The sequence below is a fragment of the Gopherus flavomarginatus genome, chromosome 7, assembly GCF_025201925.1.
Source record: "Gopherus flavomarginatus isolate rGopFla2 chromosome 7, rGopFla2.mat.asm, whole genome shotgun sequence".
NCBI lineage: Eukaryota > Metazoa > Chordata > Testudines > Testudinidae > Gopherus > Gopherus flavomarginatus.
The window spans coordinates 111,627,998-111,769,708 of record NC_066623.1 but is presented as its reverse complement, the minus strand read 5'-3'; the positions used below and the strand labels follow the sequence as shown (position 1 = coordinate 111,769,708).

At 47.5% G+C, this 141,711-nt stretch overlaps 5 protein-coding genes across 13 annotated transcripts; 3 read left to right on the top strand and 2 right to left on the bottom strand.

Annotated features, from left to right (window-relative positions):
• The first annotated feature begins 42,615 nt into the window (after positions 1-42,615).
• RAD54L (RAD54 like) lies at positions 42,616-65,933 on the top strand. The gene is made up of 18 exons (XM_050961834.1): positions 42,616-42,795; positions 42,884-42,970; positions 44,368-44,487; positions 45,059-45,119; positions 46,985-47,120; positions 48,069-48,138; positions 50,082-50,370; positions 52,063-52,187; positions 53,475-53,625; positions 55,525-55,651; positions 57,519-57,593; positions 58,179-58,309; positions 60,423-60,533; positions 60,952-61,075; positions 61,487-61,565; positions 61,671-61,850; positions 62,978-63,141; positions 64,832-65,933. The coding sequence occupies exons 1-18, from the start codon at positions 42,793-42,795 to the stop codon at positions 65,031-65,033; spliced, it is 2,235 nt and encodes a 744-aa protein (XP_050817791.1). The 5' UTR covers positions 42,616-42,792; the 3' UTR covers positions 65,034-65,933.
• A 206-nt stretch (positions 65,934-66,139) lies between these two features.
• On the bottom strand, positions 66,140-77,392 carry LRRC41 (leucine rich repeat containing 41). 3 transcript variants are annotated; one of them, XM_050961831.1, is made up of 10 exons: positions 77,191-77,392; positions 76,385-76,471; positions 75,353-75,423; positions 72,403-73,630; positions 70,986-71,228; positions 69,434-69,598; positions 68,851-68,949; positions 68,205-68,327; positions 67,421-67,496; positions 66,140-66,871 (listed from the first exon to the last, which is right to left on the bottom strand). In XM_050961831.1, exons 1-10 carry the CDS (start codon positions 77,300-77,302, stop codon positions 66,637-66,639), a joined length of 2,439 nt encoding a protein of 812 aa, XP_050817788.1. In that variant the 5' UTR covers positions 77,303-77,392; the 3' UTR covers positions 66,140-66,636. The 3 variants fall into 3 exon arrangements, with proteins under 3 accessions (XP_050817788.1, XP_050817790.1, XP_050817789.1); XM_050961833.1 differs by having other exon boundaries at positions 77,231-77,328; XM_050961832.1 differs by lacking the exon at positions 69,434-69,598.
• A 34-nt stretch (positions 77,393-77,426) lies between these two features.
• LOC127055169 (cytochrome b-c1 complex subunit 6, mitochondrial) lies at positions 77,427-81,386 on the top strand. Of its 4 annotated transcripts, none has more exons than XM_050961852.1 (4): positions 77,427-77,559; positions 79,262-79,300; positions 80,268-80,429; positions 81,102-81,386. In XM_050961852.1, the coding sequence occupies exons 1-4, from the start codon at positions 77,509-77,511 to the stop codon at positions 81,132-81,134; spliced, it is 285 nt and encodes a 94-aa protein (XP_050817809.1). In that variant the 5' UTR covers positions 77,427-77,508; the 3' UTR covers positions 81,135-81,386. The 4 variants fall into 4 exon arrangements, with proteins under 4 accessions (XP_050817809.1, XP_050817810.1, XP_050817811.1 ...); XM_050961853.1 differs by having other exon boundaries at positions 77,429-77,559; positions 79,268-79,300; XM_050961854.1 differs by lacking the exon at positions 77,427-77,559 and adding an exon at positions 78,046-78,187.
• A 106-nt stretch (positions 81,387-81,492) lies between these two features.
• NSUN4 (NOP2/Sun RNA methyltransferase 4) lies at positions 81,493-108,418 on the top strand. Of its 4 annotated transcripts, none has more exons than XM_050961845.1 (6): positions 81,493-81,587; positions 89,565-89,977; positions 90,823-90,977; positions 91,316-91,470; positions 91,946-92,070; positions 92,781-93,139. In XM_050961845.1, exons 2-6 carry the CDS (start codon positions 89,619-89,621, stop codon positions 93,055-93,057), a joined length of 1,071 nt encoding a protein of 356 aa, XP_050817802.1. In that variant the 5' UTR covers positions 81,493-81,587; positions 89,565-89,618; the 3' UTR covers positions 93,058-93,139. The 4 variants fall into 4 exon arrangements, with proteins under 4 accessions (XP_050817802.1, XP_050817803.1, XP_050817801.1 ...); XM_050961844.1 differs by lacking the exon at positions 81,493-81,587 and adding an exon at positions 87,074-87,179 and having other exon boundaries at positions 92,972-93,295; XM_050961843.1 differs by lacking the exon at positions 81,493-81,587 and adding an exon at positions 87,074-87,179.
• A 2,861-nt stretch (positions 108,419-111,279) lies between these two features.
• Positions 111,280-139,736, bottom strand: LOC127056031 (vitamin D3 hydroxylase-associated protein-like). Its single transcript, XM_050963671.1, is given in 17 exon segments — positions 111,280-111,689; positions 112,418-112,563; positions 114,380-114,488; positions 115,934-115,973; positions 119,140-119,195; positions 120,731-120,830; positions 129,547-129,644; positions 130,783-130,908; positions 131,208-131,332; positions 132,110-132,150; positions 132,875-133,081; positions 133,391-133,524; positions 134,848-134,991; positions 136,489-136,602; positions 138,256-138,484; positions 138,926-139,045; positions 139,660-139,736. Coding segments are annotated over 17 exon segments (2,034 nt in total). The 3' UTR covers positions 111,280-111,521.
• Positions 139,737-141,711: the final 1,975 nt, after the last annotated feature.

Sequence of the window (141,711 nt, the reverse complement as noted above, 5' to 3'; positions counted from 1 at the left end):
CCTGTCTAGTTTCATTGTCCAACCAGAGTGAAAAGGAAAACAATAATCACCCCATGAGTGATGAAAAGTAAATAGGAATTTCAATTTCAGGGCTGGTCAACACTGGGAATTTATTGGCATAGCTTCATCTCTCTGGGGGGAAATCCACATCCCTGAGAGATTTCGCTGTGCTGCCCTAACCCTGGTGCAGACAACTCTAGATCAGTGGAAGAATTTTTCCGTATATCTTGCTATTGCCTCTTGGAAAAGTGGATTACCTGTGCCGAGGGGTGAACTCCTCGCGTTGGCATAGGTAGTGTCTACACTGAACAGCTACAGCCGTGCAGCAGCAGTTATGCTGCGGTAGAAGTTTAAGTCTAGACATACCCATAGTAATCAAGGGGGATTGTCAGGGCCGGCTGTAGGCACCAGCTTTCCAAGCATGTGCTTGGGGCGGCCCTTTTCAAGGGATGGCACTCCGGCTTTTTTTGGGGGGTGGCAAAAAACCTGGAGCTGGCCCTGGGGGAGGAGGGTATTAGTAACACTGACAAAGAATCTGTTTTAAATAAGTGAGTTGCACATTAACTGTGTCTCTTTAAACGCAGCATAGCACCTGTCTGCATCAATCTTTTGAACTCAGTCACTGATTGACAGTGCAAAGCAATACGAGTCAGACACCTGGAAAGAGGAAATGAAGAACATCGGCTACATCCAACTCAAACTGCAGGGAAAAATAAGGGAGGCAGAATGTAATTGCCCAAATCAGAATCTGGCCCGGAATCTGGGCAGCGCTTAGATACCGCAGTGCTCAGCATGCTTTTCTAGCCCACGTAGGTTCCTTGGCAACAGGACTTAGAGGAGCCCACTACTCCATTTCTTGTGATCAGTCATATGGGACCTTTGATGCTCACAAGTGGTCAACGCTTTGGCTTTAAGTCTCATTGAAAACCGGTACCTCCAGTATCACATGGCATCACAATCAGTACTGATTGTGAGCAAAGAGCCTTAGCTATTGAATCACCAGCTCGGCTTCCTCTAGGCTTTCCTAGAGATTTACCATCCAAGTACTTATCAGGCCAGAACTTGCTTAGCTAGTAAGGAAATCACAACCAGAGGGTGAAGACTCCCCAAAGTCAGAAAGAGCAGCTGAGAAATTCTTTTATCATAAACAGGCTCTGCAGAGCATCATGCAAATCAGTCAATAACTTCTCTATTCCCCAAAGCTGCCTGAATCTCGGCTTTCCATGTGCTGTGACTCGCTTTGTAATTTGGAGTTTATAATATGTAGTTGCAGGACCAGGGAATACTTTCCCAGCTGGTGATGCTCCCTCAAAAGGCTCTGCTGTCCCTGAGCTGCCCTACATGCCAACAGATGCCTGTTCATTATCTGGTGTGAACAGGGCTAGCCCTAGACCAAATGGCGCCCCCAGCCCTCCATTTGTTCAACTTTTGAATACCTTGTTTTTTATTGCAATTGTAGCCCATTTAATGACTTTCATGCACAATTTGCATGTGTGATTTATCCCTGTCATATAAGACAATCAGGGGCGGCTCCAGGCCCCAGCATGCCAAGCGCGTGCTTGGGGCAGCAAGATGCAGGGGGCGCTCTGCAGGTTGCCTTCGGTGGCATGCCTGCAGGAGGTCCACTGGTCCTGCGGCTTCGGCGGACCTCTCGCAGGCACAGCTGCAGGAGGTCCACCGAAGTTGTGGGACCAGCAGACCCTCCGCAGGCAAGCCGTAGAACGCAGCCTGCCTGCCATGCTTTGGGGGGGGCGAAATCCCTAGAGCCGCCCCTGAAGACAATAAATTGGCACTCTATCATCCATAAACCTGTATTTATTCATGCCATATATCATTAAAAAATGGTTTCCTCTAAACTTACAGAAACTTTCAAATTTTAAGAATAACTGAAATGTATTAACATAAAGCAATCGAACTGCTCACCTACCGATGAATCCTGGTCACATGACACCTGAGGCACATCGCGAACACACTAAGAAGGCCAAAGGGTAGCTTTTCTCACCTTTGCCCTCGCAAACTGAAGCACAGCATCAGAGAGATCCGAAGACTGGCCCATGGCATTTTTAAGCGATAAAATAGCTAGCGATGTCAGTCTCTCATCAGCCATTGTCGATCGAAGATATGTTTTAGTGAGCCTGAGCTTTGAAAAGCTGTGGTCACCACATGCGACCGTGACCGTCCACGTGGCCAGAATCCACACATTAGGAAAAGTGTCCTTCAGCCCTGCATCGTGAATGGATTGGAGAACTTGGAGTGGAGAGTGCGAAAGGTGATGGATGTTGTCCAATTTGACACAGAGGTCTTTATCATTGACATCTGAACATTCCCCATGTGTCAGCATTTGGTGAAGGTCCATACAATTGTTCAAGGGTGTTTTCCTGTCCACCAGTAGCTTATTAAGGTCATACAGAAATCCCCAGGTCTTTTAGTGGTGCTTCATTTGTCCAAACCTTTCTTCGATGGACACTTGGGTAGTGTCAACAAGTGAGCAAAAAAAAATCCCTCTTGAATTTTTCTTCTGAGCTTCCCATCACCTCATCTCTACCCCCATAACCAAACTGTCTCTTCTTCCAATGAATATGAGTTTCCTTGAAGACAGGCTCAGCTCCTAAGTTTTCCAGCATTTCTTTGGCAGCAGTCATGGCATTTTCAAATCTGTTGTCTCTGTAGGCCACAATGAAATCAAGGCAGCTACTCATCAAAGTAGTAGTGGTGTGATGTCCATTGACTGAGTTTGTAATGCCTTGCTTGCAACGTTTGCTTGGAACAGGATATCACACCAAATCACAGCTGAGACCAGAATTTGAAGTCAGTGATCTGGTTTGCCAGGCTTTGCGCCTCGTGTTGGATTCGGGCCTCGGCTTTACTCAACTGCACCAGTTCCATCAGGGCATCATAAACCTCAGTCACTTGGTACCTCACTGGCCTTATGTTGTAAGTTTGGATCTCCCAGCAAGTGTCAGTTAGCAGCTTCACAGTCAGATCTGTAACATTGGCCGTGAGGCTCTTCCACCTGATAGCTGATGCTGAGAACAGGACATACATCCTTTGCAATACTCTGAAGAGAGATACTGAATCTAAAGAAGATGACACTGTGTGACGAACTGGGAATGTTCTTAATGTTTTCTCTGAATACTGTGTTGGTGCCTCAGTGTCCCCTAAGCAGTTCTTAAGTATCTGTCAGAGCAAAGGGCCAGTGCACCTAAATGCCTGATGCTCTGTCTCCTAGCAACTGATGGCCTGGGCCCCTCCTCTGCAAAGGTGCCAGCTGAAGGTGTTGGAGACAAAGGGATCAGGTGACCTCCTGGCCCGGGAAAGGAGCTGAGCAGAGAGGAGGGGCTGGGAGGGGTTGTTAGTCTGGAGTTGGCTGGGGACGAGGAGTGAAGTGCAGACGTGGGGGGTCTGGTTCACCGCCCCCCAGAATGGACCCGGCCGAGGGGTCCGGTTCGCTGTATCTACCAGCTCTGTTTTAGACCCTGTTCCTGTCATCGAATAAACCTCTGTTTTACTGGCTGGCTGAGAGTCACGTCTGACTGCAAAGTGGGGGGTGCAGGACCCTGTGGCTTTCCCAGGACCCCACTGAGGCGGGCTCGCCGTGGGAAGCGCACGGAGGGGCAGAGGATGCTGAATGCTCCAAGGAGAGACCCACGAGGTGAAGCCGTGTGAGCTTCTTGCCCTGAACAAGTCTGCTCCAAGGGAGAGGAGGCTCCCCAAAGTCCTGCCTGGCTTGGTGGGGAGCAGTTCCAGAGCATCGCCAGGTGACTCCATGACACACTGCATCTGACACAACCAGGTTGAGGAAATGGCAGCCACAAGGCACAAATAAATCTCTTTTATTCAGCGCAAGGATCCTTGCCTGGGTGCCACTGTTTCTTCCCTTTATGTTAGCGCCATCTTTGTAACTTTCTTTGGCCACGGCAGTCCTGAAGCTTTATTTTATTCTCATTCAAAACATTCATAAACATTTCTGTTAGGCTTTTTCCAGGAGAGTCGTCCACTGACTGGAAACAGATAAAGTGTCCCTTTATTTGGATACAGCCATCCTCGTTGTCATCAAATCTTACTGTAAATGACATCTTTTCACTGTGACTAATGTCGGGAGTGCAGTGCATTATTCTGGGCGGTACGGAGGCAGGGGCTAGAGGAGAAAGGGCAGAGCGAAGGTGGAGTCTCGGAGGAAGGGGCGGGCAGGGGCCATGGTTTGGGCAGTGGTGGGCCCCCCCACTTTTAGGCGGCTTTCGCCGCTCCTGCGCACAGCTGATTTGAATAATCTAAACTTCATTCATCCTCGTGCAGCGAAATACTGAGACAGACACTAGGGCAGGTCTACACTACCCGCTGGATTGGCGGGTAACGATCGATCTATCATGGGTCGATTTATCGCATTTAGTCTAGACACGATAAATCGATCCCCGAGCGCTCTCCCGTCAACTCCGTTATTCCACCACCATGAGAGGTGCAAGCAGAGTAGACTCAGCACCGTGAAGATGCCACGGTGAGTAGACCTGAATATGCTATTCAAGTAGCTGAAGTCGTGTATCTTAGGTCTATCCCCCTCTTTCCTCTCCCCCCGCCCCACAGTGTAGACCAGGGCTAAGCTTTCACACAGGCAGCTCCACAAGGAGCTTTTAATGGGATGGAGCTGTCAGATTCCAGGATCTAATTTTTTTTGTTAAGACTAAGGAATAGAGAAATGGCTTTTGTTGTTGCTGTTTTGCACCATCGTAAGTAAAAAGATCCCCCAAGAAACACATCTGAAAAATGAAAGAATCCAGCAGGATTCTCATCTGCTGCTGGAGCAAACGCCTTTTGCCACTGAAAAGTGGAAGACAATCTCAGCCAGGCACACCCTTGGCTAACAAGAGTGGTGTGAGCTGGTCCCATATGTTCCTGCAAAGGAGAAATCAGAGTGAGTAATCCTGAGCTGGGAAACGGTATAATTGCTATGCGTGGATCTTCACATGTGTTGAACGTTAAAGTGCTGCTTCAGTGTGAAAACCAGTTGGCGGGATTGCAGTGAAATTACAATCCAGGCCAGAGAATCGATGTAAACCAGAGCAAACAAAGAACACAGTGGTGCCTCAGAAGAAGCCTGAAATGTGGTTTTATTTCACTGCTTTTTGTCATTTCTCCTTTGCTGTGATGGTGAGATTTCTGAACTTGCAATAATTAGTATTATCCAGAGCAGATTGCTGGGTTGTTATGGATGATAACGAATAAAGAGAATGACTTACGAGTGTATTTTCACCTTTCTTTGGTGCCACAAAATGCATATGTGTGTGTATACGCATGTGCATACATACACTCAATACTGGAATCGCTTCACCCATCCCAGAAATGCAGCTCTTTCTAGGGTGCAGTGCTGTTGTTGTTGAACAGTGCACAGCAACATCCCACCGTGGTGAGGAAATTAAGAATACTGCAGGGGGCATTGAGGAAGGCAGAAAGGCATCTCCCCAGCTGTAATTGGGCCAGGACTGTTGACTTGTGAAAATCCCCAGGATTGCTAATGACCTCAGTGTAGGCTGACTTCTTATTTGAAAGAGGATGCCACTGGCAGCAGAGGGAAGAGGGCTGCCTATTGAAACATCTCCGCCACCCGAAGGCTAAGAGCAAAAAACTACCCATGGAGTTGGACACTAAGTGGTTTCTGCGATCGATCACCTGACAGAGCAGATAGGGGCTGCTCGGGAATGTAATGGATCGAGCAGGGAATGACTTGTCTCTGCCCAGTGAGTGGTTTCTGCGATCGATTGCCTGACAGAGCAGACGGGGGCTCGGGAATGTAATGGATCAAGCAGGGAATGACTTGTCTCTGCCCAGTTGGCTGCTTCCAGCTGCTTTGGGAACATTGCCATGATTAGAAGCAGCGAGGGCAAGCACTGAGAGAGCGGAGATGCCTGGGATTTACTTGGCAATGTCTGCAGTGGCCTGTCACTGCTTCCCTGCCAGGATCATGTCCCTGGGGGGCTTTGCTTTGTTCTTAGTTTTGTGGGTGATGCAGTATTCATGAAACGGAAGGACTACGAGTGTGGAACGAAGGCCAGGCAGAATATGGCCAGCTCTGCCCATGCACTTCAATCTTAATCCACAGCCTCCTGCCCTGGGGCTCCCACTGCACCAGTGGTCCCCAAACTGTGGGTAGGGTGGAAGAACATTCAGGGGGGCACAGCAGGGCCTGGGCTATCCCTGCTCTGTCCTCAGATCTGCCCCCAGCCTTGGCCCCTGGCCTTGGGTCCACTCCCAGCCCCCAGACCCGCCCCCAGCTGCAGCCCCAGCCTCAGCCTCCTTACCCCTGTCCCCGCAGAGCTGCAGCCCCATTCCCAGCCCCAGCTCCCTGGGGCAGGGGACAGACAGAGGTAAGGGGGGGTGGATGCAACATGAAAAGTTTAGGGACCACTGCATGACACACAGCTCTGCTGACATCCCTCAGTCTCAGAACAGCCTGTTGATCAATATATACTGGGGTCATCTATTTATTTATCTATTCACACCACATATATTAATAACATTATAACATTATATTGTGTGTCTGTGTGTAAATATATATAATTTCTAGAAGTAACATGGCCTGAATTGGCCTATGTCTTTCTATAACCCTGTTCACTTGTGCCAAGTAGCGCAACCAGGGCCGGATTAACCCATAGGCTAATAAGGCTATAGCCTTAGGCCCTCCTATTTTTAGGCTCCACATTCCATATTGAAGTAACCGCTGAGCGATTGTTGCGGGGCCATTGGAAATGTTTTGTCTCATTAGCTATTGCTTTGTGCAAATTAATCCATCAAGACTGTGAATTCAATTGATGATGGTTGTGATTTTGTCTTTGTGAGCTAAGTAAGTGCTTGTGGGCCCAGCAATATTGAACTTTGTACGTGGGAGGCCTACACTGGGCAGCAGAAACCATGTCAAAGAAAGGAGGATGGCAGAAACAGAAGGAGGCCAAAGAAAGATGCAGTGCTGAAAGGAACGCCTTCTCTCCTAACGTTTTTTTCTCCTTCTGAGTCGGGTGGGAGGGTTTGGGTTTGTGCAATGAGGCAGTTGGCAACCAGAGCCCTCGCCCTGGTAATTATGCATATGCAAGGAGTGTACCCAAGCAGGGTTAATGGCTTGCTAAACTGTATTATACTGTTTCGCCAATAGGAGGCAGTCTGTGTAAAAGTACCTTATTTACACCAGCCTCAGTCATCCCTGGCAGGGCATTAAAGGGTCATACTGTGAATGCATCTGGTGTGTATCTCTCTGAGGCATAAGCAGTGCAGTCAGTCTACAGCTGGTACAGAAGCCTGACCTGCGAGGAGCAGTCCTGGACAAGAAGAAGATGACAAACAGTTTCTGAGTGCACAGACGATCGAATTTGTCCGGGCAACACCCTAGCATCTTCACTCCCAGGTGGTAGGGCTCCAAAATTGCTCCTGCGTGTGATCTGCAGGGGCATAAAGAGAGGCCTGGGTTTTGAAAAGCTTAACCCCTCGGGTCTGAGAGTTGCAAAGGTATCTGACTGCAGTCCTGCTGGTGCCAAGAGAACAAGGTAAAATCCCCTCCTCCCCAGTACCCACAGGAGTACAGTAATCCCTGCAAAGCTAATGCATAGTCTGTCTTGCGGTCCATCTCCCATTGGCATTCACTCTGCACACCATCTATTACTGTGCCTCGAAATGACACTAATTTCCTATTTCAAACCCTCCCTGTAATTTGACAGCAATGTCCTGTACTTACACATTATTAGCTGTGTCTCATGTGAACCGTTGTCATCTTTCAGTGGGAAAAAATTCTGAGCTATCTTTCTTTTTAAGTGAATTTAGTGGAGTTTTCAAAACCTGGTAGGGGTGGGTGGGTTAATGCATGTTTTGAGTTTCATTCAACACATTCCCCTTTAAGCCATTCTTTGCCCGCTAGGGTCATTCAAACGCTGCATCCTCACCACAAAGGCCGGGCCAGGCTAGGGCACCAGAGATCACTCCCCTACTCATGGGCTACGCTCTGTTGGATCAATGCACCTGATTACCTTCTCCCATCTGCCCTCTTCCTTGGATTTCCCCTCCCTGATCCACTGTTCCAGGCAACTGTTTTCAAATCCTTCCGTAATCGAGGGGCTGTTGTCTGCTAGTGCCCTCTGGCAGTGGGATGGGGAGCTACACAACCTGACTCCATCCCTCTTATGCCCCCACAGTCAAATCTGTGTTTGTCAAGCCCTTGTTATGACCCAGCCCTCTGGCCAGGCTCTTCGCAGTCTGCCCCCTTCAGGGTAATGGAGAGTGGGAAGTCCTGTCATTCACCAGCGAGTGGACAGCCCGAGGTCTGCTGGGTTTAACTTTAGAGCCTTCTTCGCCAAAGTCCTTGGCTGGAGGAGGTGGGGGAACCCCGGCCTGCCCACTCCACTGGGTTCCAACTCAGGGCCCTTCTTTGGAACAGCTGGCATCAATCCCTTCCTCTTCCCTGACCAATTTCCTACCTCTCCTCCTCTGCCAGCTTCCCCAGCCTCTTGCCCTGCTTTTCCCTCTTTGGTGTGTTGGCTTCTCTGGCAGCTTTTCCCCAGTCTGCTGGAGGGATCCTCGCTCTGCAATCTCTGCCTCTCTGGCAGCTGCCTTTCTCCTCAGGAGCTCCCCGCCTCCCAACCGCCCAACTGAGCTCCTTAGCCATTTACCATGCCCAGTGCCTGCCTGCAAATTACTCTGAGTTAACTAGTCCCAGGAATCTGATCTGCCTCATCCCTCTTTGTGGAGCCTGTCAGAGATCAATGGGGCCCCTGACATCTTCAGAGGGCTGGCTACCCTCGGGCACTCTCCCAAAGGTTTGCTTCTTCCTGGCTCTGAGCTCCACTCTGGATCTATCCACTCCGTCAAGCTGTAATATTGTAGCCAATCCATAGACATCAAGCTGCACCAATCAGAACTACACAGCCCATGCTGGGGTGGAACTTCCCTTCCCCCTGCTTCACAGGCCCAGCTCAGGAGAATCATCATTAGCTGCTGGAAGTACAGGACCCATGATACACAGGTGAGTTGTTCTGATTCAGTGCAGTAAGGGGCACTGGTGCCACGAATACACCAGCCAGGTCATTGGAATGGATTAACTTTCTGTAAATAAATGTATGAATGGTGGTGGGGGGGGGACATAAGAATGGATGTACTGGGTCAGACCAAAGGTCCATCTAGCCTAGTATCCTGTCTTCCGACAGAGGCCAATTCCAGGTGCCCCAGAGGGAATGAACAGAAAAGGTAATCATCCAGCAATCCATACCCTGTTGCCCATTCCCAGCTTCTGGCAAATGGAAGCTAGGGACACTTCAAACATGGTTTTGCATCCCTGCCCTTCCTGGCTAATAGCCATTGATGGACCTATCCTCCATGAACTTATCTGGTTCCTTTTTGAACCCTGTTATAGTCTGTCAGAGGATGGAGATGGATGGCAGGAGAGAGATCATTTGATCATTATCTGTTAGGTTCACTCCCTCTGGGGCACCTGGCATTGACCACTGTCAGAAGACAAGATATTGGGCTGGATGGACCTTTGGTCTGACCCAGTATGGCCATTCTTATGTTCTTGGCCTTCACAAAATCCTCTGGTAAGGAGGACTGTGTTTTGCGAAGAGATACTTCCTTTTGTTTGTTTTAAAACCTGCTGCCTGTTAATTTAATTTGGTGACCCCTCGTTCATGTGTTCTCAGAAGGAGTAAATACCACTTCCTTATTTACTTTCTCCACACCAGTCGTGATTCGATAGACCTCTATCATATCATAACAGGAACTATCAAGCTGTGGGCATAACAAGCATATCTCATCTCTGCCTTTCCCAGTCCTTGGACTTTCTTAGCCCACTCCTGCCCTTTGTTCACCACCCTTTGCTGGGCTTTGCTATTTCCCTTGGGGCAGGGCCCTGCCACTGTATTTGTCTGTAAAGTGCCATTCAACTAAGGTCCTGATCTTCAGCTCTGTCAATATCAGTGGACCTATCATGGAGGCCAGCGGAAGATCTGGTGCTGAGTAAATAACTAAACAGAAGTCAACACAGTTACAACTGGGGTGAATTTGGACCTGTGTCTCCTGCCCTAGTGATCAGGTCTTGTATGCTCGGTGGCAATATATGAGACATCACTGTTAGTTTCGTTACTTGCCTGCACTGTTGTGCTTATCAGCACCTTGGGTTTGCCTAAGGGATTTGTGCCTCAGCACCTTGTGTTTGCCTAAGGGATTTGTGCCTCAGCAAGTAAACATATTAGAGATTTGGTCTATAGAGGAAGATTTATAAGATCATCCTCTGCTGATCCACCCTGTCTCCTTCCTGGTTCCCATCCCACCCTTGAGCACGCTCTCATGGCAGCTGCGGGGATGGAGGGAACTGGCTTTTTTCAGTTCAGTAATCACAAGAAACTAAAATTCCTGCTGGTAATTAGAGATCAGCTCCAGGGCAGTGTCCATCTCTACTGGTAACCTAGGAATCTGTCTGCAGCTGGGCAAAGGGTTTGCTAATAATAAAACAAGAAAAGCCTATGGGGCCCACTCTGTAAGAGTCAGATCTGCTCCTGTTCTCTTTTCATCTGGCTTGGATTTCATTCTGGGGGGGAAGGCACCCCAAGCAGCCCTCTTCCCCCTCCTCCGGGCCGCAGCTTGCTTCACCAGATGGCTTCAAAGGGCTCAGTGTTACTCAGAGATTTCTTTGAAATTCCTCACGTTAATTCCAACTAGCTGGAAAGTGCAAAGCTTGGCACGCCGGGGGCGATTGCTCTACAAGTGAATCGGAAGAAGGCGCTTCCCAGCAGTTCGTGGGGAATAGGGTGGCCAGAAGAGAGGGAGAAAATATCGGGATGCATGCGGGGGGGAGATCCGCCAGCAGAGCAAAAAAGAAGCCAACTGCTGCCAGCGGAGCAGAAAAAATATATATATATAAAAATAAATAAAAAGACGAGTGCTGCTGGTGGAACGAAATACCGGGACAAATTGCGTCCCGACTGATCTTTGGTCAAACACCTAAATATCAGGATGGTCCCGATTTTATTGGGACGTCTGGTCACCCTAGTGGGGAATTGGCTATATGACCCAAGATAACTTTGATGGGCGCCACCAGCCACAGTCCGGAATTGTCTCAGACATTTCTGACCTTGCAGGGACCCATCTATTTACTGCATTTGTTTTCCTTTCATGGAGAGTAGAAAAGGACGTTGAGAAGAGATGGTTACAGCAAAGCACAGAAGCAACAGAAACACATATGGACTTGTAATGTAGGGCAAAGGGCCACTAGGCAGAGACAAAGTAACACGTATTTGTGCAAGCCCAACAGTCCATTCTCCATTCCCTCCAGCAGGAGGCAGTGGTTCATATGTTTATCGAGTGTGTTACATGAGGCTCACCTTGCAATCACTAATATTATAAATGGTTACCCTTATTCCAGGTGTAAGCAGTCAGGATGAGCTCTACCCTGACATCTGCTGGTGAATTATGAGAAGTGTGGAAAGAATGTCAGGAAGTGTGGAATCTCAGGGATTTGCATGGGCACGCCCAGCATAGCCCAAGGCAGCCTGGGATGGTTATTTTGACAGCTCTGGGATCCCCAATTTCTTTGTATTGGGGCAGGATAAATAAAGTGTTGCCACCTGATTATGGGAATGAGGAACTACGAGACTGCTTTATGACAGAGATGTCTCAATATACATTAAGTGACACTTGCTAGACAAGGGACATGGGTTCCAAAACCCAGTGAACTGAAAGAGGTTGGGGGCTGGTGTGTGGTATGGGCCCTTTTGAAGGCCTGGAACACTCACTGCACACCCTCCTCTCTCCACTGTTGAAGAGTAGAGCTAATTTTGATTCTGTTAGGAGTCCATCTAGAGACTGCTGAGCTGAATTCCTGTTGGGCCAATGGTGCACCAGCACCAGGGCTCTCCTACTAAGAGCTGAAATCACTGAGTGCTGTGTTAGCTAGTGGGGGAGCCTGAAGACCTATTGTTAAGTGGCTGGCAGAGCAGAGCAGTTTGCAGCATGTTGGAGCAGCCCATGGAACAGTGAGCGGAGTGGAGCGGTTTGCAGGGATGGCTGGAGGAGCGGCACAGCTGGTGTGGTGGAGCTGGTCGTGGTGAAGGCTGCAGCAGAACTCCACGGAGAGGCGGAGCAGTTGGCCCTAGCCCACATACGGTGCCCCTTAACACCTTGTGTGGACTTCCCCCCCATTTCCACCCAGGCTAGGGGGGCGGTAAAACTCTGCAGATAAACTTTTGAATTCTGGGGTGGCACTGACCAGAGACTTTTGGGTGGTTGGACTTTGGGGTGATTGGGCTTAAGACCCTAAGGGGGAAAGGACATTGGCAAACGTACTTGGAGGTGGGTTTTTGTTTATGGTTTGTGTTATAATCCTGTTTGTGGTGTTTCTCCAATGGGATGCCGCATTGTTTCCTTCCTTTATTAAAAGGATTTTGCTACACTCACACTCAGGGGGGTGTGGTATGTAAGTGTCCCAGGTCACTGGGTGGGGGCTCGAGCCGGTTATGCATTGTGTTATTGAAACGGAACCCCTGGATACTGAACCCGGCCCTTGTTGCTGCCAACTCAGAGGGGCAGAAGGGTTACACGTATAGCGTCACACAGGGTCTGACTGTAATCAAGTCACCTCCTGATCTTTTTTGCTATGTAGGTGGTGGTGGTTCGGTCATGTGGAAATGGACCGGCAGGCAGCCAGCAGAGAGAAGGCTCATAGGTTATGAGAGACTGATCTGATTTGCGATTGTCTGCAATGCCATGGCAGTCGGTGGAGGCACAATGTGATTGCTGGTGGTCATCCCTCTCCCTGGGCCTGGGAGTAGCACCACTTTTCAGTGCCACGTCCCATCTCTACAGTTCCGACCATCCCCCTCCACCACTCACCTACACACCCTCAACATCAGTGGGTGAAGGAGCTGGGTCCTTTCCCTGGGCATGACAGCCATGACCCCTGTCTCACATCAGAGCAATTTGGTTCTAATTGCATCCTTTTTGCTGGAGATGATGGGAGCCGCTCTGAAGATGCTGCTTACCAGCGGCTGGAATCAGTTCGGGGATCCTCGAGTCATTAAACCCCTCCCTCCAGCCTGACCTGCACAGGGTGGGGGCAGCAGAAGCAATTTGCATGTTAGCAGCTTGCTGCAGTGAGGATGCAGCAAGGCCTGGATGCGTCTGTGCTGTCTCCACCCTGAGGCTTAGAGGTGGCGCTGATTTGGGAGAGGTTGTGGCATCCATTCAGCAGGACGGCATTAGCCGCCAGCTGAACTGGGCTTGTTAACCTGCATTTACCAGCCCTATGATTACAAGGCGCACTGTCCCGTGGAAAACACTCCAAAGACAGAGTGGGGGGAATCCATTTGGCCCGCCTGTGCTGCCATCTCTGTGGATTCCCCTCTCCAGAGATGTGGCTCTTCCCATCCTCACTCTCTCCGGGAGCTCTCATGGGTTGCTTCACCACCAGCCCTGCTCGAGGGAATCCTGGCCCCACAGAAATCAATGTCAAAACTCCCATTTATGGCGATGGGGCCAGGACAAGTGGGACACAGGCAGCATTTCCAACCCTCACATTTTCTCCTGAGTCGTGCCATAGTTGGTTTTCTTCTTAAAGCCCAAGCTGCTGGGGTCATGTGACAATTATGCTTGGCTTGAGGCATAAGCACTAGGCTAAGGCTCTGGTAGAGTTTGGATTCTCAGCCTGGCTCAGCCACTGGGTGATCCTGGGCAAGCCATGCCCATGCTTGGTGCCTCAATTTCCCCATCTGTGAAATGGGGATAATGATACTCCTTTATAAAGTGCTGTGAGATCTACTGATAAGAGTGAAATGAAAGGAAATGTCTAGCCTTTGTGGTTACAGAGAAGCTTGACAACATGACTCCAGACAGTCGATAAACAGAACCCCAGCTTGATTATTTTTCTAAAATCTCATGAGTTTAAGCCAGTTTCCTGAGCACTGCCTGACTCCTGCCTGCTGAACAGCTGGGACTGGTGGCACTCTGCAGTCATTAGCAGGTCGGTTCTCTCCACCCTGCAGGCGTGGTAGTTGGCAAACCAGTGAAGCATCCAAAGATGCCTTTTGGGGCTCTCTGGGTGAGGCGGATGGTTTGTTTCAGCCGCTTCTCGTAAATGTTCCACCAGCAGGAGCTGCAAAGGGTAAGTGTGAGGATGAGCATCCCATAACCAGCACCTCCAGTGATGGGACTTATTAATTATGATTATTAGCACTGAGGTAGCGATCACAGGCCTCAGATGGGTTCAATGGAGCTACACCCTTTCACCCCAGCTGAGGATCTGGCCCCTTGTGCCTGGAAAAAAGAAAATCCAAGCTTGCAAATCCCGCTGCTTCCCATTCTCCTTCTGCATCCATTCGACCCACCCCTGAATGCTGTGCAAATTCCCTGGCTGGAAAACCTTAAAGCAGTTTGCTTGCTTGCCTGCAAGCTCGGAGCCCTGATCCCATGCAGCCAAGCATGGCGCAGCCCTACAGGGACCGTGGGGTGAAAATTGAAAAGTGCCAGCACCGTCCAAAGGTGCTGCTGAGCAGGTGGGCGGGACCAGGCCTGCTTGGAATGAGCCCCATCCTGCGACCCGCCGGCCTGCTGAGAGTTCTTGCAGTACCAAGAACTGCCAGTTCCAGAGCCAGAGAAGAGTGTTAATGAAACAGCTCCACTAGGTGTGGAAAGGCAGGAGGACCCAGTAACACGGTAGCATGAGGAAGAGGAGCCTTGGGACGCAGTGCTGGCTCCCTTCACTGAAACGCCTGGGGAATCTCCACCTGTGAGATGATAGGTGCCTTCAGTTGCAGCCGGTGGGATGCAGCCCTCAGGACTGGGCTCCTACATGCTGTTTGTGCTGAGGGCAGTTGTGCCTTCATGCCCATTTCGTTTAGGAGTCGACTGCCGTCAGCATCTGCAGACGGAGCTTTTTAAACAAGGGTGGCACATTAAAGGGCAGGTGGCTCAATCTGAAACTGGTTTCATGCTCGCCCAGGACATAAAAGACATACTGAGTAATCCACCCTTTTGGAGTGTGAATGCTAAAATCAAACAGGACTTGAAGTTCCCAGCATCAAATTTCCCAAGTAGCCAAAGCAATTTAAAAAATCGCAGCGTGGTTCGTGAGATTCTCCCCAGCCCTTTCTATGTGGTGCCGGTGTTACAGAGGGAGGGTTGTATCTGCTCTGGGATGCTGTCCTAGCAGAATCAGACAACCAACAGCACAAGCACTTGAGGACAGTTCAATCAATCAGGCTATGTGAACCATGGCCCTCTGCCAGATGGACTTATTGTGTGTCATAGGCCTATACTGCTAACAGGACATGGAGATTCTCCTGTCACCCAAGTAGTGGCAGCCAGAATCTGAGTTCCAACCTTGCTGTTGCTGTGAAGTTCCAAGGGGTTACAATGGGTAGTATAGTGACAAAGGTTAAGTCTGAAGTAGCTGCGGATTTGTTACCATAGCAACGTAGACTCATTATCATATAAGATACACCAAGAGTGGAGTTCAGATGAAGCAGACTCCTTTATACACCATAAGAAAGGCTCCCTGCTTGGCTCATCTTCCTGCCTCTGGGTCTTGCAAGCGGCCTAGTCTGAGTGTCCTCAGTGCTAATATGCAGGCTGGATGGTTGTATACTCCCGCCTACACAGAGCCCGTCTGTTTTCCAGCCAGGGGCCAAGATGTCTTCAGAGGTGGGCTCCAGCCACACAGATCCTCATGGATCTGCCTTTCAAACTTCCTCAAAGCCCAGGCATGTTTGGATCTGGGGTTGAGTTTGGGACTAGCTAGCAAATCCGGGGACTCTGTTTCAGAAGAAATGGCTCCTGGGGAGGTCAGGCCAACAGCTCCAGAGAACCTCCAAGCATGGGTGGCCAGGTAGCCGAAACCCATCCAACTGGTGGGAGGATGAGGTGTGCTGCAGTGATTGGTGGGGGAGCAAGGGTGAGAGGAGGAATGTCTTATTTTTAGTTTGGGGCGGGGGAGTCAGGCGGAAGAAGGTGGAGCTGCTGCTTCAAGGGGAGGGATGCTGTGCCACAGCCTTCCTGTGTGACCTTGGATGAGTCACTTTTAGCCTCTCTGTGCCTCGGTTTCCCCTCTCTACAATGAAGACAATAACCCTGCCCTGCTGCACTAGGGCATGGTGAGGATAAATACATTAAAGACTGTGAGGCACTCACATGCTGTCTTGGAGGTCTGTATAAATAGAAGGGATAGTACAAAAAATGATTGCACTGCCTCCCCATTGTTCTAGGGATTACGGCTCTTTTCTCAGGAGCCATTAATTTTTAGCGCCAGTAATTTTCACCCAGGCCCTACCAATTGCTACAAAATGCATCCTGCTATTTACAGTAGATTCTGGCTCTCAATGGACTCCAAACCCAAGAACTTGTTCAGTTCAATTACCTCTGGGAGCTGTAAAACTTGGTGGAGTTTTGATAGTCCCACAGTTCCACACAGATCCATTTCTCCCCAGCAGCTAGCAGGTTTTTAACCAAGTAATTGAGTTGGTTTTGGCTGTACCTGAAAATCAACTAACCACACAGAGATAAGGTCACAGCAGTACAGCAGGTCCTCTGCTATTATTTCTGGCTTTGAAAGACACTAAAGCTTTGTGAATAGTTCATTGATCATTTGCTAGGACAATAGAAAAACCAGGCAATTATGTTTTCCCCCCTCTAGAAGCACTTTGGAGCTGGCAGTTGTAATGAATAGCGCCTTCCTAGGACACTAGGAGAATCAGCAAGAAAAGGATGGACCTTTATTCTTATTTTTGGTTACAGAATGTTCTTCAATAGTTACCAGGCAAAGCCCAGTGTCTATTGAGATTAGCTGCAGATTTTGATCTCCTCAAATTGCAGATGAAGCAGCGTATGTCTGGCTGTGCCCTCAAGCTCCTGGAGGAAATACAAACTGGAGGATGTACAAGGCACTGGCTTTGTTTGGTAAAGACTCTGGGAGTATGTCTACACAGCAAAGGAAAACCAGTAACTGGCCTGTGCCAACTGAGTTGGACTCACGGGGCTCAGACTTTGGGGCTGTTTCATTGCTGTGTGGACTTCTGGGCTCGAGCTGTCATCCAGTGGCTGGTCAACAGTATGGCCGACTCTCACAATCTGATCCTGAGTCACATGATAGCTGGTGGTTTTGTTAAAGCCCCAGTTCCCAGAGTCAGGAGCTTATGGGTAAGAATCTTGACTTCCATTTTGTTTTTTCTTTTAAAAATAAATTCTAGCCTTCATTGTTGTGGAGAAAAGCTTGAAAAATCAGACAAAAGAAATAAAACGAACCCCAAATGTATTATTCATTATTATTATTATTTTTAAAACCTATGATTTTTGAAACTCCTGGGTTGTGACCACCTGAGGTTGATAATGCCGGGTACACAGACAGCATAAGAGACCTGATCCTGCTCTCAGCTGAGGTCCCCTTTAACTGAGGTAGTAGAAGGCTGTGCTCTTGAATTAAAGGTGATGCATTCTAGAGCCCCTGCATGGCTTATTTTATTTTGGTGTCGTCCACAGGGCACGGAGTCCTTCCAGAGTGCAGGCAGAACGTCCCCTCTCCCTTCACACCAGACAGCACCACCTAGAAGTGAGGCCTCCAGTAGAAACATTACATATCAAGGCTTCTCTAGAGCAGATGCTTTCCATAAATAGCCACACAGCCACTTCAAACTCTCCTCTCCTGGGATGCCTCTGAAAAACTCACAGTGGTGAGGCCGCTGGTCTGCTGGGGGTTGATCCTACCCTCAGGCCACCCCCAGCTGCTCCCCTTTTCACAACCAGCATGCCAGATGTGGGACTGGTACGTACTGATGTTCTGAGTGCTGAGATGTATGTGACCCGGTCAGAGAGGGGACCTTATTGGACATGGGGTTCATTAGTCTTCCCTATACGAATGCATTGATCCTGCTCAATAGGGAGCAGTGTGGAGAATAAGCAGGAAGGTGACACAATGGTCCCAGACAAGCAAACACTGCAGGGCGGTTACAAGACAATGCCATGCCTCCGGGCTCTAGGCTGAAGGGGCCCAGCTGTTCTGCCAGGCAGGGAGGTTGGAGATCAAAAGGACACTAAAGTGTTAAAAAGCCTTCTGAGGAAAAGAAGGGGGGGTCAGCTGCCAGGGGCTGTGCCAAGTTGTCAGCGAGCTCAGAGAGGGAGACAAACTGATACTGAGGGAGGTTCTGCAGAAGAGTCCCTAGAGTCCCCACATGGAAGAAGATCAGATGCCTGGTAAGCGGGCATGGATATAGGCTGGTTTACTGTTTTTATGATAGTGTTGTATGGGGAAAATGTCCTTGAAGCTGGTGGGGGTGGGGGTGGGGATGGGACAGGTAACCATCACCTGTCATCAAAGTGAATTGAAAGAAACCATTTAGCTCCTTTGCAGAACCAGCACTCTGATTCAATAGCAGCGTCTCCCCAAACACAGTTGCCCCAAACACAGGCACATATGGGCCGAGGGGTTCAGCTGGGTATTGTTTTAGTTGTGGTGTGTGTGCGTGAGAGAGAGAGAGCAGCAGGAAAAAAGGGAGGCGCCAGACAAGACCAGGAGGGATCAGAGGCGACAGCCAAGGGTCAGAGGTGCAGGGGTGTGGCAACCAGCACTTCGCATAGCCCTTGGTAGCAGGGAGAATTGAGATGGATTCCTCTGTACCCTGCATGCTGATTAATCTTGGCTACCTTCCTCTACCTGCCTTGCTTTCCCCTGCAGAAATGAAAGTTCTCCAAGACCTAATCTGAACTGAGGTTTTACCATGATACCGAATAAGCTACAATGTCTGCTTGCAAAGCATCCCAGAAAAGTCCTTTATATTGAAGTTGCAATTGTTTTAATATCAGCTTAATCCCCAAAGAATTCCCTGAGCCTAAACAGGCTTGTTCTGTTTGTTTGTTAAAATCATTCCTTTATTAAACTCAGCTGTACAAAAAAATAATACCACCCCACAGCAATAAAGAGGGATTCGTTTGGATATCCCTGTGTGAGCCACGGGGCTTAGGGTCTTCATTTCATGATAACAAATGATTTAGTTAAAATGCTAAATATGGAAATTAGAGGTGGAAAAAGCTATAATTAGAAGTTCGTGGCTATTCTCCTATTAGGTGCTCCAGTACCAGCAGGATGGATGCTGGAGAAAAACGCCAGGAGCACAGAATTCTCCTGGCCAATGCAAGATGCATTTTGTCCAGTCTAGTTTCAAGCATGCCAAGCACTGGTGTTTCTGTTCAGAACCTAGGGAGACTTTTCTTTGCCCTACAGGATGAATTCTCCCCAGTGCAGATAGCCAGCACACAGCCTATGAATCAATGAGGCAATGTCAAGCAGAATCAGCAACTGCAAGCGTTCAAAAATCACGACTCAGACTCCTTAAAAATCATGAGATTTTAAAAAACACAACACAGTTAGGAATTTGTCTTTTTGACTTCAGGTTCCTGAACCTTAGGGTGCACTGGGGTCACCTTTTCAAGCTTTTCTCTGCAAACAATGGAGTTAGAAACATTTTTTTAATGAAAGCTGCAAATCTCACCTAATCACATGACTCCAGGAGCTAAGGTTTTCACCAGCTATCACAAGACTTGCGAGAAAATTATGAGAGCTGATGACACTGACAACCTAGATCACAGTTGAAGTGGTACATGTTTCACACCCCAAGCTGTGCCCCCAGTAAATACAGTAAAATAGAGAGCTTAGTTCTTCACTCTCCCACTTCCCTGGTCCTTCTCACATGAACAGAGAGCAACAATACCCGAAGTCCGAAGGTGCAAACAATTCAATGTTTATTGGGGTGAACTTCCAGCAAGCTTAAATCCAAGTTCCTTTTTCTTATTTTCAAATCCCAACTTACTTCCTGTTTGCCTCTAATTTATATAGTAATATTCTTAGCTATACCTTAATCAATCATTCTACTAAAATTTACCTAACCAGTGCTAACATACTGTAACATGATTAGCTAACCAATTATATCCTGCCTCTTTAATTAGTTTACGCTCAGCAAAATTAATTATACAACAGACAAAAACAATTACAGAACCAGACAGAGACTATGCAAATAAACATAGCAAAGTGGGAACTATAATGATAAAACAATACAGAAGTGAGGATTTCACAACTACATCTATAGAAACATAAGGGTTTCCAAGCTGTGTCTATTGATAAGTGAGTTCTTACCAGACAGAAAACTATCAAACTAAATTTCCTTTTACATCTTCTACCTTTCTCTGGAGGTGATAGATTGGATCACATTCCTAACAGCCCCAGATTGCCTCATTTCAATATGGCTAGATGTGACTGCACACTTCCCAGTTTATGGCTGCCTCTTAGCCAAAGGCATTGGCCTAAGAACAGGGCCTCAGACTGTCATAGACAAGGCCCTTACACAGATTCTTTCTTTTCCACTTCTGTAACTAGCTAAATGATAAACATACACCTAAATTCTTAAAGCACAGGCCTTTACAGACAGGCTTGAATATCTATAGCCTAACAACAGGGAAAAGCTTTCTATGCATTTTTAATTAAGTCTTTGATGTTGCCATTCAGGGGCTGGAAAGAGTAAGGGATTTGGCTACTGCTAATGGCTGAGATCTCCTGGGACTCTGGGTGCAAAGGACCTGTGCTGATCCTTTACATCTATACACTCCTGTCCTATAAAGTGTTTCCTCATATTCAGCCAGAATTATCTTTGCTCATTATTCCAGTTCTACCCTGGGGATAGGCTTAAACAGTTCTCCTCCCTCCTGTGTGTTTACACTCCTCAAATAGTGGTTGATCAGGGGCATGTGGAAATAGGGGTGGCATTTACTTGCCAGTAAAATGGACCTTTTTGGTCTTGACGTTGCTTGTTACCTACCAAATGTTTCAGCCAGGAAACATCTGAGGCCTTGGCTACACTGGCGCTTTACAGCGCTGCAGCTTTCTCACTCAGGGGTGTGAAAAAACACCCCCCTGAGTGCTGCAAGATACAGCGCTGTAAAGCGCCAGTGTAAACAGTGCCCCAGCGCTGGGAGCGCGGCTCCCAGCACTGGAAGCTAAACCCCATCAGGATGTGGAGTACGTGCAGCGCTGGGACCACACTCGCACTTCAAAGCACTGCCGCGGTAGCGCTTTGAAGTTTCAAGTGTAGCCGCACCCACAGTAATTGTAATAACTAACAGCCACGTGTGTAATAACAGAGCTGGGTGAAAGTTTTCTGCTGAAACTTTGTTTCAGTGAAAATTGCAAGTTTGGCAACACTGAATTCACGTCAGTTTTGTCGAACTGTTTCAGTCTAAAACACAAACCAAAAAAATCTCCCCCACAAAAATCAAACATTTAAATTTTTCATTCTGAAACAAATTTTTGTTTGGTTTCAAAATTTTGATGAATGTTACTTTAAAATAAAACAATCAAAGCCATGGCCAAAAACAACAAGAAACATCCTATTTTGTCAAAACAAACACTTGCTTTGACCCGAAACAGGGTTTGCTTTTTTTTACTTTTCCATTTGCCTACAATTTTGAAAAATGTCATTTCCCATTTGACCCAGAATGAAGGTTTTCCCCAGTTTTTCAGCATTGCCAGTGACCTGAAAAATCCATTAGTCACACGGCTCTGATGATAAGCCCCCAAGGCTCCACGAGCCCTTTATCAGATACAGCCATGGTGCGTGCAGGAAGAGCTTGTGGAGCACAAAGAGCCTTAGGAGAACATGCCAGCCCCCACTGCTCTTCTTTGGAGCTGTGTCGTTTTTGTTTCTTCCGTCCTTCCTTCAGTTCTGCAGCCTGCATTGGAGAAGAAGGAGCCATGACACTGCCCCGCCGCCTTTGAGGAGTCCAGCATGGCTGCTGCTTCTGCTGCTGTTTCCTTAGTCTGTGAGAAGAGGCTGCCAATGAAAGCTGGTTGGTCCTGTTTGGAGGGGAAAGAGGCTGCAGCCTTCCTCTGAAAACTCACTCATTCCCAGCCACAAGCTGTTACCCACTGCTTGCAAAATGGGTGCACTTTTAATAAAGTCTATGATTAAGGGAATATGTTTTTTAGAAGAGCCCTGTGTAAAAAGGAAGGGTGGTCTCATGGTTAACACTCAGGCTGAGCCACAACAGCTCTGGTTTCAATTCCCTGCCCTGCCCCAAACTTCCTGGGTGAGCTCAGGCAAGTCTCTTTGTGCCTCGGTTCCCCATCTGTAACGTTGGGATATGAATCCTTCCTTTGCCCTGACTTCAGTCTCCAGCCTCCAGCTGCTGCTGTAATACAAACTGCAATAATTCAAGATGACGATTTAGAAGGCGTTGCTCAGTCATTCGGTGGCACCCTCTACAAAGGTGTTTTATTATTAAACCATCAAGACAACAGCCCCGGGTTTAGGGCCCCGCCATCAGAATGCAAAATCTCACCGTGCTCGCAGGCATGCAAAAGGCATTTAATTAAACTCACATCAGAAACCTGTTAGCGAGACCTCTGCAATTAGGGAGAGTGTGGGCTTGGGAACTGAGGCAGACATTAAAGGAATTTGCCGCATGACCCTTCTTGAGTGTCAGAGTAATTGCTACTCTTCTTCCAATGTACAGGACAGCAGTGGGCACAGAGAGGGCTGTTTCACAGTGCGATCCGTCCCCTTTACCTCTTTCCTAGTTTCTTCTTTTTTAATGCAATATAAATTGTCTATGTGAGCAGAGTCAGGATGAGCTCTACCCTGAGATCTGGCGGTGAATTATGGGAAGTGTGGAAAGAATGTCAGGAAGTCAGATATTTGCAAGGGCACACCAGCAAGGCAGCCTGGGATGGTTATTTTGACAGCTCTGGGATCCCCAATTTCTTTGTATTGAGGCAGGATAAATAAAGTGTTGCCACCTGATTATGGGAATGAGGAACTACGAGACTGCTTTATGACAGAGATGTCTCAATATAAATTAAATGACACTTGCTAGACAAGGGACATGGGTTCCAACTCCCAGTGAATGGAGAGAGGTTGGGGGCTGGTGTGTGTACCTGATGGTATGGCCCTTTTGAAGGCCTGGAACACCAATTGCACATCCTCCTCTCTCCACTGTTAAAGAGCAGAGCTAATTTTGATTCCATTAGGAGTCCATCTAGAGACTGCTGAGCTGAATTCCTGTTGGGCCAATGGTGCACCAGCACCAGGGCTCCCCTACTAAGAGCTGAGATCACTGAGTGCTGTGCTAACTAGTGGGGGAGCCTGAAGACCTATTGTTAAGTGGCTGGCAGAGTGGAGCAGTTTGCAGCATGTTGGAGCAGCCCGCAGCATGTTGGAGCAGCCCATGGAACAGTGAGCGGAGTGGAGCGGTTTGCAGGGATGGCTGGAGGAGCGGCACACCTGGTGTGGTGGAGCTGGTTGTGGTGAAGGCTGCAGCAGAACTCCACGGAGAGACGAAGCAGTTGGCTCTGGCCCACGTAAGGTGCCCCTTAACACCTTGTGTGGACTCCCCTGCCCCATTTCCATCCAGGCTGGGGGGGTAAAACTCTGCAGATAAACTTTTGAATTCTGGGGTGGCACTGACCAGAGACTTTTGGGTTGTTGGACTTTGGGGTGATTGGGCTTAAGAACCTAAGGGGGAAAGGACATTGCCAAATGCACTTGGAGGTGGGTTTTTGCTTATGGTTTGTGTTATAATCCTGTTTGTGGTGTTTCTCCAATGGGATGCCACATTGTTTCCTTCCTTTATTAAAAGGATTTTGCTACACTCAGACTTTGTGCTTGTGAGAGGGGGAGTATTGCCTCCTAGAGGCGCCCGAGGGGTTGGGGGGTGGTATGTAAGTGTCCCAGGTCATTGGGTGGGGGCTCGAGCCGGTTATGCATTGTGTTATTGAAACAGAACCCCTGGATACTGAACCCGGCCCTTGTTGCTGCCAACTCAGAGGGGCAGAAGGGTTACATCTAAGATACCTGAACCCTGATGGGCTCTTGCCCTTTAAGATCAGCAAAACAAGAAACCTGTGACATCTTTTGAGTCTTTCCCAGCATCTTCCTCTCTCTTTGGTTTTTACAGAGCAGCAAACAATGCTGTGGCTGCAGAGTGACTTCAGCTGGAGTTGCAGCACCTTAGCTGCTTTCTGGATCAGGCTAGTTTGTGGGCCAGATCTTTGGCTGGTGTAAATCAGGGCAACACCGCTGATTTCACTGGACCTAGGGTGCTTTATAACAGCTGAAGAGCTGCCAGTCTGGCCTTTAAGGCTGTCAGATGGATCGGAAATGAGCAGATGTGTCTCTCCAGAAGCCCTGGGGATTAGAGCATGACACATACTGTGACCCAACTTATTATTATCTATGTAGTGATGGCTAAAGGTGTAGAATTGACAGCTCCAGAGACTGGAGTCTTTTATTGATCCACCAATGGGCTGCAGCAAGGAAGATGTCGTTGAGGTGTAAATTTACAATGGGGGCTTTGCAGAAGTGGGTTCAGTTACCAGTTCAACCACAGTCTCCTTGGGTAACCTTGGCCAAGCCACTAAGGACAGATACCTATAGGGCGACACTCAGGAATGTAAAGGCAAATCAGCTCCAGGGGTGAAGCTAAAATGCATAAATCCCCTGTGTGGCTGCTTAAATTCAGGAGTAAAGAAGCCTGAGTTTGGCATAAGTGTCCTGCAAAAAAAAAAAAAAATGTGTTTTAAAACTTGGTTAAAGTAGCTGTGACAACCTGGTAAATCGAGTCAGCAGCTTGAGTTTAAGCCTATAGGGGACCTGGGCTTGAATTTGTACTGCTAAGCAGGGTGGTCATGTCTTCACGGCTATTTTAATCTGAATTAAGAACACACTTTTTTTCTTAGGCCTTCCACTGCAGTAATAATAGCAATAAGTGAATAATGGACGGGAAGACGCATGGACCATTCCCAATTTGGCTTCTGCCTGCTGCCAATATCCAATGCCCACTACAGCTAATGGGAGTCTTTTCATTGATGGCAGCTGGGAGGTAGGCGGGGCCTTTTGTGGTGCTACGTTTTGGGATGGGAGCGTGGATGTATCTCAGATCGCTGGGGAGCTCCCTAACGGAAAGTTCTGTGGCTCAGTGTGATGCATGACTATGAGCTTTATGGATCATAGATCGTATCCTCAGTGGGCGCATGCTGGTGGACCATGGACCTGGCTAGCCACATGGATAGCCACACAGCACTGACAAAGGATCCGATCCTGCACTATTTAAATCAATGGGAGTTTTGACATTGACTGTGATGGGCACAGAAGCAAGCCCTAAAGTCCTATCCCAAGATACACCAGGATCAGTGTAAAATCTGGGGTGAGCACCTGTCTTCTTTCCAAATCTGTGTAGGGTGTCCTCAGGATTTGAAAGCCACTCATATTTTTAACTCCCTTTTTAACAGGAGTATATTGCTACTGGCACAGTGAATCCTTTGGGGGTGGGGCGGGGAGATAAGGATTTGTTTGTTTGGAAATTATAAGCAGGAAAGTAGAAAATAGCACCACTTATATGTAGGAGCGAGGGACGGGGACAAGCTGCTATGACAACAAGGCACGAATGAATCCCTTAGGCACACAAAGCACCTGTTCCGGTTTGTTCAAAGGAAAGTTTATTAGCACCTCTGGAAGTACGTTACAGAACAAAGCATACACCAGCCACAAGTTAATCAGAGCCCAACTGAGATGGCCTTGAATGCCTAAATCCCATCATCAGACATAGCAAAGCAGTCTGGCTTCAAAGCAAGGATGGCTCCGTGATCAAGGCACTAGGCTAGAATTCAGAAGATCTTCCATTCCTGGTTCTACCACAAACTCCCTGAGTGAATCTAGGGTGACGAGACAGCAAATGTGAAAAATCAGGACAGTGGACGGGGGAGGTAATAGGAGCCTATTTGAGAAAAAGACCCAAAAAATCAGGACTGCCCTTATAAAATTGGGACATCTGGTCACCCTAATGAATCTGGACAAGAGGGTCATAAGTGGCTAGTGATTTTTATAGCCCCTAGCTGGGAATCATGAACCCCAAGCATTAAATTTTGTCCAGCTGGCTCAGACAATGCCCAGCACCTGCCCACTGGGCTCCTCTCCAGAACAAGGCCGGCTGCTCCCCAGCCCTTACCTCACCCTTAAAGGGGCATTCCAACCTGTCACAGTCCTGCTGCAGTTCCAACTGGATACAGCATTTTCCAGTTCTAGCGGGCAATCCTGGCCATATGAAAGTCAACGGCAAAACTCTCATTGCCAGATTTAAAGGCCAGAAGGGATCACTGATCATCATCTAGGGTATGTCTACATCTACAATTTTGCAGCGCTGGTTGTTACAGCTGTATTAGTACAGCTGTATAGGGCCAGCGCTGCAGAGTGGCCACACTTACAGCAACCAGCGCTGCAAGTGGTGTTAGATGTGGCCACACTGCAGCGCTGTTGGGCGGCTTGCAGGGGGGTTCGGGGAACGCGAGAGCAAACCGCGGGGAAGGAGACCTGCTTGCGGGGGGGTTTGGGGAACGCGAGAGCACACCGCGGGGAAAGAGACTTGCTTGCAGGGGGGTTCGGGGAACGCAAGAGCACACCGCGGGGAAAGAGACCTGCTTCCCCGCGGTTTGCTCTCGCGTTCCCCGAACCCCCCTGCAAACCGCGGGGAAGGAGACCTGCTTGATTACCAGAGAGGCTTCCTCAGGTATGCTGGGATACCTGCTTATTCCACGGAGGTCAAGAAAAACGCTGGTGAGTGTCTACACCTGATGACCAGCGCTGGATCACCAGCGCTGGATCCTCTACACCCGAGGTTCGACCAGGTGTACGGCCAGCGCTGCAAACAGGGAGTTGCAGCGCTGGTAATGCCCTGCAGATGTGTACACCTCCTAAGTTGCAGCGCTGTAACCCTCTCACCAGTGCTGCAACTTTGTGGTGTAGACAAGGCCCTAGTCTGATCTGCTTAACACTGGCTGTAGAGAGAAAGCTTGACCATGTGACCCATAAAGGCTAAAGCACTCCAGTTGGTTTATTTTATATTTCATTATTTGTTTCAGCCACTCTTACATTTTTTTGAGGATGCCCAACTCATGATCTTTGAACAGCTGGGGCTGACAATTTGGGGCAGTATCTAATCCATTCTTCTTCGCTTACTAGCCAGTGGTCTCTGCGTTTTGATCCCCTGGACAACGGGATATGAAAGGCAGCCAGTCTGGCATTCCATGGTGTGCCTGTCATGAAATGCTGCTGGTTAATTAGCTCTGCTTGTGTCTAACATTGTGCAATAATCATCTACCTTTGTGGGAAACCAGAAACCCAAAGGTTGCTCCCAAGCAGCGCCACAGCAGGGTTGGCAAGATGTAAAACCCCGGATATGAAAGCACAGGATTCTTAGCAGCGATTTGCAGTCATGTTTCTTTTTATTGGGTTAAACTAACCAAGTCTCTATTTTTCAAACTTTCAATAGCCCTGGGAAATTGTATCAAAGTCTTCTCTTTGTAGACAAGTCTCCTGAATAAGCAGCTGTCAGGCCTTTGAGATGTGGCTCAGAGAATCTTTAATCTTTGCACAGAAGCATTCTCCTTCTCTTTCATGCTATTCGAATCAATCTTCAGCGACATTACCAAATAAAGGGCGATTGCTTTATATACTCCTTGCACTTCTCACCTTGCTCTTGTCAGCCCTGGCTCAAATGCATTCAGTGTGGCCTAGTTTGAAACAGCCTGAGTAATGCAATCACTTTAGGCTTAAGGAAGGACTGGCACTCACAGTGGGAAGTGGGCCAGGGCCGGCTCCAGGCACCAGCTTAGCAAGCAGGTGCTTGGGGTGGCCACTCCAGAGAGGGGCGGCACGTCGAGCTATTCGGCAGCAATTCGGCGGAGGGTCCCTCACTCCTGGTTGGAGCGAAGGACCTGCTGCTGAATTGCCACAGATCGCGATCGCGGCTTTTTTTTTTTTTTTTGGCTGCTTGGGGCGGCAAAACCCCTGGAGCCGGCCCTGAAGTGGGCCCATTTCATGCCAGCAGCCCCGTCTCTAAAGAGGCCTGTGAAACCTTTGCGAAGGTGCCCTGTGATTGCATCCCCAGGTTGATGAAGCTTTATGTCGGAGGCAGGGGGAGCGAGGAGAGGTACCAGTGACCTATATCCCCATGATAGGCATCTCTGCTCTCCCGAACTCCAGAACGGTCCAGGATCAGTGAGGTTGTACAGGGGATTGTAATGCTGGGGGATGGGGTGGGGGGGAAGATTGTGAAACACTGTCCCCTACTGGATAGAATTAGAACTGCAATTTGTGCATCAGTGGCCAAGTATTACAAACCTACCCTTAGCTTGTTACTTAAGGTGCACTAGACATGCTGGGGAGCTGCTCACCTTAGCAAGTGAATTATGGGCGAATTGATGCCCTTCATTTTAAAGCTCTGGAACTATATTGCTCTTAATTACTTCCCCCCACCCCTCCTGGAAAGCACGCGCTGCTTCGTGACTGGCTCCCTGCTGATCTCTTTGAACCCGTCTCTCTTTACTCACAGCATCACCACGCGTTTCATGAGATCAAACCAGTCGTGATTCAGGTAAAAGGCGAGCTAGATTTTCCTACGCAGTGACTGCTTTGCTAATTAGCTTGCACGGCGCACAGTCTCCACCGTTAGGGCCAATGCTCCTTGAAAACGTGATTGCCAAGACATGCAGAACAGAAGGTGCGTTTGGAGGCGGGGGGAAGTGCTTTCTTCTAATATGGTGGGCCCACCTTGCAAAGACTGGTACACGAGTTGCCCCTGTAGCATTTGCACGCTCACCCATCATGCATGCCATTAGCCGGACTGCGCGCACGAATGGAGAGTTCTGCATGCACAACGGTGTCTGTTCAACCTTTGAGATCACAGCTCAGGAGCTGGGCTTTCATTTCACACACTTTGGCCTTGATCCAACTATGGACACGTTTCCATTAACGTCAACGAGTGTTGGCTCAAGCCCTCTGGGAAGTAATGCCAATTCATGCCTCAAAATTTGTATTTTTCTTCTTAATCCTGAATCTTCAAGTGGCAGGATCCCTTCTCAGTCTGCTCGAGGCCTGACAGAGTCTTAATGGTTAGCACTGCTCAGGTCGGGCTGTGCACTACAACTGAGATGCACATGCCTGAATCTCATTCATGGATTTAAGGCTTGTGCATACAGCTCAGTTTGTGCATTTTCTCTTATGTGATGACTGGTTTACAGGCCTTGACTGTAGACAAGCAAATGCTTAACGCTCCATATAACAGCTGCCAAGTTTGGAGCTGTGGTTTAGCTGAGACAAGATGGCCGATGTTAGTATGTGGGTCCAGTGCTTTTCTTGGCAGGGGGCTAAGAAGCCACCCCTAGCCCCTGCTCTTGGCCCACCAAGATTCCCGCTAGTGGCCCGTGAAGGTGGTAGAGGAGCAGGGGAGGGGTCTGGGTTTGCTCCTCACTCTGAGTCCCAGCCCCTCTCAACCCCTGCGGGTTCTTACCCTCTTCCCCCTTGGGTGGAGAACTTTCAGTCCTTAAACGTTGGGGGAGGAAGTCAGGAGAAAATGAAGGCCCAGTGGAAATGACGCAGATTTTGGATCCAGACATCAGAGCACTTACTTGAGCGTGGGTGGGGTTTTTTTGTAGAGAAACAACAATGGTTCAAGGGAGACACTAGATTTGTTTATAGATAAACTGATGGCTCCAGGGAGGATACCACAGTTGTTTTGTTCAGGCTAGACAATAGGAACTGCTCATTCCTGGCTCTGGGCGGTGTCCTTTCCAGGGAGCTCACAATGCAATTAGGCAGCTTCAGTATTGTGGATCCCAATCAAGGATTTATTACTAGAATTGGTCTGTCAGCTGCTGAGCTGGGGGTGTGCAGGCGTGAGTTCATTAACAGCTGGAGCAGAGAATTCCCATCATGCACTGCTTCCCTGCTTTTCTGGTCCCAGAGTTCCCTGCGGTTCTTGCCTTGGAATCTCTGTTCTCCTCTGTTTGCTAATGGAGATGCCTCCCTGTCCCATCCTTGATGGGAATGAGGCCAGGGGAGTTTCCTTAATCCTGTCGCCCTTGTCTGGAGGGGTTTGTGTGTGTCTCCCACGGCCTTTTCATGGTTCTTTATAAGTCTTTCTTCTGATCGGCTTTGGTTCAAGCAGCAGCTGGGGGTGGGGGTGTCCTTCATGAGTCAGACAGGCTGGATACTGCGCCCTGGTTCCCCACGAACACAGAGCTGACCCGTAACACAATAGGGCAGGAACTGCCTTCCTGCTTTGTACAACACCAAATATGCCAGCAGGGTAAGGGACAAAGGAGCTTGCAAGTTGCCAGTGTCCTCTGTAGACCTGAAGAATCTGGGTCATTACAAATTTTCCCACCTCACTGTTTACCACTCCCCTTCCGGAGCATACAGATGTATAAAAACCGGTGCTGGCCTCCTTGGAGCATCCTGCTCTGAGCTCCCTCCAATTGACTGTTTAGTCCTACTCTTACACAAGTGGGGCATTGCTCAGTATAAGCCACAACACCCTGCCACGGCGGAGATGAAGACATGTTTTCCTGGCTGCTTCCCTAGGCTGACGGACAGAGAGACTTTAAAAAGGGAATTCCAGTGACAGCACCCGGTTTCTCTACACCAGACTTGTTTTGCTGGAACCCACTCTCGTCTCCTGCCCAGCGGTTTCATTCTTTATTGTGTTTAGAAGATGAAGGCTGAAAGCAGCCGTCCCCAAAATGTTAAGGGTCGTGCCCCTCCCTTACACTTGTCTGCGACACACACACACACACACACACACACACACACACACACCCAAGCTGGGAGTGGGGTGAGATGCAGACAGGGGTAAGGGGGCTGAGCCTGGAGCAGCAGCTGGGGTGGGTCTGGGGGCCAGGAACAGGGCCATAGCCAGGCCTGAGGCTGGGCTGGGACAGGAACCATGCTGAGACTGGGATGGGGCCAGGCGTGGGGCCAGGGACATGGCTGGGGGCAGGACCAGAGCAGACTGGGGGCAGGGAGGGGCTGAATGGCACTCCCTCCCTGCCCCTGTGGGGGCTGGCCTGGGCCTCGCTCAATCCTCTACGTCTCCCTAGGGGGTTGTGCCCCACAGTTTGGGGACCTTTGGCTTAAATGGATCACACTGACAGCACACACTGTACTGTTTGCAATGCAGGTGCTTTGAAATCTAATGGCCATGCAAATGCTTGCAGAAACTACACATGAATTCTTGACTGGCAGGGCATACAGTGGCAAATGCAATTCCGCCTTTAATTTATCTTTACAACTGCCTACAAAATCATTTCTCTGCCCCAGAAATTCAATTACTGGAGTACAGAAGAGAGACTTCTTTTGCTGCAGAAGGTGAAGTGGGGAGCATAGGGCTTCATGCAAAGTTTACTGAACTGAAGAGAAAACCTCCCGTAGACTTCAATGGCTTTTGGATCAGGCCCATATGGTACAAGCTTCCCAAACTGGCCTTAACCAATGCCTCTAAATGAAAACCAAGGCACTGACCCTGATCACGCTTGGCCAGTTTTCCTCCATAACAAGTCCCAGAGCAGCTGGAAGACTTACGATAATCTTGTAGTTAAGGCACTGGAATGAGATTCAAGAGATCTGGTTTTGATTCCTGCACGAAACAATCCTTTTTTTGTCTGGCGTGTCTATTTAGTAGAGCTGGTCATATTTTTCAAACAAAGAGAACTTTTTTTCAAAAAAAGCCTATTTTTTAAAAAAGGTTGCAAATCAGTGTTTAACTATCCCACTTTTTCTGATGTTTTTTACTGAAAGAGTAGCCAACTTTTAATATTTACCAATAACCTGATTTTCGGTAAAGAAAAAAGTCAATTTTCATAACATTTTCAATAAAAACTGCATGTAAAAAAAAAGATCACGAACATTTAAAAAACGAAAATTGATCTGTTACAAACCCTGTCAAATGAAAGCTTAGAAATTTGGGAATTCATCATGGAATTATTTGTCCATTTTTAAAACTAGTTCTGCCACTTAGATGATAAGCTATGCAAGGTAAGGGCTGTCTCTGACCACATGTTTGTACAGCATCCCAAAAAATGCTCCCTACCCCCAAGCTTGGTTGGGATCTCTAGGAACTAAGGAAATACAAATAATAATCCAAGATCAAAATGTTGCTGCGAGGATAATCATTTCTAACGCAGAATCCAAAACGACGATTTGCAGTCCAAGGAGCTACGGTTCCTCTGTTGCTTTCTGATTGTTCTGCCATGTGCTGCCTTGCTTGTTTGACTAACAATGACAAAATAAAAGGGTGGTTGCTGGGGAGATGGCACAGATTCTCTGTGCTTCATAAACTTGCAGCATCCCCAATGACCATCTCAGTGCATCAGAGACCTGTCATGTCCCTTAACCTTTACAATCCTGGCTCATTGCGATGGATGGTCATTTGCAGGCAAGTTATTTGTCCTACCTTGTAGCACTTACTGATTGTCGTAATTAATCGATTTGTCTCTCTAATAAAATCCAGAATATCTGCAGCCCACTTAATCAGGGCTACCTGAACTGGAGGTGAGGGCTTAATGAGTCTCTGCTAATGGTCCCCACAAAGTAATATTTTCCATATCTTCTGCCGTCAGCCAAAGGAGCCAGTATTTATATTTACACTCAGACTCAGGCTCTTTGAGACCAGACAAGTTAGCAATGGGTTGGGTGACCATATTTCCCAAAGGGAAAATGGGACACCACGTGGAGCTAGCCCGAGAGCCCGCCCCCCCTCTGCAGGCAGGGCTAGTCCGAGCCATTCACGCCCCCCCCCCCCCCTTGTGGGGCTAGTCCAAGCCGCTTGCCCGAGCCCTGCAGCCCCCTCCCCATGTGGGGCTGGCATCACTGCTTGCCCAAGCCCTGCCTGCCCCTCTGCATGGGGCTGGCATCACCGCTCGCCCCCCCCCCCGCCGCATTCCTCCAGACTTATTTGACAAACGTGGGCATTTGTCTTGTTTGCTCTTGGCAACTGATCAAGCTGGCAAGAGCAAATGAGACAAATGCTCACTTCTGCCAAAAAACATTGGGACGGCGGGGACAGGGCTTATAAAGGGGACTGTCCCAGCCAAAGTGGGATATATGGTCACCCTAGCAATGGGGAGAAGTGTAATGGCAATCCAGTTCATCGTGCCTTGGGCAGCTTATCTGAGGGATGGGGAGCAGGGGGCGGAGAAGCAGCCGATCAGGCATGTTGTGATTGCTCACTGTTGTCCTGGCCTTTCTAAGTACATGTGTCAGAGGTTAGTGACTGCTGACAGTAGCCCTCCAGGTGGAGAAAGCCCTGTTTGGCAGTGATTTTTATGAACACACGTCAGTTTCCGTCAGCTCAGCTTGGGTTTTATAAATCACAGACCAGCAGTGAATAAGGGATTTATTTCCTATTTCAGATTATTTATTTTTTTTTAATATTTCTCAAACTGGAGGGGAAAAAACCCCCAAAACCCAAACAACCCAGCAGCTTCTAGGGACCTTGTCAAAGCTATTGGGTCTAAATCTCTCTCTCTTGACAGCAGTCGTACCTTTCAGTCTTGCTAGGTTAGGGGCCTCTTCCTGAGAAGCTCTGATCTCCCACAACTCCCACTGAAGTCAAGGAGAGCTTGCGGTGCTCAGTACCTTCCAGGATTAGACCTTCAGAGATTTGGGAAGACTTTTTGATGGGGAAGTCAATCAGATAGGAGTGGTCACAGCAGTGCGAGGACAGCAGAGCTCTCATAGGAGAAGTTCATGGAGGGATATTTTTTCCCCATAAAGCTTTTGGAAAGTCTGCTTAGGGCTTGTGAACATGGACGGCTTGACAGTCCCAGAGACCGGAGTTTCCTCTTTATGCACAGACCAGGCAGAGGTCTGATCCATTCCAACCACTGCTGCTAAAACAATCTCCCCGGCTCGCCACTCTGACCTCTTCTCTGCGCCAATCCCCTGGGCCCCCTTCTCCACTTCAGCACACACGAGCTTCTTGTCTTTACCTTGAAGGACCTTGACGACAGACCCCTCTCCCTCATGTAGCTGGTCTATTGATTCGCTGTCCCCTTGGCACTCCTAGTGCTCCCAGCCCATCTCCTTCATCAAACAATGTTGTGCTTTCCCCCCTGCCAGCCCTTATGCATGAGAAAAACTCCCGGGAAATATCTATACAGTCACCAGCCTTCAAATCCTTTCTTAATGTCCCATGAGAACAGGTGGACCTGTGGTTAGGGTGCTAGCTCAGGGCCCAGGCAACCCAGGTTTGATTTCCTGTGCTGCTGAAGACTTCCTCTTTGGCAAGTCAGTTAGGCCCAGCAGCTATAAGTCAAGGGGAGTTAGATGTCTAAATACCTTTGATGATCTGGGCCTTAGCCTCTCTGTGTCCTAATTACATCACATGAAAGATTGAGAGGCCCTATGGTAACAGGAACCCTGCGAGCACCTAAGAACTTGACTAGCCGTGACTAGGCAGCTGGCAAGCTATGGCTGCAGAAGAGCTTTTCCACTGCACTGTTCCTTCCCTCTAACCCAACTGTTGGGTTCATCCAGCTGTTCCTTCTGGTCTCCAACTCAGGCTGCGAGCTCATCGAGGCAGAGGCTCATTTCACTTCATGCCTGCACAGCACAAGGGGGTCCTGATCACTTGACTAATGCCTCTCTACTGTAACATAAATGGTCAGTATTGTTAGGTTGTGAAGTGCTAGCGGCTACCTGCAGGGTGGGTCCTGGATTCAAAGACAATGACAGACCAGTGGGGCTGTCAACCATTCTTTTCAGGCTCAACAGAAGGAGCAATCAAGACCCTTGATGAAACAAGGACAGCGGCATACAGTGGATATGAGTGCCCAAGGACTAGAACACATGACAGGTCAGAGCTTAGCCAAGGGGACGCTGGGGTTTGCCTAATTGCAAATGTGGGGGCTAGGATATCAATTTTTAGCCTGTGTGCGCTGGAGGCAGAAAAGCCTGGAGAAAGAGCTGTGAGTGCGACCCTGAGAGGAAGCACAGAGTTTCTTGGGCACTGAGCTTGCTGGAGTGGCAGGCGTGGGGATTTCTGAGCAAGGAAACTGACGGCTGTTTGTTTCTACTCCACTCAGGACTTCGTGTGCATTTTTTATAAATAAACAAGATCACACTAAACATATCCCTGACTCAGAGCATCCATTTCGCCTTCTGATGGAAACATCCCGCAAGGCACCAAATATTAGCTGACCACTCAGATCAAAGAGGCAGTAGAGGTAATAAGAAATGAACGAACAGAAATCCTGAATTCCGATGGATCAAAAGACTCAGAAAAGGAAGCCGTGTAAGTTAATGCCACTCCAAAGCTGCTCTGCTAGCCTGCTCTAGGAAGCGCCTGCTTCTCCATCTTTGCTAGTACAAATAACTGCAATATCCATGAGAACTTGCAATACCCTGTAGCCGCTACAAAGCTGTGAAGTTTTATATTCACACACAGTGTAGTTTGAGTGGTTTGGGAATGGCAGTTGAGCCTGTGAAAATCAGTTGTTTCTTTTTTTACACTGGCTTTTTTTCAGCAGTTAATGATTTCTCTCTTCCTATAAACGGCTTCAGTGGAAGGGCATTTGAGCTCTTACTGACAGTGATGAAAGGGTATTTCAACTCTAACTGACACCAAAGCAACGGGATTGCACTTAGATTCCTCTTGTGGCTTGCCAAGGATTTAACTGGTAAGTATATGTAAGTAATTATTTTATCACCTGAATATACCCAAGCCACGCTCAGACTTGATACACTTAGGCCCCGATCCTGCAGAGATCTGGTTGAATGGATCCAATTGCAAGACTGGGGCCTTAGCAGAAGAAACATAATATCTATCTATCTATCCCTGTACACCCCCTCTATCTATCTATCTATCTGTCTATCTATCCCTGTACACCCCCTCTATCTATCTATCTATCTACAATTTTTTAATCTCTATTTTCTGTTATGGAACTGATAAAGATGTTAGACAAGGACAAAGTTTTCTCTCAGTCAGGAGATGTCTTTCTCCTAACATCTTCCCAGCGCTCTTTGTCTGTCTCACTCTCATAGTGTATCCTGTCTGACACCTAGATTGTATGTTCTCTGGGACAGGGACTGTCTTAATTATTTTTCTGTACAGCACCTAGAACAATGGGGCCCTGATCCTTGCATGTGATTCCTAGAAGCGACCATAATAGAACATAACTTTGTCATAGTATCTTTCCCCAATCTGAACCTTAGAGTCTAAAAGTTGGGGTACTAGCATGAATTCCTCTAAGCTTAATTACCTGCTTAGATCTGATAAGCTGCCACCAATCAGGAATTCCAGTGCCTGATACACTCTGGTCCCCCCAAAAACCTTCCCTGGGGACCCCAAGACCCAAATTCCTTGAATCTCACAACAAAGGGGAATAAACTATTTCCCTTCCCCTTCCTTCCTTCCTCCCAGCTCTTTCCCGCCCTGGGTACACTAGGAGATCCCCGTGATTCAAACTCCTTGAATCACCACACAGAGAGGAATGTTACCTTCCCCCTCCCTCCTCTTTTCCCTTCACCCAGAGGCAATACAGATTCAAACTCCGTGAATCTAAAACAAAGAGGAAATTCACCTTTCCCTTCTTCCCACCAATTCCCTGTTAAGTACAGACTCAGTTCCCTTGAGCCTCAACAAGGGGAAAAATCAGACAGGTCTTAAAAGCAAAACTTTTAATAAAAAGAAAGAAAAAAGGTAAAAGTTATCTCTGCAATTTAGGTGGTAAAAGTTACAGGGTCTGTCAGCTTATAGAAACTGGAGAAAAAGCCTCCTCCAGCAGAAATACAATTTAAAATACTTTCAGCCAAATACACATTAGAACTTTACCAGCCAGATACACATTTGCAATAAAGAAAAACAATCAAAAAGACTAAACCGCCTTTCTACCTTTTGTACTTACTAAATTTGAACAGAAGATTAGAGAGCCTGTAGGTACGTGTGGTTACTCTCAGAACCCAGAGAGAACAAAGCCAAACCCAAAAAAACACAAACAAAGGCTTCCCTCCACCGAGATTTGAAAGTATCTTGTCTCCTGATTGGTCCCCTGGTCAGGTGTTTGGTTCCCTGTTTGTTAACCCTTTACAGGTAAAAGAGACATTAACCCTTAACTATCTGTTTATGACAAGCTTAACAAAGGTTAAGGGGTGACTTCATTACAGTCTATAAGTATCTACATAGGGAACAAATATTTAATAGTGGCTCCTCAATCAAGCGGAGAAGATGTAACACGATCCAATGGCTGGAAGGTAAAGTTAGACAAATTCAGACTGGAAGTAAGGCATTAATTGTTAATCATGAGAGTAGTTAATCACTGGAACAATGTACCAAGGATTGTAGTAGATTTTCCATCACTGACAATTTTAAAATAAAGATTGGATGTTTTTCTAAAAGCTCTGCTCTAGGAGTTACTTTGGGGAAAGTTCTCTGGCCTGTGTTATACAGGGCGTCAGACGAGATGGGAAGTGTGTAACAATTATTATTGATTGGAGGTATGTAACAATCAAGACCCAACACAACAATTCTTAGCAGTTCTATGGCTTAATCCTGCAAAGTACAGAGTCCTCCTAAGAGATGCTGGCTACCTTCAACTCCTACTGAATTCAGTGGCAGCTGATGGAACCCGGCACCACACAAGACTGAGCACCATAGTAGCTATTACCCAACCAAATCCAAGAGCTTTATAGAAGGGAATTGATCACCTCTGCAGGACAGACTTTCTTTTCACCTTTATGTAACTCAAAAATGGGTGAATGGAGTTTGCTCACATTTCTCCCCAAACATTCACCTTCAGGTAGAGGCCGATCGTGGAAGATTTCAGCTGAAAAGAAAGTTATGGGCATGTTCAAAGTAGGGGGAAACATCAGGGTAAAGTTAACTATGAATTTCAGTGTCAGCAGAAGTTATAACTAAGCCTGACAACTCTGCTAAGTATTAGGGGCGGAATGAGTACAGATGTCTGAATCGGTGGATAGCATCGACTGCAGTAGCTTCTTCAGCTTGTCAGATTGTGATTGTGCTAGCTAGCCAGTGTTGGGTGGTTATCCAAAAGGATGGATTGGTGGTTAAAGCACTGACCTAGCACTCAGAAGATCACTGACTCTACCACTGACTTCCTGTTTGCTCCTGGACAAGCCACTTAACCCCCTTGTGGCTTAGCTTCCCATCTATAAAAGGGCAGTAGTAACCATTTCTGTCCAGTCTATTTGGCACTAAACTCCCTGGGGCATTTTGTGCATCTGCTAATGGTGTTCTGGTCTCACCAGCAACAGCCTGTGCTAATGTGTTGCCTTAAGAGTGAGCCGCGCTATCATTCCTCAGATGTTGGAAACACCCCACCACAAACCACACTCTTCTGGTTACCATGATGCCCCTTCTGAATCACCCAGAAAACTGGCATGTAATGGGAATGGGATGATTGTGGGGTGTCTGAAGGCTGAGAGCCCCTGTATTGGTGTGCCAGTAGTGGTTATACAATGAAAGGAAGCACATTTTACCTCCATGATCTTTCCCTTATGCTTGCTAGACCACAAAACTTGTAAATTTCAAGAAGAACCAAGCAGCAGAAAGCAGAATTACCCTCCACGCTGGGGAGAGGAAATTTTAGTACCAATGTTATCAAGCCAGGAAAAATGGCCAATTATCTTTACACATAACCACCTTCTGCCCACTGAGCCAGTAATCGCCATGTCTAACATTAGTCACTGAGCATGGAAAGCACTTCTAAAGTTACATACTGAAAAATGTTGCATATTAAATAAAAAGTCAAGGGGCTAGGCCCTCGGCTGGTGAGCATAGATCCATTGGATGGGATACATTTAAGAACATGGTCATATATTAATGCATATATTTAAGAAGAAACAGATGAGTGGAAGATAGAACATACAGGCAAAGTGGCCAAGTTAATTTTACGGAAGGGCCCTTCCTTTTTTGTGTTTCCTATTTACAAAATATCAACTGTGCAACCTCGGTGGGGCCTGAACTACATTTTTTTTAAACTTAATTTCATAGGTTTAAAAATACCTAAATATTCCCCTCCTTCACACCCACAGAAAGGAAGGCATCCTGCTTCTTAAAGGCAGAAATGACTTTCTTGTAAGTAAGTGCCTCATTGGAGTGTCTGTGAACATTTCATCCCTTCTGCTGCACAGCTGATGCCTGCATTCTAAGCTGCATGGCTTTACCACAAGTGTCAGTGCAGCGCTTGCAAGGACTGTAACGATGCTGCCAAATGAGCACTGTGCGGCACCAGAACATGAGAAAATGAGAAACTTAAATGTGCCACTAATGGTTAATCATCAGGGAGAAAAACACATTGTGACAGCTGTAAGGACTGGACAAGTGATGGAAGGCTTCAGCTTACAAGGAAACAACTGGACAAAAGTTGTCCAGTGCCTTGTAGAATTGTAGCTAAAAGCATCCACTTCTTGACTCATTCGTGCACAAGCCAAATTCTGCTGTTACGCTGCTAAAAAAATAAATAAAGACAATAACTCTAGTGACCTCGGTGGAGTCACTGGACAGTTACTGAGAGGAGAATTTGGCCCAACATCTCAGAAATAGAGAGATTTTGTAATTTACAGAAAGCCTGTCCTACAAATGCTCAGTGTAGCATTGAAGAGTCATAATTTATCATTTGCCACCTGTGATCCATGGAACAAGTAACACACCCTCATTCTGTTCTGAAGAGTAGCCTGGACTCCACTTACAAGTGTAATGTATTTGCTCCCAAATCATTAGTGCTGTTGGTCTGTTTTTCACCCAAGAGACCAGAAATGCCCTTAACAACGTACCTGCGGGGCTGGATTTTTGTTCTGTATTTGTACAGTGCCTAGCACAATGGGTCATTGTCCATGACTGGGGAAGGGGGAGCAGGGCTCCGAAGTGCTACCACAATACAAATAAATGACCAGTATCTCTTTGTCTTTAGTGCAGTGTTTAGTGCTCTGAAAGGGCCTCTCCTCACTCCACAGATGGCCTCCCTGTGTATTTAGAGGCAGATCTGCTTGCTTTCATGACAAAGGCCAGTATTTCAACTCCTGTTAACATTGCAGAGGCAGGACAGAGGAGGGGATCTGGATTCAGCAGGAATGTCCACTGCTCTGATTTTGAAACTATAATCCCCATCCTCATCCTGCTGTGGCATCATTCTGGGGATGCATCAGAAATCCCCCCAGAGTCCCCTACGCTCCCCACTTACCCGTTGTACATTTCTTAGTCGCTCCAAAGGGATACCAGGCTGTGGCAGATGTACCCCGCCCGAGCACCTGAGACACAGATGCAGTGAACAGGACAAGAGCCGCAGCCCCTCCAAACTAATTTAACTCGTCCCGAGTTCCAGCAGGCAGCAGTTCTGAGGAGCTAGCATTCAAGGCTGGAGCATTGGATGCATCATGTTTCTTTTCCTGCTAGCACCTGAGTCTCGGTATGGACAGAGATTCACTGGTGCTTCATTAGCTGTGTGCAATTATATACGACACAGCACTTTATGGTTGCTGTTTAGATGGAAGAGGCTCTTCGGCAGACATCTCTGCAGAGGGGTTTATTAGTGTGTGTGTTTGTGTGTGTGCAGTAAATCTGCCTGGAGCCATGGCTGAGTGAGTGTCCCTGTCAGCTGCTTGCAAACACCAGGATGAACGATGAAAATAACAGGCTAGATGGGGTGTAGCTCCTGAGGAAGGTTGAGGCAGCCGGGCAGGAATTGGTCACTGATCCAGAATCCCTGACAGTGTAAAATACCAGGCTTCACTCTACTACAGACCCCTGGCAAGACTGCTAGGCCCTGAAGTAACATAGCCAGGTAATATGGAGATAGATCAGGGAGTCTCAGACCAGGCTGCTCTGCTGTCAGTGCTACAGGAGTGCCTTTGCCGTACTGCAGCGAGTCCCTTGTTTGAACAGAGCCTTCAGAGCAACTTTAACAGCTCTGCTTCTCCGACAGGCCATGTCTCTACATTGCGGGTGACCAAGGAAATGGGCACAGCTCAGAACAGCAGGTGGCCGGGGAACGTGGGTTTGTAGACCTGCTGCTAACAGGTCCAGACTTTAGAGGACTTGGAATAACAGGCTCCATCATGCAGCCACGGACGCCAAGGGAGAGGTCTTGCCGCCGGTTTGAACTGGACACAGGGTCATTCTCTAATCTGCCCCTAGGAAGGGCTTGGGGGATGTTAGTGCCCCTTTGCTCTCCCCCTCCCGTAGTATTTGTTCTCCACCCACCCTCATTTTCCCCTCGCCCTCTAGTTTCGGTCCCTCTGCTGAGTGTTTCTCTCTGTTCCTCTCGCATTTTCCATCGCTCCAGTGGGCTCTCGCTCCCTGGGGACTTCGCTCATTTTCATCCGCCCTGTCGGTTTGCTTTGCCTGCTCTATTCCTTTAATAAATCTCCTTTTCCTCAGCGTCCCCAGGAGGGGCTCCCGTGTCACCTGTGTCCCCCCCGTCTGTCCCCCACCCCTTTGTCTGTCTCCCACCCATGTCTGTCTGTCCCTTTCCTCTCCACTTCTCCATCCCCCACCCCTCCCCTGTCTGTCTGTCCCCCACCCATGTCTGTCTGTCCCTCTCCTCTCTGTCTATCCCCCACCCATGTCTGTCTGTCCCTTTCCTCTCCACTTCTCCATCCCCCACCCCTCCCCTCTGTCTGTCCCCCACCCATGTCTGTCTGTCCCTCTCCCCTCTGTCTGTCCCCCACCCATGTCTGTCTGTCCCTCTCCCCTCTGTCTGTCCCCCACCCATGTCTGTCTGTCCCTTTCCTCTCCACTTCTCCATCCCCCACCCCTCCCCTCTGTCTGTCCCTCACCCATGTCTGTCTGTCCCTCTCCCCTCTGTCTGTCCCCCACCCATGTCTGTCTGTCCCTTTCCTCTCCACTTCTCCATCCCCCACCCCTCCCCTCTGTCTGTCCCTCACCCATGTCTGTCTGTCCCTCTCCCCTTTGTCTGTCCCCCACCCATGTCTGTCTGTCCCTTTCCTCTCCACTTCTCCATCCCCCACCCCTCCCCTTTGTCTGTCTCCCACCCATGTCTGTCTGTCCCTTTCCTCTCCACTTCTCCATCCCCCACCCCTCCCCTCTGTCTGTCTGTCCCCCACCCATGTCTGTCTGTCCCTCTCCCCTTTGTCTGTCCCCCACCCATGTCTGTCTGTCCCTTTCCTCTCCACTTCTCCATCCCCCACCCCTCCCCTCTGTCTGTCTGTCTATCCACCGCCCCCCCCGGTGCCCTGGCAGGCTGTGCAGGAGGCCGGATCGGATCGATGGGACGAAGCCGGGCAGGTATCGGCGCTCGATTGGCCGCGCCTGGCGGCGAGCGGGGCAGCTCGGGATACAGCGAGGAGCCCGGGAACCAGGGCCCCGCCCCTCCCCGTCCGCACCGCCCAGAGGAGCCGGGGAAGGGCCGGACCCAGCCCGCCAGCCCCCACCGCCCCCAGCCAGCCCCCCCGGCGCGCGAACCCCTGAACCAGGGGGTGACCCCCATACATCTTCCTGCCCCCCATACAGCCCCTCCCCCAACCCCCCGGCGTGCGAACCCCCGAACCAGGGGGTGACCCCCATACACCTGCCTGCCCCCCCATACAGCCCCTCCTCCCCACGTGAACCACGGGTGGCCCCCAGCCAGCGCCCCTCCGCCAGCCCCCTTGGCGTGCAAACCCCCGAACTAGGAGGTGACCCCCCATACACCTGCCTGCCCCCTATACAGCCCCTTCCCCCATCCCCCCCAGCGTGCGAACCCCTGAACCAGGGGGTGACCTCCCATACACCTGCCTGCCCCCATACAGCCCCCCCAGCCAGCCTTCCCAGAGCACAAACCCCTGAGCCAGGGGGTGACCCCCCCATACAGCCCCTCCCCATACAGACTCCCAGGGTGCTCCCCTCCCCCCTACAGCCCACAGCTGGCCAGCTCCCTCCCCTGGCCTGAGCACCCCCTGCCTCCGAGCTGCACCTGCGTGGGGCTGGATGGTGCTGTAGCCCCCTACGATGGTAAGAGAGGGCACCCCCCCACACACACACACTCCCATGGGGCTGCCGCACTCCTTCATTACCATCTCTCTCTCCTTCCTTCCTGCAGAGGAGAAGCCTGGCTCCCAGCCAGCTGGCTAAGAGGAAGCCAGGGGGCGATGGCTCAGAGGATGATGAGGATTGGCACCCCGAGGTGGTGAGTTCCGTACCCTGACCCTCCTTCCCCTCTGTCGTCTGGCCGGGTGGAGATCTGTTTCCAGTGCTTCTGCCTATCCTGCTCCTGGGCTGGGCAATCAGGGTAGGACCCTCCCTTGGCTGGGCTGAGAAGTGCATAGGACCAGCATATCTGCCCTCTCTCATGCACAGGCCGAGTTTTCTCAGCAGCCACCACCTCTCGGGATGCTCAGTGGTGACACTTTGGCCGACAGAGCACAGGTTCCAGTGCAGGATGGGCAGGGCAGGGCATTCCCACTCTGGAGGGCTGGGATTATGGAATTCACGTCCACTGGAAATCGGGCTGAGCCTAAGGTTCTCCACTGTTAGACCAAGCTACAAGTCCCAGTTGTTTAGGCAGGTGTTTCTCTAGACCACCAGTGAGACCCCAAACACACTGACCCTAGGAATTTAGCCATTGGCACCTGATCATCATTTTAAGAAAGCAGTTATAAACGCCCATGGAATTCAGTGGATCTCTAGGGTCCGGTCCAAAGTTTAGATCCAGACTTCACTAGAGTTTGGGAATGTTTGGAAAAGTCAAAGTATGTGTATCTCATTAGAGTTGATCTCTCTTCTTGGATAGAAAGAAACCACCACCCTCCTGGAGAAGCACTGGATGTTGGAGGGGGGGAGGCTAAATTACCAGAAATAAAGATTCATAGATTTTTAAGGCCAGAAGGGGTCATTGTGATCATCTGTATATCACAGGTCAGAGAACCTCACACCGTGATTTCTGCATCAAACCCATAACTTCTGTTTGAGCTACAGAGCATATTGTTTAGAAAGACACCCTCTCTGGAGGATGAGATGGTTTGAATGGGATCATTATAAATCATTGACGTGTGTGTGTGCGTGCATGCATGTGCGCGTCTTGTCACTTTCCTGTCTTGTCACTTTCAGCTTGAAATTTGCAGCCCTTTCGCTTCCTAATAAGAACTCTCATTAGGAGCCAATGGGATACTAAAAACACTATAATCAGTCTGCTAGCCAGCGTGGGGTGCTAACTTTTTTCATGAAGTTTGTTAACTGGAAACAAAACAAATGCGTTTTTGCCAACCCATATTTCTGCTAGGTGCACCCAAATACTGCATAGTTTAGCAATGTGACAGCATTAGTTTTGGAGGGGCTGATGGATATATTTAGAATTAGAGGAGTATTTTAAACACATTCACTTCTGGGTAGGTAACATTTTGGGCCCATAGACCTTGGCAGTGTCCTTACAATGGCAGTGAGTAATGATGTTCTGTTTTCAGACTTACTCAGCTGGCTGGCTTTATTGTCTGTGTGGTTAGATGCTTATAGAGCATGACAGGGATACATTTATCCTGTGTTGGTCTCTCCGGATCATCGGCAGCCTGTCCTGATTTTCTTTCTTAGACACCGAAGAAGCGGAAACCTGGCAGTGAGAGCCAGAGCTGGGAATGTTATGTGTCACCTTTCAGGAAACCCTTGGCCCAGTTGACCAATCGACCTCACTGCCTTGATAGCAGCAAACATGTAAGTGGATCACTCGAGGGCATATTGTCAGCACATGTCAAAGAGTATTGCGCACTGTACATCTGTGATCAGAAGGGCTCACGCACTTCTGTTAGGTTCTACATCTTGGGCATTATCTGTACACGTAGCACTTATGAAAACTCGCATTGAGTCCATGGGATTTCCACGTAATGAGGGCTTGCACCATTATTTACATTATAGTAGCACCTAGAGGCCTCACCTGAATTCAGGGTCCCACTAGGCCAGGCACTTTATTCATAATGAAGTTCACACAACTTGCCTATGGAAATATTCAGTGGTGCAGTCTAGTAATAGTAACGTATTTAAGCAAGAAGTGTATGATGCTAAGATGTTTAATCGAATGAAGTGGTATTAGTCAGTTTCATGTTTTGGAGAGTCCAAAGGGAAAACATTAAATATGACTTTAAAATATCTGGGATTGAAACATCAGTGGGAATTGGGAGCGCTCAGCACTTTGTAGGACTGAGGCCTTAGCAAATGGCTTCTTTGTTATGTAGCCATCTATGATAGCAAATAACTTGAATGTATATTTTTCTTTCTCTATTCCTAGGAGGCATTTATCCGCAGCATTTTGTCAAAACCCTTCAAAGTACCCATTCCAAATTATCAAGGTAAAATGAAGGGGGTTTAAGAGATCTATATCAAGTCTGCATCCCATGAAAAAGATGACATTTTGGTTTGTCAGACAGTGATATTTTCCTCCTTTTGTATGTGTTGTTAGTTTGAACAGAAAAATATAGACCCATTAGTGAAGCAGTCTTATTTTTTATTAGTATTTAGTTTGGATAATCCTACATTTCAGTACTGGATTCTGTATTACGATGGTTACATATTTTACAAAGTACCATAGGCTTGTATGCCATGTTACTGAACAAAACTGTGAGACAGGTTTCTGGCCCAAAGAGTTTACAGTCTAAATAATACCCTCAATGTCACTAACCGGAGGAACAATGTATGTGAAACCAATAAACTTGCACTAGTTTTCTTTATACTTGGCTTGATATTTTAAGTCTCTAGGTGATCTTTTTAATAAGCTGTGTGTGATAGCTTCAGCTGTTCTTAAATATTTGGAGCACAAACTTCTGACTGGAACAAATGGGACCGTTTCCTCCCCTTGATTCAATAACAGGTTAACCATTTTCACTCAAATGTTATTTAATGAAAAACCCACATTTGGACTGAGACCAAGAAGGGTAATTATCAACCCAAAAGGAACTTATTTGATATAATGCTTAGCAGCTGAAAAAGCAGGTTTGAAAGGAATTTGGAATTAAGCCTTATTTGTAACGGGTGTAGTCCGTGTCTTCACAGCATATATTTATGGTGGGAATCACTAGATGGCACTGTTACACGTTATCATCTTTTCTTAGCAGGCGAGCAATGTGCAGTCTTTTAAGAGAACCTGGATTGTTGTTTTGTGCTGAATGTTCTTTTGGGGGAGCTGTTGCAAGCAGCAGGAGATTATGCTTCATTGTAATGTCCCTAACTAGTGTCAATCCTTGGAGCAGAATTGCTTCCTGGGAACCAGGCATTGATGTTTGGGCAAAGATTTCTGAAGGAGGGCTTTCCCCGTGTGCCTTTTATGCCCACTTCTGTTCCATGACTGGTGTATCTGTGTAAATAAATTACACTAAGAAAATGCCCAGTTTCCAAGTCACTAATTTCCACTCTTAACAGGAAGCTCTCCTGCAAGGCCGCAACATCTTCTGCACGGCAGAGGAGGGTGACAGTACAGTCGATTATGTGATATCATTACAAGATATGGCAGTCCACTGTTAAATGTAGTGCTGTAAAGGTAGCTGCTAATGGTCACATCCTGCCCTGGGATAAATGCGTGCAACTCCCTCTGAGCTCTGAATTGGTATCTGAGAGGAGGATTTGGGCCAGTGGTTTGTGAGATGCCTAGTTGTATATTTACTGTACTCCTAGAACATACAGCCTTTGGCCCTGCTTGTCATTATACAAGGCTAAATTATGGCCTTGAAGAGCCTAGGGACATCTTCAGCACTCAAATGCTGTGGAAGTGCCTGTATTAGATGTAATGCATCTGCAGGACTGGCAGGGGAATGTAGTCAGTCCCCCCATAGCCCGCTCAGTCAGTGTTACCCAGTGTGCAGAGGGGGTTGGGTTGTGACTGTGCATCTGCCCCACCAGTGCTCCCCCACACTTTGCACACAGATTATTGCTGCCTCTGTGTGAGTGCAGTGGGTGACAGGGCTCCCTGCCCTCCCTCTCAATGCACCCATAGAGGGCTATCCATCAGCTGGCTCGTAGAGCACATCTAAGCTGCTGGTGCATGCAGCGTTGGCTTCCTCTTGAATCTGTATTCTGCTGGCATCACACTGTAAACAGCATGTTGAGCCTCCTCCTTCGGGGCAGTGGATTGTATCCGAATTCTCAGCCTTTTGCACGGCTCAGTTTTTTCTGGGAGGAAGCAACTGGCAATCCTTTGAATCCTGCCTGTGATTGTTTTCAGGGTCGCTGGGCTTGAGGGCCCTGGGCATCAAACGGACAGGGGTAAGGACTGCGCTCCATGACCCTTTTGAAGAAGGGGCTCTGGTTCTTTATGAGCCCCCGCCACTGGGCGCACATGACCAGCTGAAAATAGACAAGTGAGTTACCCACAAAGCAGGTATTGTAGCTCCAACTTCATTGACTTGTCTTCCATTCCCAAAAGGCTCTGAACCAAATTTGGATCAGAACTTTGGAGTTAAATTTGGTTCCGAGCCTTGTGGCTCTGGAATGTCTCTAGCTTGTACCGAAGGAAGGAACATATCCATGTCAGGTCATTTGTGGTGTTCCACCCACGGGGTTGACTTGTGGGTAAGCCCAAGGCCCATTGTACACTTCAGTCCATTCCTAAGAGGGCTTTATTCCCTGTCAGTTGAACATTTCAGTGCTCAGTCAGGATATGTCAGCATTAAGGTACAAGCTAACCGAAATGAGGAACTGAAAACTGGGGATTAGAATGGGAACTGTCAGGCAACCTTACCTAGAGTGGCCACTGATGCGCCCATTGCAGAGACGAGGCTATCTTTGATAACCATTACTTCACTTCCAGTAACAGTATGTCAGAGAGGTAGGATGGTCCAATGTTTAGAGAACTAGCCTAGCACTAGGGAGACCGGGATTCAGGTCCCTGGTCTGTTACAGACTGCATTTGTGACCTTGGGCAAGTCACTTATTCCCCCTTTGTACAATGGGAATAACAGCATGTGAGAATAACTACATTAAAGATTGTGAGGTGCTCAGATCCTATGGGAATAAGTACCTAGGCTAGATATGTTCTGTAACCTTCATCTAGGAGTTGCAGGATATTTCAAGTTTGTAACATAGATAATAGTGCTAAAGTATTCAAGCCACAGCATCTAGTCATAATGTGGCTGCCCTGGGACATGGTCACCAGCCATTCCTGTATTGTGGTGGGTGCGGGCAGGATTTGCTGGCAGTTGCCTTCCTTGTGTTGCTTACCAGGAGTCCTCAGAACAGCAGCAAGCAAAAAAAAGCTGGGATCAGTGCATTCATTCTGCTCTCTTTCCTTTCTTGTTTGCCTCCTGCAGGGACAAAGTGCCAGTCCATGTTGTAGTGGACCCTGTTCTCAGTCACGTTTTACGGCCTCATCAGAGAGAAGTGAGTTTTGTGGGAAACTACTTTGAACTTGTCCATCAGGAGTTCCCTAATCTCCACCTCAAGTGCTTAAACTTCAGAGAATTCTGGGCAGATGGGTGGAGGGAGGCTATACAAAACCACACTGCCACCTTCACTAGGAAGATCTGTTTCTAACTACAGTAATGGCAACTGCAGCTGAATAGATTTAAGGTCATCCTTAAATATGCCAAAGACCTATTCCCCCTAGAGATCGTTCCTCTGCTGTGGCACATTCCATTCCCCATATAAAAGGGCTGAGATATTGTGGTGTGGGGCCCTGTAAGAAACACTCAGATAGGTTCAGGGTCAGTTGGATGTTAAACTGATACGATGCTAGACCTTAGCCAAAAGTCACTATAGGAGATCAATTTATGATTGTAATTTCCAAGTAATATTAGCTGGCATTCTGGCCTGCTATACACACATCTTATGCGTATGTGTTTATAGTAGACTTACACAGTATTTAACTGTCTTTAAGTCAAGATATGTTCTTGCTCAGCCACGAGTTATGGGCTTGATGCAGGAATCACTTGATTGAATCTCTGGCCTGTTGGTCAGACTAGATGATCATACTTCTGGCCTTAAAAATCTGTGAATCTGCCTGCTTCCTGATGGTAATATTCCCCCAAATTATCTGTTACATCAGAAAAGTTACTGTCTAAAAATGACACCATCTCGCTCCACAGATCTGCTGCTGGTGTCAGATCTGCTCACTTTAGTGACTGATGTTTTCATGACTTTGGTCTAGCCCTGCAGAGCCAAATGAGGTGGATTCTGCAGTGGCTTGTGCATCATCAGTAGAACTTTAAGGAACAGATAGATCCTTCAAGGAGCTCGGCGTAGAGCACTACACGGAGCTCCTTGAGGCTTGGGGCCTAAATTCCAACCTTTGACGTATTTATACAGAGGTGTTCACCTGCAACACACCTCGGTAGGGTTTGTGTTAATACTATGGTGTGCTAGTCAGGACAAGCCCAGTTTGGCTTACAAAGCTCCCTGTGCCAGTGCAACAGTCATTGTTCAGGATAGAACCACATCTCAAGAACTTTTATCATTTCATGTTAACTTGTTTGACTCTCTAACCATAAATTATCTGAAAAGCTTTGCTCCGAAATCTCTGTTCCTAAATGTCACCTGTCAGTAATATATTTGGATCCTGGGTCAGCCAGAGTAGCTGCGCGTATGCCTTTCAGTGAAAAACATCTCTAGTCTTAGATACCAGAAACAGCAAAACCCAAGGCTAATGCGTTAAAATAAACCAAAAAACTGCCACACTCAGGCTAGGTGCCTAATAAGCTGTTGAGGATCATAATGGATACAGGACATGATCAGCGGTAGACTTATAACCAGAGGCTGTCTGGGTGCAACCTGTGAGTTCTTATGACCTTCCAAGTTAAGCAGGGTCAAGTTAGCTTTGTGCCCAGATGGGAAACCTGCAGGGTTGGTTTAGGCAGTTCAGTAGCTTGTGTTTTCCTTTCTGAGTCGATACAGGACCAGTCGGTTGTTTAAGCCAGCACGGTGCTTGTCTCAGCTGCATACCATTACCATCGTAGGTGTTCCTCAGGGACCTGTCAGTGCAGTAAGTAGGTGCTAGTCTGAGCAATCAGATTCTGCCTGCCTAATATCACTTCTGTAATTTCAGTTGGATACTTCTTCACTTCCTGTCTCAAACTGGTGTGTAGCATCGCTGTGTGTTGTTAACCAGTTATATTGGTTGTTCCGCCCCAGAGGTAGCTGCATTTCAGGGGGATTCCTCTATATAGTTAGTATAGTGCTTCGAGTCCCTTTGAGATGTGCTGTGTAAATCTGGGATACTGTGTATGACAACCTCAGGCCCACAATGCAGGGAGACTGTGTTACTGCACACGGCTTTCGTTCTGCATCCACAAGTCCATTCTAATCAACAAGCACCACTTTTCATGCAGGGTGTGAAGTTTCTTTGGGAATGTGTCACGAGCCGAAGGATCCCTGGGAGCCATGGCTGCATAATGGCTGACGAGATGGGTCTGGGCAAGACCCTCCAATGCATCACTCTGATGTGGACGCTGTTGCGTCAGAGCCCCGACGGCAAGCCTGAAATCGACAAGGCTATGGTGGTCTCTCCTTCCAGCCTGGTTAAAAACTGGTACAATGAAGTCGGCAAATGGCTCGGAGGAAGGATTCAGCCACTGGCCATTGATGGAGGCTCCAAAGACGAGATAGACCGTAAACTAGGTGTGGAGGCAACTGCGCGCAGGTGGCTTGTCTGTGTCTTGGTCTGGAGGGGTGTCTGCTAGCAGAAGGAAAAGACACTTCCACAGCTGATGTAAAGATCTAGGGCAGAGGTTTTCAAACTGGGGTTGAGACCCCTCAGGGGATCACAAGGTTATTAAATGGGGGGTCGCAAGCTGTCAACCTCCACCCCAAACCCCACTTTGCATCCAGTATTTATAATGGTGTTAAATATATAAAAAAGTGTTTTTGATGTATAAGGGGGGGTTGCACTCAGAGGCTTGCTATGTGAAAGGGGTCACCAGTACAAAAGTTTGAGAACCACTGATCTAGGGCCAGATCCAAAGCCCACTGAATTCACTGGAGGTCTTTCCATTGACTTCGGTGGTCTTTGGCTCAGGCCCCTACACCTCTGTGTTCATTCAGTGGATGATCTCCTGGTGTGAACCCCCAAAGGGTGTGTTTGGTGAGGGCGGTTTCTGAGCTTTCCTGTGCTGGAGAGCAGTCAGCGCAGGAAAGGGCAGGGGATGAGAAGCTGAGGGGAGGGACCAAAGGGCGTTGAGTGGAGGGTAGAGGGAAGGGATGGGGAGGTTAGCGGAAAAGGAGGAAGATGTGAGGGGAGGAAGCAGAAGGCCAGCAGGGAATGGAGCCAATGGAGAGATGTGTCTCAGAATGCTAAGGGGAAGTGTCTCAGATGGGTTTGTTTAGGGTAGGGGTGGGCAAGCTACAGCCAGTTTAAATTGGTCCTCGAGTTCCTGCTGGGGAGCGGGGTTTGGGGCTTGCCCTGCTCCCATGCTCCAGCCTGGCAGCAGGGTTGGAGGCCGCTCCGCGTGCGTAAGCTGAAGCTCCCAACAGCATGTCTCCCCTCCAGCTTCTACGCTTAGGGGCAGCCCTGGGACTCCGCATGCTGCCCCTGCCCCAAACGCCACCCCCGCAGCTCCCATTGGCCGGGAACTGCGGCTAATGGGAGCTGCAGGGGTGGTGCCTGTGGATGGGGCAGCGCGCAGAGCCGCCTGGCTGCACCTCCACATAGGGGAGACATGCTGCTGCTTCCAGGAGCTGCTCGAGGTTAGCGCCGCCCAGAGCCTGCACCCTGACCCCCTTCCCTGATCCCTCTCCCACACCTCTGCCCCAGCCCGAAGCCCCCTCCCACACCCTGAACTCCTCATTTCTGGCCCCACCCCAGACCCCGCATCCCCCAGCCACAGCCCTCACCCTCCCCTGTGGCCCAACCCCTTGCCCCAACCCTGATCCCCCTCCAACCCTTTGAACCCATTGGTCCCAGCCTGGAGCACCCTCCTACACCCCAAATCCCTCATCCCCAGCCTCATCCCAGAGTCTGCATCTCCAGCCAGAGCCTTTCCCCTCCCCCTCCACCAGCCTGGGGCCCCCTCCCACACCCTGAACTCCTCATTTCTGGCTCCACCCCAGAGCCTGCACCGAATCCTGCACCCCAACCCCAATTTTGTGAGCATTCATGGCCCACCATACAATTTTCATACCAAGATGTGGCCCTCAGGCCAAAAAGTTTGCCCGCCCCTGGTTTAAGGCCTGCTCAAAAGCAGTTGGAATAAATGGAAAGGCTCCCCTGGACTTCAGAGGGTGAGGAATCAGGCTCAGTTGCTATCTTCTGCCTGGCTTTCAAATATTTTTCCATTCTCTGTGCCGCTCACGTCTTTCTCTTCCTTCTCGAAGCCGGCTTTATGAACCAGCGCGGCTTGCGAGTGCCTTCCCCCATCCTGATCATCTCCTACGAGACGTTCCGCCTTCACGCCGAAGTTCTCCAGAAGGGGAGTGTCGGGCTGGTCATATGTGACGAGGTACAGAGAAGGCAGCTGGTGTTTCCCTAGACCCGTGCTGAGTTTTTTCTGCTTTCATATGGAGAAATAATCAGAAAGGCCTGGCAGCATTTGCATCTCTGTGTTGGAAGTGCTCTTGGTGGCTAGCCCACAAATGGAATGTGTGATAATATCCAGCCGCCTTCAGGCAGAGCATCCCAGGAGCTGTACGAATGGCCGTCAGTAGCACTGTCCTCACTTCACAGATGGGGAAGCTGAGTTGCAGATTGGCTAAATGACGTGCCCAGGTTCACGCTGCCCCCCGATCCTTTGCTCTGACCACGAGACCATGCTGCGTCCCATACGTTGTATACATGGCGTGTGTTGTCAGGCTGGATCTGTCTCCCCCCTCCCCCCCCCCCCCCCCCCCCCCAAACAGTAGAAGGTCAAGTGTTGGCTATGCTGAGGACAACACAGTACAGTTTAGGGTACAAAGGGCCTTCTCTTGGATCAGGACCTACAGGAGCATTGGACACTTGTGTGTGAGAAAGGATCACTTTCCTGAGTGCTGGGCTAGCAGGAGGAGCCTGACCTGTGGAGCTGTAAGTGCGAATGCTTGCCTGAAGGGGAGCCCCTGAGTGGTCTCCTGGCACTGTTGGGGGTGGGCTGGCAATACAGGGGGAGAACGTGTGAACGGCCAAGGTGAGTGATCCTTGCTTAGGCTAAGGCTCTACCATCGCTGGATTCTACTCTGCTAGGGCTGGATCTTCGGGAGCTGCCTTCGTATGAGTGAAATGTAGTTCCATTCAAAGCTTTTCCCCTTTCGTTCTCTGGTATCCAGGTTCGCATTTGTGCTAGAGCTTCGTTTCCCTAAAGGGAAAGCAAGCCAAGCAAGCCGTGCCCAGCCCCAGAGCAATGAAGAGCTGTACAGCACTCTGCCCATGCACTTAATATTTCCTCTGCCTCCCCAGAGGAGTTTCGTTGATTGCTAGTGACTCTCAGTGGCTTGATTCTGTATCTGCTATGATGCAGACTGAGATGATCCTGAATATGGAGCACATTCTTTTCTCCCTACGTACACCTCTACCTCGATATAACAAACGAAATGTTTGCTTAATTTGGGCCATATAATAATTATTATTAGGGTAGCACCTAGGAGTCGCACTAGTCATAGAGCAGGGCCTCACAGTGCCAGGGACTGTATATACCCAGAACAGAGACAATCGTGTCCTTACAGTTCAAATAAATCAGTGTTGACAGAGATCTCTTAGACCTGCTTCCTCTCATCAAGTGACACAGGATTTCCTGTTTGCTTTTTTTTCTTTTTAGGGCCATAGGCTGAAGAACTCTGAAAACCAAACGTACCAGGCTCTGGACGGCTTAAACACCCCACGGCGAGTTCTCATCTCAGGGACCCCCATTCAGAATGACCTGCTCGAATACTTCAGCTTGGTGCACTTCGTTAACTCGGGCATCCTAGGTAAGGAGCGTGAAGTTGTTAACCCCTGTGCAGCTTATAGAACCATAAAAATGTAGAGCTTGAAGGGACCTTGAGAGATCATCAAGTCCAGGCCTCTGCGCTGAGGTAGGACCAAGTAAACCTAGACCATCCCTGGCAGGTGTTTATCCAACCTGCTCTTAAAAACCTTCGAAGAGGGAGATTCCACAACTTCCCTTGGAAGCCTGTTCCAGAGCTTAATTAACCTTAGAGTTAGAACGTTTTCCCTAATATCTCACCTAAATCTCCCTTGCTGCAAATTAAGCCCATTACTTCTTGTCCTGCTGTCAATGAACATGGAGAACTAGTGATCATCGTCCTCATTATAACAGTCCTTAACATGTTTCAAGACTGTTATCAAGACCCCCCTCAGTCTTCTTTTCTCAAGATTAAACTGTGAATCAAGAGGCAGGTGGCCTAGCTGGCAGGGACCTCCCACAGCCACCAGTGCTGGAGAAGTCAGCAGCACCGGTCTTTGTGATAGGCCTGAACTGCAAAGTTCAAATGCGAATCTGAGCATTATCCTCATTTATAATATGTGTATTCCAGTAGTGTCTAGTCACCAGATTGGGTCCCAGTGTGCTAGGTGCTGTACATAATCATAGTAAGAAACATTCCTTGCCCCCAAAGAACTTACAAGCTAAATAGAGTAGGCAGACGAAGGAAGGGTTAATTATGCCCATTTCACAGATGGGCAACCGAGGCACAGAGAGAGGAAGGGACTTGCCCTGGGTCACATGGGGATTGTGTGTCAGAGCTGGGAACTAAACACTGATCTGGAGTCTCAGCCTACTGCCTTAACCACAAGACCACCCTTCCTCTTGATTTCTTTGTCCAGTAATAGTCACATCCAGGGTTTGATTTGAGACTGCTTCTGCCAAAGATGAGGAAGCTTGTGAGTCACCTCGTCACCTCATTTACAGGGGAAAGGAGAAAAGCATTTGAACAGGGGCATGGTTTGATTTGTTTCTATTTCCTCCTTGCTGGCGGGTCTAATGCTCTTATGGCTGCTTCTGCAGATTAAAATGTGCCGGCTCTGGGCTCCGTCTTGCATCCATTGCCCTTGGTAGTCCATGGTCTGGTTTATTTGAAGAGCAAAGCACATAACTAATCTGTTGGTGCTTTATGTTCTCCACTGCATCACAAGCTTCAGATTGGCTCTGATGCTGTCTGGCGGGGAGGGTGAAGGCTTGTCCCAGAAAGGCCACGTTCTGTTCAAGGGCAAGAATAAATACACCAATCCATAAATCAGTCTTTTATGTTTTGTTGCTCCTCTGAGGGCCCTGGTCTTTTTGTGGTGAACGGTAATGACGTGGCATTAAATCTATCCCTTCCTCGCCCCCACAACTCTCTCCCCAGTCCAAGAGCAATATGCGGGCTGTGTCTGATTCTGCGCCCAGAATTTCATCTGAGGGAGGATGGGATGGGGATAGAAGATGTTTTTATTTCCTCCTCTTTTTCTCCATAAGTTTTGATTTGGCCTGGGGACTTAGTACAGGGAGGCAACGTGATCGATTGTCCTGTGTCTTTGGCAACTCATGGAATCTGTTTGTGCCTCAGCACCATATTCTAGATTGGGGAGTTATAGCTTCTGGGGGTTAGGGTTAATTATACTTGAAAAGTCCTTTGGGGATGGAAATGCTGTATAAACATTAAGTGTTATTCCGTTGCTCACATTCACTTGCATTGCCTGAATTATTTCTGATGTGACAAGCAAGGGTTTAAGTGTTAAAAGCTAGAGCTTAAGTGTTTCCGTCCAGGGCCCATAACCCTGTGGCAGTGCCAGGGATGGAGGGTAAATCCACTTTTCTGTCCAAGGTTCACATGGCTGCAGGTGAGATGCTGTTGTAACATTTGTCTTTTCCCCTCTGCTGTGGACAGGGACAGCGCAGGAGTTTAAAAAGCATTTTGAAATCCCGATTCTAAAAGGCAGAGATGCAGATGCAAGTGAAGTGGAGAGGCACAAAGGGGAGGAGCGTCTCAAAGAGCTGATCAGCATTGTGAACAGGTGAGTTCGAACAGCCTCTCCTCGGAAAGCTAAGCATAAACCCTCTCCCACGTGCAGCCATTTTTGAAGATTACAGTCCGGTGTTGGAACAAGTTCTGTTGCGAGTTTTGCACATGGACTAGCTGATGAGTCAGGAGAGCCGTGGTAAAACTAAGACATAAGGAATATCCTTAATGTGCAATTACACTCTGCAAACGGACTGTCAGAATGACACTCGCGGCTCCCACTAATCCCCAGTTCATCACATGTATTCAGATTACAAGTCAAATGAAGATTTTTCTAATTGTCCCATGTTTCAAACTCCATCTGGTGTCTTAGTATCCCACTGTTTTCCTTCTGCTTCTTGCATCAAACTTTATGATAAAGATTCGACAACGAAGACAGCTGTCAACTTTCATGATGATACATAAGGCAGAACAGAACCCAGCTCACTCTCCCATAGCTGTGTTGGCTCTGTGGGGATAATAAGAATAAACCATATTTGTGCCAGTTAGGTACCTAAGAAGTTGTGGCACTACGAGCAAATCTGTTGAGTATTATTAATACTTAGCTCTTATCTAGCATGTTTCGTCAGCTGATCTCAATGCTTTTTACGAAGGAGATCAGTATCATTATCCCCATTTTACCGATGGGGAAACTGAGGTATGGAGAAGGAAAATGACTTCCCCACGTCACCCAGCAGGCCAGTAGCAAAGCTAGGAATAGAACTCAGGACTCCTAAGTCCCGGTCAGTGTTCTGTCCACTAGGTCACACTGTAAGATGGTTTCATTTTTTTACGCAGTTACTTTTCTGATTACGAATCGTAAGTAACGATGCTAACGAAATCTTTGACAGGTAACTGATTCACAGCAGAAGAGCCCTCACCGGAGTCTCCTTTGCATTCACAATGTTGCTGGAGTCTTGGTTCTATATAAGCTTTTGCAGCCATTGCAAATGCCATAGAGTGGTTTAAATTCACGGTAAATTTAATTTCACATTGTATGGCCACTCTGCAAAATTGGCCATGGCCTTGACACAGCCTGGCGGTAAAAAGGTTCAGTGAAACATGTGGCCAGGAGGGGTAGAACGTACTCCTTCTGATCCTGCTGGGCCGCTGCTTTTGTTCATGGTGAAGTGGATTTGAAGCTGCTGCTCTGGGGTCTGTTCAGTCTCTCCCGCTTAGGGCGTTCCTGACTGTCCCCCATTCAGTGTGCACGCAGGGCCGGCTTTAGACCTATTCTACCAATTCCCCTGAATTGGTCCCCGTGCCCAGTGAGAATCCCTTCCCTGGCTAGAGGCGCCTTTTTAATTTTTACTCACCTGGCGGCGCTCCGGGTCTTCGGCGGCACTTCGGCGACGGGTCCTTCGCTCGCTCCGGGTCTTCGGCGGCACTTTGGCGGCGGGTCCTTCGCTTGCTCTGGGTCTTCGGTGTCACTTTGGCAGCAGGTCCTTCAGAATTGGGCCCCGCACTTCCTAAAGCTGGCCCTGTGCGCATGGCCAGGTTTCAGTAACTCACTCATCCTGGAATCATGATACAAAAGCAAGGCACACAGAGAAGGTCAAAGATTGGTCAATTGAAATCAGTGGTGCCTATAGTCAAGGCAGCACATGAGAGAGACTGGTAGAAATACACTAAGTAGCACTTCACAGCAGAGAACCCTCAGCCTAGAAACACCTGCCCAATGCCTGCATGTAGGAACCAAGAATGCACCCATCCTGGCTGATCACACCTGCCATCATAGGGGTGAGGCATTTTCTCAGGCACTTCGGGCCTAGATTTTAAGGGACTTGTACAGTCATATTAGTCAGGGACAATATTGCAGTTCACCACTGGCTTTTTGATTTTCATGTCATCTGTGTTTCTAATCCTTGTTTCCTTCATTGCAGATGTTTGATCAGGAGAACTTCAGATATCCTGTCCAAGTACCTACCTGTGAAAATCGAGCAGGTGGTTTGCTGCAGGTACGGGACTGTCTGCCCAAGTCAAGGACAGAAAAGAGAGAACAAAAGTAAAGGCTAAACTAGGGGTTGGCAACCTTTCAGAAGTGTTGTGCCGAGTCTTCATTGATTTACTCTAAGGTTTCGTGTGCCAGTGATACATTTTAACGTTTTTAGGTCTCTTTTTATAAGTCTATAATATAGAACTAAACTATTGTTGTATGTAAAGTAAATAAGGTTTCAAAATGTTTAAGAAGCTTCATTTAAAATTAAATTAAAACGCAGAGCCCCCCGGACCGGTGCCCAGGACACAGGCATTGTAAGTGCCACTGAAAACCAGCTCGCGTGCCGCCTTCAGCACACGTGCCATAGATTGGCTACCCCTGGGCTAAATTCACAAAAAATAGTCTTGACTTTAGGTTCTTGGATTTTAGTGTTGTCTTGTGATGGAATCTGTGTAGGAGTAAGGCTCTTCCCAATTAGGGGTGTGTTTCTGTGGCCCAACAAAACTATAGCAGAGCTGGAGGAGGAGGATTGAGATCAGCTGGCAGATCTTCCCACAGCTGTATAACGTTGGTGCTCTGTGCTAAGCCCCTTGTTCTGTTGCAGGCTTACACCTCTGCAGACTGAGCTGTACAAACACTTCCTGAAGCAAGCGAAGCCAGCCGAAGAGCTGAAGGAGGGGAAGATCAGCGTGTCGTCTCTCTCCTCCATCACGTCCCTGAAGAAGCTCTGTAACCGTGAGTGAGGGGTTGGTTTAATGCTATTATTGTGTTATCTACAGAGCATTGGATGCAGAGCTTCACGAAACACTTAAGCCCAGCGCTCCGCTCCAAAGAGCGTGTAATGTAATGACTCCTTATGATACACTCCCTGTATAAATCACCCCAACATCTGGAGAGCTGGAAATAGACCCTGGAGCCTCCTGACTCTCACAGGCCGCTCTCACTTGACCCAAAGGAGATTTCCTGTGGCTAGGTGTGCTAAGGTCCAGCCACTAGAGGGCAACATCACTTCACTCAAATACAGCCAGCAGTAAGGTGGCCCGGAACTTTTAGACTAAACATTTTGTTGTTGAAAAATGCCAGTTCGTTGAAACAGAAACTGTTTGTGAAGCAGGGTCGGTTCTGATGACTCTTCTGACCCAGAATGTTTTGGGGAAAATTTTTTTGAAATTGTCTGAACCAAATATTCTGTTTTTCTGGTTCACAACGACTTTTTCTTTTGAAACTTTGATTAATGAAAAAAAGGTTACTAGAAAAGGTCAAAATCAAAAGGAAACATTTTGATGGAGTTGAACCGAAACTCTTTTTGATTCTCAAAAGAATTTTGAGATTTTGATTTTTCTTCCCCCTTTGGGTGGGAAGAATTTTTTAACTCTCCAGAATATTTGCAGGAGAGAAAAACTGTTTCCCGCCCAGCCCTACGCAGCAGGTACATCAGCCCCAGATACTCAGACACTGTCGGAGGAGATTGTGCAGAAGTAGGTGCTGAATTGGGAAGGAAGGAGAAGATTTGATGGCTAGTGAATGGGAGGTAGTTCTCAGCAGAAGGGGTGGCATACCGGAGAGGAGCAAAACTACAGGTGGGAGAAGGAAACCAGAGCCAGCTAGGTGGAGCAGAGGCGAGAAGGGGTGCTGGGCGAGACAAGGACTCAGCTGTAGGCAGGGAAGAGTTGTGATGCCACTGAAGTGAGGATGAGGAACTTGAACTTGATGCAGAGGAAGAGGGCAAGCCAACCAGGGTCATTTAGAGCCCAGTCCTGCTTCCATTGAAATCAGTGCTCAGACTCCAGCGGATGCAAGGTTAGAGCCCTGATCACCATTGCTATGCTCTTCTGTGGCGCCTTCTGGAGGCAGCTTCTTCCTTCCCTGGTGCTGCGCTTTCACACACCTGACCCTTTCCCTGGGGTGGGGAAGACCCAGGAGGTTGTCAGCTTGCTTTTATGGAGACAGCAAGCTGCTCCGAGGCGTGCAGGTGATTTTTGTTCCCATAACTGGATTGGACTTCTAGAGACAGATGTAATGCACGGGGACCAATGTACTGCTGCTCTGCAGCCTCTTGGCTAAAAACTGTTGTAGTATTCAATCACTATCTTGAATTTCCTGCATCTGGAGACTCTCCTGGCCTTCAAGGGTAATGGACTCCATATGAGGCATCTCCAAATTCTGTGACCCAAGCAATATCAGTGCTGTATAGTTATTTTACCAACCCGTTATGGTGATCAGTTAGTGTAATACAAAGGGCTGGCAAGAGACCCATGCATTACTACTGCTGTTAAGTGCAACAGAAAGTCCTTTGTAAACGGAACTACCTGCTATAGGTCTCCATGAGGCCCACCCACAGAAAATGCTTTCAACTGGTTATTTTTCCCAGCACGTGATACGTGATTCTATTAGAACTCTTGGGCTTTCCCCTGATGTCCCCCAGCTGTAACCTCCATCCTTCTGGCCAGATTGGAATGCATGTGCTCCTTACAGAGCCCATCAGTGCTGCTCCTCAGCTGACCTAAGAGGTGGTCATTTAGCAATGCCAAACTCTCCTTCCTTGTGCCTTGGGGTTGATGTCACGCCCCCATGGTTAGCATGCAACTCCCTGGCTGCTGGGGTTTGAAGGAGTGATCCTGGCAATAGGATATGAGGAAGGAGGAAGCTGCAGCAGCAGCTGATCTGGGAGCCAGACGGAAAGGCCAGGGTGGGTGTCTCTTACGCTGCATTTATATGTAATTATACAGTCAGTACAATGACGAGGATGCAGTTGTCTTGGTGCCGTCGCAGTCCTGCTTCCCTCCTCGGGGAAGCCCTGCAAACGTCACAAATCCACAGTGGTTTCCAGGTTTTGTTTGTTCTTCAGACCCTGCCCTGATCTACGAGAAGTGTGTGGAGGAGGAGGAAGGGTTTGCAGGAGCACTGGAATTGTTCCCTGCTGGCTACAGTCCCAAGTCCCTGGAGCCCCAGCTGTCAGGTAACCGCACTGTAACTCCACTGTGTGAATCGATTGCTTGAGAGAGGGTGGCTCCCTGCCACAGGAAGCATGGAATCTTATGCAGTGACCAGGGATACTTTGGGGTGACCTCTTAGGAAGAGGCTGGTCTCATGTACATCTCTGTATGTGTCGTCTCCAACCCGGTTAATACTCACTTCATCTGTAGATCTCAAAGCATTTTACAGAGGTGGGTAAATATTATCCCCATTATTCAGATAGGGAAACTGAGGCACACAGTGATTTAATAGCTTGCCCAAAGTCACACACAGGCAAAGCTAGGAATAGAGCCCAGGTCTCCTGACTCATAGTCCAATGCCCTGTCCACTGGACTGTGCTGCCTCCCTACATATTGGCAATGGGATGTTTTTAACAGCATGTTCACTTCTCTTTCTTCCAGGAAAGATGCTGGTGTTGGACTACATCCTGGCTGTGACTAGAAGCACTAGCAGTGACAAGGTAGTCCTGGTCTCCAATTACACCCAAACGCTGGACCTCTTTGAGAAGCTCTGCAGGACTAGGAGGTTTGTTGTTGGTCTTAACCAATAAGTGAGGTTTCTTACCCATGAAAGCTTATGCCCAAATAAATCTGTTAGTTTTTAAGGTGCCACCGGACTCCTTGTTGTTTATACTTGCAATATAAACCTTAGCCTGAGTTGGCTGTTCTTGAGGTGTCTCCCTGCATGACCTCGTGTTCTGAATTCTAGCCTCAGAGGGAGGCCCTGGAAATTGAACTAATGTGACTCATCTGGTCTGGCTTGCAGGGTGAGTCAGCAGAACAGCTCTGTCCATTTCTATAGGGGCCTACAGCCTGGCACTCAAACACAAGGCCATTTGCAGAACTGTTTCTGTTCATCTTGGGTTTTATCATTGTAAAACCAGGGCTATTAAAAGGCTATGATGATCCCATTAACCATTGTGTTGTCCTGTGCTAGGTATTTATATGTCCGACTGGATGGCACCATGTCCATTAAAAAGAGAGCAAAGATCGTAGAGCGGTTTAACAGCCTCTCGGTAAGTAGAGCTTCCCAGACCCACATCATTAGTCCTGCCTGTCTTAGCAGGTGTGATCATGTGACAACTGGCAGGGATTTAATCTAAGTATGTCTTGCCCCACAGAGCCCTGAGTTTGTCTTCATGTTGAGCAGCAAAGCAGGTGGCTGCGGCTTGAACCTGATTGGGGCAAACAGACTCATCATGTTTGACCCGGATTGGAATCCGGCCAATGACGAACAAGCCATGGCTCGAGTGTGGCGAGACGGCCAGAAGAAGACCTGCTACATCTACAGGTTGCTCTCAGTGAGTCCGGAGCTACCTTTTTTTAACCGTGTCGGGATGTGGGGGAAGCCCAGTCTGCAGTTGATTATACTGCAGAATAATTGACCTTGCAACTGGAACAAGATGCTGTGGCTTAGAATCCTTAAGTGTCTGTAGCCATGTGGCCTGGATTGCGCTCGATTATATCAGGCTTCAAATTGTCCGCCATTGCAGCCAAAGAGAGCATCGCCATTGATTTCAATGGGGTTGCTTTTGGGCCCTGGCTCTTTAGTGGTGGCTGGCTTATGGGGAATAGAAGTGACTGAAGCTTTATAAATAGGACATTAATCTTTTGTGGCGGGGTAGAGACATGGCTGTTGGCAGGGCACCATGTTCCCATAATTGGTGTAGAACCCTACAGCTGCTCCTGTAGATGTGCTCCCGTTGGTTGTTATGAACGAGCCCCTCTCCCTCCCATTGAAAGGGTGTTGGAATTCCTACTTGCCTGTCATCAGGGGTATCTGTGCAGCTCTGACACCGCAGCCCACGAGGCTCAGGACTGCCGTACTAACTGGGTTGATGACAGAATCTGCAAGTCCATATTCAGAGCTTTAACCGCCCCCTCTCCTCCGTCAGCTGCCCCTGTGACGCAGCGTTGCCCTCCTCAGCCACTGCGTTCCCCCAGCAGGGGCCTTGGGGCCATGCCACTGTGTGTCGGGGAAAGTTCCCTGAAGGGGAATCTCCAGCAGGAATTCCAAACACTGTTGTCATGGTGCAGCAGTTGTGTACTCTATAGTTTTCCTGCATGTTGCCTCTTCACTACAGCCTGCGGCTGCATCCGCTCATGCTGTGAGCATGTCACATGTTGCAAGATAAGTGGGAGTGGGCTGGGTCAGTGCTTGGAGCCGTGAGGGCGCTGCATGAAGTAGTGGTGATGATGTCTCTCTTGGATTCTGTACTGAACATGGGCCATCAGCAAGGTGGCTCTAGGCAGCTGGAGGAGTTACCTTCGGGAAGAAGGGGGACTTGAGGCTCTGACCAATTATGGCCAATAAAGACCCCGTGGTACTTTTTATACAGATAAAAGCTTAATCCCAGCGTCCTGGCCAGATCCCAGCTTTAGCCTTCTCCATGCTGCGCTTAATCCCATGGGCCGTTCTCTCTCGTAGACGGGGACAATTGAGGAGAAGATTTTCCAGCGTCAGACCCACAAGAAGGCACTCAGCAGCTGCGTGGTGGATGAGGAGCAGGATGTGGAGAGGCACTTCTCGCTAGGGGAGCTGAAGGAGCTGTTCATATTGAATGAGACCACAGCCAGCGATACCCATGACAAGTACGTTTAGAAACACAGTGATGGGTTAGGGTAGCCAGTGACCATGGCATAAACAGTGCCTGACTTCATGATTGACACAGGGGCTGTAGGTGGAGACACAAGCACTCTGGTTGGCTGAGAAGCACTTAGTGAACCATTCAGACTCGTGACGTTATTGATTTGTTGATTCAGAAGTTGCTGGTGCAGCAGGAAGATAATTAGTGTCTCATTAGTAGATTTCAAAGCACTTCATGGTCTTTAATGGATTTATCCTCACAACACCCCTATGAGGCAAGGCAGGGCTATTATCTTCATTGTACAGAGGGGAAACTGAGGCACAAAGAAGTGACTAAGTGAAGGTCCCATGGGAAATCTGTGTCAGAGCAGGGAATTAAACCTGGGAGAGACACCTCCTAGGCTAGTGCCCTAAGCACGTGACTATCTTCCTCTCTGTTGATGGGGAGGTAGAAGAGGTGAATGTTTAGGCTGGACTTCTATTTTCAACACTCAGTTATTCATAAGGAAACTGACACTTCCTACTCATCCTCTCATTTTATTATGAAAGTTTCTATTATCAGACAAGTACTCAAACCACCCCTGCTGATGCCTCCACCTACATCCTCGGGAGGGCGAGAGGCTGTAACGTATCACGGGGAAGAGAAAGTTATTTTTTATTTCCCAAAGCTTATCAAGCACAGAAAGTCCAGGGATGGACAATCCCTATTGGATCATCTGCTCCTTCTCCCCCCCGCCTCCCCCCAGCACTGCAAGATTGTTCTCCACTGTGCATTTAACGAATGGCTTATCTGGTTTTAAATGAACAGTGGGGCCTCCACCACTTCCCTTGAGAGGCCAGTAGATGTTCATTGCCATAGGTAGTGATGCTTTATATGCAAACTGACAATTAACTGCATGTAAATGTGTGAAAATTTAGATCCTTTCTGAGTCCTGCCAAGTCCTGAGTTCAGGATTCCTTATTTAAAACCCACTGCACCATAACCACTTAAAACAGCTGTGCTGGGCTGAGAGAGATGGTGTTGCCCTTAGGTGATGCAAGGGAATTACCAAAGTATTTAGGTCCTGGAAGGTAAAAAGATGATTTTCTAAGCAGACTTGTAATTCAAGTCTACACACATGCTCTGTTTCTGACCTAGGATTTTACGGGTGATTAGGTTTGAGGTCTTACTGGTCTCAGTAAACTAAAACAAGTATTATTCACCTTCTAAATGAAGCACCTTCTCAACTCCCTTTGGAGCCACCACTGCTGGCTCCACGTAGTTCACCTCTTTTCCCATGATTTGCCCAACTTTGAACTTGAATGGACTTTGTTATAACGCTTTCATTGTATGTATAAACGTTCACATGTGGAGCCTAGGGTGCTTTGGAAATAAAAACCCCAATTTTCTGAATTGAATCACGGTAACCAAAAATTCTAAAGAACCAGTGACGTGTCTCTGGTTATTTGCACATGCTGTTCTAGTATACGTGCACCTAGATTGGGCACTTGATTTTGCATGGGCTTTTTGTTGCATTATTAGACAAATAGGAGCAGGCTAACCCCAATGTTGATGATATGCATTCTGTTTGTTTATGCAGTCTCCATTAACTGTGCACCCTTTTGCCCAAATCTGAAACCCTAAGATTCTGTACCTAGCCCAGCAGGTGTAGAACATGCCCTGGTCCTCACCTTTAGAACATCTTTGTGTTTTAGGATTAAGTGTCGCCGCTGTGTGAATGGCCACCAGGTAAAGCCGCCTCCTGAGGGTTCTGACTGCACCTCTGACCTCTCCCAGTGGAACCACTGTGCTGACAAGCGTGGGCTCCAGGACTCTGTGCTGAAGGCCACGTGGGATGCTGCTGTCACCTTCACGTTCCATCACCATTCCCACGAGGAGCAGCGAGGGATTCCCTGACAATGCGTCTCTGAGGGTGGGGATGAGGGAAGGCTCCTGTGGAAGTCAGTCAAGCCCACTTCAATCACTTTCAAAGCAGAGGTCTGATAACAATGCAGCCTGTGCTGTATCTGGATCCAGAACAGCAGGACAACGTTGTTCTGTTTTCTTCCACCAAGAAACTGGTAGGTCTTGAAAACTGTTAAACTTGTGCTTGGGACAGCAGGAAGCACAAGGTATTATCCATGCCACTCTTGTGTATATAGTGTGTACTGGAGAAACAGCTGTTTGGCTTGTGAAGTGATGTGCTTCAGTTTAACCTAGGATCTATTGTAATAGATAGCATCAGGACATAACCAGGTCTGCATCTGTGAGAGCACATGCAAGATCCAGTTTGCAATTTGTAACATCTTTTTATTTACCTGAGTCCCATTACAAACAAACAAGCTCCATCTTCAGGTGCAGGTTAATTCCTGGCTGCAGATCTGGTTTTCCATGTGCAACTACCACCTACACAAGATTTTTTCTCAGAGCCACAGTTTACAGGCTAGATACTGAATGCATAGGCACTGATGAGATCTGGAATCGGCTGGCAGGGTTGACCTATATTATGTAGTAGACAGTTCTGGGAAATATAATTCATCTCCAGATCAATCCAACTTAAGCCATTTTTTAAAATCTTGGTCTAAATCACTTGTGCTTCTGGATGGACCAATCTGAGACATCTCCAAAGAGCCTGATTTTCAGAAAGTGCATCAGTCAGGCCCCATTAAATTAACTCTTCACTTTGAAAATCTTGGCAGAAACAACTAATTTGTGTTGGCATCATTTTTAGCAAGTTCATCTTTTGACAATGCAGTAAAAGAATAGTCCCTAATGTACCAAAACTTCTAAACTACATTTTATAAAATAAAGTTGCTGAAGGACAAAAAACCTGTTCTGTTTAAAACATTTTTATAAAATAAGTGTACGTATTAAATAAATACACGTTAAGGAAAGCAGGGCCTAAGGAGGACTTCCCTCCAAGGGTAAAATGGTTGCAAGCAAAAGCTTTTTGTTGTACTGAAGTGTCTCTTGCAATGGGGAGCTCTTTATTTGCCAAATATAAGAAGGGCCTGTGCATTGGCTTGGTTTAACTTTTTTATTTTCTAGTCACAAGTGTGAGAGGGTGAGTGGGTTCAGGGTAGTTTCGGTTCGAAACACAAAATGAAAGATTGAGCCAGAGCTGCTCCTCGAATGCTCAGTAACTGCAAGATTCCAGCAGACATTAATAACCATTCGACTGCAGCTGAAAGTCCTCAGTCTGTAAGGTGAACAAGAATGTTGTTTTAAATGTGTCCTGTTCAGTGGGCTAGAATCAGGTAAGATACTCCTCCCTCCCCCTTCTTTATCCCTTTTGTCTATAACCTCAGTGTTGCTGAGTTTGTTTCCCTAACCCAGTTGCACTATGAAAGTGGCATGATCAATTCTACCTTGCCTGGAGGCGAGGGGTGTCAGAGCCTCTACTTTGTTAGGTCTCTCCTGCACACAGTGTGAACAGCACTGCCAAAGAGTGTAAGCACCGTTCTGTACAACTTTATTTCAAGCTATCGCTATCGATTTTACAGCAGTTCCTGGGCGCTCATTACATCACACTAATGTAGTCAGCGAAGGCCTGCGAAGAGTCCCATGTGTTGCTGACCACGCTGCACACAGCTCTGAGCCGCCGAAGCGCCTCTTGAGCTGTTGCAGCATCTTGGTCCAACCAGTTCTGAAAGAGGCGGAGGTGGGTAAACTTGATCTGCCCGCCTCTCTGCAGGATGTGGCTCTCCAGCTTCTTTGCAAACTCCAGGAGCCCGTCCGGCTTGATGCAATTTGAGCTTTAAGGGGGTAAAACAAGAGGAAAATGCAGTTAAGATCATAGGTGCCTACAAGTTAACATTCATTTGAGGGGGAAGCATGTGCTTGTTCGCAAGCATCACAGTAATAGTGGTAGGCGGTAGATACGGAACAGCTGGACTGTATCAGGTGGAGACAGGTCATGCATAAGAGCTGGTTATACTCTGCCTCTATCAAGGGCTGTACTGTTCCGTCCATTCTCCCAGCAGGTGTCAAGCAACTGAACAAGCACTGGTGCTTTTGTTATTAAATGCATTCCTAGCCATTTAAAACGGGGGCTTGGATGCTCCACAATGGAAGATGTTCGTATTTCTTTTTCTTCCCTTACGGTGTATGCAAGGATACCTACCTTTGAGAATGCTCAAATCCTCAGTAGTGGCAGCAAGGTGTTCCCTAAAACAATCTTAGCTGAAGTGGTATCAGCTCAGCTACTGTCCAGAACTATGCTCAGGATTTACCCTGCTGCCTGGAGCACTGAAGTATAAGAAGGGACGTGACTGGAGAGTACTATGGTTGAGGCAGCAGCATACCTGACATCCAACTGGCAGATGGAAGAGGATGAATCTTCAGAGAAAATGTCAGCTAAGGCAACCAACCTGTGATTCCCTAATGACAGGAAAACACAAATTACATGTGAAGCTGCAACCACTGAAAGTGTCGAAGGAAGGAGGGAGGCGCAGCACCAAGGCACTCAAGCGGCTTCAGTGCTGGCCTATTACTACTAGAAATTGGGCTTCCCTCAAACACCACCAAACAGCAAAGCATGAAAGTCACTAAATGTTGGGCTCATTCAGAGTGGGGGGGCCTAGCACTGAGAGAGGTTTGATGGGTCCATTACAAGTCCCCTGAGCTATTCAGTTCCTCATCCTCACTACACCTTTAACTGTTACCTGAACATTACTAAGGCAACAAGGTTGTGTAGGAAATCATTAAAGAAACCTGTAACTTCAGAAAGATTTAAGCTGCACTGAGTAAGCCAATGCAGTGTCCGCATGTTCCCCGCAGCGAGAGCTAGTGCTATCAGCTTTATTTCTAGCTATTCTAGAATCAGGCCATTAATCTTCCACATCTGGAATCCAATCTCTAGCAGTGGCCAAAATCTAGCGCTTCAGAGAAAGGAGGGGGGAGGGAAATCCCATCATGCACCTAGATAATTGTACAGTGTGGCACATGGCTGGAATGCCCTATCTACCCCCACGAAAAAATATTCATTCCACAAATACCACTGTTAAACACAGCAAGTGTTATACTTATTGGTAGAAGTTGGTCAGCAATAGCTCTGACTACTATCCTGGTTGCATTGACAGTACATACCAAGTCTGTTTCCAGGCAATTTGAGGCTCTTCAGAGTTGAATTTCTCTTCACTATTTGGATTATGTCAGACAGAAACTCAGCGGTGCAGCTTTCAAATAGCCGACAAAAGGAAAATGTAATTTCTACCAAAAAAAACCACACACAATGATAGATGTACCTTTGGCCTCTCGCCCCCCAGTCAGTAAATAATTTAATTACATATTGCAGATCGCTTTGGGGGCCCGGTGTAAGAACTGAAACCACCATTGCTAGGTACCTAGTTACAATATGCTTAAAATGAATAGTGTAGGCAGGACCCTTAATGGTGTTCTGTTACCTGGGTAAAACCCTGATCATATCCCTCAGTTATGTGACCTGATTATAAGGTTATAGCACCATGCATGTTATGTCCAACAGCCAAGACCTTAACTCAGTTGTTTTGTATTGCAGACTGGCTTCTGAGCTTTACCGCTCCTTAGCCACAACCCAGGTGCGTTCTCATTCTCCCCCCCCCCACCCCCCCCAATTCACAGAGCTCCTTCCCACTCCTGAGAGAATGAAACTGTTGGACAAATCCGTACTCCTAGGATCACACACTGACTCCAACCTCAGCCCCACCAGCAGTCTGTGGTGCAGCCCTTGTGGGTGGGCAGATGTTCGCTGTACCTTGAAGGACAGGGTCCTGCAGCAGGAGGAGAACTTCCTTCTGGTAGTCAGCAAGGTTCACATCATGGAAACTCAGTCTCTTCAGGCCTGGATTACACTCTGCAAGATGGACAAAACCTTACTGGTCAGGTATCGTGTGCCAGTGTGTCAAAAGAGACGAGCTACCTGCTAAGGAAATCCCAACCACTCAGCTGGCTGTCCTGGATAAGTAACAGCTCACCATTCACAGTACTTAAACTTACAAATTTAGGGCCAAATTCTGCTATGCTGGTGGAGCCCCCTACTGGAGATACAACTTATACCAGCATAAGAAAATCTATAGATAAACTGCCTGCCTGAACAGTTTTGCAGGCATAGCTGTGTCTACACGGGTTTTTTGCCAGTGTTGCTATTTCAGTCAGTGGTGTGGAATTTTTCCGCACACCTGAGTGAGACAGCTATGCGCACAAAACTTTGTAGCATACACCTGTCCCCCTAGACAATACGGGTGGGAAAGGAACAGGGAGGCCCCTAGACAAGCTGCTCACAGGAGACCATGATATGTTTTGTCCAAGAAGCTCACTACGCAGTTTTATCGTGTTACCTTTGAGTGCCTGCAGAAGGAGCCCAAACTCCAGGGGACATGAAATGGCAGCACTGTCCAGGGACAACTGCTGGAGAGACCTTGAGGCTTTCAACACAGGCAAAAGGAGACTGGTCTGCAGAGGTTCTCTGGGGAATCGGATCTCTAACTGTTCCAGGCAGCTCTCTAAAGGGAGGGGGGAAAAGATGTTTGTCTGCAAACACTTTGTCTCAAAAATGTCTGATAAATGCATCTAGATCCCAGAGGAACTAAGTTATCCATCGTAATTATTTGCCATTTTAGATTTGTAGAATGTACCCATCCCCAGTGTCTGGGTGCATGGAACAATAATGAATATACAGACTTTGGGTAAAAGTTCCCTATGTGACTTAGGCACCTCAGTCTTTTTAATTTTCAGTAGGACTTATGCTCCTAACACCTAAATCACAGTTGAAAATTTTACCCCCTTATCCACAAGTAGCTGAATCAGACTTTCATTCCAGGACACAGTTCTTCACAGATCTCATTCAAAGCCAAAAGCCTGCGGCTTGGTCTACACTTAAAAGTTATACCAGCATAGCTGTGTTGATCAGGAGTGTGAAAAAACCACCCCCTGACTGACAACTACACTGACCAAACCCCCAGCATAGAGGCAGCTGTGTTGACGGAAGAGTGCTTAGCTAACATAATTCAGGGAGGTGATATTCCTATGTTGACAGAACAAGAACTTCTGTCAACAGAGGCTGTGTCTACACTAGGGGATTACACTATACAGGCTCTGCTGCCATAGTCCCCTGGTGTAGGGACAGCCTCTGCTGCCACAGATGTAACGGGCCTTTTGCCATGCCCTGAAGACCAACAAATCTGTTGAAAGAATGGAGGCAGTGGGTCCCTGCCCTGCCACTGCACTTAGACAGAAATCCCAGGCTTGGCAATTGCCTTGCACTTGATCTCAGCTATCATGATGGTGAACAGGTTTTTTTTTTTTTTCTGACTGACATCAGCCAACCTCTATAAGGCCTTATATATCACAGTCAATAGCATGAATTGCACACACAAGGGAACAGGAAGGCAGCATAGCAGATCTGGACCACACAGGTAAGCAAGCCAACAGCCACTTTTTGCACTGACTACAGGTTCTGCCTGGCCTTGTTAGGGCTGACATTGTGTTTGGTATTTGATGTGACACAATTAAAGGAGTTCTGTCCAGGAGCCCTGCAAAGTTGTGCCATGTCAGAGCATACAACAGACTGGAGGCACAATCGATCTGGAGGCGGAAAATTGTGACAAGGTCTGACTCACAAAGGAATGGTCACAATCACCTAGCTAAGTGCAAACTGGGCCGGGACTTAATCATAGAATCATAGAATATCAGGGTTGGAAGGGACCTCAGGAGGTCACCTAGTCCCACCCCCTGTTCAAAGCAGGACCAATCCCCAGACAGATTTTTGCCCCAGATCCTTAAATGCCCCCCTCAAGGACTGAACTCACAACCCTGTGTGCAAAGGAGGTTGAACTTATTGCTTTAAACAAACAGCAAGATCTCATTTACTAGTCAGCATCTATAATCTACCTGGAATTTCTGCCTCCGAGCTCGAATGCCCTTCTGGCCTGTTCCCCTCCAGTTGGTTTTTGAGATCAAAGCTGACCGAGAGAGTGTGAAGGCGGGGGAAGGCAGTCAGGATTGACCGAACAAGCTCCACTGAAGGGATGTGTGAGAACACGTCACTCACACGCACCACGCGGAGGCTGCAGTCTCTGCGGTGAGAGAGGGCCCGGAGCCCAGACAGGATGCAGAAGACATTAGCGCCCAGGCCTGAAACCAACATTTCAATAGCAAGCAAGATGGGTGTTACACACACACAGAGAGCAAATAATTCAGCAAGGCTGGAACAAAGACACAGCCTATATCATCTACACCTTTCTAATAGATCCCAGTGTTGGACTGTGGACCGGTCTCCTCAGGGAAGAGGTAGAAGCCATCACTTAAGTAATTTAAAACTGGACAATACATTAGACAATAAATTACAGGGAACAATCCTGCACGTCAGGGATGGATTAGGTGGCCTCTGATTAGTAAAATATGTGATTAACTCTAGGCAACATCTTAAGAACTCTTTTTTCATACATATTGACGTTAGCTATAAAAGATCCACTAGGTCACTTTGTCCATTTCCACTAGCCAGGGCAGAATTCTTCGCAGCAGAGCTTTATCCAGCCCAGTGCAATCTTCTGAGTGATGCGGTTCCTACAATTCCTTTCAGGAACTATTCTGTAATCTAAGGCTCTTATCCTGTAACCTGCCCCCACACGGAAGATACTCCACTGATTTCAGAAGAGCTCAGCGTGGGTTCAGGAATCTACCTGCATGCAAAAGTCTGGAGGATCATGGTCTATCCTTTTGCTCTGTCTCTCCCCCACTACTCCTAGTTAGACTCATTTGTCCCTTTAATCTGATGGGTTTACATCCCAGTTCCTTCTCCAAAGCAAAGTTACCGGAACAAAAAAATGTTACAGGATGTTTTTACTCTGCGGTAAAGAATCTCCTCTGGACCCCTTTTACTATTAATAATGGATAATATAGTGGTGCCTAAGGGCCAGGCAAGAATAGGGCCCCATTGTGCTGTACACAGTAGGTCTCTGTTCATTTCTTCCTTTCCCTTCTCTCTCAGCTTGTATCATCTTCATTATTCTCTACTTGCATCTTGCCACCTTTTCCTCTAACACAGACATACCCCTCTCATATTTTAAGCCCGGTTGCCGCTGATCAGCTTTCTCTTGCCTTTTTCTTACTTAAAGAAAGCCTGGCATGGTTTGAAGCGTCCTTGCTACCTATATTTTCAGGGTGAGTTGAAGAGTGCCCAAAAATGTCTGTTCCACCCAACCAAAATTTCAGAGCAGATCTTACCAGTTTTTAGAATTTGGCTTCAGTCAGAAACCAGAGACTGTCAAACATGCCTGAAATTAAAAGTTCTGTTATTACTACTAACCATTGTAAGACAGAACCAGCTTTTCTAAAGATACCCAAGAGCTCAGCAGGTTCCCCAACACCCGACAGGTGTCCCCAGTCAGAGGGATGGAGAACAATTCCAGCGTGGAGATACTTCGGAAGTGGCAAGCCGCTTTCAGAGGAAGGATTCCGACAGATCCTCCTTCCATGCAGCCCACATCCTCAAAGCTAGGAGTGTCTGCTGGGGAAGAGGCCCAGTCATCAATGCTTTCCCTCTCCTGGGCATTGCTTTCATAGAGCGACTCTGCCATCTCCTCCTCTTCCCTAGCAACGGCAAAGACAAAATCATAAAGATCTTCTGGGTCTGCACGAGCTCTGCGGTTTCTCCTGGGGCAGCGGCGTTTCCTCCCCACTGCAGTCTTAAACCGTCTATAGGGCTTTTGGAAAGCGGGGCCAACCGAAGACCTTTTTGGTAGAGAAGGAGAAGACTCTCCTTTAATGTAATACTCAGCTGGCACCTTGCAGCTTACATCTTGACATGCTAGGTTTTGCAAAGGGTGGCTCCTTAATCCACAGAGCACTGGAGTTTTAACAGTGCCACTACTGCTCCTGGACAGTTCTATAGATGCTTGAGAGTCTGGATCAGCTTCTTGAAGTGCTATGGCTGAAGCAGTTTGGACCTTCTTGCTTCTTGACTCACTATCACCCCACTGGCTGGTCTCTGATTGCTCAGTAGAGCCGCAGCACAGCTGATTTGACCCTAGCAGGGCACCATTCTCTTGAGTTAGCAGGCCTTGGGCATCAGACTCCTCTCTGCAAAGACTGCAAGGGCTACCCTGGTGCATAAGTGTCTTACCTGGGTGCCAAAACCCAGCACTCATACTCAGAATGAGGACTAAAAGTACTTTGTCAGGAACTGGCCAGGAACACATGGACACTTGGCTGACAGCTCCATGGTGGATCAGATGATGAAGCAGCAAACTTAGTGACTGTCTAATGGATAGATCGGAGGTCAGCAGATGACGGAACTTCAAGGTTCTCAGTGAGCCAGCCAGGTTTTCTAGCACTCTTTGGTTGCGCTCAGCAGTGAGCTCTGCTACCCCTTGCAGCATGTTACAGATGGTGAGCTGTGTAACATGCCGTGAGCTGTGGAGCAGGGGTGAAAAACGACGGTCACTCAGGCGCGGATCTGAAGAAACATCCAAAACTCCATGCAGGACATTTGAGAAGAAAGTTTCAAGGAACTTCTTCCTCCAATTTTTTATGTTCTGTAATAAAATCCCAGAATTAATGGATTTTATCCTCATTTAAACAAGGACACACTGGATGCTAAATCAGATTCTATCCAGGTCAACAGTGACCATAAGCTGTTATCATCTGACAAGTGTTTAGTGGCTTCAGTCAGTATCACAGAAACCACCACTGCCACTAGTCTCCAAGTGGTCATCAGTCTCTGTAGAGGTCAAGGATGTGCCATGGAGACTGAAATACCCTCTCATCCCAACAGGCAGTCCTTTCAGGAAAGTTTGGGGTGATATTGGTGGTAAACAAGCTTATACTGCCACAGCCTGTGCCGCATGGATTCCATGTTGCAAGGCAGCATTTGACACCAGCTAAGGTTCTGATCCTAAAAAGTACTGTAGTCTGTCAACTAGAATTGAAGGTCTTAATTAAAATCAGTGGGAGGGCTCAGGGTAGCAGAATCAGGCTTACATACATATTGTACTCCCTCATCATTCAGGCTTCTAATTCAACAGCTTATTCCCATGTGTCTTTACTCCAACATCTGCACAGCAGAAGCTTTACAACTAGGGCATCTGGGGGTAGCACTCACACAGCAATAACAGAGATAGGGGCAAGAATTTTAAGGCCAGAAGGGACCTTTATGATCTTCTAGTCTGACCACCTATATAACGTAAGACACAGAACTGCACGAAGTGGCTCCTGCATCAAAAGCCCATTATTTCTAGCTGAGCTAGAGCATCTCTTTAGTTAGACATCCAATACTGATTTACAGAGACTCCACCCTGTCCCTTAGTAAATTGGTTCCAATGGATAGTTACAATCACTGGTAAAAAAAAAAAAAATTGCACCTTATTTCTACTCTGAATTTGTTCGGCTTCAGCTTCCAGCTGTTTGATCTTGCTACGCCTTTGTCTGCTGGATTAAAGAGCACTCTACTATCAGAAATCTTCTCCCCAAGCAGGTACTTATAGACCAGGATCAAATCACCTCTTAACCTTCCCTTTGTTAAATTAAACAGATTGAGCCTCTTTATTCTCTCACTCTAAAGGAAGTTTTCCAGTCCTCAAGTCATTCTTGTAGTTCTTTTCTGATCATTTTCCAATTTGTCAATAACCTTTTTAAAGTTGTGACATCACAACTGGACACAGTAACACCATATACAGTGGGCACAACACTTCTCTATTTCTACTCTACATTCCCCTACTTATATATTGAAGGATTACAGTTGTTCCCTTAGCCACCACATTACACTGTGACCACATGTTCAGTTGGCTATCCACCATGACCCCCAACTCCTATAAGTCTGACCTACATTCTTGGTTCTGAAATGCAAGACCTTCCTCAAGCGTAATAAAATCAGAATAAAATAAATTTATTTTCATCCCAATTTCATGCACCTTCTTTGTGAGGCCCAAAATGTACAGCACACATGCATACACTCCAGTAGTGGGCTTCATCCTAACATATTAAGCCCACAAAGTGCTACAGCAGCTTTCTGGATGAAAAGCTCTATATAAGTACAAGATAAGGTGTTTTTTGGAAAGTTCTGAATACCAGGGTGACATCCTAATCCCTGATCCTGTAAATATTTACGCACGTTTAACTTTAGACACTTCAGTAGTCTCACTCAAATCAATGGAGTTAGTCACATGCTCAAAGTGAAAAATATGCATAAGTGTTTGCAAAATTGACGTGAAAACTTTGCGTCCTTTCTAAATTGGTCCATTAGCAACTTTCCAACTCACCTCTGACTTGGGTGGTCTGATTTTCATCACATCGTTCCAGAGTTTGTGCCATATGGGCTGGGTTGAGAGTCCTGAAAAACAAACAATTTTACACCAAACTCTCTATCTCAAAAGGTTTACTCAATTTTCCCTTCTCAGGTTTCACATTGACATTAATTTGAAACAAGTAAGATTAGAAACATGAGTCATCAAATACTATTTTTTGGAGAACATTCAGGGCACTAGATCGATACTGATTTAAAAGAAATGACACATTTTATGTTTGCTAAAGAGGCACTATGAGGTTAAAATAATATTTTAAAAGACATTTCATACAAAAAAATCATCTTTTCCCCTGTTACCTATTACATATCAGATTGTTATTCTTTTAGTTTTGATAATCTAATTAATTATTATAAATTAATTAAAACTTTTCTGTACTAATCCTGCCTAGGTACTTTTAGTATTCCTCATTTTGGACACTAAATAATAATTTCTCTGTTGAATACTTACACAGAAGTAAAAAGCAGCAATGTTTGTATTGCAAATATTGCAAGCAGCGTTATTATTTACAAAACTATTTCCAGTGGAATTTAAACAATCAAATATACTAAGTATTTCTTGTTTTAGGAACTGAAAATGTCATTTTTAGAAAGCCAAAGTTTGAGATTAAATTTGACTTGATGGTGTTTTTAAAAAAATATACATTGGGGATTTTCACTGAATTCTCATCTATTTAAACAGACTGGATGTATCAGATACCATCAGCTCTATTTAATATTATTATTCATCTCATTGTTATTCATGAGCCATGGTCAGCAGCCACTGAAAATCATTATCGTTAATGCTGTTCAGTGCTCTATAAGAAATGTATTTGACATTCTAAATCCAGTTCCATTTAGGGAAAGCATCCACACCAAAACACTTCTCATAGCAGATAGTAATTGTTATTCCTTGTTGACAGTTTCAGCAGAGAGACCAAGAACCAAATAGTCAATGGAGACCAAACAACCCTTCAACTTTAGAGAAGAAATTTCTATGAATAAAACTGACCTTTTTTCACAGCTGGTTCCTCAATCCTTTCCAGGTAATAGATATTAAGCAAAGGCAGGATGCCTTGGAGTATCTGTCCAGGGAGTGCTTTGGGATGGGGGAAGAGAACAGATACAGAATGATTTATAAGTCTGAGAGGTGGACAAGGTTTTGAAAGACAACAAAATAAAATGGAGATTGAAGTTCCCACTAGGGTAACACTGCAGTGCGTGGATTATCATAGAATCATGGAATATCAGGATTGGAAGGGACCTCAGGAGGTCATGTAGTCCAACCCCCTGCTCAAAGCAGGACAAATTCCCAGACAGATTTATACCCCAGATCCCTAAATGTTCCCCTCAAGGACTGAACTCGCAACCCTGGGTTTAGCAGGCCAATGCTCAAACCACTGAGCTACATGTGCATTTTGGCACTTACACTTAAAGCAGAGACAAGAACCCATCACCGATGCACAAGCTGGTCCAGTCACATTCCACAGAGATGCCTTATAGGCATCAAACCTTCCCCACAAAGACCCTGGGGATGGGGATGTTCTGGTAACTGGGGCAGCCCGCGCTCAGTGTGCTGCCATCCCAGACGTCTCAGACCTAACTCAGGTCCCACCACACATGCTGCATTGGAACAGGCCTGGGATCCGCGCCTCCCCCCAGACACTTGTGTCATCCCCTCAGCTGGGCCCCCCCAACACACACATCTAAACACTAGGCCAGGGCTAAGCCAGCCCCCTTCCCCCCACTGTGCAGGACTCAGAGGCCTGAGCGCCCCGCCCCCCGGGGACAGGCCTGGGGTCCCCGCGCCCCCCTTACCCCAAACCTCTCTCTCCAGGGTCCCCATGGCGGAGCTCACCACCGCCCCACTCAGCTCGAAGAGGCTGGGGGGGCTCCCAGCAGCGGCCTCTCGCTCCGCCCGCGGCTCCATGGCAGCCCCCGCAGCCCTCACTCAGACGAGCGCCCTAGGGGCGGGCCCGACGCACAGAGAAAAACAGCTCCGGGCGGCGCCGCCATCTTGGGAGGGTCATGAGGGCCCGGCTTCCACTTCCGGGTCAGGGGGGAGAGGCGGGATTTCCGGCGGGTGACCCTGGTGAGTCCTTCTGCGCCTGTGAGGGATCCCGCAGCAGGGCAGCGATGGGGCTGCAGGACGAGGAGATGCTGGGGAGCCGCAGCGGGGAGCCCGAGGTGAGGCACAGCCAGAGCCAGCCTGCCCCGAGCACGGCGGGCTGCAAGGCCGGGGCCGCCCCTACCCCACCGCGGCCAGTCCCTGCCGGGTCCCGCTCATCCCTTGCCGGCCTTCGGGACCTGGCCCGCGGCACAGCGTCCCCCGCGCCAGGTGTGTCCCTGCCCGGCCCCCGTACCCTGCTCATCCCTCCTCCCCTCGGGACCCTGCCCGCGGCACAGCTTCCCCCGCGCCAGGTGTGTCCCTGCCCGGCCCCCGTACCCTGCTCATCCCTCCTCCCCTCGGGACCCTGCCCGCGGCACAGCTTCCCCCGCGCCAGGTGTGTCCTTTCCCGGCCCCCGTACCCTGCTCATCCCTCCTCCCCTCGGGACCCGGCCCGCGGCACAGCTTCTGCCCCCTCCTGCCCCCCGCGCTAGGTGTGTCCCTTTCTGGCCCCCGTACCCTGCTCATCCCTCGACCCGGCCCGCGGCACAGTTCCCCCCCCCCCAAACCGGTCAGCGTGCGGGGTAGGACTCAGCAATTCAGTTTCAACGGCAAGAGTGGAAACGTTTGTGGGAAACAGAACAAAACTGCTTTCTAATGGTGCAGGGGAGACTCTTATGCTGGAGACGTAAAGGATCTAGAGCAGAGGTCGGCAGCCTTTCAGCAGTGCTGTGCCGAGTCTTCAGTTATTCACTCTGATTTCAGGTTTCACGAACCAGTCATACATTTTAACCTTTTTAGAAGCTCTCTTTCTATAAGTCTATAATATAGAACTAAACTATTGTATAAGGTTTCAAAATGTTTAAGAAGCTTCATTTAAAATTAAATTAAAATGCAGAGCCCCCCAGACTGGTGGCCAGGACCCAGGCAGCATAACTGCCACTGAAAATCAGCTCGCATTCTGCAGGTTGCCTACCCCTGATCTAGACAGACGAATTTGCACAATCTCTTCCTGAAAGAACTAGCTTTAAGATTCAGGATATGGCTACACTTGCAACTTCAAAGCGCTGCCCCGGGAGCGCTCCAGCGGCAGCGCTTTGAAGTGCGAGTGTGATCACAGGTACTCCACCTCCCCGTAGGGATTAGTTGACTCTCAGCGCTGGGGCACTGTTTACACTGGCACTTTACAGCACTGTAACTTGCTGCGCTCACAGGGGTGTTTTTTCACACCCCTGAGCGAGAAAATTGCAACGCTGTAAAGCGCCAGTGTAGCCAAGGCCTAAGCTGTTGAGGTGAAAACAGTGTATTTAAATCAGACACAAATCATTTAACCTCCCAGTCATTCAGTTTCCGGAATTAATCAAACCATATAAAATAGAGCTGAAAGAGAAATTCCTAAAACCTTGTCAAGTATCAGAGGGGTAGCCGTGTTAGTCTGGATCTGTAAAAGTAGCAAAGAATCCTGTGGCACCTTATAGACTAACAGACGTTTTGTAGCATGAGCTTTTGTGGGTGAATACCCACTTCGTCAGCTGCATGTAGTGGAAATTTCCAGTACATGCAGCTGACGAAGTGAGTATTCACCCACGAAAGCTCATGCTCCAAAACGTCTGTTAGTCTATAAGATGCCACAGGATTCTTTGCTGCTTTTACTAAAACCTTGTGTGTCAGTTGTGGAAATAGCTTTTATACTCAATAGACTCTTAAGTGTGTGTAATGACATAAAGGCTTTCTGTATGGCATAATATACCTAACTTTTATCTGGTATCCCTTTTTTCCCAGGAAGAGGAAGAGGAGGAGGAGGAGGAGGCAGAGCTAGTGGTAAGAACTACTGAAACTTAGAAACTTTTTCCACCAAGGAAAAACTGTTCAAGAAGCATAAATTTTTTATAATGGGTGTGAACTATGCTTGTTATCTTTGATTAACCAAACTTGCTCCAAACAAGAGGCTGATGAAATGAACACTTGTGGAGTCTCATTTACTGTGCTGCATACAGGGAATAGAATGAACTAATGTTTAAAGACCTGGTTTCCAGTGAACTTGTAGGTGTACACTTGAGTGTGCAATTTTTGTACTATGGTTACCATGTGCTCAGGCGTATCTGGTAATGTATTCCAGTGGTTATCAAACTTTTTTACTGGTGACACCTTTCACATAGCAAGCCTCTGAGTGTGGATTCTCCCCCCACCCCCCTTTATAAATTAAAAACACTTTTTTATATATCTAATACCATTATAAATGCTGGAGGCAAAGCAGGGTTGAGGTGGAGGTTGACAGCTCGCGACCCCTCATGTAATAACCTTGCAACCCCCTGAGGGGTCCCGACTCCCAGTTTGAGAACCCCTTGGTGTATGCCAAATAAGTGCTCGTTTGTACATATGCAAATGTGTGGGCTTTTTGTTAGTGTTTCTACGGGCTTGCTGATTATCAGGTACTAGATATGATGTGTAGTTTATATGGTGATAATGCTTTCATTTTGAGAACCATGGAGGCTTCTAGCACCACAAATGGTGGTGGGTGGTTTTTGCTCATCTCTTTTTTAAAAGAGGTACAGAGCAGGGGGAATTTACCCAGCTGAGGACATGCCCCCTAGCTTAGGGCTTGGAAGTGCATGTGTAGCATTTTATGTAAATGTTAGCTGTTAGCATACGAGGAAACTTAATTTAGAACTCTTATCTGAACTCTCAAAGCCTAATCTTTGCATATGATTTGCATCTGATCACGTAAGTAACTCTACAAACTGTGTTTAAGAACAAAAAGTGTGAGATCTTTTAACTTGACCCTCAGGATCCTTTAACCACAATCAGGGAGCAGTGTGAGCAGACTGAGAAGTGCGTGAAGGCACGGGAGAAGCTGGAGCTGTGTGATGCGCGACTGTCAGCAAGGTCCCGCACACAGGAGGAATGTACAGAAGAGCTTTTTGACTTCCTGCATGCCAGAGACCACTGTGTAAGTCCAGCGGAGGCTGATACCTAGTCATTTGTCTTGGTTTGCAATCTGTAATGGGACATGACTGAATCAATGTGTTTTAATTTTGAAGAACTCTGAACCTTGATCCTGTGAGGTGATTTTTTTTTTCTTAAATATTTATTTGTTCCTGCTTTTGAGTTGAAATTCTTATCCCATAGAGTCCAGTAAATATAATGGTTATAATGAGAGAGAACACTCGGGGAAGTGGTTTGGGTTTGGTTTTTTTTTAGCGGGCCCTGTGCTGATCAGTATGCACTGTAGTAGTACTGCTACTCAATACAGCTCATCTCTGAAGCACAGAGATTCATTTGAAATATTGACGTTTGTAAAGCAATTCAATATTGTTTTTGTCAGCCTCTAGTAACTGGTTTGAGATACGCTTCTGTAGCCTTCGTAAGTTTGTTTAGAGAAAGACAAAGGTGGGACCATATAGACAATTAGAAAATTATTGGTAGTCAACAGAGACAAACTTCTCTGTGATCAATTCTCTAATTATATTGCTGCTGTTTTAATGAATCTGAGATACAGAAGATAGGGACATAACGATAGGGAAGAGGGGAGAGAGCGAATATGATGTCTGTCCAGTTCTCAAGACCTTTGTGCTGAGAGAACATGTCAGTTACTGAAAGCTTTCTTCATCTTGCATTTTAGGTGGCTCACAAACTCTTTAAGAATCTGAAGTAAATGTTGGAGCAAGTCCCACCATCTGCCTCCATCATTCAGCTGGAACACGGTGCAGTTTCATTTTGGATTCCAAGTGCTGCTTGCTGCCCGTTATTGTGAATGTACAGTATAAGTGAGCAGCGTCTTGGCTGTGCTGCGGTGATCCAGGTGCCACCTTGTCATTGCATCTATCTTCCGTGAAAAATGTGCAGCTGTAACAAAACAGTCTTCTGTGGTTTTCCATATTAAACATATTCAAAGTTCCTGTGGAAATGGCTTCACTCTATGACTACTTAATGAAGACGGTTAATTAATATTAATAACTAGACAGTAGGGAGGGGAAGTTTCCTCCTTTTTGTAGGAATTCCCTTGTGCACAATGATTACTAGCAGCATGAGGATCAAGGATAAGCACAGATACAACTTTGTGCTTGTTGGAGCTGTGAAGAGATGATTTTGGGGCCCCTTTCTTCTGGTATGTGGAGACTAGATATGACTACTCTTAAATCTATAGTATCTTAATCAGCAGGAAGGCACAAAGATGTTTATGCCCCTTCTACAAGGGATGGATATGCTACTTCCAGACTATGCTTAAGAAAAGGAGTAGAATCATGTTTGTGCAATACGAAAGGTCCCCATTGTTTTAAACACCTCTGACTTTGACACCCTCCCTGTTGTCTCCACTGCAGCTAGTATTACAGTGTATGCAGATTTGAACTACGTTAGCAATCATGTCAGATAGGCATATCCAATACATTGATACAGCAGCTTTTTCACCAGAATCATGGCTGAAAGGGACCTCGAGAGGTCATCTAGTCCAGTCCCCTGCACTCATGGCCGGACTAAGTGTTGTCTAGATCATCCCTGCCAGGTATTTGTCTAACCTGCTCTTAAAAATCTCCAGTCATGGAGACTCCACAACCTCCCTAGGCAATTTATTCCCGTGCTTAACCACCCTGACAGGATGTTTTTCCTAATGTGTAACCTAAACCGCCCTTGCTGCAATTTAAGCCTATTGCTTCTGGTCTTATCCTCAGGAGTTAAGAAGAACAATTTTTCTCCCTCTTCCTTGTAACAACCTTTTATGTACTTGAAAACTGTTACCGTGTCCCCTGTCAGATTTCTCTTTTCCGGACTAAACAAACCCAATTTTTTCAATCTTCCTTCATAGGTCATGTTTTCTAGACCTTTAATCATTTTTGTTGCTCTTCTCTGGATTTCTCCAATTTGTCCACATCCTTCCTGAAATGTGGCGCCCAGAACTGGACACAACACTCCAGTTGAAGCCTAATCAGTGCGGAGTAGAGCAGAAGAATTACTACTTGTCTTGCTCACAACACACCTGTTAATGCATCCCAGAATAATGTTTGCTTTTTTTGCAAATGTGTTACACTGTTGACTCATATTTAGCTTGTGATCCACTATGACCCCCCACATCCCTTTCCACAGTACTCCTTCCTAGGCAGTCATTCCCCATTCTGTATGTGTGCAACTGATTGTTCCTTCCTAAGTGGAATACTTTGCATTTGTCCGTATTGAATTTTATCCTATTTACTTCAGACCAATTCTCCAGTTTGTCCAGATCATTTTGAATTTTAATCCTAGCTTCCAAAGCACTTGCAACCCCTCCTGGGTTGGTATCATCTGCAAACTTTATAAGTGTACTCTCCATGCCATTATCTAAATTGTTGATGAAGATATTGAACAGAACGGGACCCAGAACTGATCCATGCAGGACTCCACTCGTTATGCCCTTCCAGCATGACTCTGAACCACTGATAACTACCCTCTGGGAACAGTTTTCCAACCAGCTATGCACCCACCTTATAGTAGCTCCATCTAGGTTGCATTTCTCTAGTTTGTTTTATGAGAACGTCATGCAAGAGAGTATCAAAAGCTTTACTAAAGTCAAGATATACCACATCTACTGCTTCCTCCCCATCCACAAGGCTTGTTGCCCTGTCAAAGAAAGCTATCAGGTTGATTTGACATGATTTGTTCTTGACGAAAATCCATGGTGACTGTAACTTATCATCATGGCCTTATTGGCTTCTACAAAGCTGTCTTGGTGCACACCCATCAAGTGCATTGAGAAGAAAATCTTGGCATCTAGCCCTTACTGGCTCAGCTGCTAATGCCAGGGCTGTGGGTGTCTTTTATATGCTGCAATATACTTCACAATCTTGTCATACAGTGTGACCAGCAAAGTGGTATAGTCACAGATGTAGTTAGGGAAGTCCTCCCCCTCGAAGAGCCAAAATGGAGTTACAGTTCAACAATTGTGCTAGAGCCCTGCTTGGGAACAGGGTTAAAACACTATACACCCATCATGATTGAATGCTCCTAGTGACTTTGGGTGCCCCACTTCACACACCTTAATGGAGACTGAGCTTGAGGGTTGGTGCTCAGCACTCTTGGAAAATCAGGCTGCTTTAAGGTTTCAAGTGGGACACCCAAAACCACTAGTCATTTCTGCATGTGTGGGCCCATGTTTTGTGGGGTCAGCTACAGGGCTGACTGAAAATGTAGCTCTTTGTAGTACAAATGGGGCTTGGGCTCAATTAAGATTTAAGGGGCCATCTTTAGTGTCTAATAATTCTTCATACGGATGCTGTCACAAGCGCATTGTGACACTACACAAGTAACTCGATTAATATTTTTCCCTCATGCCTGGAGCTTCAAAGCACAAAATGTAAAATAACAGTTCTTGGATTTAAAAGCAGTAGTCTTTCTTACTGCTATAGTGTTCTGTAATTCTATCAGTAACAGATTAAATGGAGCATCCTCACAGCCCTGGGATGGATATGAGAGCTTCACGTTAAAGAAAATATTTTGTGGGCCCCAGAAACTGAAAATTACTCTGATATTTTAAAATACTACAAGAGAATAATTTCTAGCTCAAAAGTGCTTTGAAGTATGTGCACAAAAACTCTTTGCTGAAGGACTACTCTGATCATTGTATGCCTTAAAAATTTCTTTTGGAAAAATTGCAAGACTGGAAACTGGATGTCTGTTTTTTCACTAGAAACCTGTCACACGAGGTATTCTAAGCAGCTGTCTCTGCGCTAAGATTTGCAGGTATAGTGAATGTTATGCTTGTGAAAGGTGTGCTGGCTTTTCACCTATGGAGATCAAATTCATTGGTGAATGCAGATAGCCCTAGCAGTGAAAGTGAAATTTGGCCGTAGATGGTTCCCTATCATTCTGTCTCAGTGCTGAACTGGAAGATCCTCCTTTTGGGCTTATTATGCCTGGGGTCTGTTGGGAAGCATGCTGTAAATTTCTTTGAGATGCTGTGATATTTCTCAGGGGGCCCAAGACTGAGTATCACCTTCTTTCCATCCCCTCCAGTGAGAGGGAGGCTTGCTTGTGCTTAAGTGGCTGTCAGTCACCCAAGCATTCTCCTCAGGCCAATACTACACCTTTGCTTTGCAGATTAACAACAGGTGCGCTGTAAGCCCCTGTGCAATCTGCCTTTTGCATTCAGCCATTACCCACTGAACACTCCCAGTAACGCCAGCTGTGCTGTGCCCAAAGGAACAATGTACACACCAAGTTGAATAATTCAGCTCAGGATCAGCTCCTCTTACAATACCACAGTAGGGAGTTATGCTTATGGTGAAACCAATCATAAACTTATTAAAAATCAAGATTTTAAGAGCTAGTGAGACAGGATAATGGAAACAGAAGGGTTACGTATAAAACAAAATCGATAGGTGCTTTCTAGAGACTAAATTTGTAACAAGCCAACCCCCTATCTAAAGCAGTCTTATCTCACCCAAAGCCTTGTGAATGTAACCACACTGCCCAATTACTTCCCAAGTGCAGGATAAAGGGGTGTTCTTTGCCTCCTAGTAACCCCCTCCCCAAAATTAATGGTCTTTGCACAGGGCCAGGCTAACCCCCATGGCTCGTTTTATCTTGTGTGCTCCTTTGCTGTTGACTCTGTAGGTAAATAGGGTGTCTGTTGTGTTGGCTTAGAATGCTTAATTTACACCTGGCAGAAAATACACATCTTGCCTCCTGTCTGGAAGAAACCTCTCTTTGGTTGGTGCCAGATTTCAATACGTATTTTCCATGACTCCTTAAATATCATCTGTACATTTAGCATGAAATGGAGGATCAGTGTGACATAAGCTTGTATGGGAGATCTCATGTGACCCTCTTTGGTGAACTGGAATGAGCATGCCAGAATCAGAACATTCTTGGCACTGAGGCATTCTTGGGGGTCATAGATGTTCAGGTGGAAGGTGTGCACAGGGCTGTATAGAGCCACAAAGGCCTGGGGGAAGTAGTAGAAAGTGAATCAAACCAGTGCTCCATGTATCCCCATTTTTCAGGTGGGGAAACAGGCTCAGAGAGGCTAAGGAATGTACCCAAGGGTATATAGTGAGTGGGGGAAGAGCTAGACTAGAGGGAACGGGAGGGTCTCCTACAGAGCTGGATTCCTAAGCTGCAGAGGGCTTTGAGGAGATGGGGAGTCCCCTAGCATAGAGCCAGGGAGGAACCTTTAAACTGGGGGGCTCTGGAGGGGATGGTGGCTCCCCTAGCACAGGGCTGAGGGTGGGACCCCCAAGCTGTGGGTGATCTGGAGGAGAGAAGTATCAGAGGGTAGCCGTGTTAGTCTGGATCTGTAAAAGCAGCAAAGAATCCTGTGGCACCTTATAGACTAACAGACGTTTTGGAGCATGAGCTTTCGTGGGTGAATACCCACTTCCTCAGATGCATGTAATGGAAATATCCAGGGGCAGGTATATATATGTGTGCTAGCAAGCAAGCTAGAGATAACGAGGTCAGTTCAATCAGGGAGGATGAGGCCCTGTTCTAGCAGTTGAGGTGTGAAAACCAAGAGAGGAGAAACTGGTTCTGTAATTGGCAAGCCATTCACAGTCTTTGTTCAATCCTGAGCTGATGGTGTCAAATTTGCAGATGAACTGAAGCTCAGCAGTTTCTCTTTGAAGTCTGGTCCTGAAGTTTTTTTTGCTGCAGGATGGCCACCTTAAGGTCTGCTATAGTGTGGCCAGGGAGGTTGAAGTGCTCTCCTACAGGTTTTTGTATATTGCCATTCCTAATGTCTGATTTGTGTCCATTTATCCTTTTCCGTAGAGACTGTCCAGTTTGGCCGATGTACATAGCAGAGGGGCATTGCTGGCATATGATGGCGTATATTACATTGGTGGATGTGCAGGTGAATGAACCAGTGATGGTGTGGCTGATCTGGTTAGGTCCTGTGATGGTGTCGCTGGTGTAGATATGTGGGCAGAGTTGGCATCGAGGTTTGTTGCATGGATTGGTTCCTGAGCTAGAGTTATTATGGTGTGGTGTGCAGTTACTGGTGAGAATATGTTTCAGGTTGGCAGGTTGTCTGTGGGCAAGGACTGGCCTGCCACCCAAGACCTGTGAAAGTGTGGGATCATTGTCCAGGATGGGTTGTAGATCCTTGATGATGCGTTGGAGGGGTTTTAGCTGAGGGCTGTATGTGATGGCCAATGGAGTCCTGTTGGAGTCCTGGAGGAGAGAGGTTCCCCAGCACAGAGCCGGGGGGATCCCCACGCTGGGGGGCCCCTCTGGAGGGGTTAGAGGGCCCCTAGCACAGAGCCGGGGGGGGGTTCCCACGCTGGGGGGGGGGCTCTGGAGGGGCCCCTAGCACAGAGCCGGGGGGATCCCCACGCTGGGGGGGGGCTCTGGAGGGGCCCCTAGCACAGGGCCGGGGGGATCCCCACGCTGGGGGGGGGCTCTGGAGGGGCCCCTAGCACAGAGCCGGGGGGATCCCCACGCTGGGGGGGGGCTCTGGAGGGGCCCCTAGCACAGAGCCGGGGGGATCCCCACGCGGGGGGAGCTCTCGTGGGGGAGGGGGTATCACAGGCTGCCCCGCCCCCGGCCGGCGGGAATTGACTCCCCGGCGGGGCCAGGCCGGAACCTGCAGCGGCGGCCCCGGTTCCCGGCCGGCCCCGGCCCAGCGGCGCGCACCATGGCGGCGCTCAGGGGCCCGGCGCGGCGGCTGCTGCCGGGGGGGCTGCCGGGCCTGGGGCTGCCCCCGCGGCGGTACCGGTACAAGGAGAAATGGGTGAGGGGGAACCGGGAACCGCCCACACAGCCCCGCGCTCCCCCTGCTGCCTCCCCAGGGACTCCCCCAAATCCTCCCCGCCCCATCGAAATAACCCCCCCGCCCCGCTAATCCTCCCCCCACACCCCGCTGACCCCCCCCCAGAGCTTTCCCCCGTATCGTTCCTCCAGGGACTCCCCCAAATCCTCCCCGCCCCATCGAAATAACCCCCCGCCCCGCTAATCCTCCCCCCACACCCCGCTGACCCCCCCCAAAGCTTTCCCCCGTATCGTTCCTCCAGGGACTCCCCCAAATCCTCCCCACCCCATCGAAATAACCCCCCACCCCGCTAATCCTCCCCCCACACCCCACTGACCCCCCCCCGAGCTTTCCCCCGTATCGTTCCTCCAGGGACTCCCCCAAATCCTCCCCGCCCCATCGAAATAACCCCCCCGCCCCGCTAATCCTCCCCCACACCCCGCTGACCCCCCCCAAAGCTTTCCCCCGTGTCGTTCCTCCAGGGACTCCCCCAAATCCTCCCCGCCCCATCGAAATAACCCCCCCGCCCCGCTAATCCTCCCCCCACACCCCACTGACCCCCCCCCCGAAAGCTTTCCCCCGTATCGTTCCTCCAGGGACTCCCCCAAATCCTCCCCGCCCCATCGAAATAACCCCCCCGCCCCGCTAATCCTCCCCCCACACCCCACTGACCCCCCCCCCCGAAAGCTTTCCCCCGTATCGTTCCTCCAGGGACTCCACCAAATCCTCCCCGCCCCATCGAAATAACCCCCCTCACCCCGCTAATCCTCCCCCCACACCCCACTGACCCCCCCCAAAGCTTTCCCCCGTATCGTCCCTCCAAGGACTCCACCAGATCCTCCCCGCCCCATCGAAATAACCCCCCTCACCCCGCTAATCCTCCCCCCGAAATCCTCCCTCTACACCCCTCTGACCCCCCCCAAAGCTTTCCCCCGTATCGTTCCTCCAGGGACTCCACCAAATCCTCCCCGCCCCATCAAAATAACCCCCCCACCCCGCTAATCCTTCCCCCGAAATCCTCCCTCTACACCCCAGTGACCCCCCCAAAAAGCTGCCGTCCCACTATCCGCCCACGGAATTCTCTCCCCACACCCTGGGACTCGGCCTGCCCAGAACCAGAGCCCAGCTACTGGCCCAGCCCCACTAACTCCCCCCCCCCCAATCCACCTCCTGCATTCCCTACTAACACCCCAAAATCCTCCCCTGCCCCTGAAATGTTTCCCTTCCCCCTAACCCCCACCCATCCCCTGAAATTCTCTCTCTCACCCACACCCTACTGATACCCGAAAAGATGCTCCAGCCCCCTTGCTAATGCCTCATCGAAATTCTCCCTATCCACTCTTCAGCTCAGGCCACCCAGTACCAGAGCCCAGCTACTGACCCAGCTCCTGGCCCCCATGCCCTACTAAGTTCCCGAAATCCGTCCCCTGCACTCCCTACTAACCCTGGAAATGTTTCCCTTCCCCCCCTCCCCCTCATCCCCACTAACCCACTCTGCATCTAAAAATCATTCTACTCCCCCTCTAGCCTTCTCAGTAATCCCCCCAAAATCCTCCCCCCCCCCCAAAATCATTCCTCTACCCCTCTGCTAATTGCAGCAGCCCAAAATTCTCTTCTTTCCTCTCCCCTCTCACCCTAGGGAGGGATAGCTCAGTGGTTTGAGCATTGGTCTGCTAAACCCAGTGTTGTGAGTTCAATCCTTGAGGGGGCCATTTAGGGATCTGGGGCAAAAATCTGTCTGGGGATTGGTCCAGCTTTGAGCAGGGGGTGGGACTAGATGACCTCCTGAGGTTCCTTCCAACCCTGATATTCAGTTAATCCCCCCAAAACCTAATCCTCCTAGCTAATGGCAGATCCCCCTCATTCTCCTTCCCATCCAAAGCCCCTTGTCTAGTATCTCCTTTCTCCAGCCCCAGGCGTTCTGTCCCTTTCCTATCAGTAACACCCCACCACTATGAGTCCCAAGGCCTCCTTTTCACATGTTGCTTCTATGGCTTAATTACTGGTTCCACACGGCTTTAATGGAGCTGTAAAAACATGCTGAAGCGAGGCCTTGTTCCATTTCCACTCTGCACACCCAGTCTTGCTGTTTTCAGACTGAATGCAAATTGCCCTGCTTTTCTGTGCCTTAGTTTCCCCATCTGTGCAATGAGCAGAACAGCTGCCTCCTAGCAGGGCTGTTTTATGTCTGGATTGTTTGGGACTCAGTTAAAGTTCCTCCTGGAACAGGTGCTGGCAGAAGTGCCAAGTGTAACCGTGGTAAAGCAGAGCCATGCTCTTGATCATTCCAATCACAGAAGTGGGGAAACATCACAGTGTAAAAGTGTTTGGTTCTTTCATGTGCCTAACCTTTCAATTCCTCTGAAGGCTGGCACTGCTCCCAAGATCTCGGCCACCCGGCTGGCTCTGCAGAACTTCGACATGAACTACAGTGTGCAGTTTGGCAGCCTGTGGCCCTCGATCCGCGTCAGCCTCCTCTCGGAACAGAAATACGGCGCGCTTGTCAACAATTTCTCTGACGCCGACAGGGTCAGCCGAGAGCTGGAACTTCTAAATGCTGTGGATTTTGTTTATGAATCTCAGAAAGCAGCTCGGCATGTGCACGGGGATTCGCCTGTAGAACGAGTGAGGGGTGAGGAAACAGCGCCCCAAGAAACCCACAGAGAACAGTTGTCTGTGGAACAAACACAGATGCCATCATCGCTTTCTGCGTCCATCAGCCCCAACATCAAGTGTTACACATTCTCCAAAGGAGACATCAGTCGGTTTCCTCCGGCAAGGTATGGCACTCGGAAGCTTGTGGCCTGGAACTCAGGAAATCTGGGTTTGGTTCCTGTATCTGTCACTGGCTTGCTGGGTGGGCTTGGGGAAATTGCTTTAATCGCTCTGTGCCTCAGTTTCCCCATCTATAAAATAGAGATTTTATGCTGCGTTCTTTGTAAAGCACTTTGAGATCTACTGATGAAAAATGCTGTATAAGAGCTAGGTATGAACTGTTCTGTCACACTGATTGGAAAGTTTGAGCTGGTTGTGCTGTGTATATACGTGTTACAATTCTTTTCCCCTACCCCCTCCTCAGAAACGGATGTTCAGCCTCTGGGTCTGAGGCTACCTTGTAGGAATCATCTTCCAATTTGGGCCTTGTAGAGTAACAGAAATAAAAGCCATTCGCCCCCTCCCCCCCAAAATTCATCACATACAGCATTGTATTTAGCTGCATTGAACTTAAATTCTACATGTTTCCTCTGTGGCTCAGCTGCTGGTTCTACACAGCTTTAATGGAGCTTGTGAAAACATTGTGCTCGAGTGAGGTGAAGAAACCTATTAGGGTTTGTAAAATACGTACAATATAGGGATATTTAAAGCAGACACAGCACTAAGCAATGTACTTTGAGGAATCGTTCTTTGGTGGCCTGGAAATGAACTAGATCATCATCGAATCGGTGTCTTCCATCTGGAACATTGTATTTTTCTGGGATTGTATGTTCTGGTCCTTCATCAAACATACCTGATGGGTAACTATCTCTGGGAACATGGCATTCATGTGTTTTCAAGCTCTGTATCTTGACTTTTGTTCAGATTTTCATAACACACTTGGTTTTCAATTATCTCTTGGAATTTCTAGACCAGACGCTTTAGGAACCCTTGGCTACTATCTGCTGGATGCCGCATCGCTCTTGCCTGTCTTGGCTCTCAATGTGCAGCCTGGTGACTTAGTCCTTGACCTCTGTGCAGCACCTGGTGGCAAGACGCTGGCTCTTCTGCAGACAGGATGTTGCCGTAAGTAAAGTTGGCAATCCCACCTTTCACCTGTTCACAAAGGTGCTTCAGGGTATAGATGGGGTTAGATGGTTAGCAGGTGTTCTTTGCTCACTATGACAGAGTTGAAATGATAAATTCCTTATAGTCCCCAAATTGACTTTCTGCTCCCTCTCCCCAAGCTATATTGGCATGGAGTGTTCTGCAAAAGCCCATCGGTTATTGTCAGGTGGGTTTTCCCATCTGACCACTCTCCTGTGATTATAGGGGCTGGGCAATTGGGACATCAGTTTGTCTCTGTTTGTTGGTTTTCTTCATGTTCTTTCTCTGTGTGTGTTCTGTTGTCTCTCTCATGACAGGGCACCTGGCTGCCAACGATATCTCTGCTTCCCGCAGTAACAGGCTGCGCAGAGTTCTCTGTAGCTACGTTCCTAAAGACATCAGCGCTGATGTGCGCATCACATCCTGGGATGGAAGGAAGTGGGGGGAACTGGAAGGGGACACTTACAATAGGGTAAGTGACTGAAAATATGGAAAAGGCAGATCTGTCTAGCCGAGTTTCCTGGCACTGGCAGAGGAAAATGCTGGATGCTTCTGAGGAAGGCAATAATTTATTTATCCAACTATGCAAGGTGGAGAAGGGGGAATTCTCCCCTTAAAAGTTGATCTGCAGGAGAGAACCTGTTGTTTAATTTCCCTTCTCTTAGCTGACATAATTTCATGTTATCGCATTTGTAGCTATCAGCCCTTTTAAAATCTAGCTCTCAATCTGCCTATCCCCTGGACTCATGAGCTACCTACCAATGACAATCCAGTGTGTGTACCTGGACTCTGATACCGTGGTGATAGGCACTATCTAAACAGCTGACTAGATCAGAATGTGTGCAGGGATAGTGGAGGAACTGGGCAAAGGAAAAGGACTCTGAACAAATTTCTAAGCTTTAATCAGGTGGAGATCTGAGCTGAGATCCCAGTCCTCTATCACGCAGGTGCTTGTGGATGTGCCGTGCACGACTGATAGACATTCCGTCATGGAAGAGGACAACAACATTTTCAGTCGAATGAGATTGAAGGAGCGTCAGATGTTGCCAATGCTGCAGATGCAGCTGCTTCTGTGAGTGAGCTTGACCCTACCTGAGGCAGGCAATCTGTCTGTCCACCCAGGTTCTCTGGCTGCTGGGCTGAGTATAGAAAACCATACCTCAGGATGGGAGAGGTTGGAATCAAATGATACCTTGTTTGGAGAATTCATGTAGCTTCCTTTAACTGCAGCATCTGAGTGCCTCACAGACGTTAAGAAACTCGTATCCTCACAATACCCCCGTGAGACAGGAAACTTTAGCATCACCATTTTACAGATGGGAAACTGAGGCACAGAGGTGGCACCCAGGGATTCTATAGCAAAAAAACAAATATTGAAGCCAATCTTTAAAATCCCAACCCAGTCCCTTAACCACAAGACCATTCCTCCTCTGCATCCTTTCTCAGCCTATTCTGTGTCCCTGGAGCATGTGGCTGAATGAACTCTCAGTCTACTGCTTATGGTCTCCTTTCCAACAGAATGGCCCATCCTGCTTCTGTTTACTGTTTGCCTTACTGTGGGACAAATGCTTATTATCATTGCAGTGTTAAATTCTCCTGCAACTGCAGTGATAGCGTGGAGCCGTCTAGACTGCGGCATCCAGAAGCCCTGTCCATCTCTCTCTAGCCAGGAGGTTGGCTTCCGCTCTTCAGCAGACAGTCTGTGCTAATGACGCACACAGTCACAGCAGGGCCTTACTCCTTTACATCCCATAATCATCCTTTTGTTCCCCTCCAATCTAGTGCTGGACTCCTCGCTGCCAGACCGGGAGGGGAAGTGGTGTACTCCACGTGCTCCCTGTCTCAGCTGCAGAACGAGTACGTTGTTGAGAGAGCTGTTGAGGTAGCAGAAACCGAATACAACATCAGTGTCCACGTTGAAGACTTAAGCTACTTCAGGAGACTCTTCCAGGACACATTTTCTTTCTTTGCAGACTGCAGGCTGGGGGAGCTTGTCCTTCCCCACCTCACGGCAAACTTTGGACCCATGTACTTCTGCAGATTACGCCGGGAACAGTAGGGGTGTCGGCTTTTGACCCCCTCTCCCTGGTGGAGGTGAGATTGGGCAGTTTGTCTTCATCCAGCTGCATCTCTGTTGTGACGTTCTGAATGGAGGTGATCTCACTCTTTTCCAGGCTGTAATGAAATACCCAGAGGTTCCGGAGAGAGAACTGCCTTGTGATTCTTTTAAAACACCTGGAGGGACGTCTGCTTCTGTGCTACAAACACTGAGAATAAATGATGCAGACATGATAAGACTGTAATGTGTCTTCTCTGTTTTTGGAAACAGGGCTTTCCAGGATCTCGCTAAAATTTGTTTGCAACTCGATTGCTTTTCTTCTCCAACCTCCTCTGCTTATTTGTAAAATAACCACAGAGGGAATTAGTGCGGAGGTTGAGCACTCTGGAGTTTACTTCTGGTTCTGCAGCCACTTGCCTTAAGCAGGTCACTTCGTGTGTCACAATTCCTCACCTGTAACATTGCAGTAATATCTTCCTCCCTCCCCTCTGCTGGTATTTGGAAATGCAGCCCCAGGTCCACAGACGAAAGGCTCTATAGACACGCATGCTATTACATACGCCCCTGCAGTCAGATATGGATAGGACTATATACGGGATGTATTAGCTCTTGTGTAGTACTTTCCCAACAGAAGATCACCAAGTGTTTTTTAAAGGCAGGTAAGTACCACTGTCCCCTTTTCTAGAGAGGGAGAATGAGGTCTGATGGGTGGGAGAGCTGCCAAGGACACCCAATGAGTTAATAGTAGAGCAGTGGGTAGAACTCGGTCCCAGGTCCTATTATGGGCAGATGTCTGTATTACATCACCTCCCACAGTCCCCTCCATTGTTAGCAGACCAGAGTAGCGAAGAGCCACACCCACATGAAATAACTTCCTACCTGTACTTCCCCATGGAAGCAGTTGTTGTGGGGTGTTCAAAAGGCCTAACGGAGATGGAGGGTTCTGCTGCTATTGAAATGCTACTGGAGTTAGGGGTGCAACTCCCTTAGGCTCCTTTGAAAATCCCCTCTGCAGGTATTGTCAGCAGTCAGGAATGGGAGAGGATGTGCCATGAATGAGAGGACAGGGAGTCCTTGAGAGAACTTCTGCACCATAAGAACCTCCCATATAGAAACAAGAGACTTAAGCCCTAACTCAATTGTTGATCAATTGCATAGTCAATTGCTTGACTACCCTGTGGTTAGTTGGTCTTGAGTATATTTCATAACGAACCAATGTCAGTCATGTGGTACAGGAAAACAGTTCTATACATTACCAGTCTGCGAAGAGGAGTCTCATGCGGTGAGATTCACCTTACGTAGCAGGTGTGCACCCCGAAGTTATATCCCTTAAGCCACCTTTTTATACCCTACTTGTTTACCAGCAAAAGGTACTGTATATGTCACCTGAAGCTGGATTCAACTGATCAGCTTCCTACCTTGTTTGTTTCTGGTATCATGGTGTACCCGTTTATCTTTTGCTCTAAATCCATGCATTCCAGGTCATGATGCATCCTTATCTTTGTTCTGAACACATGCATTTCATGTATAAAGAGGCATGAAGACACCTGGGTCTGTATGGGTAACTCCTTTCCTGTTGCCATGAGGAAATAATCATATGCTCTGAGACTGACAGTTTTCCTATCTACTCAAGCCAGGGCTTGCTTCGGCTAATACAAAGTGTTAAGGGCTACATAGCATACGTGTGCATGATTACAACAAAGGTACAGGTCAATTTTGGGCTATATAACTGCTGTAGTAATGCTTAATAATCTGTGTACAATACTTAACTGCTTGGAATATGTATGACAGGTAGTATTGTCAGCATAACATGGATATAATTTAGCCTATGTATATTAGCATCAGCTACAATTAGCAATTACATTTTTACCAGGTGACAAAGTGGCTGACTACAGAACATGGTATCTGTGATTTGAGGGAATATGGAACACGTGGGAATGCTTTAACTTTGAACCTTTGCATAAGTTTCTCTTGAGCTGCAGGCCTTCATGGAAAAGTTCTGCAAAGCTTAGTAGGGATGAAAATATCAGGGTTTTAAAGAAATGTCATAGGGTTCTGGAGAAATGATTCCATCTGCCTCTGGAATGGAACAGAGAATCTTACCAAAGGGATATACAGCTGTACTGAATTCTCTAGGGCTTTGCCACATGGTGGGGGAGTTGTTACGGGGGATGAATGCAAATAAAGCATGGGTCATGACCCAACACCATCTGACCATCCATCATGCTTAGGGTGGAGGCTAAAAAGGGGCCCATGCATCTTATGGAGTGTGGAGCCAGTTCCCCATGGGGATAGTGACTTTCATCCCAGTGGTGGGAGCTGACTATGTACAGCCTGGGGGTTTAGACTGAGGATGGGGCTGGGCCCTCTGTTTGTCTAGTCTATATCAATAAGTCCTCTAAATTGAAAGGGAACCAGCCAGTCAATTAGAAGCTACATTTAAATAATTAAGTTACACAGGTTGGACCTGAAGAGTCGGTCTTTACAATGTATTGTGCAGAAGAATGATGGAAACCCTAAAAAGCTTGTCGGGCAGAAACAATTCCATGGGAACATGACAATGTGGCAACGTGGGTTGGAGGTCATTCCTATGCCCCACTTATGCCTTTAAAACAATGGGACTCAAGTGGGGCAGAGGCCTTGCATTGGCCTTCAACGAGATGAGTTTCATCCATAACTTCATGGAACAAGTCTCTTGTGTTCATATCTGACCAATAGCAGGTTGGCATTAAGGACTCTAGTTCTAGCTCAACCCCTCTAGCAAATACTAGCTGGCTTTGGACATAGACAATTAATACTTATAGTTATGAGGGCCAGAGAGCCACTAGATGGTGCTGTTAGGCAAGTTCTATTTCACTGCTGGAAGAAATCTCTGTGCTGCTTTTAGTTTGGTATAAAGGATTCCTTGGGGAGAGCTGTAGTGAGCAGCAAGGGAGTTTGCTCTGTTTTAATCTTGCTAATTAGAGTCAATCCTTAGGGTGGAGCTGCTATCCCGGAAACCAGCCTAGGGCTTGCTAGAAAACTGCCCTAAACCAAGTGTTGTTGGCCCCCAAAACATGGGAAAAAAAGCCCCAAAAATCAGGGGGCGGGGTTTGCATCAAGATGTTATGACACTGGGTGGGAATTTGCATCCAAACATCACGAGGCTGGGCGGGGTTTGCATCATGACTCCATGCTGCCGCTTTGCTCTGGTCAAGAGAGGAAAAAAAGTGTATATCAGTGACAAGTGAAAAAACCACAGGCCGCAACTGCCTGACAACATCCATCCAACGCCACACGGACAAGTTACTTCTAATCAGTTGCCTTAGCTACAATTTCATCTGCATGCAGTTGCTGACCACCCCTGTTCCAGGACTGGTGTGTATGCAAAACATACATACCCAGACTCCACGTCAATGATTTCCCCTCCAATGGCAAGCCAACCTGCAGAGCCAAGGCTTAAGAGAAGCAGACATCTCCTGGACCCACTCTGAGACAGCAGGCATTGTGGGGTGAGGTGAGGTGTATTTTATATTTGTATGTTATATTTTATGAAATTCAGAGAGATTTTTGTGAATGGCAGTAAGATATGTTGACTTCATGTCATGTTCATAAGTTGACATTCTATATAAGGGAGAAAACAGATCCTTTTTATGGGTGATCTACAGAGTTATACAAAACTCATGTTTTTGAGAGTTTCTGGCTGTACGTTGTATTTTAGGGAAAAAAAAGCTTTAAAAAGGCAAAAACCCCATTGTGAATTTATTGTATTTATTCAGAAACAAACAAGCAAGATTTTTTTGTTAAAGCTTCATTAGTATGTGCATTTGAAAGCACTTTCCAGCTGTTTTTGGCTGCTGGCTCACTACTTTTGTGTGAAGTCTAGGTACAGCAAGGATACCAGGAATGAGTGTGGGGAGTGGGGGATTGGGACTTGGACAGCAAGCTCGGAGCAGGAGGACTGGCTGTGCAAGGAGACTGGGACTGGGATGAGAAGCCTGGGAGAAGGCGCCAGGGATGGGGAAAATGCAGGCCAGGGATAGACTGGAGGGAATGGGACAGCAAGGGTCAAGCACGGGGGAAATGGGCAGAAGAGTCTGTGTCCACCGAAGCACACTCCCCTCCAGAGCCTGGAATGGAACCCAAGATGCCTGAGTCTCACCATTACTCTATCAGCAAATCTATGAAAACACACTGGGCAAGTGGGTGTCTCATCCCCCTTCCTCCAGTGCTGGTCCACATAGCAGTAGTGGGTTGTTATCCTCTATCAGTTACTGCATTAGCTCAAGTGCTAGAGTTCTGTGTGATGGCTCCATCCCTGCTGATGAGGCATGTGGCTGTCATTATGAAGCTATGTTGATGGAATTTGGTTTTTTTAGTTTTGCTCTTTAAAATTTTTTAAAGAAATTACAGACAAAACAACATTAAAAGCCTATTATTAAGGTCGCAGAGTCAAGCACTCAAGAGTTAGGAAATCTCAGAATTAAAATCATCTGTGCAACTTTAATTCAGCCTCGTTATGCGTATCAGCATCATGCATGTAAACAAGTGGCTTGCTCCCCCCAGAAGGTAGGGATTGCATTAACAAAGGAAACAGTGAGTTTGGAACAGCTATTTGTTTATTTCACTTCCTTAAAACTGGGCAAATTTAGTCTGGTATAAAACTCATTAAAGGCATATTCAGCAGCTATTGATAGATTCCAAGGCCAGAAGGGACCATTGGAATCATCTAGTCTGACCTCCTGGATAACACAGACCAGAGAACTGCCCAAAATAATCTTGTTAGAATATAGATATTCAGGCCTGCCTGTAAAGGCCTGTACTTTAAGAACTTGGGTGTATTTTTACCCCTTAGCTAGTTATAGGGGTATAAAAACAAAGAATCAAAATCACAGTCCGTCTGAGTATGAGTCTTATCTCACTAGGCTAGTCTGAGACCTTGTTCTTAGGTTAAGGCCTTTGGCTAAGCAGCAGGGGCAGCCATAAGCTGGGAAGTCACATTAGGGTGACCAGATGTCCCGATTTTATAGGAACAGATCTCCAGTTTTGGGGGCTTTTTCTTATATAGGCTCCTATTACTCCCCACCCCTGTCCTGATTTTTCACACTTGCTGTCTGGTCACCCTAGGTCACATTCTCACGTTCCAAACCAGTCACATTGAAATAAGGTGCTATTGGGCTGTTAGAAAGATCCTGTCCTGATAATGCCCATCACCACCAGATAAAGAGACAGATCTTAAGATAGTTAAAGAAAACTTAGTTTGATAGCAGTCTGTGTGGCAAGAAATCACTTATCAGTGGTTGTGGTTGTGAAACCCTCATTTCTGTATTGTTTTATCTGTATGGCCCCCACTTTTCTATTGTTAATCTACCTGGTTCTGTAATTGTTTCTGTCTGCTGTATAACTAATTATGCTAGGTGTAAGTTAATTAGAGTGGTGGGATATAATTGGTTAGAGAATTATGTTGCAATATGCTAGGATTGGTTAAGTATGGCTGAGACTATTACTATATAAACTGGGGTCAAACAGGAAATGGAAGGGAAATTGGAATCATGGGGAGGGAGTTGGGAATAGGGAATGGGGAACAGGGACCCAGGCAATGCTCTGCGACGTCAGCTGGGAAGGGGGATGCAGGGTAAATGGTCTGCATCAGAGCTGGGAACAGAACACTGAGAAACAGACTATCAGCGTATAGAGATACGCTCGACTGGTGCGAAGGGATTCGGAATATGCTTGCTTGGACATTAACCCCAATGAACGTTGCATTGTCTGCACTTTGGACTTCTGGTCTTTTGATGCTTGCCGCCTGTGTGAGAAGAACCAGTGAAGTGGGAGGGTTGAGGGAAAGCCCTCCAACAAATCAGAGAAAAAAACATCCAATTTTGATTGAAAAATTGTCTGTGATGGAGAATCTACAACCCCTGCTAAACTGTTCCAATGGTTAATGGCTCTCGCTATTAAAAGTGTATGTCTTAGTTCCAGTCTGAATTGGTCGAGCTTCAACATCCAGCCATTGGCTCATGTTAGACCTTTCGCTGCTAGACTGAAGAGCCCATTATTAACTATTTGTTTCCCATACAGCTATTTAGACTGTAAACAAGCCACCCCTTACCCTTCTTTGTCAAGAGGAAAAGATTGAGCTCCTTTTGTCTATCACTGTTAACCCTTTAATCATTCTCATGGCTCTTCTCTGAACCGTCTACAATTTTTCATTTATTTTTAACTCTAGCCCCCACATACAAGAATTGTCTATGCCCCGATCATGCTCAATCTTCCAAAACAATATTCTGTCCTCACATGTGTTCTGCCCCCTCCAAGTCTTATCATCAGTTTTCCAAGATGCCAGTTCTTGCCCACCGCTCCAACATCAGTTCTCCTTCCAGAGACCCAACATCAATTCTACTCCGCCTCCCAATCCCTGCCTCACTATTTTACATAGAGGGAAACCAAGTCACGGAGATGAAGTGACTTGCCCAAGTTCACCCAGCAAGACACGGGAAGAGCTGGGAACAAAGCCCAGATCTTGTGTTTCCTAATTCAGTGATGATCAGTAAAAAGGAGCCACAGTCCCATTTTTGGAGCAGAGCTGCACTTTAAAGAGAGGACCAGACCTCATGCCTTCTCTTGTCCCCGTTTTCTTTGTTGAGGACTCTGGCTCGGATACCAATCAGAGTGTGCTGTGCTCCTTTAAAAGCATTTTCTCCTCTCTTTTGGCTTCCCTGCAATCACGTAACCTCCTGCATCACCCTGAAAACTTCCCCCAGCTGAAGTCTGATCTTAAGTCTGCCTCAAGCCCTGAAACAGTGTCCTGTCCCTTTTCTTAAAGGGACCATGCAGCTGCCCATGTGTCAGATATGCCAGGTGTATTTTACTGAGCGACCTGAAGATGGTGACAGTGCAAAGAACATCCAAGGTATAAATTATGTAGGACATTAATAATTGGAATCATTTCCATTTACACTGAGGGGAGGAGAGACCGGAGCTTTGCTTCCCCTCTCGTGTTGGAGAAATGACCCAAAACAGTTTGTACATGTCTGATCTGACAGGGGAATTCCTCTTTCCCACACCCTCCTGGTTTTGCTGGGTGCTATTCTGGGTTGGTTGCTTGCTGGTTTCTGGCTATACATTGATTCTCACACACTCATCCTGCACTTTAGACAACGAGTAAATACTGAGAGAAACCTTGCATTGTGTTGCTGAAAGGACTTTTGCAATCCTTTTATTGGCTGCGAAGGAATAGCTGGATTCCTTAGAGAGAGAGAGATCCTGAGAAGTCACACTTTTCTCCTCTTCCTCCCTTGGGTGAGCGTCTCCACTTCTTTCATGAACCGCAGACACAGCTCCTCCTGCCACGGCAGAGGCGACAGGCAGCCCCACTGCTCCTTCCACAGCCTGCAGAGGAGAGACAAGCTGTGGGATGTTACCTGGAATGTCAGGCTCTGGATCCAAATAGCTTTTGGAATCCTGATCTGAACTTCCTAGCTGGACCCATCCTAGCAATGGGGTGAACCTAAATGCCAGATCCCAACTCCCCCCAAATGTGGGGGAAATCTGAAGCTAAATGCTGCAGTTTGGGCCTCTCTCATGTTCAATTAGTTCCTGTTCTAATAAGGAGAGCGGGGGGGGGGGAGGGAGGGGGAGAGGATATTCTCATAGTGTAGCTCTTCTGCATCCGTCTCTGCCCCATCCATTTCAGTACCAAGATAGCTGCAGCTGAGCTACCAAGCAGGGCTGAGACTAGGCGAGGATCCACCTCCACCTCAGGTAGCAGCTGCCTCAGCATATCTAGGATCATACTGAGACCCTGGAGTAGCTGCTATAACTCCAGGCTACTCCTCAGATGCTATGACAAAGCAAAGCAGAGGCAGGGCACTTTAACCCCACGCAGCCTCCGCCAAAAAGCGGCTGGAAATGAAACCCGCGCACAGGGTGAGGGCAACGCCCCCGTGTTCCCAAGTGTTGAGATTCATTCAGATGCTTTTTCTGCACTTGCGTAGCTCCAAAACGGGTTGAAAGTTCAAAGCTGACATCTGCATAGTCCTTGTGGCTTAGGCATGCATCTGGAAATGATTGCCCGGGACATGGAGAATGAACTTCAGCCCCGGGCAGAGGGCCCGCACGGGACCAATGAATCTGGTTGCTGAAGAGACAAAGGTAAGTGGCACATAGGTTGGTGCTGGCCTGTTGCACTGGGCAGACTTTTACCCCTGGGGTGAAGCTGTCTAGTGGGCTGAGACCGCAGATCTAGGCAACAGGATCGTCTGCATTCTGATCCCAGTGCTGACCTCACTCCCCTTTTGTGGCCTTAGAGGAGACCATGCGAAGGATCAGATCCTGCTGGAAATGGTATGACCCCCTGCCCCAGATTTTCCCCCCATGTTGGGAGGAGATCAGGGGAAGAACAGAAGCAGAGGGCAAGTCTGTGCACATATGAGACCAGTATCCCCAGCCAATGCCCTGAGCCAACTTCTCTCCCACGGGATCCCCACTCGTAGTTAATGCTCAGCCCCTCCCCAAATACACACACACCATCTGGGGGAGGAAGGGGCACACAGCATTTGCTGGTGCTTAACTAGATCACTCAGGCGGCTTGTCGGTCTAGGTATGCGAGACACTGGCTAACCCAGAATTGCCAACAGCTACAAAATACAGCCTAAGACAAAGCACAGCCCCCCACTTCCCTCTCAATATCCCTCCCCTCCCCGCAGTCAGGTACATTTAAAGGCCTCCCTTCCAAGGATGATGGACAATGCAACCTTTCCCGCCACCCCATGCACTAGCCTTTCTGGACCTGCCTAATTCCCAGGGAGAAATGTATCTGCTTTATTTTAATATGATCCATTTCAGCATAGAAGCCGCTGTGTAAGCAAAGTGGTGGTTAAACATCAACCCCCATAGAAAGTCTTCATTATTTGCTGATTCCCCACCTCACAAGGAAAAAATGCAATTAGTGCCAGGGCAATGTTCTGCTCCCAGACGTTTTTCACTGACCTGGAAAGTTCACAGAACACAGTGAAACAAGTAATGCATAGAATTTATACTGTTATTTCCAGGCCTAGAGCACAGGACAGACATTAACTAATTCATCCTCCCAACATCCCTGGGAAGTGAGTGGGCAAGTATTGTTATCCCTATTGATTTCACAGATGGGGAAACGGAGGCAGAGAATTGCAGGGACTTGCCCAAGGCCAAATAGCAAGTCAGTAGCAGAGTCAGACCCCCAACTCTGGGCTCAGTCCTCCAGGTGACCCAGTGCCCATTCAAGTCAAGGGATAGGCTCTCACTGACCATCATAGAATATCAGGGTTGGAATGGACTGCAGGAGGTCATCTAGCCCAACCCCCTGCTCAAAGCAGGACCAACCCCCAACTAAATCAAAACTTTGATGTGCATTGCATCAGCACCTAAGGCCCTGAGCCAGCAAGAGGCTTAAGCACATGCCGAACTTCAAGCACGGGAGTGCAAATGGAGGCACTGATCTGGCACACACGTGCACATGAATAATTTTACACATGCAAGTCCTCCTATTGAACTCAGTAGGATTACTTATGTACTTCAAGTTACTCACCGGCACAAGTGCTCACTAGACCGGTGCCTTGGAGACACGAAGTAAAGAAAGAGTGCAGACAAAGAAAAGGAAAAAGGACACTTTCCTGTAGGGCTGGCTGGAAAACAAGAATTATCTTCTGCAAAAAACGGGGGTTTGACATTTGGTTTTGCTCCACAAACAAAAAGACGACACCAGGGAGCTCTACCCCAGAATGGCCACTGCAATGTGGGAGACCCAAGTGCAAAACCTTGTGCTACAGAATCTCTCCTGTTGGAGGCGTTCCCAGGGCCGGCGCAACCACTAGACAACCTAGGTGGTTGCCTAGGATTTGGGTGTGGGGTGGCATTTCAGCAGCAGGATCTTCGGCCGCCCCGGTCTTCAGGGGCAGCTTCTCCTGGAACCACCCCTCTCCTGTTCTCTTCCATCCTGGGCCCCGCGTGGGGCAGCGAAAAAGCTGGTGCTGGTCCTGGGCATTCCACCTGATATAAATAATTAACATTCATTGGACAGAGCCAGCTCTACACTGACTTTATAGCCCAGCCCTTAGGGCACTCAACAGGGGTGTAGGAGATCCAGGTTCAAATCCTTGCTCTGCCTCCTTCAAACCAGTCACTTGAAGCTGAATATCCTCATCTGAGGTGACTTACCAAGCTGCTGGTTATCATGGGAGCAGTGGGTTGGTCTCGGTCTCTCTCAGGAACTCCAGCCTGGCCCTGACAATACCTTCCTGACCAAATGTTCATCTAAATTGACCCAATAAGTTTCAGTTTTGACAAATTAGCGTTTTCTGATGAAAAATCATTTTGTCAAAAAAAAAATCCCTGACCAGCTTTTCTTTCAACATTTTTGGCTTTCGGAACCTAGTCCAGCATTAGTAACAAGAACAAGGAACACATCTGTACCTTTTGTCTTGATTGGGTCACTTTGTGAGCATTTTCACTCATCTTTCTCCATGGCACAATTTACAGTCGTCATGGTATAATTCCCCACTCTGAACCTTAGCGTCCAAAAGATGGGGTACCAGCATGACTTCCTCTAAGCTCAATTACCAGCCTAGTACTTGTAGCGCTGCCACCAACCAGGAATTCCAGTGCCTGGTACACTCTGGTCCCCCCAAAACCTTGCCCGGGGACCCCCAAGACCCAGTCCCTCTGGATCTTAACACAAGGAAAGTAAACCCTTTCCCTCACCGTTGCCTCTCCCAGACTTCCCCTCCCTGAGTTACCCTGGAAGATCACTGTGATTCAAACTCCTTGAATCTTAAAACAGGGAGGAAAATTCACCTTTCCCCCTCCTTCTCTCTCCCCCTCCCAGACTCTCCCTGAGAGAGAAAGTAATCCTAACACAGAGAGAAATTAACCTGTCTCTCCCCCTTCCCTCCTTTCTCCCCACCAATTCCCTGGTGAATCCAGACCCCATCCCCTGGGATCTCACACCAGAATAAAAAAAAACAATCAGGTTTTTAAACAAGAAAAGCTTTTAATTAAAGAAAGAAAAAACAGTAAAAATTATCTTTGTAAATTTAAGATGGAATATGTTACAGGGTCTTTCAGCTATAGACACCGGGAATACCCTCCCAGCCTAAGTATACAAGTACAAATTAAAATCCTTTCAGCAAAATACAAATTTGAACTCCTTCCAGCCAAATACACATTTGCAAATAAAGAAAACAAACATAAGCTTAACTCGCCTGATCTACTTAGTACTTACTATTCTGAGTACATAAGAGCCTGTATCAGAGAGATTGGAGAGAAACCTGGCTGCACGTCTGGTCCCTCTCAGAACCCAGAGAGAACCACCACCAAACACTAACAGCACACACAAAAACTTCCCTCCCTCAAGATTTGAAAGTATCCTGTCCCGATTGGTCCTCTGGTCAGGTGACAGCCAGGCTCACTGAACTCGTTAACCCTTTACAGGCAAAAGAGATATGAAGTACTTCTGTTCTATTAACTCTTTCTTATCTGTTTATGACAACAGTGAATCTTTATGGTAGCGCCTTGTGTTCTGTAGTCTCCTTGGCACATATTAATTAAATAGATGTTTGTGTGTTAAGCTCTTTAATTTTTACAAAGACCATGTGTAAATTAACTGATCTGTGTGTATGTGTATTGCTCCCCTCTATGCCAACCCTCCAAGATTGCCCTGGCGTCTCCAGGAATCGAAGATTAATCTTTAATTAAACCTATGTCATGTGATGAAACCTCCAGGAATACATCCAACCAAAACTGGCAACCTCACCTCTATTGGATGGTTGGAATGTATCAGTTTACTATAATGACACCTCCCCCCTTTGCTCACTGGGCAGGGGTTTACGTATTTCAAGCTACATGTCTTGAGTTCTAGTCCTAGTCCTTGTTTTGTTGCCATCTGTTGGCCGCAGAGTCTGGCCACAGATTGTTGCAAGAGCATCATCCAGGATGAAATTACCCCTGTGTAGAGAAGTAGCACAAAGCTTATGCATTACTCAGGTCTCACTAACACCCTCAAACTTAAGTGGGATGTAAGGGGCGAATTTCAGACCAGGAACTACAATCTCCATGTTATTCTTCCACCCCTATTTTAAAAGGGTGTGAAAACCCACAGGCATTTGCAACCTCTACATAATACCTGCGGGCCTCAGCCCAGCAAGACACTTAAGTACCCGCTTAACTTTAAACACCTGAGTTGTCCCACTGAAGTCGCTGGGACTAAGAAGTGCTCTGCTGGAGCCAGGCCAAAGCCAATCAAAATGCGTGTAGGATAAAGGGCTAGAGGATCAGTGTGGAAATCCTGCTGTAATTCTGCCTTGAAAAATACACACGTAACCTAAGCTTATAGTGTGCGCTCCCGAAGCTGGGACACCAGCACAGCTGTGAGCTACAACAGCCACCTGGATACCGATATACAAATGGAAACCCGGTTTCCGAACTCCTATTTCATATCCCATCCTGCCATAAAAAAGCAGCATCTGAAATGAAGCAGGCTTTACCCAGATCAGTGATATATATCCAACCGTAGTATGTTATAAGCTAACGAACTGTCTGCCCTTTCTTACTATTCCTTCCTTACACAAATACCCCATTTCAGTACAGCTGTTTGAATGGGATGCTGACACTGAAGTCTGAAATAAAAGCCTCTTACTCTGCTCCACAGAGGTCATTCAGATCTCTGGCAGTTCAGAGAAACTAAGAGGAAATTCTATTTTAAATTAGCCAGGTAACAGAGCAGTCACAGCAATTGCCAGACTCTGGATCAGACCTGAGGTCCATTTATTCGGCGTCAATATGATTGTATCGGTAGATGGTTCACTGCTCTCTTTTGAATTTCCAAGACCAGGGGCCAGATCCTGAGCTCGTTTGATTTCAGTGCAGCTATGCTGACTTATGCTAGCAGAGGATCTGTCTCAACGAGTATTTAAAATATAGTGAATTTGCAAAACAGATGTGTATCTCCTCTCTTCGTTACTCACGTGTATCCCTTTTTCTAAGTCTCTCTCATTCCCAGCTCGATCTATCTGCCTAGATGCATTACCAGGATCTGCATGCCTAGGGGCAGCACCAAGGGTAAGCTGCCAGCTGCTTTACATAGAGCTAACAAAGGGCGCACACTGATACACGAGAAGCAAACCACACATAACCAGTCAGGGATATGAAGATGGAATGCAGAGTGTTACAGAAAAAAATCCCACTCAAAACAACAAAGAACATTCTCACCTCTGTGCCTTAACAATGTTTTTAGCTGCATTATTGAGCCCAGAATTTGATCATCAACAGGCAAGACATGGAAACCCAACACTGACTCCATAACGTTTATTATTATTATTATTGTCCTATTTCAGCTTGAGGAAGAAGCGGATGTTGCTTGATTTCAGTTAGCGAGCTTGACCCAGTCGGGTTCAGAGCAGAAGAGATGATCACAAATAGAAATTCATAATGTAATACCGGTTGAGGGAAATGGCATTTCACTCTGAGGATCCAGAAGTGCTTATCAATTTACATCTCGCAACAGCCATCAGTGCAAATACTGAGGCAAACACTTGCCATATAAGATGCATTTAAGAAACTATTGAGAGATCAAATTTTCAAATGTAAAACACGGTCTTTACATTTCCCCCAGCAACCTCGCTGATTTATTCCTGGCAGTCATTCCTAAAGCGTCCCTAAAGCAATCAGTACGAAATGCAACAGCTGGCCCGCTAATCAGCCAACGTGTTGTACATGGTCACTGTTGTTGAAAGATAGTGTTTATTTTAACAAAACACAGGGATGCACTCAGGTGCTGCCCATAAAGGAGGGACATTCTATGCCCATGGAGCATTTAAATACTTGACAAAGCTAACACGATGAAACCAAAGATATTTATTATATTATTAATTATTATTATTATTATTATTAAGGCTAGGACTATAACAGCGTTTAAAAGAGAACTGGATAAATTCATGGTGGTTAAGTCCATAAATGGCTATTAGCCAGGATGGGTAAGAAATGGTGTCCCTAGCCTCTGTTTGTCAGAGGATGGAGACAGATGGCAGGAGAGAGATCCTGCATTCTTTGTTTAAGATGGTTTCTCTCACCTGCAGTCTCCTCTCTTCCAACCATTAAGCCAGCCTCTCCTCCTGACCGTTAGGCAAGGCAACCCGTGGCCTGGTCTTTCCAATGGGGTTGCTGCAGTCGTAGCTGAATGAGATCAAAAGGAGTAAGTGTGTTGTTAGCATCTACTGCTGTGTCTCTACAGTGTCCTGCAAAACGAGTCCCTCATCCTGGCGGGGGGTTATGGGTGGTACCGTAATGGAAATAATAAAGGAGGATAATAGTAAGAACAGAGACGCACTGTGATTTTATTAATGCTTCCGTCTATTTACAGGAAATCCTTCAAGGTCTCCTTTTTTAACTCCTCTTTTTATCTCCCCAGCTATCCCATCATTCACAAGGGCAACCTCTTGGCCATGCTGTTCTGGCTTTCTTCAGAACCAGTCGTCCGACTCTAAAAATGAGCCAGATGTGTGTTTCGGGGGCATTCACAAGTGGTACAAACCTCTCCGTCAGTCAGGGGCTTAGCATGTTACCTCCAAGGTGTCCTCAGCTGCCTCTGGTACAAAGAGAGGGAAGACAAAGCTCAGGACCTGAACCCAAAGCCCCCCCTCAGCTTCCCTGTCTGTGAATCAACCCTAAGTCTACCCACTTACATTCCTTATAGCCAAGGATTCTAGCTCGATGGGGTCAGCCAATTGTTCCTTCCTGCTCTCCACTGAGCCAGCCATGGGCACGCCTCACATCCAGCAAGTGCAACACCAGAAGCTGCCAGGAAGGGACGTCAACCTTGCTCTGGGCGTGGAGTGGTTCAACTCCTTGGTGGAGCGAGGTCACTGGCGAGAGGCAGGAGACAATCTCTTTGCCCTACGGCCCCTCAGTGGCAGAGAAAGCAGCAGTAGCCATCACCGGCAGTGGGAACCTTGAGCCCCTTTCAAATCACTCCCCAGCCACACACTCGCATGCGCCCAGCCTTACCCAAGGATTGCCAGCACCGTTGCAAACACACCAGCTCCACGCGAGTCATCGCAATGATTCCAACCACATCCATTCACACAGCGCAGCTGCATCACGGCAGGGATTCCTCCAAGCAAAGTCCAATCTTGCTACATGGAAGAGTCCCTCAGCACTCTCTGCCCACACCCTGGTATCCCATGAGCTAATGGCACGGGAAGTCTCTTACGTGTGCAGAAACTCTACCAGGACTTCCTAGCCCCAGATCTCACGGAGCTGTTACCACGGGGTGATGGGCTGAGGATTTGGCCAGTGGGAGATCCCGTTGGGCAAAGCATAAAGCTGGGATCATTTTCACACACCACCTCTGGCTTTACTGTCTGCGTGTCACGGTCTGGGAGGGGAGGAGGGCAGATTTGGGTCAGGGAACTTGAGGTCACAGGGCACAGCTGTTATGGAGCGGTCAAGTCATCCACCCCCTTCCCAGGGTTGAGAGGAAGGATGAGGTAGTGATTAGCACACTACCCTAAGCATGTGGGAGGCCCAAATTCAATGCCCTGCCTTGGCACAGACTTCCGGTCACTTAGCCTCTCTGCCTCAGTTTCCCCTCTGTACAATGGGGATAATAGCATTGCCGGGTCTCACACGGGTGGCGTGAGGATGACTACATTAATGATTGGGAGGTGTTCAGATATTATGGTGATGGTGCCTGTAAAGTGCTCCAGTCACCACAGTTGCACTTCCTCCTGGCTAGATCTTACCCTGCTGTGGTCTCTCTCTCTTCATGACTCAAAGTGCTCCCTCATTGTGACTCGGGGACCCCCCTTCCAGCTTCTGAGGTATCAATGTGCCACTGGACAAGCTGTCTGGATGCAACCTTGGACAGTCTCCGTCCCACTTCTGGATCCTGTGCCACTTCCCAGAGGGTGGTGGGGGAACCCAGGCCTACCCGCCACTCCTGGTTCCAGCCCAGGGACCCTATCACTAGCAACCCAGGCTTGCTCAGTTCCGTTCCCTGGGCTCTTCCTAGCTCCTGGTCTGTCTGAGTTTACCACGGTCTACTCCCTATGCCTCTTGCCAATCTCCCTTGGACGTCCTCCACCCGTGGATGTCCTCCTTATCCCTGACCAACTCCCTTTCCTCAAGCGAGTAAGTGCAGGGCCCTTCTTCAGTTCTCACTTCCTGGTTTTATCATCCTAGCCTCCCTCCTCCCACATCTTGGCTTCAGCTGCAATTAATCTTTATCAGCTACTAGCTGCACAACATATAGAATTAATGGGCCCTTTCTGGCCCACATTAGCCCACTCAGGGCTAATGTGGGGGTGGAGACCCCATCCCAGGGTTATATAAGTACCAGGGAGAGATTGTGGGTTTTTTTTCAACATTTCCTGCAAAAAAGTTTTTCCAATTTTTTCAACACAAACCTGAAACCGAAAAAAAATTGGTTTTCTAGGATCATTTTTAGTTTAAAACAATGAAGTTTTCCAGAAAAAAAAAATCAGTTTTTGAAAGCCAAACATTTGCACTGACAGCTGAAAATTTTAAACCAAAACATTTTCTTGTTTTCCCATTTTCTGTGGTTGAATCAAAACAGAACAGAACATTTTCGACAGTTTTTTGTTTTTTTTAAGTGTGGCTGTAGGACGTCCAACCAGCTCTAGTGCTCATGTTCTATTGTAGATGAAGAGCTGAACACCAGACTCCAAATGGTATCGCAACCAAGTCTGTTAATTGCACTGAACTAATTTCTGGGCACCAAGAGCTTTGCTGCTAATGACTAATCTGTGGATCAGTCTGGTCAACCGGGCATGGGAGCCCCTAGCACAGGGATGAGTTGCTCTTGGTTTTAATCTGCTTTCCATGTCCAGGTCTCAGTCACTTCTCTGTTCGACTCCTCCAGCTGAGCAAGGAGGTTGTGAGGCCAACCCGCCTTCCCAGGGATTCCACTGTAATTGTTGTCCCCCATAGCCCCAAGATCTCCACAGCAATGATTATGAAGAGTTCCAGTGCAGATTTATCAAAGTGCCCTCTGAGCAGTGAGCTTCAGTATCTCAAAGTCCACCCGTCAAACCATTCTGCAGCAAGTCGCTTCCTGTGTTTGCCACTAACAAACTGAAGGATGCAAGACTCTTTGCTGAGCCTGCCCTTCCAAATGAAGAACGCTGCATTTTGTTTGGGAGCAAGAACATTTACCAAGCAGTTCTTTATTCTCTGCTCTTGCCCTTGGCCCGGTGTCAGATTTATTACTAAAAACCAGCTATGTTCTTGGCTGTGTACATGGAACAAATAGACAGCCCCTGCCTCAAATTGCTTATAGTCTAAAGGCAAACACTGATGAGACAGGATGTTCTGGGAAATCCCCTGCAAGCATTGACTGAGTTCTTAAAAATATATTATGTTGTTTTCACATCCTCCTCCTGCTCTATCTCTTGCTCTATGTAGGTGAAGTGTCTTCGGACCTTGGAGAAGAAATGAACATAACATAAAAATGGCCCTACTGGGTCAGACCAACGGTCCATCTAGTCCAGTATCCTGTCTTCCGACAGTGGGTAGTGGCAGGTGCCCCAGAGGGAATGAACAGAACAGGGAATCATCAAGTGACCCTGTTGCTCATTTCCAGCTTTCAGCAAACAGAGGCTACGGACACCACCCCTGCCGATCCTGGCTAATAGCCATTGATGGACCTAGCCTGCATTAATTTATTTAGTTCTTTTTTGAACCATGTTATAATCTTGGCCTTCACAACATCCTCTGGCAAGGAGTTCCACAAGTTGACTGTGTGTTGTGTGAAGAAATACTTCCTTTTGTTTGTTTTAAATCTGCTGCCTATTAATTTCATTTGGTGACCCCTCGTTCTTGTGTTACAAGAAGTAGTAAACAACACTTCCTTATCTACTTTCTCTATACCAGTCATGATTTTATAGACCTCAAATCATATTTCCCCTTAGCCGTCTCTTTTCCATGGTTGGTTATTAGAGCTGTGTGACTACTTCAAACAATTCCCCAAGAATACCAACTAATCAACCTCTTTCACCCACCTCCACTGCTCTCACTCCCCTTCCTGCTTCTCACCAACAAGTTTATGGTGAGGGAGGGTCCCAGACGCAAAAAATCATTGGCAGATATTGATCTCAAACAGTGACAGTGATATAAAATCACAGGCTCCCAGGTGCAGTAAAGAGCAAGCGGGGGAATGGATGTGTTCCCTAGAATGGTTTTTTTTTTTAATTTGTTTTCCTGCTGCTCATTATCCTTCAGCAAGATTTTGATCCTTTTTTGCTCTTCTCTCACCCTTTGGTTAAAAATTGAACACAGGCAAATGAAGCACTGATTGCACAGAGTCAGGCGTTGGCTGAATTGTTAACGAGGAGAAGCGGCTTTTGAAAAGGTTTATTAACCACTAAGGGAAACAGTCCAATTCACAGGGGTGTCCTCACATTATTTCATGTCTTAGTCGAAGGTGACTTGGTTTATAAGTTCAAATCATTAGTGTCACCATCATCAGTGGGTCCCACGTTCCTCTTCTTCTCACAAGTGAGCATCTCCACCTCCTTCATGAACCGCAGACACAGCTCCTCCTGCCATGGCAGAGCCACGCACTGAACGGCGACAGGCAGCCCCACGGCTCCTTCTACAGCCTGCAGAGGAGACAAGTGTCCTAATGTCACCCAGGGCACTCAGGCACTGACAGCCCAGTCAGAAGCACATACCAACTGGTGGGAGGGGCACAAAGGGTCAAGTGACCCTCCCCAGGGTCAAGTGCCTCCACCGGCCTGGGTGGGGAGAAGAGGGAGCGGGGCCAGAGCCGGAAGGGAAGAGGTGGGGTCAGAGCCTCTCCTCTTCCAGCCGTGCTGCCTGGCACAGCATCCAGAAGCGGCTCTGGGGTCTGGTTGCAAGGAAGAGCAGACGAACATGCCAGGGGGGAGCCGGCTCAGCAGGAGGGCAGAACCCCACATGGGATGGGGAGAGTGTGGGTGTATCACGTGAGGCAGTCATGTGCTCCTCTTTTAGCTGGTGCCCCCCCCCCACGAGTCGCCTATCTAGAGCAGTCATCCTGAAGTCAATGGCACTGCTAGCAGACAGTCATAGAGATACAGGGTGCCAGATCCTCAGCTTGTGGAAATCAGTGGAGCAACACTGAAATCAATGGAGTTCTGCTTTACTGAGTGCTTACTGTTAATGAAGTTACTTTATCTGTCTCCCATCCCTTCCCCAGCCGTCTGCCTCATCCTGTCCTGTAATGCAACCTTGTCACTAAAGCGTATGAGAAATTCCCTCTGCCCAACCACGCAGAGGGACATCAGATTGGAAGGGCAGGTTTCCCTTAGTATTGATCTGGAAATCGTCCTCTGTAATGTCAGCTAACCTCTCTCAGCCTCTTATCCCAGGGGTCGCCATAGTGCCCTCTGTAATTCTTCAGCTCTTCTTCGTCAGCCTCCGTGACGACGCTGACCGGCACAACCCCAGCGGGGAAGTTCAAGACGTTGTATAAATTGGTGTAGGAAGTAGCAGCTGGGAAAATACAACAGAAAAAGCTCAGAGCATCAGATTTCCAATTCTGTCGAGCCACAGCTGGCATGTAGAACCCCAGCTCTGGGCAAAGTCCTTACTCCGAGGAATAGAACGCCCAGAGGATTTGCTGGACAGTGCAGACTTCACTCATGATGAATGATTAGTGGCCACGAAAGGCTCCCTGTTGAGATGTTGGACAATGACCTTTCCCAGGACATTTCTATAAGACGGTGGCAGTCAGAAGTGTCTCAGCCTTGGGCTGAGGCCTTCTGCCAATTCAGCTTTAGCATCCACATTGACCCTCCTGATAACTGAATGAATTCTGCCCTCATCCAATGAATCAGTGCAATTTACTCAGACATTGTGAATAATGCCACAGAAGCTCAAGGCTCAGCAGTCAATAACCTCTTTCTCATTCTCACGAGCCAGGATGCATGGAGCTGAACATGGAGCTTGTATTAAATGGAGGTTTCACTCCATTAACTTCAGACAGTTGTCCATGAATACTGGAGAGGGTAAAACCTCCCAGATCACAGAGCACATCCACTTCCCAACTGATGCAGGATTGTTCAATACTGGAGATTAGCATCCAGAGCTTTGCCCAGTCTAGCCTAGCTCAAGTGCTGGGGCCTCCATCATTTCCCTGAAGAGATTATTCTACAGCCAAATATTTCTTGGTATTCAGCCTAAGTTTTATTTTGCTCAGTTTCATCTTATTACCCTTCTCCTTCCCCCCCACCCCAATAACAGCATATGCTGCATGTATTGCACTTGTTGGCACAATGGCAGGCTCATTCCTGGACATTTAGCCAAGCTAAAAACATTGGCCTGGATTCTCAACTTGTGGAAATCAGCATAGCACCGTTGAAATCGATGAAGCTACATCAGTTTGTACCAGCTGAGGATCTGGCCCATTTGTTCTTTTAGGAACTGATGCAAGTCCACTGAAATCAACGGGATTCTTTCTATTGACTTCAATGGTAGTTGGAGTATCACTTAGGTAGGAAAAGTTAAATGCACAACTACAAAATGGGGAATAACTATCTGTGTTAGCCCAGCTGAACAGGGCCTGGGGGTTACAGTGGCTCACAAGCTGAATACGAGTCATCAATGTGATGCAACTGCGAAAAGGCTCATGTGATTCTGGGGCGTATTAACGAGAGTGCTGTATGTAAGACACAGGAGTTAACTGTCCCATTCTACTCGCCACCGGTGAGGCCCCAGCTGGAGTAACGTGTCCAATATGGGGCACCACAATTTAGGAAGGATGTGGATAAAGTGAAAAGAGTCCAGAGGAAAGCAACAAAAATGATTAAAGGGTTAGAAAACCTGACCTATGAGGTTGAAAAAACTGGCCATGTTTAGTCCTGAGAAAAGAAGACTGAGGGGTGACTGGTAATAGTCTTCAAATATGTTAGAGGACTGTGATTGATTGTTCTCCATGTCCACTGAAGGTAGGACAAGAAGTAATGGGATTAATCAGCAACAAGAGAGATTCAGGTTAGATTTTAGGGAAAACTTTCTAACTCTCAGGGAAGTTAAGCTCTGGAACAGACTTCCAAGGAAGGCCGTGGAGTCCCCATCATTGAAAACAAGTTAGGCAAAGACCTGTCGGGATGGTCTAGGTTTCCTTGGTCCTAGTACAGCACAGGGGGTTGGACTTGATGACTTTGAGTTCCCTTCCAGCCCTACATATCTATGATTGATAACTACTCTTTTAGTAGGTTTTTCAACCTTGAAAAGCTTGCTTCCGTTTCTGCTAGTACCTCAACCATACCAGCCTGAATTGCTAGAGTTAGACATGGCCAGAGATTACCCAATAGCTTCCCAGGATAGCCCTTGTTAAACGCTGGACCCAAAGCAGGACACAGCATAACATCCAGCTCCAGCTTCCTCCATTTAGCAATGAATTCTGTACGGTAAGCCTAGGAAGAAAGAAAGAGAGAGAGAGAGAGAGTTACAGTGGTAACTAAGCTACAGTTGTGGCCAATCTGTATTTTCATTAAAAACTTGGGTTTTTTGTTTCGAACATCTTTGTGCTTCCTGGAAGACTACAGCATAACATACGGAGCTGATCAAAAGATGAAAATTTGGCCAAAATTTCAGAACTGCAAAGTAATTTCCAATTCACTGGGTTCAAAGTGGGCCCATTTTTAAATCTATTTTCATCAAAAATCTTTTGTTCACCGAAAACCAAGATTTTAGTCAACAAAGCATGTCAATAACTATTTGAATAATAATTTCAAAATGTTGAAATTTGTCGTTTCCTGAAAAGTGGGGGTTTGATAAACTCATATTTTTGACTATCTATGTCATTAAAAATGTTGAGAAAAACAACAAAAAACATGTCTGTGATGCTGACAATTTTTCACAAAGTATTTCCAGTTCAAAAAAAGAAATTTTTCGTTTGAAAAAAAACATTTGAAAATTTTCAGCCACCTCTACTAATGTACCGGTTTACATGTGCACGACTGCCCTCTGCTGGATGGACTATCAGACTTGCTTAAGCATGAATATATCTTCAACTAATGGCTGAAGCCTCCAAGAATTCTGTTTTGCAAAAAAATTTGAAGTTCTGTCATTTGTTTTTGTTCCACACTGGAATGAATGCGAGAGCTTTAGAATTTTCTCACAAGAAATCAAGAGTGAGACACCAAACACACACTGCAGAACAGCCAGTGGTTAGGGCACTTGTCTAACATGAGAGAGAGCCAGGATCACGTCCCTGCTCCAAATTAGGCATGACAGAGGTTTGACCCTAGAGACCCTACATCCTAGGTGAATGACCGAACAGCTGGGCTACTGGCTAGCTATCCTGGAACTGACGAATGTTCCACTGAAACCAATAATGTTGCTGTGAGAAGTTTCAACTAATTGACATTTCCAATGGGAAAACAGTCCAAAAATTCCCAACCAGCCCTACAACAGAGGCCACAAACTCTCAAGAAGATTCTACCTTAACTCAAATGCTGACCATCTGTGCATTTGAATCCTTAGGTTCTGGTTTCTAGCCTCAGTACCTCCACATGTGGTTTAACTAGCAATAATGGTATCTAGTGTTTGAAGCTATGGATTTGCTTCAAGAGGAAATACATGAAATTGTTCATTACAAGTTCTTCCTGTGCTATTTCTGCTTGGAGAAAGCAGTTCGAAGGATCATCTCTCCCTTGAGTGAATAGACACCTCTATGCATATAAGTTCTGCCTGTACACTCATCACCTATTCTAGAAATGCTTGTTTCTCAAAGTGAGGTGTCTGATTTAGTCTCACGTGATCAGTTTCAGTATTGCACTGACTGTGTAGCTGAAATGACCATTTAAATGTCAATATGAAATCTTGATGATTTGTCTTAGTGAGAAAATAATATTACCGCCACTGCAACGTGATGCTTCCAAAGGCTTTTTGCTGATCTGGAAAATTGACAGGATTAGTCGTTCGTACATCATATAAATAAAATGCAGATAAAAATGTCATTAAAATGATAAGTGTCATTATTACAGAACACAAATGACCACATATGACAATTATATAGATCAAGCAATCATACCACATATGTCTAGGAATATGTCTAGGAATACGTTTAAAGAGCCTTTCAGTGTTTATTTTAAAAGGGTGTCATCACATTTCTTTTCACTCAGCCATATGGACAAAATTCACAATAAATTCACTTAAATCCATTCCCACCTAGCTTCATTGTGATATTGTGATGGGGTGTAAATCCCACACCGGTGGGCAAAAAGGTTAACTGGCATCAATACACAATTAGCACACTTTTTTTGCATCTGGAGGTGTGTGTCAGGCTTGATTTGTTATCCGACCATCTGGGGAGGAGCTGGGTCTGCTCTATAAAAGACAGAAGTGAAAGCTAGGAGGAGACCCAGGACAGGACAGAGAAGCCCAGGAGGGAGAAGGTTAGAGGCCCCTCACTCTGGGACAGGAACCAGAGGGAAGTTATAGAAGAGGAGCTGGGCAAGGGTCCAGGGAAGTAGTGCTAGGGGTCAGTGTTCTACAACAGGATTAGGGAGCTGGGGAGAACCCACCAGGACTAACAGCTCAAGCCTGGATGGGCGGAGGTTCCTTTAGCTGGGTTTGTTTGGAGTTTTCTGCATTCTGTTGGGAGGAGACCCAGGGCAGAGGATGTAGTGAGCTCCCTCTTTCAGGGAAGCAGCTGCGCCGGAGGTGAACCTGAAGTCCAAGGGAAGATGAGGAGCTGCTGAGGGACAACAGCCTGCTGGAACCCCGGGAAGGTGGAGAACTGCACCAGCTGTACACTGTGCGGTGGAATGAGACACAGGAGCCAGACACAGACGCAAAGTCACTGGGTTGCAGCTGAGGCTGGCCTGAGTGAGAGGGCAGCCAGATAAGCCCAGTCAGTTCTGAAGACTCAGCTGTCTTTATATTTCCGCTGGATCTGTTAACAGACCCAAGGGAGCCGGGAAGGGATGGGAACAAGACCACCTGGCTGGAGGGCCGAGTGATGAGAAGAGGCAGCTCCCCGTAGGACTGCGGTGACCATCCCCAGGGGGCGTCAGAGGAGGAAGTCTGCCTTACCATGCCCAGCCACAAGGGGGAGTGACTGTGGTGAGTCAATACTCCCACAGATACATACATGTAGTGAAATCATAAGAATGGCCACACTGGGTCAGACCAATGGTCCATCTAGCCCCGTATCCTGCCTCAGACAGTGGCCAGTGCCAGAGGGAATGAACAGAGCAAGGCGATTATTGAGTGATCTATCCCCTGCTGTCCACTCCCAGTTTTTTGGCAATTAGAGGCTACGGACAGTCAGAGCATGGGGCTGCGTCCCTGCCCGTCCTGGCTAATAGCCATTGATGGACCTATCCTCCATAAACTTGTCTAATACTTTTTTGACCCAGTTAGACATTTGGCCTTCACAACACCCACTGGCAATGGATTCCACAGGATGACTGTGCACTGTGTGAAGAAATACTTCCTTTTGTTTGTTTTAAACCTGCTGCCTATTAATTTCATTAGGTGACCCCAGTGCTTGTGTTATGAGGAGTAAATAACACTTCCTTATTTACTTTCTCCACACCAGTCATGACTTTATAGACCTCTATCATATCCCCCCTTAGTCGTCTCTTTTCCAAGCTGAAACGTCCCAGTCTTATTAATCTCTCCTCATACAGAAGCCGTTCCAGACCCCCTAATCATTTTTGTTGCCCTTTTCTGAACCTTTTCCAATTCCAATATATCTTTTCTGAGATGAGGCGACCACATCTGCATGCAGTATTCAAGATGGGGGTATACCATGGATTTATAGAGAGACAATATGATATTTTCTGTCTTATTATCTATCCCTTTCCTAATGATTCCCAGCAGTCTGATCACTTTTTTGACTGCTGCTGCACATTGAATGGATGTTTTCAGAGAACTATCCATAGTGACTCCAAGATCTCTTTCTTGAGTGGTAACAGCTAGTTTAGACCCCATCATTTTATAGGTATAAAATCCGCCTATTTATCTTTTTTCTGGGAATCATGGCTAATTATGTAATTACTATATTTCAGAGGAATAAGAGAAAATTGAAAAAGAAGATGTCCTGATTAGTCACGTACACACAAATGTAAGGATTTTCCATCATTTACTGGATGATTTAATGGCCCTTGAGGCTCAGAAGATCTGGGTTCTATTCCTGGATCTTGTCATTTCCCTGCCTCAGTTTCCCCAACTGTAAAATGGGGGATGACGACATTGACCTCCTTTGTAAAGCACTTTGAGATCTGAGGATGATAACAGCTAGAGATTATTAGATTAACATGTTGCCCTCAGAATGGGATTCGGGGAAAAGAAACATTGCCTGCTATTTCTGTGTGATATACAAGCTGGGGCAGTTCCATTCAACACATACAGAATACAAGTGTAAAGGCTTAATGGCATGATCTAATTTCCATTACGGCAAATGGAAAAGACCTCAACTCATTTCAAGGGAGCTGCATCAGGCTTCACACGTGGGGAAAGCATTCTGGAATCCGGGGGATCTGAGCCAAAGCCCCCTGAGGTTAATGGGACCCTTTCCACTGGCTTCAATGGGCTTTGGGTCCAGCCCCTGGCTTGCAAAGTATGTTCCCAACGGACTTGCTCATGCAGCACAAACTCTTCAGTATGCTTCTCAAGCTCAGACACCAGCTACGAGCCGGAAGTGGAAACACAGTCTGGGTATAGACCAGCGTCCTACTGCGATTTACAATTCATACCTCGTGTGCTGCTCTCCAAGTACCCGTGTGAGCTAAAGCAGGGATTCCCCGGGACAGATGGGTAGCCACAGATGTGTATTTTGCCCCTCTAGGAGAACAACAGCCTACTCTGGCGCAGAAGCAGCAGAGCACAGAGCACGAACCTAAACCCAAGCAGGAACAGGGAGCTCTACATTCCCTGAGGTCATATCAGGCCACCAGTAGAAATAAAAATGATCTGTACAGCCTTGATTCAGATAAGGAAGGTGTTAAAATGCATAGTCTCCTCAGGAGATACTGGCTTCCTTTCCACTTCTGATACCACCACAAAGCACCCTTTCTATATCCCTTAATTTGATGGTGCAGAGGAGCTTTTCACAGAGCCACTTAGCCCACTCCACACAGCGCGTTCAGATTTCTGGCGATTCGTGGATACTTGGAGAGAAACAACAATTGGAATGAGTGGGTCACAGTGCAGGGCAGTCAAAAGCAGCATCATTCAGAAGAAATCAGCCAGTTAGTCTGCTTCAGCCTTCCATGAAAACCAAACGCTGCTGAGGCCCAACCAGAGCAGGCCAGCGTAATGAAGTCTGTCTGCTCTACAGTTTTCCATTGCAGCAGTAGAAATAGTGCAGTGGCATGTGAACAATCAGCAATGTCATAGCAAACCTATATGCTGCTCAGAGAGTACCCTTTTTCACTGTACCGTATTTCATGAACAGTTTCTCCAAGATAAAACATGACAGCTTCCCTTTGCAGAACAACAGTATAAGCAGAAGTGTTTATGAGACACCCTAAAATAATGTCAACATCAGAAAACAGGAATAAACATGCTTCTGCATTGCTTTGCCTGTCACAGGTACCCATTTCCCCAGGCGTTGTACCTTCCAGATTCAATTATGTTTTTTAATCTGCACCCATCCTAGTAGCTACTAAGGGCTTGTCTACATGAACAGTGAGTCTGCAGCATGATAGGGTGTGAATCTAGCCTGCCACGCACTAACTGTCTGTGTGGATCCTGCTGACACACACTAACAGTGTCTTAGTGTGCTTTCATCTAGTCCTGCTGTGAATGGGTATTAGATCAAAGCACACTAAGGAACTGTTAGTGTGCATCAGCAGGATCCACATGGACAGTTTAGTATATGGTAGATTCACACCCCAGTTTGTCATGGACTAACTGTTGATTCAGACAAGACCTGAGCGTAAGTGAAGTAGCTCTGAATAAGCAGACACACAGGACGGTGCCCTTAAAATAATACAAGCAAAAACTGTAACGAGCAATCATTAAAACGATGAACCACTATGCATATTTATTAGAGAGTGATCCAAACTAAAATCCCAGATCCAAACATCCCCAAGGCCTTAGGAGATCTGAGATTGGGATCCAGAACTGGATCTTTACTGGCCACCATGAGTTCCTAGGAAAAAAGTTCATAGCAAAACACTGAGGATTGTTCCCACCTTTGGGATTTACCTGTTTATAGCTAAGCTTTAAATCTGATCATCAGCAAGAAGAAATGGTAACCTACCGCCAGTTGCGTAAGGTTTGTGATTATTACTGTCCTGAATGACCTGTTCTGCTCTGTCATAAGGCCACCGTATGATGCAAGAAGCACAGAGTTTTATTTTGGTTCAGCTGTTGGACCCACTAGGCTAGGAGGAGGAGAATCATCTTCTTGACAATTATTGTTGTAAGGGAAATGGTCCTAAATACAAGTTCTTGTTCAAATCAAATTGGAGAAAATAGCTTTGGTTTTACACCAAGACTCCAGAATTGCTTCAGACTGATTTATATCACAACAGCAGAACAATGCAAACAGGGTCCGGGACTTCACCACAAATGCTTGCTGGCTAGATGCTCTTTACATCTTCCTTCTCCATCTGTGGGAACCCTCCCAGCCTGTAGACGTTTGAGCATCTCCCACTGCAATAAGCGAGCGAAGAGGATACACATCAAGGTGACTTACCACAGGCTTTAAGATGAGGGCCAGAATCTTCTTCACCAGAATGGGAAGACGGTAACAGTTGATCTGCGATTTCAGGGTCGGATCCACAATGTCCCCTTTGCTGGGAGGTGAGGGAGAAAGGAGGCTGTCATGTCAATCCAGTTGTAGAGTGCCGCTTCCCAACCAACATTTTAGCATCTTTAAATAGTAAAATGACAACTCACGCAGGCACCAACCCAAGGTATCAAGTTCTGAACCCCTGAGCATAACAGAAATCATTGCTCAGTGTGTAAGGGTAGATGCTCCAGAATAACTCTTTGCAACATGACATGAATGCTTATTTCCTATATTTATTTCCATTTTTTTGTAGACTATGGAGTATTTCCCATTTTTGCGGGATTTTTTGTTTTGTTTTTACACACCTTGGGACTTGCCTTCACTCTGCATGTCCCCTCACCCTAGTTCTGAACACTTCTACCATGAGTCAACGTAACCTCACGCAATTCTGTTATCCTCCCCACGTTGCAGCTGGAGCAACTGAAGCACTTGGAGATTAAATGACATGAGTAGGGTCACGCAAGAAGTCCGTGCCAGAACCAGGAATCAACCCCACATCTCATGAGTCCCAGTCCAATGCCTCAGCCACAAGACCATTGCCCCTCTTTCCTGGCCTTTCCCCGTTTGTACGTGTATTGTGCTGGTTTGGGGAAGTGCTCTGAGATGCAGAATGCTGTATACATCCAGCAGCATATTTTGCTTTGGAATTCGGATGCCGTTGTGTAAAGTAGGGTGGGGGCCCAGATATCTCAGAGACTGCATCACTTTCCGAAACCTATCTTGACAGCTGTGATCAGGCAGGATGCCGCAGCGGATGGAGCCCACCATGAAACTCACTGGGGCTAGACATAGTCAGTGAAGGACCCTCCGCCATGCAATTCCCTACCACCAGGGATTAGAATGAGGTTCAATCCCTTTCCGACTCTTCTCTTTGAGAAGCCTTCTCCATCAAACCACAAGAACAGAACAGCCAGCAGTCACGGAGAGAGAAGACCAAGAACCACCACAGCAGCTCAAATGATGAAGATGTGGAGAATATAGTCCTATCCCATAGAAATGATGCGATTCCTAATGGTCTTAATGGCGCTTTGATGCTACAGCACCGGACCCATTGAGAGTGTGGACATATATAATTGAGGTTAGCGGCAGACGATGCTATACAAGTATAAACGGGCAGGTTGATTAGCCTAGACCAGGGGTAGGCAACCTATGGCACGTGTGCCTAAGGCAGCACATGAGCTGATTTTCAGTGGCACTCACACTGCGCAGGTCCTGGCCATCGGTCCAGGGGGCTCTGCATTTTAATTTAATTTTCAATGAAGCTTCTTAAACATTTAAAAAACCTTATTTACTTTACATACAACAATAGTTTAGTTATATATTACAGACGTATAGAAAGAGACCTTCTAAAAATGTTTAAATGTATTACCGGCATGTGAAACCTTAAATTAGAATGAATAAATGAAGACTCGGTACACCACTTCTGAAAGGTTGCTGACCCCTGGCCTAGACAATGGAAACTCAGCACCCACTAGAAGTGAGAATAATGGGACCAATGGAGCTTACTCTGTTTAGCATCCTGTAAACTGGACCTTAGCGTCCAAAATATGGGGGTTAGCATGAAAACCTCCAAGCTTAGTTACCAGCTTGGACCTGGTACCTGCTGCCACCACCCAAAAAATTAGAGTGTTTTGGGGCACTCTGGTCCCTCTGAAAAAACCTTCCCTGGGGACCCCAAGACCCAAATCCCTTGAGTCTCACAACAAAGGGAAATAATCCTTTTTCCCTTCCCCCCTCCAGGTGCTCCTGGAGAGATATACAGACACAAGCTTTGTGAATTCAAACAGAGTGAATCTCCCTCTCTGTTCCCAGTCCTGGAAACAAAAAGTACTTTCCTATTCCCCCAGAGGGAATGCAAGGTCAGGCTAGCAATCCAACACACAAATCTCCCCTTGATTTCTTCCTCCCACCAATTCCCTGGTGAGTACAGACTTAATTTCCCTGAAGTAAAGAAAAACTCCAACAGGTCTTAAAAGAAAGCTTTATATAAAAAGAAAGAAAAATAAGTACAAATGTTCTCTCTGTATTGAGATAATACAACACAGGGTCAATTGCTTAAAAGAATATTGAATAAACAGCCTTATTCCAAAAGAATACAAATTAAAGCACTCCAGCACTTATATTCATGCAAATACCAAAGAAAAGAAACCATATAACTTACTATCTGATCTCTTTGTTCTTACACTTGGAAACAGAAGACTAGAAAATAGAACTACTTCTCCAAAGCTCAGAGAAAGCAGGCAGGCAGACAAAAGAAAAAAAAACAAAGACAAAAACACTCAGTTCCCTCCACCCAAAGTTGAAAAAATCCGGTTTCCTGATTGGTCCTCTGGTCAGGTGCTTCAGGTGAAAGAGACATTAACCCTTAGCTATCTGTTTATGACACGCCCCCCAAATTGCAGACAGTGGGGAAGCTCACTGGCGGCGATTTTCTTCTAGAACTTGAAAATAAACAGATTAATACAACACATACACCTTTACATATACTCCTAAGTATATAACTAACAGACTTCTACATTTTAAGAACACTTTTTAACTACTGAATTCTGGGAAACTTTCACGGGAGAGTGCATCAGCAACTTTATTAGAAGCTCCTGTGATGTGTTGAATTTCAAAATTAAAATCTTGGAGAGCTAAACTCCAACGAAGAAGTTTCTTCTTGTTCCCCTTGGCAGTATGAAGCCACTTTAGTGCAGCATGGTCAGTTTGTAGTTGGAACCGCCGTCCCAAACATATGGGCGTAGCTTTTCCAGGGCGTACACAATGGCATAGCATTCCTTTTTACTGACTGACCAGTGACTTTCCCTCTCAGACAGTTTCTTGCTGAGAAACACGACAGGATGGAAGTTGTGATCTGTTGCTTTCTGCATGAGCACTGCTCCTATACCACGCTCAGATGCATCTGTGGTTACTAGGAATGGCTTGTTAAAATCCGGGGCCCTGAGCACAGGGTCCGACATGAGCGTTGCCTTAAGTTGGGTAAAGGCCTTTTGACACTCATCAGTCCACTTAACTGCATTTGGCTGGGTCTTTTTGGTCAGGTCGGTCAGTGGGGCAGCGATTTGGCTGTAGTGTGGTACAAATCGCCTGTAGTATCCGGCCAAGCCTAAGAAGGATTGGACCTGCTTCTTGGACCGTGGGACAGGCCACTTTTGGATAGCATCTACCTTGGCCTGTAGGGGGTTTATGGTTCCTCGACCCACCTGGTGCCCCAGGTAAGTCACTCTGTTTTGGCCTATTTGACACTTTTTGGCCTTAACAGTTAGTCCTGCCTGCCTGATGCGCTCAAAGACCTTTTCCAGGTGTAGTAGGTGTTTGGGCCAGGAGTCTGAAAAAATGGCCACATCATCGAGGTAGGCAACTGCAAATTTTTTCAGTCCAGCTAGTAGACCATCTACCAGCCTCTGGAAGGTGGCGGGTGCATTTCGAAGGCCGAAAGGAAGGACATTGAATTTATACACCCCCGCATGGGTGACGAATGCTGACCTCTTCTTGGCAGGTTCATTTAGCGGTACTTGCCAGTACCCCTTGGTTAAGTCTATTGTAGAGATGAACTGGGCACGTCCCAACTTTTTCAATAGCTCATCGGTACGTGGCATTGGATAGTTGTTCGGACGAGCTACAGCATTTAGCTTACGGTAGTTCACGCAAAAGCGTATTTCCCCATTGGGTTTGGGTACCAGAACCACTGGAGATGCCCATGCACTGGTAGATGGGCGGATTATACCCATTTGTAGCATGTTCTGGATCTCCCGTTCTATAGCAGCTTGGGCATGAGGAGACACTCGGTAGGGTGGGGTTCTGATTGGGTGAGCATTACCTGTATCAGTGGTATGCCCGTTCAGTCCGTCCTGGGGTGGCTGAGAACAATGGGGCGAAGCTGGTGCACAGCTCCTTGATTTGCTGCCGCTGCAGACGTTCCAGAGTGGTTGAGAGGTTCACCTCTTCCACGCCACCGTTTTTTTTCCCGTCGTAGTAGACACCGTTAGGCCACTCAGCATCCTCTCCCTGGACTGTAAACTGACAAACCTGTAAGTCTCTGGAATAGAAAGGCTTGAGAGAATTAACATGGTACACTGTAGGCTGTAGTGAGGAATTGGGAAATGCTATGAGGTAGTTTACAGCTCCCAGGCGCTCTTGGACCGTGAAGGGCCCTTTCCATGATGCTTCCATTTTATGGGCCTGTTGCGCCTTCAAGACCATAACCTGGTCTCCTACCTTGAAGGACCGATCTCTGGCATGTCTGTCATACCAGGCCTTTTGCTCTTCTTGAGCATCCTTTAGGTTCTCTTTAGCAAGGGCTAAAGATTGTCGGAGGGTGCTTTGTAGGTTGCTTACAAAGTCCAGAATGTTAGTTCCTGGAGAAGGCGTAAACCCCTTCCATTGCTGCTTCACCAACTGTAATGGCCCCTTAACCTCGTGACCATACACAAGTTTAAATGGTGAAAACCCTAAACTGGATGTGGTACAGCCCTGTAGGCAAACAGCAACTGCTGCAACACTAGGTCCCAATTATTGGAGAATTCGTTGATGAATTTTCGTATCATGGCCCCCAAAGTTCCATTGAACCTTTCCACCAGGCCATTGGTTTGATGGTGGTATGGGGTGGCAACCAAGTGATTCACCCCATGAGTTTCCCACAGTTTTTCCATGGTCCCTGCCAGGAAATTAGACCCTGAATCTGTAAGGATGTCGGAGGGCCAACCTACCCTGGCAAAGATGTCTGTTAGGGCCAGGCACACAGTGTTAGCCCTGGTGTTGCCTAGAGCTACTGCTTCCGGCCATCGGGTAGCAAAGTCCACTAAAGTCAGTACGTACTGCTTTCCTCTGGACGTCTTTTTTGGGAAAGGACCCAGAATATTCACAGCTACTCGCTGAAATGGGACCTCAATTATGGGGAGTGGCTGGAGAGGGGCCTTGACCTGGTCTTGAGGCTTTCCCACTCTTTGGCATACCTCACAAGACCGGACATACTTGGCAACATCCTTGCCCATCCCCTCCCAGTGGAAGGACTTCCCCAACCGGTCCTTGGTTTTGTTCACCCCAGCATGGCCACTGGGATGATCATGGGCTAAGCTTAAGAGCTTCTCCCGGTACTTAGTTGGAACCACCAACTGTTTTTGCGGCTGCCATTCTTCCCGGTGTCCACCAGAAAGAATTTCCTTGTATAAAAGTCCTTGGTCTATAACAAACCGGGATCGATTAGAAGAGCTGAGAGGCGGTGGGGTGCTCCGTGCCGCCGCCCAAGCTTTCTGAAGGCTGTCATCTGCTTCCTGCTCAGTCTGGAACTGTTCCCTTGAGGCTGGGGTCACCAGTTCTTCCTCAGACTGTGGACTTGGGCTTGGTCCCTCTGGAAGCGCTGTAGGTGATGGGGTTGTTTCCGTTGCTGGTGAACCGCTTTTCGCTGGTGCACCTGAGGGTATTTTAGGCTCTGGCTGAGCCTTTTGGGTATGGTTGTCTTTTGCTTCTGCCAGTTCTGGCTCGCTGGCGCCCTCTGGCGTTGAGTTTGAAGATGGGGTTGCACTTGCTGGTGCTGGTTGCTGTTCCAGTTCCGGGCCTGGGACTGGAGATGCTGTGGCTGTTTCAGTGGTAGGCATGGAATCTGGGTCCACTACCTCTGTCTGGGTCTCTGGTAACACAGACGGGGCCTCTGTGGACGGTTCAGGAACAGGAATGGGTCTGGAAGCTTGCCTGGTTTGGCTACGTGTAACCATTCCCACTCTCTTGGCCCGCCTCACCTGGTTGGCCAAGTCTTCCCCCAGTAGCATGGGGATAGGATAATTGTCATAGACTGCAAAAGTCCACATTCCTGACCAGCCTTTGTACTGGACAGGCAGTTGAGCTGTAGGCAAGTCTACAGCTTGTGACATGAAGGGGTAAATTGTAACTTTGGCCTTTGGGTTGATGAATTTGGGGTCAACGAAGGATTGGTGGATAGCTGACACTTGTGCCCCCGTGTCTCTCCACGCAGTAACCTTCTTTTCGCCCACTCTCAAATTTTCCCTTCGCTCCAAGGGTATTTGAGAGGCATCCGGGCCTGGGGATCTTTGGTGTGATGGTGGTGTAATGAATTGCACTCGCATGGTGTTCTTGGGACACTTGGCCTTGATATGTCCCAGTTCATTACACTTAAAGCATCTTCCATCTGATGGGTCACTGGGCCGAGGTGAGTTACTGGAGACTGGTGAGGTTGAAGGGTAGGGTATCTGTGGCTTTACTTGGGTGGTATGTGGGGTCTTTGGCTGTCCTCGGTTGTAGGGTTTATGGTCTGTGTGCCCCCTGGGGTAATCGTTTCCCTTGACAGTAGCTTTCTTGCTTTTTGCCAGTTCCATCCATTTGGCTCCAATTTCCCCCGCCTCAGCGATATTTTTGGGGTTTCCATCTTGTATGTACCGTGTGATGTCTTCAGGAACACCATCCAAGAACTGCTCCATTTGTATGAGGAGGTTCAGTTCTTCCAAGGTTTGAATGTTGTTTTCTGTTAGCCAGGCCTCATAGTTTTTTGCAATGTAGTAGGTGTGTTTGGGAAATGACACCTCTGGTTTCCACTTTTGGGTTCTGAAGCGCCGACGGGCATGATCTGGGGTTATCCCCATCCTGTATCTGGCCTTGGTTAGAAAAAGTTTATAGTCATTCATTTGGTGCTTAGGCATTTCAGCTGCCACCTCTGCTAAAGGTCCACTGAGCTGTGACCTTAATTCTACCATGTACTGGTCTTTGGGAATGCTGTACCCAAGACAGGCTCTTTCAAAATTTTCCAAGAAGGCCTCGGTGTCATCACCTGCCTTGTAGGTGGGAAATTTCCTGTGCTGTGGAGCAATATTTGGCGCCGGGTTGTTAGGGTTGGCTGGCACATGCAGCCCAGCTTTTACCAACTTCAGTTCATGTTTTTTCTGTTTTTCCTTCTCTTCATTCTCTTTTTGTTGTTTTTCCATTTCTTTTTGTTGTTTTTCCATTTTTTTTGGTGTTTTTTCATTTCTTGGTGGTGGGCCAACTTTTCTTCTGCTTGTTTCCTTCGGTAGGCTCTCTCTTCTTCTTCTAGTTTTCTTTTGTGTGCTGCCTCTTGGGCTGCCTGTTCTCTTTGGAAGGCTGCCAGTTTCATGCTTTCTTCCTTTTCTTTCATCTCCATCTGTCGCCTGTGTTCAGCTTCTTTGATTTGTTCTTCGGCGCCAATTTTTGCCTTAGAAGTCATGGTTCCTGTTTTCTTGTGTTGGGGTGCCCTCCGGTGTTTATCTTCTGAACTGCAGGTTTTCTGTTGCCTCCTGAAGTCTGCCTAGCAACAGTGCTTTTTTCCCTTTCTCTCTCTAGCTAATGTTCAATGAAGGGAAAACCAGAAAAACCACTTTATTTGCATGCATATAAGTGCTGGTACTTGCCCCCTAATGGGAGGGCTATTGCATGACAAAAGACCCTTAACAGGTTCTTAATGGCTTCTCGCTTAACATGCAAGCCACAAACTGCGAGAGAGAGCAGAAAAAAAAATTCTCTCTGGTTCCCTTTTAAAACCAACTGCTTCTCTCTGCTAAAAAGCCCTTAGCAGAGAAAAGAAAAATATAATATTTCTACTGGCTTCTGGGTTCTGTCTATATCCCACCGCTGCCACCATGTAATAACCTTAGTCCCAGATTTGGACCTTAGCGTCCAAAATATGGGGGTTAGCATGAAAACCTCCAAGCTTAGTTACCAGCTTGGACCTGGTACCTGCTGCCACCACCCAAAAAATTAGAGTGTTTTGGGGCACTCTGGTCCCTCTGAAAAACCTTCCCTGGGGACCCCAAGACCCAAATCCCTTGAGTCTCACAACAAAGGGAAATAATCCTTTTTCCCTTCCCCCCTCCAGGTGCTCCTGGAGAGATATACAGACACAAGCTCTGTGAATCCAAACAGAGTGAATCTCCCTCTCTGTTCCCAGTCCTGGAAACAAAAAGTACTTTCCTATTCCCCCAGAGGGAATGCAAGGTCAGGCTAGCAATCCAACACACAAATCTCCCCTTGATTTCTTCCTCCCACCAATTCCCTGGTGAGTACAGACTTAATTTCCCTGAAGTAAAGAAAAACTCCAACAGGTCTTAAAAGAAAGCTTTATATAAAAAGAAAGAAAAATAAGTACAAATGTTCTCTCTGTATTGAGATAATACAACACAGGGTCAATTGCTTAAAAGAATATTGAATAAACAGCCTTATTCCAAAAGAATACAAATTAAAGCACTCCAGCACTTATATTCATGCAAATACCAAAGAAAAGAAACCATATAACTTACTATCTGATCTCTTTGTTCTTACACTTGGAAACAGAAGACTAGAAAATAGAACTACTTCTCCAAAGCTCAGAGAAAGCAGGCAGGCAGACAAAAGAAAAAAAACAAAGACAAAAACACTCAGTTCCCTCCACCCAAAGTTGAAAAAATCCGGTTTCCTGATTGGTCCTCTGGTCAGGTGCTTCAGGTGAAAGAGACATTAACCCTTAGCTATCTGTTTATGACAGGACTGGGAAAGCACAATCTTAGTTTCTTAATAACATTCCTCAGAAGAGTCTCAGCAGGACAACAGAACACGCAGAGACAACCCATCCTCCATGTTAATTCCAGGCTAATCAAACCTGGCCTTCTTGCAGAAGGAACCTGTCTGCTGATTCCTCCTGATTCCCCCTTGCCTGCATGACCCATTGAGCCACAGCAATCGGCCTCCAGCCCTGTTCAAAGATGACGGGATTTACTTACAATTTGTCCAACAGATTTGCAGCTCCATCAGAAAAGAGGCCTCTGGTGAAAAGCTCATCCACCATGTAATCAATCCGAGGGGGGGTGAAGGGGACCAGCTGCATGAAAAGCATCATGGCTCAAGAGGGGGCAAAGACATTGGACAAAAATATACGTTTGTGGAAACCTTGCTAGAGAAGCAAAAAAAGGGGCTCTCCTCTTGTTCCAGATTCAGATTAGCTGTGGGTGCGCAGATGCATTTTCCCTAAATACTAATGTTGGAACACATCTGCCAAGTGTGTGTCACTGCCCCCACTAGTGGCTGGTCCAGAGTGGAGAATAGCCTACTGCTTCCGGTAGCTAATGAAATTCCTCCTTTACTCAAGTGGTAGAGGGGCTTTGGTACTGATTGTCCCAGGTTCAAACTCTCATTAACCTGGGTCTCCCTGATGATATGAAAACTTGCCCCAACCTCTGATTTATGCCCTCTGAAGAGAACTGCCCTTTTGCCTGGCAAACATGAGCTGGATTAAGGGACTGAGAGACCAGGGACCCACGGAGGTTCAGATGTCTTGATATTCATTGGGACACAAGCATAAGCAATATTACGGGGAACTGGCACCCACGGCAGTTTGGAAGCCCCGAGCCATGGTTGCAGGTATGGAAAGAATTTCCACTTGATGATGTTTTAAGATGTCAAAGTCAGAACAGTGGGCCCGCGAGGCTAGTGAGACAGTGATGGCTGGGAACAAAGACTATTGAATGAAGCTTTTCACTTTCTAATCTTCACAACAGGTTAGTGAATAGGCATTATCTCCATTTGACAGATGAATGGGTCAGGGAAGTACCTGATTTGTCCAAAGCCACCTGACCCTCTAACGCTTTTCTCCCCAGCCTCATCCCCTTCCCTTCCCTTCTTTCTATTTAACTGATCACCTCCTAAGTAAATCCACCTCCCTGAAAAAATCCTGTGGAATTAACAGGACTTTTGCTGCCATCACATTGTTCCCGCTAACTTGTATGTTCTACCCCTCCCTCCAGGTTGTCTCTTTCTTGTCTATTTAGGTGATACGCTCTTTGGGTCAGGGTCTGTTTACTGTTTGGTGTTTGTGCAGCACCTAGCACAACAGGGCCGGTTTCTGCCTGGGGCTCCTATGTGCTATCGAAATACACATGCGTCATGTTTTATGTTACTGCTGGGATTAGAACTCTGACAATCCCTGGCCCTCAGGCCAGCGCTCAGCGCAAGAAACATACCGTATGCCCTGCCTCCTGGAGAAGCTTTTTGATTTCCTAGACAGCCCGTCTCATGCTGGGCGAGGGCTGGAAATAGCCGTCTCCGTCGTAATACCCGATCCGAAGAGAGACTGAACTGGAGTACACCTGGAAGCAGAGGAGCTTTCGCTTAGGAATGGGGGAATGGCCAGACTGGGTCAGACCCGAGGTCCATCTAGTTCAGTATCCTGTCTTGGACAGTGGTCATTGCTAGGTGGTTCAGTTGTGGGCGAATTGAGGTTCTGTCCAACAGTAAGCCATGTTCTAAGATGGCGGGCCCACAGTTGGTTCAGTGGGGCTATTTCCATAATACAGATCACAGGTTTGCAAAAAGACTAGGATGTTTTAATCCACAGCGCCGTGTCACACGGAGGTTCCCTCACTGAGGAGCAGTCTGACTCTGTTACCTCCTCATTGAAGGGCAGGGGTGGCACGGTGGGGTCCAGGCAGAACATGTCATCACACAGGAGTGCTCTCGTGCACAGAGCCAGGCTGTCCACGTCCCTCGCCATTGGCCCGACCGTTCCTGTAACTGCAACCACAAATGCAAGGACGCCCATCACTGAAGGTGGAATGCAGAGGTGCCCCTTTACATAGTCCATCTCTTGGCTCATATGGGGAAGGCTGTTCAACAACACAGGGCATGGCGGGCCAAACGCTTGGGGCCAGATCCTCGATCCTACTCTCTGTTTCCTTTGCAGCAGGCAGAGTAAAAGGAGCAGACCGTGTCTGTAATCTCCCTGTTGGGGATACCAAGCAGGGAGGAGACCTCCAAGCCAGTCCCTATCCTTCCCCACTTGCCATTCCCCAGACCAGAGGGGTGGCCAGAGTACAACCTGCTGTGGCAATCTGCAACTGGCCTTTGGGACCCCACGCCAGCTGGCACAGGTTAGGGCAGCCCCCAGGCTGCTCTAACCTGTATCTGGGGCCAGGCCAGGCAGAGAATCAGAATCCCATTACTCAGCTCCCCAGCAACACACCCCTCTGCGCTGCACCCAGAGACAGCTGGACATAGCAGACACCTTGTGCTTAGTCATCAGAAGAATCAGGCCAGTCAAGATCCTCTTCTATACAGCATGAAGTGTGAAATTTAAAGGGACAGTGTCATATTTCTTAAAATACTTACTCACCACTAATAAAAATGGAAGGTGACAGCACAAAGGGCTGTAGCAGGGGCTAGGATCTGACTAACCACCTCTTCCAATTTTCCCTGCTCAGAACTTGTCATCAACCAACCATGTCTTTAACTAGCATCCAAATGTTATCCCCCAGGTAACCAGGCTTTATTTTCTAATCTGGACGGACTCACCTGATTTCATGCCGGCTATAGGACTGGCGAAACCATGGGTACTATGAAATATATAAAATAGGAGAAAATTAGCAACAGTTAACTGTATTTGGAGGAAATATCTCTGCCTGAGTGGTAGATACCGCACTTACTACTGAAACGGACTACGGGTGCTACTTGGTACGTGTGTTACCAACATGCACTGCACTGTATCTGGTCTATAGCAAAGGGTCTCATTAAAGCAGCAGCAGCGTGGGAGGACAGAGCTGAGGTAAATGGCTCCAAAGATAGGTACAGGATAAATTGGCCTATGTCTTCCCTCGTGGATATAATCTAAGTGTCCTCTGCAAAGGATAGTCCACGCCCTTCGAAAAGGGCAGGTGAATGCTTGTCTCTAGTCAACGCCCCAAGATTTAATGAACAAAGAGCTACAATTGCTCAGTGATGCCTTGTACCCTTCCAGAATGGGAAGGGTGACTAAACGTAACCCTCTGAAAATTAGGAAATACAAAATACCATCCAGGCCGAGAGACTAGGAGGCTCAAAATCAATTTCTAGCAGCCCGACCTGTCAGGCTGCCATGAATGGAGCAACTTCCCAGACTCCGTTATTCCCAAGTTAGCATGTAGGCATCAGTGCTTGTTGCCTCTGGGCAGGGAAGCAGCCACAACACAATGGTTATGCAGGGCACAACCGTGCCTTGGGGACACCCGATGCCTGGCTCCACTGACTAGTAAAACAGATTTCACTAGTGGTCACATGGTCGTTTTCTACTTCAGAGCGTACCTCAGCCTGTTGCCAGTCGGTTTGAGCCCGCACAGCCCGCAGAAGCTCGATGGCAGGCGGATGCTTCCAGCGACATCTGTCCCAAAGCCCAGGATGGACCCTCCTCCGGCAATCAGCGCCCCCTCCCCTCCGGAGGAGCCGCCGGGGCTTTTCTTGTGGTTCAGCGGATTCACCGTCTGGCCATAGATCAAGTTGCTGCAGTCATAGCTGGAGAGAGGAAAGGAGTGGGTTGGCTGTTAATTATTTCTATCTCCGCAAACACAGCAGGAGGAAAGGTTTGCTGATGATACTGGACTGAAGGAGGGAAGCGAAGGTGGCGTGGTGACAAGAAGCAGGAGGGCAGGTAACTTTTCTCCTGCGCTGGAGGTGGGAGGAATGGATTCTGCAGGAGAAGCGCTGACCGGGAGAAGAAAGCCAAGTCAACCCCTCACTTGCCCAATTTCTTTAACGAGACGACAGAGGGAAGCATGGGCTGGGGGGGCAGGGACAGCTGTAATACAGAGAACAAGCTATTACTTTATCATGCTCTGCGGGACATTGGTTTTCACAAATGGAATCGCCCCCTGCCTCTTCAAAACCTGGACTATCACGCTGTCCTCTTCCTCCGCTCTGCCGAGAAATTGCACCAAGCCACCGCTGGAGACGTGACCCTTTAGGGGAGTGGGAAACAGAACTCATTAGACATACTGGGCTGGTGTGGTTGGGAGCTGATAGATTTCCCCTCCCAGGAACGAGACATGTCAGCCCCGTTGGTAAAAAGAAAATAGAAGACCCTCCTATTCTTTAATTCTGAGGCTCTTTGTCACAAGGAAAAGCTGCTCTGTGGCAGCCGGAGGAAAGTGGTCTCCTCACTCAGCCACCAAGCATCATCAGAACTGAACAAAATGGACCTGAGAAGGTAACCAGATAGCATCCACCTTCCTCCCCAGGCACCTACCGTGCAATTTTATAGCTGCACAGCCTGAGTCCTGTGAACATGGGCCAGCCACAGGTGTCAGCCGCAGACATGGGCCAGCCGTGGGTGTCTTATTGCAGAGTGCATTGTAAAGCAAGCTATGTCCACAGGTCCCATGCATATGGCCCATCTCTTTGCTGCTATAAATTAGGTCACATGGTGGTGGGAATCAATCGAACATTTAAGTTAAACTTCCCTTCCTTTGGAAAGGGCTAGACATTTTTTTAACGAGTGTCATCAGCACGGAAGCATGTCCTCTGGCACGGTGGCCAAAGCACGGAGAGGCATATGAATCTTTAGCACATCTGGCATGTAAATATCTTGTGACTCCAGCTACAACAGTGCCATGCGAATGCCTTTTCTCACTTTCAGGTGACACTGTAATTAAGAAGTGGGCAGCATTATCTCCCATAAAAGTAAACAAACTTGTTTTTCTTAGTGATTGGCTGAACAAGAAGTAGGACTGAGTGGACTTGTAGGCTCTAATGTTTTACATTGTTACATAACTACACTAAAAAATAAAACAAAGAAACCCTACATTTGTAAGTTGCACTTTCACGATAAAGAGATTGCACTACAGTATTTGTGTGAGGTGAATTGAAAAATACTATTTCTTTTGTTTATCATTTTTACCGTGCCAATCTTTGTAATAAAAAATAATATAAGGTGAACACTCTACACTTTGTATTCTGGGTTGTAATTGAAATTGATATATTTGAAAATGTAGAAAATAACCAAAATATTTAATACATTTCAATTGGTATTCTACTGTTTAACAGTGCGCTTAATCTTTTTAACAATGATTAATTTTTTTGAATTCATCATGTGAATTAACAGTGATTAATGGACAGCCCTACTTATTATCTGTCTTTAGTCTGAAATTTGTAGGGTGACTTGTTTGAGATAAAATACCTCTTTCAAAAGTCTAAACTCCCAGGTTTTTATGAATACCTCTGCTTACTTAGAACAGTACAAGGTAGTCAACAGACCAGCAGTTTATAGAAAATACCGTGCCCACCTTGCAGCCAATGTGATTCTTGATGCTGACGGGAATTCCATATAGTAACCCTCTCTCCTTCTTCCTTTGCACTTCCCACAATTGCTCCTCACAGCCTTGCATAAAATCTGTCACACAGTTCACCTCCTGGGTCACCTCCAAGGCCTTTCCGTGGACACGGAGAAAAGCGGCAAGGCAAACACACCGAGAAGGAAAGGGGATATAACAATGAATAAAGACAGTATATTTGAGGTTGAAAAGAGACCTTGCCAAACCTTCAGGGCTTCATTTTTAAGACTTTAGATTCAGTCCTTGGCCTTTCTATAGAGACTGCTAAGAAATATGCTCGTTGTGATCAGTTGTTAGGACAATTTTGTGCTCTGAGCACTTGTCCTATTCATCTGACATAGCTCACCAAACAGCTATTAAGATGGTGATGACTTTTGGCCTCCAATGTTGCCAACTCTTGCAACGTACAGGATGTTTTTTTTTTTTAAAGTCCCAGCTCCTGGAATCATGTGATGACTTGAGACTCTCAACTTTCATTTTTAAAAAATAGTGCCTGGTGGTTGCAGAGAAAAGCTTCAGCATGTCAATCTGAACAGCTCAGATACCAGAAGGCAAATAAAACGAACTCCAGTGTTTATTTAATTCTTAGGATTTTTAAGGCAGCCAATCTTGATTTTTAGCACTTAACTCGTGACTTGGCAATACTGAAGTCCTATGAGTCTGGGCCAAATTCCAACAGGTGAGCTAGAGGTACCAGACTACATCTCTCCTTACCAAATCCCCTCCACTCCACCAAGATACCCAACTTCCCAGAAGGCACCTGGAAAGTATAGCTCACGCTTGTGTGGTGCGCTGGGACATGCATAAATGATGAGTCTTCTACAGGCTTGGGTAAGAGGAGCTAAAAGAGATTTTAGCTCATGCAAAGTGGCTCACACAAATTTAGATTCAGAAGCTCTGGGCTTTATCCCCACTTCCAATGACAAGCAGTGGGTGGGGAATGATTTTCCTGTCCCATAAAATTTTCTCTCATCCTAAATGGAACAAAGTTGAAATTTTCATGAACTGAAAATCCAAAGGAAAAAAAGTGATTGGGGTCAATTGCAACATTTTATTTAGATTTCAACCCTTTCTTAGTTTTTTAAACTGCAATTAGCTTATATTTTGAAAACAAAAAGCCATTTCAAACTGGGAAACCAGAATTCTTCATTTAGAAAATATTGAAATATCTATTTGGCCAACTGAAACATTTTCAAGTCAAAAAATTCATCCAAACCAACCTTTTCCCACCAAAACCTTCTATTTCCACCAATCAGCATTTTCCGATGGAAAAAAAACCTTTCGTTGAAAAAATTCCTGAGCAGGTCTACTGACGATGTTACCTTTACGGCTCACTTTGCAGAAGAGACTGACGTAGAAAACACCCCACCTAAGAGAATATGTGCAGTGCCCATTCTCTACTGCTAAAAATTCCAGTGCGCTCCATGCAATTTCCTAGAGCTTCATACTGCCCCTCATTACCGGAATATCTGAGCATCGCTGTGGTAATTCCCCTCTCTTTCCACCCAAGACTACATTACCCAGCTTGCTGAGCAGAAACACAGAGGCTTCCCCTCCTAACTTTATAGGGCCAGTACATCTTCTTGGACTCACCCGATCTATGTACGTATAGAGGACGCTCTCTGGAGAGAGGGAACCTTCCTTCAGTTTCTCAGCCAGCTCCACAAGTGGCAGGGAGAGGATGTGACCAGCCTGTATCCCTGGGTTCTGCAAGGTGGAGATGCATTGTTACACAGGGAAGGTTTACAGAAAAGATACTACAAACAATGGAGCAATTACACTCCAGGAGTAACTCTACTGAAGCCTGCAGAGAATTACAACAGGGATGAGCTTGGCTCCCTGAGTGAGCTTATAAACACCATCCAGGAGTATTAAAAACTCTTGGCGATGATTTATTCATGCTCTGCCTCCTCCTTCCTAATCCACACTCCTCCTCCATAGATATATCCCCAGCCAACATGGCAGAATCCATTCTCCTGGACTCTGTGCGAGTCCGCCGAGGGGAAGCTCCTTACAGCATTGGAGCTTATCTTCTGGTTGCATTAGGGGACAAAGCAGAGACTTATTGAAAAACAACAACATTTGGTTGATTTCAGCGAGAGTACTCGAGCAGGTTGTCTGCCAAAATACGTTAGTAAGATAATCGAGAGAGCTGGGTTGGGGCAAATTAGGGGAGTGGGAAATAGCTGCGGAAATTTTATTTTACAAATTCCAATCATGATTTACAAAGTGACCCAAAGAAAGACTTTTAGTAAAAACAGAAGAATCACACCACATTTTGTAAGAAACTAGTCAGAAAAGAGTTCGATTTTCAGTCTTGTGAAAGCCAATTTTGCAGCAGTTTCCCTATGAAATTGTTTTGCCATTTTTGATCAGCGATCACTGCTGGATGATTTCTGCCTATCTCTGCTAATCACCTCCAACAGGGGATTTTTAAAGCTCATAGAATCACAGAATATCAGGGCTGGAAGGGCCCTCAGGAAGTCATCTAGTCCAACCCCCTGCTCAAAGCAGGACCAATCCCCAACTAAATCATCCCAGTCAAGGCTGTCAGGATGTTCACTTTAAAGAATCAGAGGGGTAGCCGTCTTAGTCTGGATCTGTAAAAGCAGCAAAGAATCCTGTGGCACCTTATAGACTAACAGAGGTTTTGGAGCATGAGCTTTCATAGGTGAATACCTACTTCGTTAGATACATGTAGTCACTTTAAAGAGGTAGCCTTGCAATGCAACAGACCATGCAGGAGCAGGGAATGCACTGACAGCCAAGTTCCTGTCAATAATACAGCGCCGTCTCATTCAGAAAACCCACTAATTACCTCTTTGTCCAAGGAGCTGCAGCAACCTCAGTGTTTTGAGCTGTGTGACATACTTGCATTACTTTTCTGTATGGCCTTATCCTTGTCTATAGTGCCTTGATTTTTCAGCTGAGACACAGTCACCATTTTCAAAAGGGATTATTTGGTTGGAAAAAGAATTAAAAACATTCACATTGTTCTGCCCCCAATTTGCAACTAGCAATAACTGTCAGTTTATACCACCTCTGCTCCAAGGACCTTACAATCTAAGAGCTAGATACACACTGCAGCAGTATCTGCTCATTTGTATGCAAGAGTTAAGCAGAAATAAAGTCCCTTTGCGTGGGCGTTACACCAAGGGCCCATGGCTCTCCAAAGGGAAAGGAGGCACTGAGGGCACCTGATAAAGGGGGTACATCACTGTATATGGAAAGGAGTTCCCCCTTGAGGTGGGCCGCTGCTCAGCATGATCTTGCCCCAAATGATCGTTTAGGGAATGAACAATCTCGACCCACTTGCTTAAGGCAACGCAAATCCACCCCCAGCCAGAAAGTAAAAGTTACCTGCTGTTTAAACCGCCGAGCCACCTCTTCCATTCGTTCTAGACTGAGATCCTGAGTCCTCCTTGCCTGGTCCATCTTCTTCTGGATCTGTCTCTGCCCCACCCGTTGCCACACCAGCACCGCTACGGCTGAGCCGCAGAGCAGGGCTACCACGGCGTGAGGATCGACCTCACCCTCAGGCAGGAGGAGCCTCCAATCTGCCTGGACCATAGCGGGACTGTCTCCCAACCTTCACGCCTGCTGATACGCTGGGCTTGGGCGCATTAGCAGGAAAGGACAGGTGAAGGCTGGTGCTACTTAACTGTCTGCAGCGCGCAGTCAGCTAGAGACCAGATCTGAAACAGGAGAGCGTAGAACTCCAGAGCTGGGCATCCTAAACCCTGGACTCTGGCAGTGAACCTTTGCCCCGTCAGCGATAGCCAAGTGGGGACTTCATTTCTCCTCTGAGAAGGCCAAGAGGCCGTCCCGTTTGGAATGGGATGTTGAACGTCAGCAGGAACCAATGAGAGCCTCACGGGCCTGAGACAAGCAGCACTCATGTCCCTGGTTTGGTCTCTCTGAGCGCCTCCTTTCCACGGATCAGCCTCTTGCCTGACCCTGTCTCATGAGATTCCCCCCAAATTCTTCTACTCTCCGACCAGGACCCTGGCACACTGCCTTGCATACCAACCACTTATCCCTCTGCAGGTCCAGCTGGGTTTGGGCCCCTGCGTTTCCTCCCTTCAGGGACCTGGGGCCCACGATATAGCGACCCTCCACCTTCTTGCAGCAAAGTGTTTTTACTGAGTGGCTGGAACAAAGCATCAGAGAAAAAAGGGTTTTGAAAACATATCAACTCTCCGCATTTATTTCACCCTATCTAATGGACAGAACCAAACCAATTCACGTTCTCCTAGCCAGGCCAGCAGTGACTAGAGGGGCCTGAGAGAAAGCAGCACGCCCATGTCTGCCTGTTCCCCGGCCCAGTTAATTCTGCACCCAACCCCCAAGTCAACCCTGTCCCCCCCTCAACTCTACCCCCATACCCCACTTCGGCTCCTCCTGGAGTTCTTCATTCCCCCCCTTGAGGGTGGGGGCAGCAGCGGGGTCCCCTCTCCCCCTGCCAGGCATTCCTGGGAAGCACAGAGGAGTGATGAGCCGCTGGCCTCCTTCTGTTCCCTCCTCCCTCTGCTTGTCTCTTGCAGCAGCCCTGCTTGGTTGCTCATCCCCAGGAGGGCTAGGGAGGAAAGCAGCCAGTCAGGGTTTTTTTCTCCCAGGCGGTGCTTTAAACACTGCAGCCTGGGTCGTCTTGGGACCCATCCCGAGCTGGCTATAGGCCCTGCTGTTCTCCTTCCAGCCCCTCAACCTCACCCTCCCTCCTCTTGTCCCCTGGGTTCTCCCAAGTGTACGTGGGTCCTGACCCACCTTATCAAGCCAGGTTGGGGGCTGTCCAGGAGACTGGCCCAGGGCTGGTAAGGCCACTGGCTCTGGCACGGTCTCATACTGACCCTTACATGGAAGTGATTCGGTGACTTAGAAGTGGCCTCCTTGCCTGGAGCACCCTAGACAGATGCAATCAAAACTCTCCGGACAGGCACACCAGGCTAGTGCCAGATCCAGAGACCAGCATGAATCATTATCAAACAGCACCCTCACACATGTCCCAGCTTCCCCGGCTTTCCCAAGCCATGGACACAGGGCAAAGAGAACCGTTTTCCCCGCAGAGCAGCGTCACTCCCCCTGGGGCAAGCTGAACGACATCTCCATCGGACTCTGTGGTTGTCACAAAGAGAGAGATCCAGAACACAGCAATCATTGTAACCAGCTCATAATCAAAAAAAGAGAGAGGTCGAGATGGGGCCCATCTAAAATCCCAGAGCTTTGGGCACAGGATGGGTTGAGAGGGAAAACCCTTTTCCCTCCCCCTATAACTTCCACGATTGACCCTTCTCAAAGGCGCTTATCTGTACCCCATCACTGTGGGATCAGAGCACTTCACACTCTCCTACTTGTTGTGGAAAATTGACCACACGGTTGATTTTGGATCAGATAGCCTGAGGCTCCTTTATTTTATACGAGCATATATGCAAGGAGAGTCAGCATGGCGCCATGCAAGGCGGCAAGCTGCTCTGGCCTCCTTAAATTTTAGCTAGCTTATGGAGATTAAAACCACAGACAAATTACACATACTTCCATGTTAATTACCTTATTTGGAATACATTGCAAAATGAATATAGGACAAAAGCAAAAACAAGCATCTCGCTCACTAGGTCCCCCCTGTTACTCATTGTCTGTTCTTTTGTGGTCAGTGACCTCCTCTCTGCCCCTTATACACAGAGACAAGCTGAACCAAAGTTCAACACAGCCTAGAAACAAGTTTATCCAAAGTTTAGGCCTAAAAGCCTGGCCAAAGTTGTACGCCCATCATATTTTCCCTCACATACTTTTATCCTCAACACCCCTGTGAAGCTGGACTGGGGTGTTATCCCCATTGCACAGATGGGAAACTGAGGCATAGAGTGATTGACTTACTCAGGGTCACATGAGAAGTCTCTGGCTGAGCAGGGAATTGAATCGAGGCTCCCAAGTCTTACGTTTGGTGTCCTAACCACTGGGCAGTCCTTCCACTTTATATAATGGACAGACCTCTGACCTACCCTGAGCTTAAGGTGCTCAAAATCCAGCTCTGAACTGCATGGCTTAGACCCACCACTAGCAATAATTAATATAGTAACTAACCTCACTAACTAAAGGTTACAGCAGGAGTAGATGTTTTCTCTTACCCTGGCTACAATGAAATCGAGTTTAACCCGCCGATCTCTACAAGCGGTTTTGGGTTTTTTTCTTTTTGCCTCTCTCGGTGTGTCTCCACTACACCGTTAACCTGGCCTCCTATCCGGGTTCTAGCCCAACCCTTCCCCCCATCTTCCATACACGAAAACTTCAGACCTGGGTTTTGGTGCTTACAGAGGTCTGAGAAAAAAGTGTCGAGAGGGGTGGGGGGGGGGGGGGTCTATCACCAGCCCCAGATGTGTCCATCCTCTTGCTTAGAACTCAACTCCCCAGAATCAATCCTGTGCCCCAAGACATCCTATCAGTTCTAGCCTCATGTCTGTTCTGCCCACCATCAGTTTTGCTCCCCGCAGCGAGAAAGCTGTCAGCTCCGGAGGGGAAGGGGAAAGAACTTTGCCTGCTTTCTGACGCAGCCTAGCCCTGATTGCTCTGCCCCTGGGCACTGGGGAAAGCAGCTGATCAGAGAAGCCCCCCTCAGCCTCCTGGCACACTGAGCCCTGATCGGGTCGGAGGTGCTCTCAGCCCCGCTGAGCTAGCCTGGCATAGAGGTAGCCCGGGCTCTGCTTTCACTCATGCTGGAATGCGCCCCGTTTGCAGTGAGGACGCAGGCTAAGCCACTCCAATGCTGATAGTCTGCCAGAGCCTTCCCACAAGGACTCCTGAGGACAGATGAGTTCTCTTGCA

Excerpts from the sequence above, each read along its gene's own strand:
- RAD54L (XM_050961834.1), top strand. Across the intron at positions 44,488-45,058 it reads GCCTTGATAGCAGCAAACAT|GAGGCATTTATCCGCAGCAT; the intron begins GTAAGTGGATCA and ends CTCTATTCCTAG. Across the intron at positions 53,626-55,524 it reads CGTTAACTCGGGCATCCTAG|GGACAGCGCAGGAGTTTAAA; the intron begins GTAAGGAGCGTG and ends TGCTGTGGACAG.
- LRRC41 (XM_050961831.1), bottom strand. The coding sequence starts at position 77,302 with ATGGAGCCGCGGGCGGAGCGAGAGGCCGCTGCTGGGAGCCCCCCCAGC. Across the intron at positions 73,631-75,352 it reads TCAGACCACCCAAGTCAGAG|AACATAAAAAATTGGAGGAA; the intron begins GTGAGTTGGAAA and ends ATTTTATTACAG. Across the intron at positions 68,950-69,433 it reads CCTTCTGCAGGCACTCAAAG|AGTGTAATCCAGGCCTGAAG; the intron begins GTAACACGATAA and ends TCCATCTTGCAG.
- NSUN4 (XM_050961843.1), top strand. The coding sequence starts at position 87,084 with ATGGCGGCGCTCAGGGGCCCGGCGCGGCGGCTGCTGCCGGGGGGGCTG. Across the intron at positions 87,180-89,564 it reads ACCGGTACAAGGAGAAATGG|GCTGGCACTGCTCCCAAGAT; the intron begins GTGAGGGGGAAC and ends ATTCCTCTGAAG. Across the intron at positions 92,071-92,780 it reads CTGCAGATGCAGCTGCTTCT|TGCTGGACTCCTCGCTGCCA; the intron begins GTGAGTGAGCTT and ends CCTCCAATCTAG.
- LOC127055169 (XM_050961852.1), top strand. The coding sequence starts at position 77,509 with ATGGGGCTGCAGGACGAGGAGATGCTGGGGAGCCGCAGCGGGGAGCCC. Across the intron at positions 79,301-80,267 it reads AGGAGGAGGCAGAGCTAGTG|GATCCTTTAACCACAATCAG; the intron begins GTAAGAACTACT and ends CTTGACCCTCAG. Across the intron at positions 80,430-81,101 it reads TGCATGCCAGAGACCACTGT|GTGGCTCACAAACTCTTTAA; the intron begins GTAAGTCCAGCG and ends CTTGCATTTTAG.